General features: G+C 39.7%; 4 protein-coding genes across 5 annotated transcripts in view; 3 read left to right on the top strand and 1 right to left on the bottom strand.

The window, feature by feature from the left end:
* The first annotated feature begins 7826 nt into the window (after window positions 1-7826).
* LOC133559485 (monocarboxylate transporter 12-B-like) lies at window positions 7827-51715 on the top strand. Its single transcript, XM_061911301.1, has 9 exons — window positions 7827-8070; window positions 22530-22838; window positions 27631-27734; window positions 27806-27949; window positions 31098-31193; window positions 31259-31415; window positions 48324-48929; window positions 48996-49255; window positions 51259-51715. Exons 2-9 carry the CDS (start codon window positions 22714-22716, stop codon window positions 51423-51425), a joined length of 1659 nt encoding a protein of 552 aa, XP_061767285.1. The 5' UTR covers window positions 7827-8070; window positions 22530-22713; the 3' UTR covers window positions 51426-51715.
* Window positions 51716-58086: 6371 nt separating this feature from the next.
* On the top strand, window positions 58087-68061 carry LOC133559486 (aftiphilin-like). Of its 2 annotated transcripts, none has more exons than XM_061911302.1 (6): window positions 58087-58247; window positions 63168-64033; window positions 64111-64217; window positions 67106-67223; window positions 67309-67379; window positions 67446-68061. In XM_061911302.1, exons 2-5 carry the CDS (start codon window positions 63188-63190, stop codon window positions 67339-67341), a joined length of 1104 nt encoding a protein of 367 aa, XP_061767286.1. In that variant the 5' UTR covers window positions 58087-58247; window positions 63168-63187; the 3' UTR covers window positions 67342-67379; window positions 67446-68061. The 2 variants fall into 2 exon arrangements, with proteins under 2 accessions (XP_061767286.1, XP_061767287.1); XM_061911303.1 differs by lacking the exon at window positions 58087-58247 and adding an exon at window positions 59721-59821.
* Window positions 68062-73272: 5211 nt separating this feature from the next.
* LOC133559487 (actin-related protein 2-B) lies at window positions 73273-113829 on the top strand. The gene is made up of 9 exons (XM_061911304.1): window positions 73273-73434; window positions 85587-85697; window positions 94599-94814; window positions 98538-98610; window positions 98707-98843; window positions 98930-99079; window positions 106287-106432; window positions 106532-106664; window positions 112580-113829. The coding sequence occupies exons 1-9, from the start codon at window positions 73387-73389 to the stop codon at window positions 112748-112750; spliced, it is 1185 nt and encodes a 394-aa protein (XP_061767288.1). The 5' UTR covers window positions 73273-73386; the 3' UTR covers window positions 112751-113829.
* Window positions 113830-131518: 17689 nt separating this feature from the next.
* Window positions 131519-144179, bottom strand: part of LOC133559488 (sprouty-related, EVH1 domain-containing protein 2-like) — a 77676-nt gene continuing 65015 nt past the window's right edge. Inside the window, exons 5-6 of the mRNA XM_061911305.1 lie at window positions 134534-134692; window positions 131519-134355 (exon numbers count right to left, since the gene is read on the bottom strand). Coding sequence (XP_061767289.1) covers window positions 133582-134355; window positions 134534-134692 — 933 coding nt within the window. The 3' untranslated portion in view covers window positions 131519-133581. The remainder of the gene's footprint in view (window positions 134356-134533; window positions 134693-144179) is intronic.

Raw genomic sequence — 144179 nt, forward strand, 5'->3', positions numbered from 1 at the left:
TAAGGAGCTACATCTGCTATGAATTTCTCTGTAGCTTTTGTTGTGTCACTCTTTGCTTTCATAAAGTATGGAAAAATCATCCCGCTGTAATCATCAGTAAATGCTATTGCATATCTGTATCCATCTTTATCTGCTGGCTCTATAGGACCGCATAAGTCTGTGTGTACTAGTTCTAGTACAGCTGTAGCTTTAGCGTCTGCTTGTCTGTTTCTACTTTGGGTAAACTTTCCCTGTGTACATATTTCACAGTTCTGATTGGACTTGTCATGTTTCCCTTTAATCGACATCCCTTCAACTACCTTTTCTAATCTTGCAACATCATCAAAATTACAATGACCAAGTATCTTATGCCATGTTTGAATGTCATGACATCCATACACTTCATCAACATTATCCTCTACTGTGATAAGATAATACATTCTACCATACACATCCATTTTGAATTTGGTACCATCCTTGTGGACCAGCCAGTTATCACCGTCCTTGAAGCGTAGCTCGGCTCCGTTAGCTGTTGCTGATTTCACTGAAAAGATGTTTTGTGGAAACGATGGGATGTAAAGTGCTTGTTTGAGCCTTGTTTTGACTCGTCGTCCCTCGCTGTCCAACAAGTAGACTTCCACGTCGCCTCTCATTTTTGCCATCCCGCTCACCTTGGTTCCATCGGCGAGCTCAATCATGTGATCCTCAGGGCTGAAGCTTTTGTCGACTGTCTTGAACTTTGTGGCGTCGTTGATCAGGTGGGTTGTGGCGCCACAGTCGACCATGAGACCCTTCTTGTTTCCTATTTGTGGAGGACAGTCACTCAATTTGAAGAAACAGAAAGATGTAGGTTCTGCCTCCCCATCAGCTTTCTTTATATGGTCACGGTCTCGTCCTCGACCGCGTCCCCTTCCCCGATGTGGTGTATCCCATTTTCGATACTCTCTTTTCGCCTGGGATTCGTCAGGGCATGTCCTGGCCATGTGTCCCTTTTTCCCACATGTGTAACACTCGACATCAGCTAGATCCATTTTCTTTCCTCTTCCTCTTCCATGTGATCTTGTTGCCCCGCTAGCCTTCATCACATTATCTTCTTCTGCATTCACGTCGTTTTTCCCATATTTTTCTGTACTCTCATAACTTCGCAGTTTTGTTTTAAACTCGCCAAAAGTTACAGTGTCATTTGTTTGGGTAATGTGCACGACGAATGGCTTATATGAGTCAGGTAGCCCCTTTACTACCATGGCTATTTGAAGCCCATCACTTATCTGTTCGTCTGCTCTTCTTAATGATGTGAAAATAGTCTCTGCTCTAATAATATAGTCAGTGACTGTTTCATTGCTAGTCTTGTGGAGCGAGGAAAGTTCACAATACAAACTCACAACACGGGGTTTGTCCTTTCCCGCGTAATGCTGCCGAAGAATCTCCAGTGCTGCTCTTCCATCACGTTTCGCGTCCCTCATTATCAGCGACAAAATCTTATTGTCTAGACACTGCACCAGCTCCGCATATGCCTCACCGTTCTTTGCTTCATCTTCCGCGAGAGTTTCTTCGTCTTCCTCATTTATGTGCGGGTATTCCAGGATAACTCCTCCGAGACCACGTAACTCCATGTGCGCGAGGAACCTCGTTTCCCAGAGTTCATCATTTTTCTCGTCACCGTCGAATAAAAGTCTAAACCATCTTTGGCCTGAATGACTGGGCCCATAACTTGTAGCATTACTCATTGCTGCAGCAGTCTAACGTTTTGTCAGTCACCAATATGGTTAGCTAGCACTTTATATTCACGGGAGGAAATAAACAAACCGTCCAGGAACTTACTGCACCGTTTATTCTGCGCATGCTCACAATACCATTTCAGTGCACCCAGGCACATGACGTCACTACATAAGATATTCAACATGGCTTTGCTGTTTATATTATTAAATGTGCTCAACACAACCCTCTTTTTATGTTTGTTACTTCCGCTAATGCAGCTTCATTTAAGCTAATAGCTAGTTAGCATGTAAGCTAAAACAGGTGTTTGTACTAATTGTTTCAGTGTGTTAAGTTATTTTTATACTAGTAAGTTTTTTTTATATTTGTTTTATTTATTCAGTTTAATTAAGTTTTTTAAGCTTCAGCCTAAAAGCTAGATTTACATCAGTTGCTAAGTATGCCAGCTAGTTAGCTTCTATGCGGTAATTAATTGACTTACTAGCTAGAACTGGTAGAAGAGTAGTACAAGTTGCTACAGACAAACTCCTTTATATTTATAAGCTTTATGTCGGTCATTTGACATACTGTGACACATTTAGGCTGCTAGATTTAGATGATACAGCTAGTTTTGTGTTAGTCTTAGCAGTATAGCTTGTTTTTGTGTGTGTAAATAAGCTTATTTTGCGATTTTATGAACATTTTTTTGTTGATTTACACTTGTTGAAGTTGTAGTTGAAATAGATAACTAATGTTACACTAAGTAAGATCTTGTTTTGGTGCAAAATATGTACCAACTTCGACTGTTTTGTTGGAGTCAACCCTCTTTTTATGTTTGTTACTTTCGCTAATGCAGCTTCATTTAAGCTAATAGCTAGTTAACACGTAAGCTTAAGCCTGTTTTTATACTAATTATACTAATTGTTTCAGTTTGTCATCTTATTTTTACACAGGTATGTCTTGTTGTGTTTGTTTGTTTTATTTATTTAATTGAATTAGTTGGTTTGTTTTTGCTATTATGCCAGCTAGTTAGCTTCAGTGCGGTAATTAATCAACTAATTAGCTAGAACTGGTACAAGAGTAGTACTAGTTGCTACAGACAAACTCCTGTATATTTATAAGCTTTATGTCGGTCATTTGACATACTGCCACACCTTTAGGCCGCTGGATTTAGATGATACAGCTAGTTTTGTGCTAGTCTTAGCGTTATAGCTTCTTTTTTTGTGTGTGTATAAGCTTCTCTTGCTATTTTATGAAATGTTATTTGTTGATTTGAACATGTTGTAGTTGTATTTAAAATAGTTAAATAATTTTAATCAACTAAGATCTTGTTTTGGTACAAAATATGTACCAACTTCTACTGTTTTGTTGGACTCAACCCTCTTTTTATGTTTGTTACTTTCGCTAATGCAGCTTCATTTAAGCTAATAGCTGGTTAGCATGTAAGTTAAAGCAGGTTTTTATACTAATTGTACTAAATGTTTCAGTGTGTCAACTTCTTTTTATACGGGTACGTTTTTTTTTTAATGTTTGTTTTGATTTGATTAGCTTCTTTTGCCTCAGCCTAAAAGCTAGATTTTTGTTGCTAAGTATGCCAGCTAGTTAGCTTCAGTGCGGTAATTGATTTACTGACCAGTTAGAACTGGTACAAGAGTAGTACAAGTTGCTACAAACAAACTCCGGTATATTTATAAGCTTTATGTTGGTCATTTGACATACTGCGACACATTTAGGCAGCTGGATTTAGATAATATAGCTAGTTTTGTGCTAGTTTAATTTTTTGTGTGTATGAGCTTCTTTTGCTATTTTATGAACATTTTTTTTTGTTGAGTTGCACTTGTTGAAGTAGTAGTCAAAATAGGGATGTCCCATAATGGCTTTTTTCCCGATATCCAATATTCCGATATTGTCCAACTCTTAATTACCGATTCCGATGTCAACCGATACCGATATATACAGTCGTGGAATTAGAACATTATTATGCTTAATTTTGTTGTATTGCCCCGCTGGATGCATTAAACAATGTAACGAAGTTTTTCAAAATAAATCAACTCAAGTGATGGAAAGAAATGCCAACATGGCACTGCCATATTTATTATTGAAGTCACAAAGTGCATTATTTTTTTTTTAAACATACCTCAAAACAGCAACTTGGAATTTGGGACATGCTCTCCCTAAGATAATCCTGATACCCATTGCAACTATGGGAAATACTATACTTTGACTTTCACAAAGTGCATTATTATTATTGTTTTGTTTTTTTAACATGCCTCAAAACAACAGCTACAAAAACAATGAAGGCACACAGCTTCAGTCCAGAGTATACTAGAGCAGTGGTCCCCAACCACCGGGCCGTGGCCTGATTGGTACCGGGCCGCAGAAGAATTTTTTATTCATTTTTATTAAAAAAAAATATATATATTGTTTTTTATTTATTTATTAAATCAACCTTAAAAACACTATATACACTTACAACTAGTGCACCAACCACAAAAACCTCCCTTATTCATGACAAAAACGTCCCTTTTTCATGACAAAAAAAAAGAAAGTATGAAGTCCCCATAAAAAGTGGTCATTTAAGATGTTCTGATTGATTGATTGATTGAAACATTTATTAGTAGATTGCACAGTTCAGTACATATTCCGTACAATTGACCACTAAATGGTAACACCAGTATAAGTTTTTCAACTTGTTTAAAGGCCTACTGAAACCCACTACTACCAACCACGCAGTCCGATAGTTTATATATCAATGATGAAATATTAACATTGCAACACATGCCAATACGGCCTTTTTAGTTTACTTATTTGTAATTTTAAATATCCCGCGAAGTATCCTGTTGAAAACGTCGCAGAATGATGACACGTGTGATGACAATCACGGCTAAAATAGTCTGTTTTTTTCGCATAGTTACACAGTATTCTGGACTGCTGTGTTGCTGAATCTTTTGCAATGTGTTCAATTAATAATGGAGACGTCAAAGAAGAAAGATGTTGTTGGAAAGCGGTGTATTGCAGCCGGCTGTAGCTACACAAACACAGCCGGTGTTTGTTTGTCGTGAAGCTTTACTATGGAACAGAGCGGTCAAGCGAACATGGTTCTCTACCACGTGTCAACCGGCAGGTTTCGGTGAGAAATTTGTGGTAATAAGTCAGCTCCTACCGTAAACATGAGCGGAGCTTGTGTCGTTCCTCCTGCAGCTATCAAAGAGGCAGCTGCGACTTTCTTGGCTCCTTCATGGCTTCCCTCAGAGACACTGGCGGTCACCCCAGCCCTCCAGCTTTCAGGTATGACTATATAATTGTGAGGAACACGCATGGCTGCAGTTGTGTGACCCCGATGATGCAAGAATCCAGGAGAGAGGAGAGTTGGTAAGATGATTTTAATGTGATCATCAAATTAACACAAATAAACAAAAAGCAGTCGTGCATGGAGATGTTCCCAACACAGTTCTAACTTCGAGCACTGAGGAGTGCTCGAGTGAAACATAAATGGGCATATGTTGATTGACAGCAGGTGTTAACCGCTTCCAATCAACGGAAAGAGAGAAACAACAGTCCTCCGTGAATTAAAACAGGAACTACAACAAAATAAGAGCACTGAACAGGAAGTAAATACAAAAACACGAAAAACTAACAGATATGAAGTGACAGATTGTCACAATAATGTCACTAAAACACTAGTAACACAATAAGCAGATAAGGGATTTTGTTACGTCTTCGTGGCATCGTGCGCAAGGGGTGCTTCTTCCAAGATGCAGTCGGGCAATGACACAGTGTACAGGTAAGAAAACAGATTTATTTAACTACAAACAGACTAATAACAAAAAAACACTGGTGCTAAGGAAAAAGGCAAACAAACATCTACTAGCGTGTGAGCTAGGGAAACAGAAGGAGGCTAAGCGCGAAAGCATTAGCGAGTAAACACTTAGAACACAAAGAGGCTAGGCGTGGAAGCTAGCAAGTATCAAAACGGATTATTAGCGAAGTCAGGAGTCCATGAAGACATCGAAAAGAGTGTAGCAAACTTGACGAGACCAGGACGAGTAAATGAAACAGGTCTGTTAATATAGAGTCACTAATCATAACCAGGTGTGCAAACAAAGGCAGGTGAACAAATCAAGTCGCCATGGTGACAAAAACAAACCAGGAAGTGCACAAACTAAGACTCGGAAGCGTCCATGAATCAAGAAGATAAACACAAATTACTCAAAACCAAATAATATAAGATCCGAGCGGCTGATCTTAACAGATTTTCCAGAATTATCCTAGTAAATGTGTCCTAATAACATCTGAATTGCTCCCACTGCCCTCGTCTTCCATGCATACATTTTGTACCGCGTATTCCCTTCGGGGTCGTGGGGGGCGCTGGTGCCTATCTCAGCTACAATCGGGCGGAAGGCGGCATACACGCTGGACAAGTCGCCACCTCATCGGAGTGCCCTCATCTTTTTTTTTTTTTTTTTTTCTTCTAGTCCTTCACTCTCACTATCCTCGTCCAAGAATGTTGGAATTTTTATCGTCTATGTCATGGGTGTCAAACGCTGGCCCGCCGTTTAATTTCATTTGGCCCTTGAGGCAATATCAAATCAACATTAGAGCTGGCCCGCCGGTAACACCACATTCACCGCTAATACTCATACTTGCCAACCCTCACGATTTTCCCGGGAGACTCCCGAAGTTTAGTGCCCTTCCCGAAAATCCCCCTGGGCAACCATTCTCCCGATTTCCACCCGGAGAACAATATTGGGAGCGTGCCTTAAAGGCACTGCTTTTAGCGTCTTCTACAACATGTCGTCACATCCTCTTTCCCTCCATATAAACAGCGTGTTGGCCAAGTCACATAATATATGCGGCTTTCACACACACATATGCGAATGCCAGTATACTTGGTCAACAGCCATACATGTCACACTGAGGGTGGCCATATAAACAACTTTAACATTGTTACAAATATGCACCACACTGTGAACCCACACCAAACAAAAATGACAAAAAAATTCGGGAGAACAACCGCACCGTTACACAACATAAACACAACAGAACAAATACCCAGAACCCCTTGCAGCACTAACTCTTCCAGAACGCTACAATATACACCCCCCCGCTACCACCAAACCCCGCCCACCTCAATTTTATTTCATTTTCAGATTTATTAGCCTCTGGAAACAGTTAATGTTGATATTTACCTCAGAAGGCTGCAAATATAAAAGAGGCATTCATTTTTTAAATTACATTTTATTTAATATTCCACTGATGTTTTTTGAAAGTTGATTTTAATAAAGGAAGATCTCCATCGAGACAGAGAGACTTTTAAAACTGAAGAAAGATAAGGAAGACTTCTATAAACAAGTTATCGATGCTTTTGATCAGAAGGAGCTGCGCATGGACTTCATTTATATGGACGGCGTGGCGCAGTGGGAGAGTGGCCGTGCGCAACCCAAGGGTCACTGGTTCAAATCCCACCTAGTACCAACCTCGTCACGTCCGTTGTGTCCTGAGCAAGACACTTCACCCTTGCTCCTGATGGGTGCTGGTTGGCGCTTTGCATGGCAGCTCCCTCCATCAGTGTGTGAATGTGTGTGTGAATGGGTAAATGTGGAAGTAGTGTCAAAGCGCTTTGAGTACCTTGAAGGTAGAAAAGCGCTATACAAGTACAACCCATTTATTTATTTATTTATTTTGCACTATTACGTTATATAAGCTCTGCCTGTTCCATGGGAGGAAGCCGGAGTCCCCGGAGGGAACCCACGCAGTCACGGGGAGAACATGCTAACTCCACACAGAAAGATCCCGAGCCCGGGATTGAACCCAGGATTACTCAGGGCCTTCGTATTGTGAGGCAGATGCACCAACCCCTGGGCCACCGTGCTGCCCTATTTAAGCCTTGCTTGTTCAATATTCATTGCAAAACTTGTTTGGGTCCCTATTAAAATGTTAATTTGTTCAACCTTGGCCCGCGGCTTTGTTCAGTTTTAAATTTTGGCCCACTCTGTGTTTGAGTTTGACACCCCTGCTCTAAGTTCTCTATTAAATCCTTTCAGCAAAAATATGGCAATATCGCGAAATGATCAAGTCTGACACATAGAAAGGACCTGCTATCCCCGTTTGAATAAGAAAATCTCATTTCAGTTGGCCTTTAAGTCGGGGTCCACGTTGAGTCTTTCTTGATGCTGGAACACGTGACGTTTCGATATTGAGAAGGAAAGATTTTGTGAGAAACATGTGGCGTCATGTGAGCGTCTCTGCTGTGGTTGGGGGGACGAAGTCCTCCCCCCGCCCTCGCTCCCTCAGCACACTTATATTGTTGGTGTTGCAGGTCAAGCGGCTCCAGGGTGTTGACGGAAGGCACACAGCAGCTGGAGGAGGTATGACCCCGTGAGGCCACAGTCTCAGGTGAGTCCATTTTTCTTTGTTTTTATTGTTAAAAGTATTTTTTTTTTGTCTTTTTTCTGCTTTATCGCCACAATGCCAGGACTTGTCGGTTATTTTTTTTTAATAATATATAGCCTTTTTACATTATCGGAAGTATTTTCAAAAGGCACTTTTTGCTCTCATACATAAAAAAAATGTGGGCAAGCACTTTTTTTGTTTGTTAGTTTTTTTGATTTTCTGTCGCCAAAGTGACAAAAAATCAAAACAACTAACAAACAAAATGGACATTTTACAATTTTTAAGACTTTTCTGTGTCAAAAGTAGCAATGTTTTTTTTTTTCAATCATTGTTCTGCGGGCGCTCCGTGCAAACTGGCGTTACTCGTATTTATTTATTTATTTTCGCTCTCATTCACACTTTACGACCTCATGCTTTTGCCTCAATGACCTCTCGCGGCGAGCAACAGATGACAAAGCAAAAAAAAAAAACCAAAAAAAAAAAAAAAAAAAAAACCTTTGACCCTGCTGCCGGAGTTTCAGCTCAACCCTCTGACATGTGTTTTCGTGCACTTGCAGGCTCGCGGTTTTAAGTACTTTTGAGTTAAAGCGGGGGTCACTGCCCCCCTCTGACCTTTTTAGCAACACACACATGCACGCTACCTGTTTGTCCAGGTTCTGGGATCTCCTCATGCATGATGGACTCGCTCTAAAACCAGAGTGGCTAGCTTAAAATGCAAACACCGCACAGCTGGCGAGCTTCTTTTTTCTTTTCTTTTTTTTTCAAATGAAAACAAAACTAAGACTCATTTAAAGGCATGAGCGCAGGAGGCTAACTAGCATAGTATGCAGCGGTCATAATCAACTACATTTTAGTTTTTTCCTTGAAAAACAATGTTATCTTTATTTTTACATTGAGCTTTTAGCTCGAGTGGTCAGCTCTTTTTTTTTTTAAATAAAAAACAAAACTAAGACTTATTTAGAGGCATGAGCGCAGGACGCTAACTAGCATAGTATGCAGATATCATACTTAACTATATTTTTGTCTTTTCCTTGTAAAACGATGTTTGCTTCTTTTCCATTGAGCTTTTAGCTCGAGTGGTCAGTTAGTTTTTTTTTCAAATTGAAACAAAACTAAGACTCTAAAGCAGAGGTCACCAACGCGGTGCCCGCGGGCACCAGGTAGCCCGTAAGGACCAGATGAGTCGCCCGCTGGCCTGTTCTAAAAGTAGCTCAAATAGCAGCACTTACCAGTGAGCTGCCTCTATTTTTTAAATTTAATTTATTTACTTGCAAGCTGGTCTCGCTTTGCTCGACATTTTTGATTCTAAGAGAGACAAAACTCAAACAGAATTTGAAAATCCAAGAAATTGTTTTAAAGACTTGGTCTTCACTTTTAATTTGCTTCTTATAACTTTCAGAAAGACAATTTTAGAGAAAAAATACAACCTTAAAAATGAGTTTAGGATTTTTAAACACATATACCTTTTTACCTTTTTAAATTCCTTCCTCTTATTTCCAAACAATTTAAGTCAATATTCAAGTATTTTTTTTTATTGTAAAGAATAATAAATACATTTAATTTAATTCTTCATTTTAGCTTCTGTTTTTTCGACGAAGAATATTTGGGAAATATTTCTTCAAACTTATTATGATTAAAATTAGAAAAAAATAATCTGGCAAATCTACATAATCTGTAGAATCAAATTTCAATCTTGTTTCAAAGTCTTTTGAACTTCTTTTAAAAAATTTGTTCTGGAAAATCTAGAAGAAATAATGATTTGTCTTTGTTAGAAATATAGCTCGGTCCTATTTGTTATATATTCTAACAAAGTGCAGATTGGATTTTAACAATCAGGAAAAATTACTAATGATGTTTCATAAATTCTTTTTTTAATTTTTTCAAAAAGATTCGAATTAGCTAGTTTTTCTCTTAATTTTTTTTCAGTTGAATTTTGAATTTTAAAGAGTCGAAATTGAAGATAAACTGTTTAAAAATAAAATTTTCATTTTTTTTGTGTTTTCTCCTCTTTTAAACCGTTCAATTAAGTGTTTTTTTCATCATTTATTCTCTATAAAAAACCTTCCGTAAAAGGAAAAAAAATGTACGACGGAATGACAGACAGAAATGTATATATATAGATTCATTTATTAAAGGTAAATTGAGCAAATTGGCTATTTCTGGCAATTTATTTAAGTGTGTATCAAACTGGTAGCCCTTAGCATTAATCAGTACCCAAGAAGTAGCTCTTGGTTTCAAAAAGGTTGGTAACCCCTGCTCTAAAGGAATGAGCACAGGAGGTGGAGCACCGGACGCTAACTACCATATTATGCAGCGGTCATAAACTTTTGAAATTACATTTTAGTTTTTTCCTTGTAAAACAATGTTGGCTTTTTTTTACTTTGAGCGTTTAGCTCGAGTTGTCAGTTGTTGTTTTTTTCAAATGGAAACAAAACTAAGACTCATTTAAAGGCATGAGCGCAGGAGGCAGAGCACTGGACGCTAACTAGCATATTATGCAGCGGTCATAATCAACTACATTTTAGTTTTTTCCTTGTAAAACATATTTGGCTTCTTTTTACATTAAGTTGTCAGCTTTTAATTTTTTATTTTTTATTTTTTTTCAAATGTAAACAGATCTAAGACTCATTTAAAAGGCATGAACGCAGGAGGCAGAGCACTGGACGCTAACTAGCATAATATGCAGCGGTAATAATCTTCCGCAACTACATTTTGTTTTTCCCCTGTAAAACAAAGTTGGCTTCTTTTTACATCGAGCTTTTAGCTTAAGATGTCAGCTTCTTATTTTATTTTTTATTTTTTTCAAATGGAAACAAAAAACTAAGACTCTAAAGGCGTGAGCGCAGGAGGCAGAGCGCCGGACGCTAACTAGCATATTATGCAGCGGTCATAATCAACTACATTTTTTTTTTCCTTGTAAAACAATTTTGGCTTCTTTTTACATTAAGTTGTCAGCTTTTAATTTTTTTATTTTTTTCAAATGTAGACGGATCTAAGACTCATTTAAAGGCATGAACGCGGGAGGCAGAGCACTGGACGCTAACTAGCATAATATGCAGCAGTAATAATCTTCCGCAACTACATTTTGTTTTTCCCTTGTAAAACAATGTTGACTTCTTTTTAAATCGAGCTTATAGCTTAAGATGTCTGTTTTTTATTTTTATTTTTTTATTTTTTTCAAATGGAAACAAAAGTAAGACTCATTTCAAGGCATGAGCGCAGGACGCTAACTAGCATATTATGCAGCGGTCATAATCTTTCGCAACTCCTTTTTAGTTTTTTCCTTGTAAAACAATGTTGGCTTCTTTTGACATCGAGCTTTTGGCTCGAGTTGTCTGATTTTTTTAATTTTTAATTTTTCAAATGAAAACAAGACTAAGACTCATTTAAAGGCATGAGCGCAGGAGGCAGAGCTCCGGGCGCTAACTAGCATAGCATGCAGCAGTCATAATCTTCCGCAACTACATTTCTGTTTTTTTCTTGTAAAACATCGTTGGCTTCTTCTGACGTCGAGTTGTCAGCTCGATGTCCAGCGCAAATTTCCCGACGCACAGCCACACTCACAGTCCTTCCTTTAGACTTTCACACAAAATCCTGCAAAATTGCTGCATCAGATTAGGTTTTGTATTTTTTGGGGTGTTCCAACAAGCACAGTCGTATCACAATCACACTATAGTATCAAAGCCGTAACAGAGGCGGGACATCATTGATTCCGACAATATCCCGCAAGGTCGTGCGTAATGGTCTGATTCTTCGGTGCATTTCACTTAGAAGCCAGCAAAGAGACACATCAAGAATTTCCCGAAATTTAAATAGTTGGAATTGCCTGGGTGTCGTCACGTCATCTTAAAATTAAAAAAAAAAATCTGACAGTAGAAGTTCTACAACTTTGTCGCCATCTTGTGGAAATTGCAAGTAATTCAAGTTAATGATGAACTGAATTGAACAGAGTTTTTATATATGACCTAATCCAAACTAAGGATCTGGCGAGAGTCAGGTTAAATCCAAACAACCTTTCCAAGTAAACTAAGGCAAAAAGTCGACACACATGGTCACACATAACACAACCTGCTCACTGAACTTTGTGATAATTTTTTTTTTTAAGTCCATGCACAAAACATTAATAAACTTACACCCATTTAACATCCATGCAATGCATTATGGGAAAAATGCAAAACACTCTCCACACTTATCCATGTTTGGCGCATTTTAAGCTGCTTGATATTTCTGATTGATTAATAAACTTAAAGACGGTCGTCAAGGAAGCAAACAAGGTAGGAGTTGAACTTTCACATTCTCCTAATATACAATTGTATTTATTAATATTTATATGTCTATGATATTAATGAGTTATCCATATATTCATTATGTATCCACTCAACTTTATACTGTACGAAAATATACATATATATATACTGTGTTTATATATACTGTATATATATATATGTACTGTATATATATATATATATACACAAATATATATATATATATATACGTATATATATATGTATATATATATATATGTATATGTGTATTTATATGTCTATATATGTAAATGTATATATACGTATATGTGTATATATATGTCTATATATGTATATATATATATATATATGTGTATATATATATGTATATATATATAATATATTTATACATGTATAGTATATATGTATAAACGTGTGTATGTATACACACACACATATATATAATATGTATATAAAATGATATACAGTATGTGTGTGTATATGTATGATGATATATATGTGTGTGTATGTATATATATATATTCATTCATTCATTTTCTACCGCTTATTCCCTTTCGGGGTCACGGTATATATATATATATATTTATATATATATATATACACACACACACACACACACACACACAGTGGGGCAAAAAAGTATTTAGTCAGCCACCGATTGTGCAAGTTCTCCCACTTAAAATGATGACAGAGGTCTGTAATTTTCATCATAGGTACACTTCAACTGTGAGAGACAGAATGTGAAAAAACAATCCAGGAATTCACATTGTAGGAATTTTTAAGAATTTATTTGGAAATTATGGGGGAAAATAAGTATTTGGTCAACCATTCAAAGCTCTAACTGATGGAAGGAGGTTTTGGCTCAAAATCTCACGATACATGGCCTCATTCATTCTTTCCTTAACACGGATCAATCGTCCTGTCCCCTTAGCACAAAAACAGCCCCAAAGCATGATGTTTCCACCCCCATGCTTCACAGTAGCTATGGTGTTCTTGGGATGCAACTCAGTATTCTTCTTCCTCCAAACACGACGAGTTGAGTTTATCTGTCATCATTTTAAGTGGGAGAACTTGCACAATCGGTGGCTGACTCAATACTTGTTTGCCCCATGATGTGTATTTACAACATTAATAACATATACATCCATCTATCCATCGTCTTCCGCTTATCCAAGGTCGGGTTACGGGGGCAGCAGCTTAAGCAGGGAAGCCCAGATTTTCCTCTCTCCAGCCACTTCGTCCAGCCCTTCCCGGGGGATCCCCAGGCGTTCCCAGGCCAGCTGGGAGACATAGTCTTCCCAACGTGTCCTGGGTCTTCCCCGTGGCCTCCTACCGGTCGGGACGTGCCCGAAACACCTCTCTGGGGAGGCGTTTGGGTGGCATTCTGACCAGATGCCCGAACCACCTCATCTGGCTCCTCAGTGGCTTTACTTTGAGCTCCTCTCGGATAAGCAGAGCTTCTCACCCTATCTGTAAGGAAGAGACCCGCCACCCGGAGGAGAAAACTCATTTCGGCCGCTTGTACACGCTTTTATTTATAAGAGCCTGCTCTCCTCCTAATGTGCACAAATCTGCCTGTCAAAACAAACACACACACACACACACACACTGGTGTTACTTACCTTCTTGAGACCTTCCGAATAATGCCTCTTCAGGACCACCCTTTCTAGCTATGTAATGATGTGTATTTACAACATTAATAAAATATACATCCCATTCATCCATCCATCCATTTCCTACCGCTTATTCCCTTTTGGGGGCGCTGGGCGCCTATCTCAGCTACAATCGGGCGGAAGGCGGCGTACACCCTGGACAAGTCGCCAACTCATCGCAGGGCCAACACAGATGGACAGACAACATTCACCCTCACATTCACACACTAGGGCCAGTGGGGCAAAAAAGCTTGTCTAACATAGGGATTGTGAATGATGGACAAAATTCCCAAAAAAGTGCAGTTCCCCTTTTAGGCTGTTTTCCCTTTATTTCGAAGGTAGAGGCATACATGTACTAGGTACAGTGGGGCAAATAAGTATTTAGTCAGCCACCGATTGTGCAAGTTCTCCCACTTAAAATGATGACAGAGGTCTGTAATTTTCATCATAGGTACACTTCAACTGTGAGAGACAGAATGTGAAAAAACAATCCAGGATTTCACATTGTAGGAATTTTAAAGAATTTATTTGTAAATTATGGTGGAAAATAAGTATTTGGTCAACCATTCAAAGCTCTCACTGATGGTTGGAGGTTTTGGCTCAAAATCTCACGATACATGGCCCCATTCATTCTTTCCTTAACACGGATCAGTCGTCCTGTCCCCTTAGCAGAAAAACAGTCTCAAAGCATGATGTTTCCACCCCCATGCTTCACAGTAGGTATGGTGTTCTTGGGATGCAACTCAGTATTCTTCTTCCTCCAAACACGACGAGTTGAGTTTATACCAAAATGGATACATGGATGATACAGCAGAGGATTGAAAGAATGTCATGTGGTCAGATGAAACCAAAATAGAACTTTTTGGTATAAACTCAACTCGTCGTGTTTGGAGGAAGAAAAATACTGAGTTGCATCCAAAGAACACCATACCTACTGTGAAGCATGGGGGTGGAAACATCATGCTTTAGGGCTGTTTTTCTGCTAAGGGGACAGGACGACTGATCCGTGTTAAGGAAAGAATGAATGGGGCCATGTATGGTGAGATTTTGAGCCAAAACCTCCTTCTATCAGTGAGAGCTTTGAATGGTTTACCAAATACTTATTTTCCACCATAATTGACAAATACATTCCTTGAAGTGTACCTATGATGAAAATTACAGACCTCTGTCATCATTTTAAGTGGGAAAACTTGCACAATCGGTGGCTGACTAAATACCTTTTTGCCCCACTGTATATATATATCATCAATCAATCAATCAATCAATGTTTACTTATATAGCCCTAAATCACTAGTGTCTCAAAGGGCTGCACAAACCACCACGACATCCTCGATAGGCCCATATATATATATATATATATATATATACAATTTTTCTTAAATGAATTAATTTTTCTTTTCATTTTGTCGTATTTAGATCCACTTTTTGGGTTCAATATTCTCAAGAGTAGTAGTTTAAGTGTACACACACCAGGTATGGTAGTACAATTTTTTACTTACATTTTTATTATGTCCTAATTTTTTTGAGGTTGTTTTATTTATACTTCTTATATCCATAAATGCATTTTATTCTTACTTATTATTTGTGTATTTTTTTCTACATTGTTTAAATGCTCCACATTTTTTTGGTGAGGGTTTACTCAAACTAGTGATGTCTCTACCAAAGCGTGGAAATACGGCTCGGCCTTATGGCACGTTTACAATGAAAACACAACAAAAAAGTTGAATTATAGACAATATTTCATTATACTTCCCACCAATAGATTTGTCAAAATGAAATTATTCTGATCTACATCTTATCATATAACTGACAGCAGGGATTTGTTTCCTTGATACTTCGTTTCAAACCGATCCCTGTGATGTATTATTTAAATTTTTTCTGCTGACATATACGCGCAACAAGAAAGCGCAAAGATGGCCTAAAAACTTTTATTTTTCAAATCCATTCTTGAGACCAATTAATAATTGTAATAAATAAGAATACTCTAAAATATTTCATACGCTACACCAGGGGTCACCAACGCGGTGCCCGCGGACACCAGGTATCCCGTAAGAACCAGATGAGTAGCCCGCTGGCCTGTTCTAAAAATAGCTCAAATAGCAGCAATTACCAGTGAGCTGCCTCTATTTTTTTATTTTTTTATTATTTACATCAAGCTAGTCTCGCTTTGCTTGAAATTTTTGATTCTAAGAGAGACAAAACTCAAATAGAATTTCAAAATCCAAGAAAATATTTTAAAGACTTGGTCTTCACTTGTTTAAATAAATTCATTTATTTTTTTACTTTGCTTCTTATAACTTTCAGAAAGACAATTTTAGAGAAAAAATACAACCTTAAAAAGGATTTTGGAATTTTTAAACACATATACCTTTTAAATTCCTTCCTCTTCTTTCCAGACAATTTAAATCAATGTTCAAGTAATTATTATTTTTTTTATTGTAAAGAATAATAAATACATTTTAATTTAATTCTTCATTTTAACTTCTCTTTTTTCGATGAAGAATATTTGTGAAATATTTCTTCAAACTTATAATTAAAATAAAAAAAAAATTATTCTGGCAAATCTAGAAAATCTGTAGATTAAAATTTAAATCTTATTTCAAAGTCTTTTGAATTCCTATTAAAATTTTTGTTCTGGAAAATCTAGAAGAAATAATGATTTGTCTTTGTTAGAAATATAGCTTGGTCCAATTTGTTATATATTCTAACAAATTGCACATTGGATTTTAACCTATTTAAAACATGTCATCCAAATTTTAAAATTAATCTTAATCAGGAAAAATTACTAAAGATGTTCCATAAATTATTTTTAAACATTTTTTATAAAGATTCGAATTAGCTAGTTTTTCTACAAAAAACCTTCCGTAAAAGGAAAAAATATGTACGACGGAATGACAGACAGAAATACCCATTTTTTTTAATGCAAATAAATTGAGCAAATTGGCTATTTCTGGCAATGTATTTAAGTGTGTATCAAACTGGTAGCCCTTCGCATTAATCAGCTCCCAAGAAGTAGCTCTTGGTTTCAAAAAGGTTGGTGACCCCTGCTCTACACCTTTCACTCACATCTTAATGACGGATTCCCACAATTGAGTCAATCTTTCCGGGTTTTTTACTGACGCCACATTGTGTTTGCACCACTCACTACAGTACACACAAAACATGATCACAGCGAGCTTCACCGTTTCCATGCTTGTTGATGCTAAAACGGCGTGTGCAGCGTTGCGTAAGCGCAAGTGGTAGGAGCCACGCGGCTTGCAAACGCGTGTGCATCCAGTACAGTGTGCAGCGATAAGAGGAGGCACCTTGACCTCTGTGGCCTGTTGCAGCAGCTGTCTCACACACCACCTGCTTGATGAAGACCACTTCTACCTACATTTTCTTTACAATTATTGTCATTCTGGGCGACCTCAGCAAATTTTTATTTATTGGCTGAGATTTTTTGAAAAAAAAGCATAAAACATTCAAAATATATAAAACTTCTATATATGGATACGTCTGAAGCTGCTGCAGTGCAAAAAGTTAGTAAAAATCTTCTCATATGTAACATTTTTTCGAGCATGTTTGTTTTTTAGACATAGTTCCAAAATAATAACTCATCAAAATCACTGTTATGAATTATTGACATATTACAGGCTGTAGCTATCTTATCTAAAGTATTCCACTTTGCAATTATTTTTTGGAAATAATACATATTTTGTGTTTTCCTCAAAATATTTAGTTTTTCACAAAAAAGAGCATAAAACATAAAAAAACATGATAAATACATAACAAATGTAGATATACAACAGGGGTCCCCAACCTTTTTGAAACCAATAGCTACTTCTTGGGTATTGATTAATGCGAAGGGCTACCAGTTAGATACACACTTAAAAAATTGCCAGAAATAGCCAATTTGCTTAATATACCTTTAATAAATAAATCTATATATATAAAAAATGGGTATTTCTGTCTGTCATTCCGTCGTACATTTTTTTTCCTTTTACGGAAGGTTTTTTGTAGAGAATAAATTATGAAAAAAACTTAATTGAACGGTTTAAAAGAGGAGAAAACACAAAAAAGATGATAATTAAACTTTAAAACATAGTTTATCTTTAATTTCGACTCTTTAAAATTCAAAATTCAACCGAAAAAAAGGAAGAGGAAAAACTAGCTAATTCGAATCTTTTTGAAAAAAATAAAAAAAGAATTTATGGAAGGAACTTCATTAGTAATTTTTCCTGATTAAGATTCATTTTAGAATTTGGATGACATGTTTTAAATAGTTTAAAATCCAATCTGCACTTTGTTAGAATATATAACAAATTGGACCAAGCTATATTTCTAACAAAGACAAATCATTATTTCTTCCAGATTTTCCGGAACAAAAATTTTAAAAGAAATTCAAAAGACTTTGAAATAAGATTTAAATTTGATTCTACAGATTTTCTAGATTTGCCAGAATAATTTTTTTGAATTTTAATCATAAGTTTGAAAAAATTATTTCACAAATATTCTTCGTCGAAAAAACAGAAGCCGAAATAAAGAATTCAATTAAAATGTATTTATTATTCTTTACAATAAAAAAAATAAATTTACTTGAACATTGATTTCAATCGTCAGGAAAGAAGAGGAAGGAATTTAAAAGGTAAAAAGTCCTAAAATCATTTTCAAGGTTGTATTTTTTCTCTAAAATTGCCTTTCTAAAAGTTATAAGAAGCAAAGTAAAAAAATGTATTTATTTATTTAAACAACTGAAGACCAAGTTTTTAAAATATTTTCTTGAATTTTGAAATTTTACTTGAGTTTTGTCTCTCTTAGAATTAAAAATGTCGAGCAAAGCGAGACAATCTTACTAATAAATAAATACAATTTCAAAAATAGAGGCAGCTCACTGGTAAGTGCTGCTATTTGAGCTACTTTTAGAACAGGCCAGCGGGCGACTCATCTGGTCTTTATGGGCTACCTGGTGCCCGCGGTCACCGCGTTGGTGACCCCTGATCTATAGTTTGGATAGGTCTGAAGCTGTTGAAAAATGTAAAGTGTGAAAAGCTAAAAAAAATAAACAAAATTAAATATGACTTACTCTAACACTTTTTTGAGCATGTCGGTTTTTTCGGCTAACGAGAGAAAAAACTGTCATCGTTCCCAAAATAATAATGCATCGAAATCAGTGTTGTTTGTATCAGTGTCCTAATAACAGCTATAATTACCTCATCTAAAGTATTCAATTTTGCAACATTTTTTTAAATTGGTGTTTTTCCCACAATAAAATGTTTAGTATTTTTATTTTTTTTATTTTTTTCACAAGAAAGAGCAAAAAAATAAATATTTTGGAAATATATAAAAACTTTATAGCTATGGATAGTCTAAAGCTGACAAATGTAACGTGTGATAAGTCATAAATGTATATATGAGTTAACACTTTTTTGAGCACATCTATTTTCTGCTCTGGAGGGATTATGGGAGAGTTTGGGAATTATTGATCAATTGAATGAATTATTGACCCAATAAAGGCTGTAATTATCTCATGTAAAGTATTCCACTTTCCAACTCATTTTTGGAAATAATATAATCATAAATGAATAATGATATTTTGTATTTTTCTCAGAATGAAAACTATTTTTTTTAGGGTTGTTTTTTTTTTTAAAGAAGAGCATAAACAATAAAACAACAGTATATAAAAAACTTTATATCTATGGATAGGCTTGAAGCTGTTGAAAAATGTAAAGCAATGAAAGGTAATTAAAAAAATGTACTACTTAATTGGAACACTTTTTTGAACATGTCCGGGATAGTGTGAGTTTTTGGAAAAAACTGTCATTGTTTCAAAAATAATAATGCATCAAAATCTGTGTTGTTATAAAAAGGCTGTTATTACCTCATTTAAAGTATTGCACTCTGCAACTCATTTTTGGGAAATATTTATAACTCTTTTCAGCTTGTCCGTTTTTTGTCACTTAGTAAAAATAATAAATAACATTTTGTATTTTTCTCGGAATAAAAAACTAAATTTTTAGTTTAGTTTTTTTTTAGAAGAGCATAAACAATAAAACAACAATATATTAAAAAAAAACTTTATATCTATGAAAAGGTTTGAAGCTGTTGAAAATGTTAAAGCAATGAAAGGTAATTTAAAAAAATGTACTACTTAATTGGAATTCTTTTTTTAGCACGTCCAGGATAGTGTGAGATTTTGGAAAAAACTGTTATTGTTTCAAAAATAATAATGCATCAAAATCTGTGTTGTTTTGAATTATTGACCTGTTAAAAGGCTGTTATTACCTAATTTAAAGTATTGCACTCTGCAACAAAATTTTTGGGAAATACTTATTTATAACTCTTTTCAGCGTGTTCGTTTTTTGTCGCGTAGTAAAAATAATAAATAATATTTTGTATTTTTCTCAGAATAATACATTTTTTTTTAAAAATTTTTAAGAAGAGCATAAACAATAAAAAAAACAATACATAAAAAACGTTATATCTATGAAAAGGTTTGAAGCTGTTGAACATATTAAAGCAATGAAAGGTAATTTAAAAAATGTACTATTTAATTGGAATACTTATTTGAGCACGTCCAGGATAGTGTGAGTTTTTGGAAAAAACTGTTATTGTTTCAAAAATAATAATGCATCAAAATCTGTGTTGTTATGAATTATTCACCTGTTAAAAAGCTGTTATTACCTCAACTAAAGTATTTCGTTCTGCAACTAATTTTTGGGAAATACTTATTTACAACTCTTTTCAGCGTGTCCGTTTTTTGTCGCTTAGTAAAAATAATAAATAATATTTTGTATTTTTGTCAGAATAAAAACTATTTTTTTTGTTTTTTTAAGAAGAGCATAAACAATAAAACAACAACATGTAAAAAAACTTTATATCCATGAAAAGGTTTGAAGCTGTTGAAAATTTTAAAGCAATGAAAGGTAATTTAAAAAAAATGTACTACTCAATTGGAATAGCGTGTCCGTTTTTCGTCGCTTGACATAGTTCTAAAATAAGTAGACTCAAGGATTAAATAACGATAAAAATGTTGGGAAAGTATCGTATAACTTGCAAGAAAAAGTCAACTTTTGAAGAAAAAAAAAAAAAAAGGAACACAGACCTCCTCCGGGCCCCATTACGCACACTTAGAGAACCCTTTTAAATATTTGGATCATTATTCCTTATCCAAATCCGGACATTTTCTGAAAGTTTTAACAAATAAACAATTGCATAACTTACTGGCTGAGATAATACTACTCATAATTAAAGTGTGTGTCACTTTCAAGGCCTATTGAAACCCACTACTACCGACCACGCAGTCTGATAGTTTATATATCAATGATGAAATATTAACATTGCAACACATGCCAATATGGCCTTTTTAGTTTACTAAATTACAATTTTAAATTTCCCGCGGAGTTTCTTGTTGAAAACGTCGCGGAATGATGACGCAAGCACGTGACGTCTCGGGTTGGAGGGGACCTATTAGCCCAGCACCACACACGCCTTTAGAGTCTGTGTTAATGAATCTTTTGCAATTTGTTCAATTAATAATGGAGTCGTCAAAGAAGAATGCTGTTGGTGGAAAGCGGTGGATTGCAACTACCTTTAACACCGAGACACAGCTGGCGTGTCTTTGTTTGTTGTGAAGCTTTAACACAGAGCGGTCAAGCGAACATGTTTCTCTACGTCAATCAGCAAGTTTTTGGATGGGAAAATTATGATATTAAGTCAGCTCTTACCGGAGACTTCAGTGGATTATGGGACCTCCTCCTGCAGCTGTCAAAAAGGCATCTGTGATATTGGCTCCTCCATTGGCTTCTCTCTGAGACACTGGCGTTCACCGCAGCCATCCGATTTTCAGGTATGACTTTATAATCTCACTAGAACACTATTAAAACAAAAAGCAGATAAGGGATTTTCCAGAATTATCCTAATCCTAATAAATGTGTATAATTACCACTGTCGCCGCCCGGAGCCGTCGCTTTTTTTTTTTTTTTTTTTTTTTAAGTGCCTTACTCTCACTTTCCTCATCCACGAATCTTTCATCCTCGCTCAAATTAATGGGGAAATTGTCGCTTTCTCGGTCCGAATAGCTCTTGCTGCTGGAGGCTATGATTATAAACAATGTTCAGATGTAAGGAGCCCTACAACCCGTGACGTCATGCGCACATCGTCTGGTACTTCCGTTAAAGGCAAGGCTTTCTTATTAGCGACCAAAAGTTGCGAATTTTATCATCGATATTCTTTACTAAATCCTTTCAGCAAAAATATGGCAATATCGCGAAATGATCAAGTATGACACATAGAATGGACCTGCTATCCCCGTTTAAGTAAGAAAATCTAATTTCAGTAGGCCTTTAAAGTCATGTAAATATGTAATAATGGATTATCACCTTCCATGCAAAGTGAAGTACCGCCCTCTACCAGTCCCTGCCCAAATATGCTACTTCCTGACAAGATGAAGTCACATTTAAAGAAAAAGTTCTAACAAAGACACTAAGAGTTGTTCCCTGCAAAACTTACAAATGGCCGCGTGTTCAAAGTTAAAGTACCACTGTGTGTTTGTGCTCCTCATCAGTCCAAGATTAAGCGTGACGAGCCCAACTTCATGGAGGCCGTCCCCCCTGCTGCAAAGGTGCCGCATGTTTAGACGACCGTGAGCTGTCCTGACCTGCACTCCTACTGTACCAGCGGCGGCGGCTGCAGCGAGGGGCAGGGGAGGACGCCGCTGATGCTGCTGGTTGGCCGGCGCCACGACTGTCATGCAGGAGAAGATGGAGAAGGGCAAGGAGTCGCCCGAGGTCACAACCCCACCGGAGGGCGGCTGGGGATGGATGGTCGTCGCCGGCTGCTTCCTCGCCACCATCTGCACACGGGCTGTCACCAGGTGTGTGGTCACGTTCTCTCATTGCAGAGTCCGCGCCTGTGACCTCGCAAAACAAGGAGAATGCGTCTGGTAACCACAAAATGTCAGGTTCAAACACTGATGACATCTATTAAACAAGACAGAAGGCAAAGAATCAAACAGACAGAATTAAATTTGGACTCAGATCTGAGGAGAGACATGGCCACTGTACTCTCTGTACAGTCTTGCACCACGCTCTGCCAAAAGATCGTACTCCTCCTTCTTTATTTGACTTTCTCCCACCCCTGCCCACAGCTGCTTCCTGAGGGAAGTGGGTTGTAAACAGCGTTGCCCTTGGTTACCGAACAATTCGAAGAGAGTTCGTCAAATAGTTCAAAGAGCGTTCCATAAAATAGTTCAAAGAGAGTTCGTAAAATACTTCAAAAAGAGTTCCTCTGGAAGTTGGGCAGATCCTGCCATCTGTCCGCCTTGTAGTCCAAGTGGAGTTTTACGAGCATTCTTCTTGGTAGGTTTCAGCCTTTTGTCTTCTTGTCAGGAACACAATATAATACAAAGTTGTTTGCGATCATTTAGAAACAATTATTCTAACACACAATACGGCTTCAAAGGCAAAGATCGGTGTGTGTGTTTCCCACGATGTAGGATCTTCTAACTTGAAATGTTATAAAAACAAGGATAGGTGTGTTTCGGGAGTTCCCACTTTGTATAGTCTGCGTTAGTAAACCCCCAAAGTGGCAAAGACCAGTTTGGTTGTGTCTACGGTTCCCTGTAACACCATGACGTGATAAAGACAAGAAAAGGTTTGTGTGGCTGCCGTTCCCAAATTGTGTTGTCTGCACATACTATGTAACAATGTGGAAAAGACATGAACGTGACCCCAATATGTGACAAAGATGACACCATTTGAGTATACATCTATGGTCCCCACATTGCATGGTTGGTAACCCCACAATGTGAAAAAGATGACACCATGTGTGTATACATCTATGGTCCCCACGTTGCATGGTTGGTGTCAAACTAGGACTAGGACGCGGATTGTTTTCCCGAGGTGCAAAGCGAATGGAGTGGAAACAGCGTGAAGGTAAAGACATTTCGTTATTTAATAACTAAAAACAGGAACAAACAAAAGGCGCGCACAATGGCGGTACAAAAACTGACTAAGGAAACAAAAGACTAGCACAAAGGCAATTAACTATGAACTATAAACAAAAACTTACTTGACATGGAAACGTGAACGAGACATGGATCATAGCAAGGTGCGTAGCAGGTGGTAGATGTGAGAAGGAGGTGATGTTGCCAGAATGAACAACAGAAACAGACAGGCTTAAATAATACTGTGGTGATTAGTGAAAACAGGTGTGAGACATGAGGACAGGGCCGTGACATGAGGACAAGGTGAAAACTAATGAGTAGGCATGGTAATAGAACAAACAAGGAAGTGAGGGAACAGAAACTGAGTGTCCAAAAAATAAAACCAAACATGTCAAAACCAAAACGTGATCCCATAGACGTGACAGTTGGTAACCCCACAATGTGACAAAAATTGCTCCATGTGTGTATACATCTATGGTCCCCAAATTGCATGGTTGGTAACCCCACAATGTGACAGATGATGAATTGTGTGTATAATTCTTTGGTTCCCACATGGTATAGTCCCATTAATTTTTCCATGCAAAACATTTCAGAAACTGTCCACTTGTGACATTCCTAAAGCGCTTAAAGTGTCCGCAACCTGAGTCAGCAGTTTTCTTGTTTCCTCACTAAGACGCTGGCATCCTGCTGAGATGTTTCCATGGTGACTTCTTTCTTGCACATGCTGCATGGCTGGCATGATCACACACAGATATTGTTTTTATCCCGACTACTTTCGCACGCCCTTTGTTGCTCATCTGACGCTCAACAAAAAGATAAAACATGCCCGGCGTTAAGCGATAAGTTATCACCTCTGACAGTGGAAGTCGTAAGACTGGAATTACGTAAGCGACCTTACGCAAGGCTCAAAATGTAAGAACCGCACTTCCTGACCTGACACGTTGCCCAGTAAAAACCTGTCCCACCTTTCTTTTCCATCTCTTCAATTGAAACTACTGTTTTAATTCAGTCTCAAGTTTTAAGTTTAAGTAAAGTTTCAGTTTCAATTCATGACGAGGCGGACTTTTTTTTACATATATATTAGCCAAACTGGACAATGAGCCGCAGATTTATACAATTTTAAATGAGTTATTTACACAGAACAATTTATTAAATGTTTATTTACATACCTTAAAGGCCTACTGAATCCCACTACTACCGACGACGCAGTCTGATAGTTTATATATCAATGATGAAATATTAACATTGCAACACATGCCAATACGGCCTTTTTAGTTTACTAAATTACTATTTTAGATTTCCCGCGGAGTTTTTTGTTGAAAACGTCGCAGAATGATGTATGGTGTTTGTGACGTTTTTGGTCGGAGTGGACATATTAGCCCAGCACCACACACGGCTAAAAGTCGTCTCTTTTCATCACATAATTACACAGTAATTTGGACATCTGTGTTGCTGAATCTTTTGCAATTTGTTCAATTAATGATGGAGAAGTCAAAGTAGAAAGATGGAGGTGGGAAACTTTAGCCTCTAGCCACACAAAAACACGGTGTTTCCTGGTTAAAAATTCCCGGAGGTGAAGCTTTACTATGGATCAGAGCGGTCAAGCGAACATGGTTCCCGACCACTTGTCAACCGACAGGTTTCGGTGAGAAAATTGTGGTAAAAAGTCGCCTCTTACCGGAGATCAGCAGAGCTTGCGCCGTCCATGCAGCTGCCATGAGACTGGCGTCAACACACCTGTGGACACACCCCTCCGACTATCAGGTACTATTTAACTCACTAAAACACTAGCAACACAATAGAAAGATGAGGGATTTCCCAGAATTATCCTAGTAAATGTGTCTAAAAAACATCTGAATCGCTCCCAATGCAATCGCATTTTTTTTTTTTTTTTTACATTATCTAATATTTTTATTTTTTCTAGTCCTTCACTATCAATATCCTCATCCATAAATCTTTCATCCTCGCTTAAATTAATGGGGAATTTGTCGCTTTCTCGGTATCGAATAGCTATTGATGCTGGAGGCTCACATTATAAACAATGTGAGGAGCCCTCACACCGGTGACGTCGTCTGCTACTTCCGGTACAGGCAAGGCTTTTTTTTCACGACTAAAAGTTGCGAACTTTATCGTGGATGTTCTCTACTAAATCCTTTCAGCAAAAATATGACAATATTGCGAAATGATCAAGTATGACACATAGAATGGACCTGCTATCCCCGTTTAAATAAGAAAATCTCATTTCAGTAGGCCTTTAATTGTTTCCAAATGGTGTTTGTAACACGGCAGTAAAACGGCTGATCAAACAAAGCAGAAGTCATTGTCATGGACCCACGAGCTGCGCAAGCTGGTTCTCCACTCAGCTAAACAGACTCAATAAGTGACGTTTTGGTGAATTTACGCAACTAAAACAATACAAAAATAATGCCAATAATACAAACACAGACATTCTTAATTGGGTTAGCATATTTGCTAATGCTAACGACGCTCGCTTCATTACACTACAATAGCACCGGCAAATATGCATGAAAACTACTCTACAGACATAACCTATGGGACGGTTTAGTAAGTATGAATTGTTTTAGTTATATTGTAAAACTTACAAACGTTGCTTGGAATGATGAGTAAGGAATCCTTATAAGCAGAAATGCTATGGATGAACTTGGTAGCATTTACTACTTTGTTGCCTGGAAGACTTGTTGTGCTAAATTGGAAGACTGCAGCGCCCTCTTGCCACCACACCCGCTGGATTAAAGATATTAAGTTAAAGTTAAAGTACCACTGATAGTCACACACACGCTAGGTGTGGTAAATTTACCCTCTGCATTTAACACATTCCCTTGTTTCACCCCCTGGGAGGTGAGGGGAGTAGTGAGCAGCAGTGATGGCTGCGCTCGGGAATCATTTTGGTGATTTTTTTAATTGTTCTTGAATTGGAGAAAATTATTTTGTGAAGTTTCAGGAAGTATGGGGTGGTTTCCTAAAATATGTAAAAGAGACTGATCTCAAATTTAACCCTCATTGAAAAGTTTTTGAAAGGTAAATAATTGATGAGCCTTTTGTCTGCTTTTTTCTATTACTAAACCGTGTTGGGGACACTCAGGAGTGCAGTTGTCTGTTTCTTCATGTTAATGTTTGACTCGTACATGGTTTTTTTCTCGCTATTATTTGAATAATTTGTATCTATTTTTTATTTTAAATATCATATTTGTGGGTTACTTGTTAGGTGGAAAAAATAACATTTGACCAGTGTTTAATTGTATTTCTGGACTGTCTATGTCAAAAATTTAATAAACAAATAAAAAAAAGAATAAAAAAAAAAAGGCTATGGACCAATAGGAGACGAAACGGGATGTACTTCCACTTCAAGGCACAAAATAGGAATTAGCGAACTCGTCCAAAAGATGGCGCCATGGCACGAACAATAACACACCTTTTCAGTGTCTCTGTCGGCGTAATATGAAACCTGTTTGTTAAATACAAAACAGTACGGCCGTTAGCTATTAAAAATCCACAAATTAGCTGCAACGTTTTATAAGACGCAGGGCTCAAAGCGTTGGAAAACATAGCAGCTTATAGTCCAGAAAATATGGTGCTTCTGTTTAGTAGAATAAATTGTTTAACATCTGCTCTAGTCATCTTTTAATACAACTTTTAAAGTGAGGAACCTGGAAGGACTCTGCCCTACTAAAAGGGATCAATGTTTGCTCCTCCCGTGCAGATGTGTTGCCATGTTCTTCGTGGAGTTCCAGCTGCATTTTGAGAGGGATTATTCCACCACGGCCTGGATCCACAGTCTCATAGATTGCACCACCATGTTCTGCGGTAGGTTCACACTCCACATGTCCGCCCCCGGCGCGTAGTAAGATGTCTTGAGAGCTTCTGTTCTTCTCCAGCTCCTCTCGGCAGCTTCCTTGCCGACCGTCTGTCATGCAGAGCGACCATGATGCTCGGCGGGCTCATGTCCTCTATCGGCCTGGTCCTCAGCTGCTTTGCCTCCAGGCTGGAACATCTGTACGTCTCTCTGGGGATCCTTGCAGGTACACACGCAGCACCTCACTATTTTGCAGTATCCATGCATCCATGTTGGCGTATTGATATCGCACTGTACCTCATATCATAGTTTGTTATTTGACACTGCAATGCATCTAATAATATCAATATTTGTCACCGATGCATCGATACTGGAATCTGAGCAATAATTATTCAACACTGAAAAGTAGTTAAGGTTTTTGCCCGTGTATCGGTATTGTACTATAAATAATAATTGATACAGGATATCAAAATATTGATTTTTGATACTGGTTTATTGACATTGAAAATACCACACGAGAACATAACATCAATATTTATAGGCTACATCAAAGTATCGTCATTTGGTACTGGTGTATTGATATTGTACTGTGAACCGTAACGATAAAACAAAATATCGATATTAATGCAAGACATCAAAGTATCGTTAGTTGGTATTGCTGTATTGATACTGCTCTGTGAACTGTAAAGATACTTCACAATATTGATATTTATACAATACATCAAAGTGTAGTTATTTGGTAGGAGTGTTTTGATGTTGTACTCTGTACAATATCAATATTTGTACAATAAATCAAAGTGTCGTTATTTTGTACTGGTTTATTGACACTGTACTGTAAACCGTAACAATACGACATAATATCGATATTTATACGATACATCAAAGTATCATTATTCGGTACTGGTGTATTGATGTTGTACTGTGAACTGTAACCATACAACTCAATATCAACATTTATAGTATCCTACAAAGTATCAGTATTTGGCACTGATATATTGATACTGTGTTGTTAATGGTGACAATATCAATACATCTAATAATATCAATATTTGATGCATCGATACCGGAATCTGAGCAATAATTATTCAACACTTAAAAGTAGTTACAGTTGTTGCCAGTGTATCGGTGTTTTACCGTAAGTGATCATTGATACAGGATATCAAAACATTGATGTTTGATACTGGTTTATTGACATTGAAAATATCACACGAGAACATAGGCTACATCAAAGTATTGTTATTTGGCACTGATGTATTGATACTGTACTATGAACTTTAATGATACAACACAATATCAATATTTATACGACACACAAAGGTATTGTTATTTTGTACTTGTGTATTGACGTTTTACTGTGACCCGTAACAATAAAACACAATATTGATAATTACACAACATATCAAAGTATCGTTATTTGGTACTGGTGTAATTATATTGTACTGTGAACCGCAACGATGAAGCACGATATCGATATTTTTGCAATACATCAAAGTATCGTTAGTTGGTATTGCTGTATTGATACTGCACTGTGAACTGTAAAGATACTTTACAATATTGATATTTATACAATACATCAAAGTATAGTTATTTGGTAAGAGTGTATTGATGTTGTACTCTGAACGGAAATGATACAACACAATATCAATACTTATATAATACATCAAAGTGTCATTATTTTGCACCGGTGTATTAATACTGTACTGTAAACCGTAACAATACGACGCAATATCGATATGTGTACGATATATCAAAGTATCATGACTTGATACTGGTGTATTGATGTTGTACTGTGAACTGTAATTAAGCAACACAATATGGACATTTTAGGATGCATCAAAGTATCACTATTTGGTACTGATGTGTTGATACTGTATTGCTAATGGTAACAATATCAATGTATCTAATAATATCAATATTTGTTACCGATGCATTGATACCGGAATCCGAGCAATAATTATTCAACACTTAAAAGTAGTTGTTGCCAGTGGATGTATGTATGTATGTACTACACCTGTGAAATGTATGTATGTATTCATGCATGTACTGTATGTATGTATCTATGTATGTACTGCACATATGTACAGTATTTACGTATGTATGTATGTATGTATGTATGTATGTATGTATGTACTGCAGGTGTGTACAGTATGTCTGTATGTACTGCATATGTGTACTGTATTTATGTGTGATTATGTATACTGCAAGTGTGTACTGTATGTGTGCAATGTATGTATGTATGTACTACACCTGTGTAATGTATGTATGTATGTATGTATGTATGTATGTATGTATGTATGTATGTATGTATGTATGTATGTATGTATGTATGTACTACACCTGTGTAATGTATGTATGTATGTATGTATGTACTACACCTGTGTAATGTATGTAAGTATGTACGCATGTACTACACCTGTGTAATGTATGTATGTATTCATGCATGTACTGTATGTATGTATGTATGTATGTTTGTATGTATGTATGTCTGTATGTACTACACCTGTGTAATGTATGTAAGTATGTATGCATTATCTACTCCTGTGTAATGTATGTATGTATTCATGCATGTACTGTATGTATGTATTTATGTATGTATGTATGTCTGTACTGCATATATGTACTGTATTTACGTATCCATGTATGTATGTATGTACTGCACGTGTGTACAGTATGTCTGTATGTACTGCATATGTGTACTTTGTGTATGTAGGTTTGTACTGCGTGTGTACAGTATGTATGTATGTACTGCACATGTGTACTGTATTTATGTGTGTCTATACATACTGCAAGTGTGTACTGTATGTATGTATGTATGTATGTACTGCATGGGTATACTGTACGTATGTATGTATGTACTACACCTGTGTAATGTATGTATGTATGTATTCATGCATATACTGCATGTGTGTACTTTATGTATCTACAGTGTATGTATGTACTGCACACATATACAGTACTTCATGTATGTATGTACTGTATGTATGTAGGGTATATATGTACTGTATGTATGTATTTACTGCACGTGTGTACTGTATTTATGTATTGCGTGTGTACTGTATGTATGTACTGCACATGTACTAAATGTATGTATGTACTACACCTGTGTACTGTATGTATGTACTGCATGTGTGGGCAGTATATATGTATGTATGTACAGTATATGTGTACTGTATTTATGTATGTATTTATGTACTGCACATGTGCACAGTATATGTGTAAATGTACTGTATGTTTGTACTGCATGTGCACTGTATGTATGTACTGCACGTGTACTGCATGCACTGTATGTACTGCATGTGTACAGTAAGTGTGTAATGTATGTATGTAGGTTGTATTGAAGTGTAGTTACAGACATTTGCATGATTTCTTTTCAGGCGTAGGTTTTGCGCTCAACTTCACGCCGTCCATCGCCATGGTAGGCCGATACTTCAGCGAGAAGAAAGCTTTGGCCTATGGTATCGCTCTGTCAGGTAAACGCCACCCGAGTCGTTTTTTTTGTCTTTTAACTTCCCGTGACTAAATGTGGACATCCAAGGCAGCGGCATCGGGACCTTCATCCTGGCCCCGGTGATCCAGCTGCTCATCGATCAGTACTCCTGGAGAGGAGCCATGCTGGTCCTGGGCGGCTTCGTGTCCAACTTGTGCGTCTGTGGCGCTCTGATGAGGCCCGTGCAACCCCGCACAGGTCAAAGGTCAGATGAAACTTAATATTTCTAAAACAAAATGTCTTGCTATTTGCTCAAAACATGCTCAGAGAAAGATTAGATTAGATAGTACTTTATTTATTCCGTCAGGAGAGTTCCTTCAGGAAAATTACAATTTTCAGCACAATCCCATTCAAGATCAGACAAAAATTACAGGGAGACAGAACAGGATCGCTGACGGGTCTGCCGGCTTCCAGCGCCCCTTACAAAAAAGATGACATACAGGTAAACATGGGTGGGTGGTGGGTGATGGGGGGTGGGGGGGCGGGAGAATAGAAGATTAAAATAAAATTTAAAAAAAACGTCTTAGCCTGGGCCCTGTAGTGGGGGTGCAGACTGAGGCCAAGGGAAAAAAAAACAAAAAAAACAACAACTCATAGCCATAGTACACATCCCTCTTACATGTGTGTAAGAGGGAAACATCAAAGAACACAGAGGACATTAAAGACATTAAAGCAGCAGATACAACCAGACACTTCTACATACAGCTATAAATAAAAAGTAAAATAAACATATACACTGTGGTGGCCTCTGCGGTGTTCCACGCCATTGTCCGCTGGGGAGGAGGGAGCATGGCCAGAGACAGAAGCGGACCCAACAAAGCAACCAAGACAGCCGACTCCACTCTTGGCCAATGTCCAGTCCGCATGGATGAGCGAGGATACGTCCAAGGTGACTGAGGTGTCCGGTACCTGCTCAGCCAGTCGAGACACCGCGAAGCCTCTCCGTCCCAGCGCTCAGTGCTAGCTTCGCAGCCCTGTCCCCTCATCCGCATCTCCTCCAGTCCCTCCAAACAGAATCCGGTGTAGCAGAGACCCAGCAGCTGGTCTCCATGGCCAAAAGGCTCCCAGGAGGCAGATCCAAAAGTCCACAAAAAAAGCACCACAGAGGTCACGAAAGTGCCACCCCTTGTCACACAGTCCCAAAGGCGCCCGTACCAAAATGCAAAAAAATATAATAACACATGAAAACAAGAAGGAAACACAAAAGGATGACACAAGAGCACAGAACTCCTGCCTACAGCAGCCATTACAGCAGCGCCATCTTGGAAAAAAAAAAAAAGGAACGTATATTAAATGTTTCTTTGAACGGAGTTCATGTTGAACGAGTTAAAGAGGCCAGGTTGCTTGGAGCTACAATAGACTACCTTGGGCCACTCACATTAATAACATAGAAACACAAATGATCAGAAGCACCTCAATCATAAGAAGAATTGCCTATTTTTTTTAACTAACACAACTAATAAGCAAGTTATACAATCCCTTGTATTGTCACATCTTGTCTACAGCCCAGCAATCTGATCTAATGCATCTAAACAAGAACTAAATAAAATCCGGCTTACCCAAAACAGAGCTGCCAGACTCGCTCTCCAATGCTCATTTAGGACCGGCATAGAGATCATGCATAATGAATTGTCATGGATGAGAGTTGGTGAATAACTAGCTTGTAGTTTAATTCTATTTTTTTTTTTAATCTATACATACCATAAACATGCTTGTCTGTATTCTCAGCTGTTGTTTGCTAGTGAAAGTCACAACTACTGTACCAGGCTAGCCCTAAGAGGTGCTCTCACCCGTCTGAAACCCAAAACTGATGTTTTGAAAAAGACTGCAAGGCAGGGGTCTCAAACTCCATTTACCTGGGGGCCACTGGATGCAGAGTCTGGGTGAGGCTGGGCCGCGAGAAAAGATTTTTTTAAAAAAAATGTTGCATACTCCTTTAGCATGTCTAGTTGTATAATGACGTTTCAAATTGTATTCCTTGTGCACCGCAACTTTCTCTGTGCAAATAAGACACGTCGGGGTGCCCCTGTGCTTTAACAAAGAAATATTGCTGCAACGACCGGGTCGCATCGTGGAGCGGGTTTCGTTCTCCCAGGAATGCAGACGAGCCTCGGACACAGCGTGAAGGTAGGAATAAATTATTTACTTAAAGATAGATCAGACTTTGACAAAGAAAAACGTGCGCATAGCACTTAAGGCAAAAAACTGAAAGAGCTAGCATGGGAGCTAGAAGATAAAGAGCCTAGCGTGGAAGCTAGCAGGTAGTGAGCAGGAAACAGAAGTCGTCACTTGTTGTAAGAAAACAAACAAGGAAGCCAGAGACTGACTGACTGGAGAAGGCAGGCTTAAATAATGACAGTGATTACAAAACAGGTGCACAAGGTGAAAATAATAAGTAACTATGGTAACCAACTCAGTGGTGCACAAACAGGAACCGAAGGAGTCCAAAAACCAACAGAAAAAACAAATGACTCAAAAATCTAATCATAATATGATCCGGGCAGCGGATCATAACAATTGCATCCCCCACTTTTCCTGGAATTGTCTTTGCACATCACTAACATTTCTCTTCACGGCAGGCTTTGAAAAAATACATTTTTGGGGTCGTGGAATATATTTGTATTTAGCCGAGGCACGGAGAATAATGTTTGTTCCGCAATGTGTGTCGTTCCGCTTTTCCTTCCTACAGCCACACGGCGGTCGGTGGATAATAGCCGGGAAAGTAGCGGGAGAGCGAGCGCAAAAAAGTGACGGCTCCCGGAGTGTTATCTGGCGTCATTTAGAAATATATGTAGTGTTCATCATGTGAGTCAAAGCAAATTACACAATAGAATAACATATAACGGTTTGAATTGGTCCAGGTTACCGAGGACTGTTATTACTGACGGACATTCATCGCGGTGTGACTGTAGCCAGGCACACAAGAAAACCCTTGTCTCCATGGCAACGTCTCTGTCGCTTTCATTCATTTGCCGCTTTTCCACTAACGCAGGGGTAGGCAACCCAGAACATTCAAAGTGCCATTTTGGACCCAAATAACACGACACTGTCAAGCGCCATTCATATAAAACGTGCAGGCCTCACTAACATTAAACTTTAATATTAAGGTGGGGGCTGCAAAATAACGTCTCGCGGGCCGCAATTGGCCCCCGGGCCACATTCCTGAGACCTCTGCTGTAAGGTATAGGGCAATCTGTCATGATCCGTGTTCCGGATCATGTTTTGTTTAGTTAGTTTTGGACTCCTTTAGTTCCTGTTTGTTAGGCTGACCATATTGTGAAATCCCAAAAAGAAGACCCATATATGCATACCAAGGCGGGCAGCGCACCAAAGTCGGGACTAGGTGAAAATTTGCCAATGATACTTGAATTTGCTTTATAAATATTGTATTTATTTAAATAAAGCAGTTTTTTCCTCCTCTGTTGACAGCAGTGTTGGCGCTAGGAATTTTCCAAAATGGGACCCCATTGAGTCATAAAAATGGGGTCCCACTTTTTTGTAAACGTTTTGAAAACAAAATGATAAACGTATGCATTGTCCTGTTTTATTTCACATTCTATATTGCGATTTGGAAAAAGGTTGTCATAAACGTTACTTCATTCATTAAAATAAATCTACTCAGTGGCCTAGTGGTTTGAGTGTCCACCCTGAGATCTGTAGGTTTGGAGTTCAAAACCCCGGCCGAGTCATACCAAGCCTATTAAGAAATATGGGACCCATTGCCTCCCTGCTTGGCACTCAGCATCAAGGGTTGGAATTGGGGGTTAAATCACCAAAAATAATTCCCGGGCGCAACACCGCTGCTGCCCACTGCTCCCCTCACTTCCCAGGGGGTGAACAAGGGGGTGGGTCAAATGCAGAAGACAAATTTCCCCATACCTAGTGTGTGTGTGACAATCATTGGTAATTTAACTTGAACCCAACTCTTTTTTATTGACTTTTTCACATATACAGAAAAAAGGTGCAAGTCGAAACAGTACAATTTTAAAGTCAGTGCATTCTTCATACCTTTACCCCTAAAACCACCCACCCACCCTCCCACCTCACACAGGTTGAACCAACCAGGGACACATGGCACAAACAACAAGTAAGAGGACAAAGACACACACATTCACACATACACCCATACAAGACCAAAAACAGAAAGAGACTAAAAGGAGAGAGAAAGGGAGAAAAAAATAAAAAATAAAATAAATAATAATAATACTAAATAAAAGGGAGATTATTCCTCATCTGCGTCTGGACATAAGTCAAGAGAGTTGACATAAAGTAAGAAAGGACTCCATGAACTTTCAAACACTTGAGCAGAGCCATTTAGTGAAAACCTAAGTTTTTCCAATTTTAAATTGTAAAGAACCTCTTTAATCTAACGGCCGTGTGATGGGGGTGAGCCAGCTTCCAATTGAACAAGATCAGTCGCCTGGCCAGCAAGGTCGTAAAAGCCACAGCGCGTTTTAGTGGTACAGGGCATGTGTTATCAGGGCATATGCCGAAAATGGCTGACAATGGGTTGGAGGGAAAGTCTTGATCGTATGCCTTTCCGATAGCGTCAAAAATGTCCTCCCAAAAGGAACATAATTTAGAGCAGGACCAGAACATATGGACATGATCAGCCGGAGATTGTTTGCATCTATTACAGGTATTGTTAACAGTGGGATACATTTTGGATAGTTTTGCATTAGTGTAGTGACTTTTATGGATTACTTTGCATTGGATGAGACCATGACGGGCACAAATCGAGGAGGAGTGGACCAGTTTCAGGGCAGAGTTCCAGAGTTTATCAGATATGTTGGTGTTAAGATCGCTCTCCCACGAGGCTTTTATCACTGATAAAGAGTTTGGAGCAACTGAGCTTAAGGAGGTATATATCACAGAGATACATTTTTTATGATTTGGGCTCAGAGAGAGCAATGTATCTATAAGAGTTTCCGGGGGACGATTTGGGAAGTGTGGGAACTGCTTCTTTACGAAGTTCCTCACCTGAAAGAAACAAAAAAGGTGGGAGTTTGGCAAATCGTATTTGGAAGAAAGTTCAGCGAAGGATGAGAACACACCGTCTGTATAGAGGTCTTCCACAGTGGTGATACCGTGATCGAGCCAGGTCATAAATGCGGAGTCGGTACGGGAAGGTTTAAATAATTGGTTTTTAAGTAGCGGAGTCAAAATAGATGGGCCCTGAAAACCCAAATGTTTCCTTAGCTGGATCCATATTTTCAAGGAGATCGATACAATGGTGTTTGCGCCTTCAAGTTAGGGACGGCGTGGCGCAGTGGGAGAGTGGCTGTGCGCAACCCGAGGGTCTCTGGTTCAAATCCCACCTAGTACCAACCTTGTCACGTCCGTTGTGTCCTGAGCAAGACACTTCACCCTTGCTCCAGATGGGTGCTGGTTAGCGCCTTGCATGGCAGCTCCCTCCGTCAGTGTGTGAATGTGTGTGTGAATGGGTAAATGTGGAAGTAGTGTCAAAGCGCTTTGAGTACCTTGAAGGTAGAAAAGCGCTATACAAGTACAACCCATTTATTTATTTATTTAAGTTTAAGTGGAAAAGGGAGTGGTGAGCATAAGCAAGAACGTAATGAAAAGTGTGGGATTGCCGTTTCAAGGGATACCCAGGCCGGGAGGGTCTGAGAGCTTCCATCCATCCAGTATAGGAGTTTCTGTACATTAGCCGCCCAATAGTACTGTCTAAAATTAGGGAGTGCAAGCCCTCCCTCAGATTTGGGAGATTGTAGGACCGACTTGCGGATTCGGGCCGATCCGGCCCCCCATAAAAATTTGGAAATTGATTTGTCTAATTTATCAAAAAAAGATTTAGTAATAAATATGGGGATATGTTGTAAAAGGTAAAGGAATCTTGATAAGATTGATCCGGCCAGCGAGAGATAATGGTAAAACAGACTAGCGGGCAAAGTCCTTCTCCATTTTTTCAACTAGGGGTAGAAAATTTCCCCGGATCATGTCAGACATACCCGGAGTAATAAAAATTCCCAAGTAATGGATCCCGTCATGTGCCCATTTGAATGCAGCTAAAGATCGTGGTAACTGTTTAGCTAGGGAATTGATCGGAAATAGTTCACTTTTTTGGTAATTAAGTTTGTAGCCAGAGTGTGTGCCAAACCGCTCCAAAATGTTAAAGATTACTGGGAGTGAGCTAGCAGGATCTGAGATGTATAGGAGCAAGTCGTCCGCATAAAGCGACACTTTGTGCAACGTGTCCGACCGGGTGATACCTTTAAAGCCCCTCTCCGCGCGCAGCCAAAGTGCCAGGGGTTCTATCGCAATAGCAAACAGTAATGGAGACAGCGGGCAACCTTGTCTGGTACCTCTTTTAAGAAAAACTGGCGAGGACAGTGTATTATTTGTGCGTACCGAAGCTACAGGGGACGAGTATAAAAGTTTAACCCAAAGAATAAAATCTTCATTAAAACCAAACCGACCCATCGCATCAAATAGATATTCCCATTCGACCCTATCAAAGGCTTTCTCCGCGTCGAGGGACACCACCACTTCCGGGGTCGAGGGGTTTGGCGAATGAATAATGTTTCGGAGGCGCCGAGTGTTGTGTGTGGATTGGCGGCCTAACATAAAACCTGTTTGATCCAACGAGATGATGGAAGGCATCACCCTTTGGAGCCGGAGAGCAAGAACCTTGGACAGAATTTTTAAGTCTACATTTAAGAGCGAAATTGGTCTATAGCTGCTGCAAAGCTGGGGGTCTTTCTCTTTTTTTAGTATGAGAGAAATGGTGGCCCTCGATAAGGATTCTGGGAGGCGATGGTACAGGAATGCTTCATTATACATGTCTCTTAGAGCCGGAGCAAGAACACTGGAGAAAGTTTTATAATATTCTGCACTGAAACCATCTGGACCGGGTGATTTATTACTTTGTAAGGATTTGATGGCTTCTGTGATCTCGATGATACTAATGGGCTGACCCAAGTCCCTCGCAGCTCCATGTTCGATCTGGGGGAATGTTATATCATTAAATAGTTCATGTGAAGAAGGGGGGCAGTCTGATGTATATAATGTTGTATAAAATGCGGCAAATGTTTCATTTATCTTAGCTGGATCAGTATGTAGTTCTCCTGTGTTAGAGCGAATAGATGTGATTAGCCTCGACGATGCTTCCTCCCTAACCCGGTGGGCTAAGAGCTTGCCAGCTTTTTCCCCAGATTCAAAAAATCGTTGTCTGGATTTGAGTAGTTGTAATTTTGCTCTATTGACAGACATAAGGTCAAAGTCAGTTTGTAGGCGAAGGCGTTCTTTATATAGTGTCGAGTCCGGGTTTAAAGCGTACTTATCGTCAAGATCCTTAATCTTACGGAGCAGCCCATTGATTTGAATGGTTTCTGTCTTATTTAAATTTGAAATAAAAGATATAAGTTGACCTCTAATATAAGCTTTAGATGCCTCCCATAGTATACCTCTTCCAATTTCTGGTGAATTGTTCAGTTCGAAAAAACACTCAATTTGATCGTGGAGGAAATTCCTATAATTGTTATCTGCTAGTGAGGCTGAGTTGAATCACCATTGTTTAAGGGGTCTAGGTTGAGTGTCCATATTGATGTTGACTGAGGTGGGAGCATGATCAGAGATTACAATACTATGGTAATTACACGTTTTAATTTTGGAAAGTAGTCTATTGTTGAGAAGAAAGAAGTCTATCCGGGTGTAAGTGTGATGTACATGGGAGAAATAGGAGAATTGCTTAATTGTAGGGGAGGCGTGTCTCCACGGGTCTGTAAGACCTAACTGTTAAGCAAAAGTATCCAATGTTTTAGCTGAATTAGATAAGGGAGCCAGTTTGTTAGATGATCGGTCCGGTACAGGGTCCTGCACCAGGTTAAAGTCCCCGCCCATGATAATCAAATGATTTCCAATGTTTGGAAATGATGTAAACAATTTAGTCACATAAGAATTGTCATCCCAGTTAGGTCCATAAACGCTAGCGAGTATGACTGGGGTGCCTTGCAGTTTTCCAGACACCATAATATAACGGCCGGCAGGGTCTGCTACAGTTTGGTTAAGTTCGAATGAAATATTTTTACGAATTAGGATGGCTGTGCCCCTGGCCCTTTCGTTGAATTTTGAATGAAAAATATGGCTGATCTAGGCTCTTTTAAGTCGTGAAATCTCTCTGTTGCGAAGGTGGGTCTCCTGAATGAAAAATATATCTCCTTTGAGGTGTTGCAAATGGGTCAAGACCCTCCCAACTTTAGTGGCGCTCCCCACACCCCTCACATTCCATGAAACAAATCTGAGTGTATTACTGGTGCTTGTCATTTCTCCCCATGTCCAACTAGGAGAGCAGAACGGGCTGATGTGTACAAGCGGATCAGGAGGGGGGCTGATGCACGATAACTGGGAACTGCAGAGAGTACTAGTAAGAGGAGGGGGTAAAACAGAAGCGTGAGAGGAAGGAATGAGGTGATAAACAAACCAATAAAAACATATATGTACAGAAAACACAGCAAGCTCACACACACACTCACAGACACATCCATCCATCCATTTTCTACCGCTTATTCCCTTTGGGGTGGCGGGGGGCGCTGGTGCCTATCTCAGCTACAATCGGGCGGAAGGCAGGGTACACCCTGGACAAGTCGCCACCTCATCGCAGGGCCAACACAGATAGACAGACAACATTCAAACTCACATTCACACACTAGGGCCAATTTTAGTGTTGCCAATCAACCTATCCCCAGGTGCATGTCTTTGGAAGTGGGAGGAAGCCGAAGTACCCGGATAGAACCCACGCATTCACGGGGAGAACATGCAAACTCCACACAGAAAGATCCCGAGCCTGGATTTGAACCCAGGACTGCAGGACCTTCGTATTGTGAGGCAGACGCACTAACCCCTCTGACACCGTGAAGCCCCTCACAGACACAACAAAATATAATAATGCCAGGTGTGTTACACCTGGCAACCACCTACAGGACCATCGTCCCAGGACCTGAGAACCCCATTGTCGAACCTGAACCTTCAGTGTCCTTTTCACAGCAGTGCGCTGTCCTTGCGCCTGCATGGACGTATCCATAACGGCTTCCGGTTTTTCCACCTCCCGAGAACAACAGATTGGCTCCAACTGAGTCCGAACATTTTAAAGTGCATCAAAACTGCAGTATATTCCTTCGAGACACCTAGTACCTAGTATCAAAACAACTTCAGAAAGCAAGAAAAATAAATTAAAAAAGTATAAATAACTCAAATGGCATGTAGTCGGATAAAGTATAAGTAAGTTGTGTCACATATGTATATACATATAAATATATACATACATACACATAAGCAATGTATACGCCTATGGATGTATGGATATGGAATAATAGTAACCAGTTAAGAAATAGGTATATCAGCAGTTAGGTCAAATAATAATAATAATAATAGAAAAGATAAACCACTGTGTAATATATATCTATTAGAACATGATAAATAAATGTAATGGGAAGACAAAAGAATTCGAACGTTGATGTACCAAAATAAAATAAACAATATTGATGGTTGTTTAAACCCTAATGACGGTAATTGTATATTTAACAGGTTAGCTCTGGAATGTCAGCATAATATATTAGCTAAATGGTTAAACAAAAAGTGAATGACAAAAAGTGAATGAGAGTGGATTCAATGAGTGACCACACAGATGTAATGTTCACAGTCAGGCCTAGAGTTGGCGTTAAACGTGATAGAACTGGCCCGGCACGTGTTTTAAGGTTGGTGCCGGCAGTGTAGCCTCCAGACATGGCTGTAGTTAGCCAAGCTAGCGCCGTCCCGCCATGCATTGTGAGGTAGTCACATCATATCAAACAAAGTTTCATTAAAGTCATACCAACTAATGTTAGTCGTTCGCCTGCTCTTGGTTGCGTTGATTATGGGACTTGACGAGGTCTTGGGCGTCTTTCACAGATGCGAGTCGTCGTCTCTTTCCATCCTTGTTTGAAACCATTAGCTTAGCCGGGTAGTGGAGGGCTGGTTTGAGGCCTAGGTTGTAGAGGTCTTTCATGACGTCCCGGTACACGGCCCGCTGTTCCAGTATTTCAGGGCAGTAGTCTTCGAAGATGTGTATCGGTGAGTCCTTATACATTAATTTGCCTCTGCGTTTCCGAGCTTCCCGCACCACCAGCTCCCTCGTTTGGAATCGGTGGAAGCATATCACGACCGGTCTCGGCTTCTCACCGGGGCCTGGCTTCGCTGTTAGCGAGCGGTGGGCACGGTCCAGCTCCGGGGCCGACGACAACGTATGTTCACCCAAGACCTCGACCAGCAATTGAGAGAAGAACGTTGTTGGGTTTGTACCTTCAATGCTTTCGGGTACGCCGACAATTCTAATGTTGTTCCGACGGCTTCTACTCTCCAAGTCTATTAGCTTACCTTTTAGCCTCACGTTCTCCTCAGTTACAAATGTTAGCTTGGTGTCCATAGCCAACATATCCTGGCTGGTCGTGTCGGCAAACAGTTCTAGTGAGGAGAGGCGCTTCTGGTGTTCCAGAAGTGTGGACTGAATACAATCTAGCGTGGTGTTGAGTTTGGAAAAGGCGGAGTTAAACTCCGACGAGAGAGAAGTCTTGTGGTCCGTTAGCAATGTAGTTAGCGTAGCCATGATGGTGCTTGCCGCCTAGTCTTCCGTTCTTTTGCTCCTCCTTTTTGGCTCTATTAGACATTTTCTCGTTCAGCGCGGTAAGGTATTAGTACTATAATAACGTTGATAGCAGTTACTGCAGTCAGTCGAGCTATACTGAATAGTCGGAGTTAAATATGCGACTACTCCAACTTGTCGCCAACCGGAAGCCTCGGTAATTTAACTTTAACTTTAATAAAACAGAAGACACATTTGTATGCAAATGTAAATGTATTCAGTTATAAACATTCATTTATTTTCTTTTTTCCTTCATTGATCTAAACTTTACCGCTGCTGCTAGTTTTTCTATGTTTTTATTTAATTAGTTGTAGGCGTATTTATTTCAGTATAAAAGTGTAAAATGTGTTCGGTCGTGAAATGATCATAATGGTGTGCCAGGGCATACATACATTTTATATTTAAGGCTTAAATCTCTGCCGTCTACATCAACTTCAGATCTATTCCTCATTTCAAAATGTTTTAGTTTTTCTTAAGTTGTTTTTTTGTTGTTGTTTTTTTTCCGCCCTTTTTTGTCAAACTATGTTTTTTTTATGGCAAACACACAAAATATGCAAAATCCATCCATCCATCCAACTTTTTCCGCTCATCCGAGGTCGGGTCGCGGGGGCGGCAGCCTAAGCAGGGAAGCCCAGACTTTCCTCTCCCCAGCCACTTCGTTCAGCTCTTCCCGGGGGATCCCGAGGCGTTCCCAGGCCAGCTTGGAGACATAGTCTTCCCAACGTGTCCTGGGTCTTCCCTGTGGACTCCTACCGGTTGGACCTGCCCTAAACACCTCCCTAGGGAGGCGTTTGGGTGGCATCCTGACCAAATGCCTGAACTACCTCATCTGGTTCCTCTCGATGTGGAAGAGCTCCCCCCGGATGGCAGAGATTCTCACCATACCTCTAAGGAAACTCATTTCGGCCGGTTGCACCCGTGATCTTGTCTTTTCGGACATAAACCAAAGCTCATGACCATAGGTGAGGATGCGAATGTAGATCGACCAGTAAATTGAGAGCTTTTCCTTCCGGCTCAGCTCCTTCTTCACCACAACGGATCGATACAGCGTCCGCATTACTGAAGACGCCGCACCGATCCGCCTGTCGATCTCGCGATGCGCTCTTCCCTCACTCGTGAACAATACTCCTAAGTACTTGAACTCCTCCACTTGGGGCAGGGTCTCCTCCCCAACCCGGAGATGGCACTCCATCCTTTTCCGGGCGAGAACCATGGACTCGGACCTGGAGGTGTTGATCCTCATCCCAGTCGCTTCACACTCTGCTGCGAACTGATCCAGTGAGCACTGAAGATCCTGGCCAGATGAAGCCATCAGGACCACATCATCTGCAAAAGGCAGAGACCTAATCCTGCAGCCACCAGACCGGATCCCCTCAACGCCCTAACTGCGCCTAGAAACTCTGTCCATAAAAGTTATGAACAGAGTCTGTGTCAAAGGACGGCCTTGGTGGAGTCCAACCCTCACTGGAAACATGTCCGACTTACTGCGGGCAATGCGGATATGCAAAATCTTCCACCAAAAATATTTTTTAAAGTGGAATGTCTGATGTGACGTAATCGGGGTTGAGGTGGGGGAAGGGAGGTAGGGGATAGCGGTGGGGTGTATATTGTAGTGTACCGGAAGAGTCATTGTTGCAAGAGTTTCTAGGGAATTTGTTCTGTTGTGTTTATGTTGCGTTACGGTGCGGATGTTCTCCCAAAATGTGTTTGTCATTCTTGTTTGGTGTGGGTTCACAGTGTGACGCATATTAGTAACAGTGTTAAAGTTGTTTATGCGGCCACCCTCAGTGTGACCTGTATGGCTGTTGATCAAGTATGCCTTGATTGTCAAGAAATCCACTACCTCCCTCTTTCGCTTTCTCTGTCTCTTCCCCTCCCTCACGAATGTCGTTGCGTGCGCACACCTTCCCAATTTGTTTTGTTTATAACCCCTCTAACCCTGTAGGTACATTGAAAATACACACAACCTTGACATAAAACGCCAGACATTTGAGGCATTTAAGAACTATGAACATGAAACAAAAACACTTACGGTGACGAGAACTACGGCATGGACACAGCAAACACAAGAGATCCAACATGGGCAGAACAAGAGATGAATGATGTCGTTAGAGTAATGTCGCCAGGTCGACTACCTGGCAACTACAGGCTTAAATAATAGTGACATAATTAAAAACAGGTGCGTGAGTTCAAACAAATGAGGCAGGTGAAACTAATGGTTGTCATGGTGACAAAACAAGAGTGCACAAAGAGTCCAAAACCCGACAAAGACATGACAATTATTATGTAAAGTCGAAGTTATTGGGTTTTTTTTTTTGGTTCTTTGTTGTTGCTATTTTTGTATTACAACCTTGTATTAGTGATCATGTTGTACTGCATTGTAATCTTTTGTTTTGTAATTGTGGGATGTTTTTTGCCTGGACCCTAGAAAGAACAGTCTCCACGGCGGTGTAGACTAATGGGGATCTTTAATACACTAAACCAGGGGTGTCAAACGTACGGGCCGTGAACAGGTTTTATCCGGCCCGCATGAGGAATTTGCCAAATATTAAAATGAGCTGCTTTTTTTTTTTAACGAAATAAACAGCTGTTTTAAATGTGTCCACTGGGTGTCACAATAACAATTGTGTTAGGCAAGCACGGTTATATCGGGGCCAAGCAAGAGGTATAAAATAAAGGATGATTGTGGCTCCTCCTCCTCGACCCACATGAAACCTAAAACCTGCCGTTTTATGTCTTCTGCTTCGAACACATCGTCATTTGACACCCTCTTTGCCCCAAAATGTCTCTGTCAAACACGAGAAAAGTGAACTCAACCCTTTTGAATAGTTTTCACCTTCAATCCCAGAAAGGCTGTGACTTAAAGTTTAATCATGGCTTTGTAGATACACTTAGACAAAGTCTATGCTCATTTTGTTTCTCAAACTGCACCAATTGCCCCAGAATTTTCAACAAACTGGAAGTGTTTTGTCCACAGGATTATCCGTGATTTGTACATTTCAGAATGTGCTTGTTCTATTTTTGGCCAAAGTAAAACAAAGAAAACAACCTCAAGTTGTCTTTATTTTTAAGTTATCATGCCATGATTTTACCCTGTCGGCCCACTTGGGAATAGATTTTCCTCTATGTGGCCCCTGAGCTAAAATGAGTTTGACACCCCTGCACTAAACAAACTAAGCTAACAGCAGTGCCTTTATTTTATATGTGCCTTGTAATTAATTGGAAAAATGCTAAATGCTAAGCTAACAGCAGTGCTTGTATATTATTAGTTGAGACAATGCTAAACGCTAAGCTAACAGCAGTGCTTGTATATTATTAGTTGACACAATGCTAAATGCTAAGCTAACAGCAGTGCTTGTATATTATTAGTTGAGACAATGCTAAACGCTAAGCTAACAGCAGTGCTTGTATATTATTAGTTGACACAATGCTAAACGCTAAGCTAACAGCAGTACCTGTATATTATTAGTTGACACAATGCTAAATGCTAAGCTAACAGCAGTACATGTATTTTATGTGCTTTGTGATTAGTTGACAAAATGCAAAATGCTAAGCTAACAGCAGTGCCTGTATATTATTTGTGCAATGTAATTAGTTGACACAATGCTAAATGCTAAGCTAACAGCAGTATATGTATTTTATTTTTGCTTTGTAATTAGTTGACAAAATGCAAAATGCTAAGCTAACAGCAGTGCCTGTGTATTATTTGTGCATTGTAATTAGTTGACACAATGCTAAATGCTAAGCTAACAGCAGTATATTTATTTTATTTGTGCTTTGTAATTAGTTGACAAAATGCAAAATGCTAAGCTAACAGCAGTGCCTGTATATTATTTATGCAATGTAATTAGTTGACACAATGCTAAATGCTAAGCTAACAGCATCATATGTATTTTATTTGTGTTTTGTACAAACCCTGTTTCCCTATATGAGTTGGGAAATTGGGTTAGATGTAAATATAAACGGAATACAATCATTTGCAAATCCTTTTCAACCCATATTCAGTTGAATATGCTACAAAGACAACATATTTGATGTTCAAACTTCTAAACATTTTTTTGCAAATAATCATTAACTTTAGAATTTGATGTCAGGAACACGTGACAAAGAAGTTGGGAAAGGTGGCAATAAATACTGATAAAGTTGAGGAATGCTCATCAAACACTAATTTGGAACATCCCACAGGTGTGCAGGCTAATTGGTAACAGGTGGGTGCCATGATTGGGTATAAAAACAGCTTCGCAAAAAATGCTCAGTCTTTCACTAGAAAGGTTCACCCCTTTGTGCACAAATGCGTGAGCAAATAGTCAAACAGTTTTAGAACAACGTTTCTCAAAGTGCAATTGCAAGAAATGTAGGGATTTCAACAACTACGGTCCATAATATCATCAAAAGGTTCAGAGAATCTAGAGAAGTCACTCCACGTAAGCGGCATGCCCAGGAACCAACATTGAATGACCGTGACTTTCGATCCCTCAGACTGCACGGTATCAAAAACCGACATCAATCTCTAAAGGATATCACCACATGGGCTCAGGAACACGTCAGAAAACCACTGTCACTGAATACAGTTTGTTGCTACATCTGTAAGTGCAAGTTAAACCACCTAGTACCAACCTCATCACGTCCGTTGTGTCCTGAGCAAGACACTTCACCCTTGCTCCTGATGGGTGCTGGTTGGCGCCTTGCATGGCAGCTCCCTCCATCAGTGTGTGAATGTGTGTGTGAATGGGTAAATGTGGAAGTAGTGTCAAAGCGCTTTGAGTACCTTGAAGGTAGAAAAGCGCTATACAAGTACAACCCATTTATCATTTATTATTTACTATGCACAGCAAAAGCCATTTATCAACAACATCGAGAAACACTGCCGGCTTCTCTGGGCCCGAGATCATCTAAGATGGACTGATGCAAAGTGGAAAAGTGTTCTGTGGTCTGATGAGTCCACATTTCAAATTGTTTTTGGAAATATTCGACATTGTGTTATCCCAACCAAAGGGGAAGCGAACATTAGAGACTGTTATTGACGCAGAGTTCAAAAGCCAGCATCTGTGATGGTATGGGGGTGTATTTAGTTCCCATGGCATGGGTAACTTACACATTTGTGAAGGCACCATTAATGCTGAAAAGTACATACAGGTTTTGGAACAACATATGCTGCCATCTACGCGCCGTGTTTTTCATGGACGCCCCTGCTTATTTCAGCAAGACAATGCCAAGCCACGTGTTACAACAGGGTGGTTTCATAGTAAAAGAGTGCGGTCACTTTCCTGGCCCGCCTGCACTCCAGACCTGTCTCCCATCGAAAATGTGTGGCGCATTATGAAGCGTAAAATACGACAGTTGAACGACTGAAGCTCTACATAAAACAAAAATGGGAAAGAATTCCACTTTCAAAGCTTCAACAATTAGTTTCCTCAGTTCCCAAACGTTTATTGAGTGTTGTTAAAAGAAAAGGTGATGTAACACAGTGGTGAACATGCCCTTTCCAAACTACTTTGGCACGTGTTGCAGCCATGAAATTCTAAGTTAATTTTTATTTGCAAAAAAAAAAAAAAAATGAAGTTTATTAGTTTGAACATCAAATATCTTGTCTTTGTAGTGCGTTCAACTGAATATGGGTTGAAAAGGATTTGCAAATCATTGTAGTCCGTTTATATTTACATCTAACACAATTTCCCAGCTCATATGGAAACGGGGTGTCAGGGGTATTTGTTGACAAACCCCAAGATGCAGAGATGGAGGCAGGCATGGAGTGAGCCAACATGATTTTAATATAAATACTAAGACAAAACCAAACAAAGGGTTCAAACCAAAAGTGCGCACGTGGACGGAATAACAAATATAAGGGAGCTAGCACTGGAAGCTAGAAAACAAAAAGGAACTTTAGCATGGAAGCTAGTGGATAGCAAACAGAAAAACTGGAAATAACTAATGGCTAACAAGAACAGCTTACCGCTACGACGACCAGGACAAACTGTAGCATGACAGGTAGTAGCTGAAAAGAATCACAGACACGACAAGAGCAACATATGGCAACGACAAGTCCGAATGACAATACAATGATCCAACCACTGACACAAGACAAAGGAGGTACAAATAGGAGCCGGCTGATTGGCAACAGGTGTGGCCAGATTCCAATCGGCCGCAGCTGAAGGGGAACACAGCACTCAGAGAACAAGACAGGAAGCTGACAAAATAAGAGCACTAGACAGGAACTAAGGACAGGAAATACTAAACACACTGAGGAGGAACACAGCACTCAGGGAGCAAGACAGGAAGCTGACAAATTAAGAGCACTTGACAGGAACTAAAAGACAGGAAATACTAAACACAGGAAACAGACAACTGCAGAGGAAAAAACTAAAACAGACAAACTGTCAGGGGCAAGCCTGACACGGGGTTTGTAATTAGTTGACAAAATGCAAAATGCTAAGCTAACCGCAGTGCCTGGATTTTTTTTGTTTCCTTTCCGCGCAGGGCGGGACAGAGCGACGTTGGCGACGTGGAGCAAGAAGTCGACGCCAAAGAAGAACCTTCGGGTCACGGCGTGGAAGATCCAAAGTCGCTGGAAATCAGCAGCTTCAGTCGCACTCAGAGCCTTCTCATCGCCAACGGAGCGCTCCAAAGCTGCGAGCTGGAGGAGAGGCAACTGCCTCCGGGCAAGGTGGCCTTGCCGGCGAACGGACCCGAAGCCGGCTCGACGGACATCAAGCTGGCGGAGTGCATTTTATTAGGCAAAAAGCTTACGGCGAACATGCTCGGGGAGCTGCAGGTCTCCGATGCCAAGCTGACCAAGCGGGTGCAGGACGTTCACAACGCGAAGGGGGAAGACGTTAACTCGCCCGGTTGTTGTCGCTGGCTGCAGCCTCGGCGGGACTTTGGCTTCCTTCTCATCCCCGACTTCATGATCTGGTCGCTGTCCTTCTTGTTTATGGCGTACGCCTGCAGCACACCCGTGGTCTACCTGGTTCCCTACGCCATCAGCCAGGGCGTGGAGAGCAAGCAGGCCGCCTTCCTCATGTCCATATTTGGCATCAGCGGCATCGTGGGAAACATCACCTTCGGGTGGATCGCAGACAGGAAGTAAGTAGGCGTTAGGAAGCGGGTGCGGCCCGACAGGTTGTTAACCGTGGCCTCCCGTCGCTGCAGGTGCCTGAACAGGTACCGGATGCTTAGCTTTATGGTAAGTGTGGCGGTGGAGGGACTGTGCTGCTGGTCCCTGCCGCTCCTGCACTCCTTCGCCCCCCTGGCGCTCTTTGCCGTCGTCTACGGTTACTTCGAAGGCGCCTACGTGGCGCTCATTCCCGTGGTGACCTCGGACGCGGTGGGCTCCGACTACCTCAACTCTGCCCTGGGTGTGGTCTACTTCCTGCACGCCATCCCGTACCTTGTCAGCCCACCAATCGGCGGTAAGCTTTGAGTCCAAAAACGTTGTGTTCAGACTGTAACTAGTCGGGTCACATCTGGATTGTGATTCTTATTCATCAAGATTATAAAGTGACTCATAATTCTTGAAAAACGATTTAAAACAAGAAAAAATATATATATTATCATTTTATTTTTGGGGGAATTCATTTTTTTAAACATGTTTTTAGGCCATCTTCACTTTCGATTCGAAAGTGATTCATAATTTTCGGAAATCGATTAAAAATACCGTATTTCCTTGAATTGTCGCAGGACGTATAGTATGCGCCTGCCTTGAATTACTGCGGGGTCAAACTTGCTTTGCAAAATAATTAGCGCATGCTTAGTATTACCGCCTGGTCAAACTCGTGACGTCACGAGTGACACTTCCCCTGTCATCATTTTCAAAATGGAGGAGGCTGATTTAAATACCAGTAATTTGAAATCGCAAAAAGGGAAGAAGATTAAGAGCTATTCAGTAAAATTTAAGGTCCAAGCTTACATCACACTCAATTTTTTACTGCATGCCTTTGGTAGGTGCCGGAGTGAGAAGCTGTTTTAAAATGATTAGCGTAAGCTTACATGCTTACTTTTACCGCATGACTTTGGTAAGCGCAGGAGTGAGAAGAGGTTTTAAATTAATTAGCGCATGCTTACTTTTACCGCGTGCCTTTGGTAAGCGCAGGGGTGAGAAGAGGTTTTAAATGAATTAGCGCACTGGCGGCAATTCAAGAAAATACGGTATATATATATATATATATATATATATATATATATATTTTTTTTTTTCTAAATTTTTTTTTATTTTGCAAAAAAAAAAAGATTTTTTTTTTTTTCGATAGGCATTCATTTTTAAATACTTTTTTAGGCTATCTTCATGCAACCATAGGACCTTTTCTTACCTGTTTTGAAAAACTTTCGATTCCAAAGTGATTCATAATTTTCAATAATTGTTTTAAAAAAAAAAGTTGTTTTTTTTCAAATTTTGCAAAAATACACGTTCACATCTACATATATATATATATATATATATATATATATATATATATATATATATATATATATATATATATATATATAGATGTGAACGTGTAGATGTTTTTATTCTTATTTTGTTATGTATATATGTATATGTTTTTGTTTTTATTTTGTTTTATATATATATATATATATATATATATATATATATATATATATATATATATATATATATATACATATATATTATTTATTTTTATTTTTATTTTTATTTTTTTGTAGGAATGTTTTTTTCCAAAATACATTTTTAGGCCATCTTCATGTGACCAGAAGAAACTTTTCTCACCCGTAACCTCCTTTTCAAAAAGTTTTGATTCTAAAGTGATTCATTATTTTCCCCCAAAAAATGTATTTTGCAAACTCTTGAAAAAAAAAAAAAATAATAATAATAATAATTATGTATATTTATTTATTCTTAATTTTTTTTTTGCAGGAATACATTTTTCAAAATACATTTTTAGGCAATCTCCATGTAACCAGAAGGAGTTTTTCTCACATGTAAACTATTTAGAAAAAGTTTTGAATCTAAAGTGACTCAGAATTGTTTTTTGTTTTTGTTTTATTTTTAGCAAAATTTTGGAGAGAAAAATTATTCTAATAAAAAATATTAATACATACATACATATACCGGTGTGTGTGTGTATATATATATGTGTATATATATGTATATATATATATATATATACTGTATATATATATATATATATATATATATACAGTATATATATATATATTGTAATGTTTGTATTTATTGTAATTTTTTCATTTTGTAGGAAAACATTTGTTTAAAGGCCATATTCATGCAACCAGTTTTCAAGAAGTACCAAATGATATATGACAAGAATCGGTTTGAACCGAGAAACATGTTCAAACAAGAATCGAATCTGAATCAGATTCCCAGGGATCGTCTCGAATCATTAGGTGCCCGAAGTGACCTCCCCTAACCGCGACCGTCATTGTGTCTCTCCAGGTTGGTTGGTGGACGTGACGGGAAACTACGCGGGAACCTTTTTCCTCAGCGGCACTACCTTCATATTCAGCTCGGTGGTTCTCGCCGTCGCCATGTTGGTCCGACACTCCTGGAAGACGAGCCTTTCCTGTCTCAAACGCGCTGAATGTCAACAAGACATCATCTGATGCTGAATATGTGTATTTATCTTGAAAAAAAAGAGGTGTTTTCTACATGGTACCTGCTCATATGTGTTGGGGTTAATGTCTGTGGGTGTAAGTTATAGTAAATACATAACAGTTACATGATGGACTGTGGATTGCTGTTAAGTCAATGTTGTTATCAATTATTCACTTGGTTTGGGGAAAATGTTCCATATTTTGTGCGTTTGCCATGTACAAAACCCAAAACCAGTGAAGTTGGCACGATTTATAATTCGTAAATAAAAACAGTTTACAAGAATTTGCCAATCATTTTCAACTTATATTCAATAGAACAGACTGCAAAGACAAGATATTTAATGTTCCAACTGAGAATTTTTTTTTTTTTCAAATAATCATCCATCCATCCATCCATCATCTTCCGCTTATCCGAGGTCGGGTCGCGGGGGCAACAGCCTAAGCAGGGAAACCCAGACTTCCCTCTCCCCAGCCACTTCGTCTAGCTCTTCCCGGGGGATCCCGAGGCGTTCCCAGGCCAGCCGGGAGACATAGTCTTCCCAACGTGTCCTGGGTCTTCCCCGTGGCCTCCTACCGGTTGGACGTGCCCTAAACACCTCCCTAGGGAGGCGTTCGGGTGGCATCCTGACCAGATGCCCGAACCACCTCATCTGGCTCCTCTCGATGTGAAGGAGCAGCGGCTTTACTTTGAGTTCCTCCCGGATGGCAGAGCTTCTCACCCTATCTCTAAGGGAGAGCCCCGCCACACGGCGGAGGAAACTCATTTCGGCCGCTTGTACCCGTGATCTTATCCTTTCGGTCATGACCCAAAGCTCATGACCATAGGTGAGGATGGGAACGTAGATCGACCGGTAAATTGAGAGCTTTGCCTTCCAGCTCAGCTCCTTCTTCACCACAACGGACCGGTACAACGTCCGCATTACTGAAGACGCCGCACCGATCCGCCTGTTGATCTCACGATCCACTCTTCCCTCACTCGTGAACAAGACTCCTAGGTACTTGAACTCCTCCACTTGGGGCAGGGTCTCCTCCCCAACCCGGAGATGGCACTCCACCCTTTTCCGGGCGAGAACCATGGACTCGGACTTGGAGGTGCTGATTCTCATTCCGGTCGCTTCACACTCGGCTGCGAACCGATCCAGCGAGAGCTGAAGATCCCGGTCAGATGAAGCCATCAGGACCACATCATCTGCAAAAAGCAGAGACCTAATCCTGCGGTTACCAAACCGGAACCCCTCAACGCCTTGACTGCGCCTAGAAATTCTGTCCATAAAAGTTATGAACAGAATCGGTGACAAAGGACAGCCTTGGCGGAGTCCAACCCTCACTGGAAATGTGTTCGACTTACTGCCGGCAATGCGGACCAAGCTCTGGCACTGATCGTACAGGGAACGGACCGCCACAATAAGACAGTCCGATACCCCATACTCTCTGAGCACTCCCCACAGGACTTCCCGAGGGACACGGTCGAATGCCTTCTCCAAGTCCACAAAGCACATGTAGACTGGTTGGGCAAACTCCCATGCACCCTCAAGAACCCTGCCGAGAGTATAGAGCCGGTCCACAGTTCCACGACCAGGACGAAAACCACACTGTTCCTCCTGAATCCGAGGTTCGACTATCCGACGTAGCCTCCTCTCCAGTACACCTGAATAAACCTTACCGGGAAGGCTGAGGAGTGTGATCCCACGATAGTTGGAACACACCCTCCGGTCCCCCTTCTTAAAGAGAGGAACCACCACCCCGGTCTGCCAATCCAGAGGTACCGCCCCCGATGTCCACGCGATGCTGCAAAGTCTTGTCAACCAAGACAGCCCCACAGCATCCAGAGCCTTAAGGAACTCCGGGCGGATCTCGTCCACCCCTGGGGCCTTGCCACCGAGGAGCTTTTTAACTACCTCAGCGACCTCAGCCCCAGAAATAGGAGAGTCCGCCACAGATTCCCCAGGCACTGCTTCCTCATAGGAAGACGTGTTGGTGGGATTGAGGAGGTCTTCGAAGTATTCCTTCCACCTGTCCACAACATCCGCAGTCGAGGTCAGCAGAACACCATCCGCACCATACACGGTGTTGATAGTGCACTGCTTCCCCTTACTGAGGCGGCGGACGGTGGTCCAGAATCGCTTCGAAGCCGTCCGGAAGTCGTTTTCCATAGCTTCCCCGAACTCTTCCTATGTCCGAGTTTTTGCCTCCGCGACCGCTGAAGCTGCACACCGCTTGGCCTGTCGGTACCTGTCCACTGCCTCCGGAGTCCTATGAGCCAAAAGGACCCGATAGGACTCCTTCTTCAGCTTGACGGCATCCCTCACCGCTGGTGTCCACCAAGGGGTTTTAGGATTGCCGCCCCGACAGGTACCAACTACCTTGCGGCCACAGCTCCGATCTGCCGCCTCGACAATAGAGGTGCGGAACATGGTCCACTCGGACTCAATGTCCAGCACCTCCCTCGTGACATGTTCAAAGTTCTTCCGGAGGTGGGAATTGAAACTTTGTCTGACAGGAGACTCTGCCAGACGTTCCCAGCAGACCCTCACAATGCGTTTGGGCCTCCCAGGTCTGTCCGGCATCCTCCCCCACCATCGCAGCCAACTCACCACCAGGTGGTGATCGGTAGAAAGCTCCGCCCCTCTCTTCACCCGAGTGTCCATAACATGAGGCCGCAAATCCGATGACACAACTACAAAGTCGATCATGGAACTGCGGCCTAGGGTGTCCTGGTGCCAAGTGCACATATGGACACCCTTATGTTTGAACATGGTGTTTGTTATGGACAAACTGTGACGAGCACAAAAGTCCAATAACAAAACACCACTCGGGTTCAGATCCGGGCGGCCATTCTTCCCGATCACGCCTCTCCAGGTTTCACTGTCGTTGCCAACGTGAGCGTTGAAGTCTCCCAGTAGGACAAGGGAATCACCCGGGGGAGCACTTTCCAGTACTCCCTCGAGCGTTCCCAAAAAGGGTGGGTACTCTGAACTGCTGTTCGGTGCGTAACCACAAACAACAGTCAGGACCCGTCCCCCCACCCGAAGACGGAGGGAGGCTACCCTTTCGTCCACCGGGTTGAACTCCAACGTACAGGCTTTGAGCCGGGGGGAAACAAGAATTGCCACCCCAGCCCGTCGCCTCTCACTGCCGGCAACGCCAGAGTGGAAGAGGGTCAAATCCCTCTCGAGATAAGTGGTTCCAGAGCCCTTGCTGTGCGTCGAAGTGAGTCCGACTATATCCAGCCGGAATTTCTCGACTTCGCGCACTAGCTCAGGCTCTTTCCCCCCCAGTGACGTGACGTTCCACGTCCCAAGAGCTAGCTTCTGTAGCCGAGGATCGGACCGCCAAGTGCCCTGCCTTCGGTTGTCGCCCAGCTCACAATGCACCCGACCTCTATGGCCCCTGCTATGGGTGGTGAGCCCATTGGAGGGGTGACCCACGTTGCCTCTTCGGGCTGTGCCCGGCCGGGCCCCATGGGAACAGGCCCGGCCACCAGGCGCTCGCCATCGTGCCCCACCTCCGGGCCTGGCTCCAGAGCGGGGCCCCGGTGACCCGCGTCCGGGCGAGGGAAATCTGGGTCCATGATGTTTCTTCTTCATAAAGGTCTTCGAGCTGCTCTTTGTCTGATCCCTCACCGAGAACCTGTTTGCCTTGGGAGACCCTACCAGGGGGCTTTATGCCCCCGGACAACATAGCTCCTAGGATCATTGGGACACGCAAACTCCTCTACCACGATAAGGTTGCAGCTCAGAAATAATCATTGACTTAGAATTTAATGGCAACATCACATTGCAAAAAAGTTGGCTCAGGGGGATTTTTACCAGAGTGTTACATGGCCTTTCCTTTTAACAACACTCAGTAAACCTTTGGGAACTGAGGAGACCAATTTTTGAAGCTTTTCTTGCTTGATGTACAGCTTAAGGTGTTCAACAGTCCGGGGTCTCCGTTGTGCTATTTTAGGCTTCATAATGGGGCCACACATTTTCAATGGGAGACAGGTCTGGACTACAGACAGGCCAGTCTAGTACCCACACTCTTTTACTATGAAGCCACGCTGTTGTAACACGTGGCTTGGCATTGTCTTGCTAAAATAAGCAGGGGTGTCAATGATAACGTTGCTAGGATGGCAACACATGTTGCTCCAAAACCTGTATGTACCTTTCAGCATTAATGGTGCCTTCACAGATGTGTAAGTTACCCATGCCTTGGGCACTAATGCACCCCCATACCATCACAGATGCTGGCTTTTGATCTTTGCGCCTCTAACAATCTGGATGGTTCTTTTCCTCTTTGGTCCATAGGACACAACGTCCACAGTTTCCATGAACAATTTCAAATGTGGACTCATCAGACCATAGAACACTTTTCCACTTTGCATCAGTCCATCTTATATGAGCTCGAGCCCAGCGAATCCGGCAGCGTTTCTGGGTGTTGTTGATTAATGCCTTTCGCTTTGCATTGTTGCGTTTCAACAGTAACTGTAGTTACTGACAGTGGTTTTCGGAAGTGTTCCTGAGCTCATACAGTATGGTGATATCCTTTACAAACTGATGTCACTTGTTGATACAGTACCGCCAGAGGGATCAAAGGTCTGTAATATCATCGCTTACGTGCACTGAAGATTCTCTGAAACTTTTGATATTACGCACCATAGATGGTGAAATCCCTAAATTCCTTGCAATAGCTCGTTGAGAAATGTTGTTCCTAAACTGTTTAACAGTTTGTTCACAAAGTGGTGACCCTCGCCCCGTCCTTGTTTGTGAATGACTGAGCATTTAATGAAAGCTGCTTTTATAACCAACCATGGTTCCTGTTCCCAATTAGCCTGTTCACCTGTGGGATGTTCCAAACAAGTGTTTGACGAGCATTCCTCAACTCTCTCAGTCTTTTTTGTCACTTGTGCCAGCTTTTTGTAACATGTTGCGGGCCTCAAACTGTGTAGTAATTCAATCAATGAATGTAAAGAAAAAATAAATATATTTATGAATTAATATTAACACTTTAATGAGTGGGGCCCTTTTGGATCCCCAAGACATTTAGTGTGTTTTTTTCATTGTTTGTCATTGCTCAAAAAATAATAATAAATCTAAATCAATGTAGTTATAAATTATTGACCTATTCAAGGCTCCAATTACTTAACATCAAATATTTCACTTTGAATTTTTTTTTTTGTGGAACATTTTGGGGTATTTGTGTGTTATCAAAACCAAGGTTTTGTTTGAAAAAGAACATATAAAAAAACTTATAATCAACGATCATATCTGAAAATGATGTAAAGATTCAAGCATAGATTATACATGACTTAATTTTCAACACTTTTATGAGTGGTGCCCTTTTGGATCCTCAATACCTCCATTCTATATTTTAAAACTGTCTGTACCCAAAAAAAAAAAAAAAAAAAATGAATCATATTTTCATATTTTTTTAATTATGGACTTATTCAAGGCTTCAAGTATTTCACATCAAATATTACACTTGGTTGCATATTTTGTGTTGTTTCTCTTTTTTTCTTTTTTTTTTTTGCCAAAATGGCATACAATATTAAAATTTTTTTAAATCCTACTTTTTATCCACGGGTAGATCTGGAGGTGATGTAAAAAAAAAAATTTAAATGCTATTTTTAATCCACGGATATATCTGGGGGTGACTTAGAAAAATAGCACTGATATTTAAAAAATAAATTTATATAAAAAATAAAAAATAAATTTATAATTTTCATGTAAATTAATTTTAAAACTGTTATTACTTGTCCAGGGTGTACCCGCCTTCCGCCCGATTGTAGCTGAGATAGGTTGTGATATATATATAATATCTATATATATATGTGTGTGTGTGTGTATATATATGTATGTATATATGTATATATGTGTGTATATGTATATATGTGTGTATATATATATACATATATATGTGTGCATAGATATATATATATATTTATGTATATATATATATACACACACATATATATGTGTGTGTATATATACATATATATATATACATATTTGTCTGTATACATATGTATGTATCAATCAATCAATCAATGTTCATTTATATAGCCCTAAATCACTAGCGTCTCAAAGGGCTGCACAAACCACAACAACATCCTCGGTAGGCCCACATAAGGGCAAGGAAAACTCACACCCAGTGGGACGTCGGTGACAATGAGGACTATGAGAACCTTGGAGAGGACCACATATGTGGGCACCCCCCCCCCTTTATATATATATATATATATATATATATATATATATATACATATATATGTGTGTGTGTATATACATATATATGTGTGTGTGTGTATATATATATGTATCTAAACATACATATATATATATATACATATTGTATTTGGTTGTGAAAATGAAAAATAATAAAATGGCCCCCGCATCTTTTCACTTTTCAGTGTGTGGCCCTCAGTGGAAAAAGTTTGGACACCCCTGCTGTTAAACCTGCTTGCAGAATAAATACAGTGGCAGTAAAAAAACAAAACAATAATATTTGTTTAACTTGAACCAATCATTCCATTTATGAAATCATAAATGTGCTTATTTCTATACTTAACTAACCCCAGTAATAGCTTTAACGCCTTGTAGTTGCCCTTGTGTCCACCAGATAGCGGTGTACAGCCAACGCGTTGTTCCGCTCAACCTGGGCACCGACAACGATCGTCTATTTACGACACGCTGTCGACTAGGAGCATAATAGAAGCCCTGGTAGATGCGCTTCCTTGTCACACGGAAACGACTTACAAGTGGGAGCTCTTACTCTGGTGGTTTATACGTGAGGTTAACGGTGGCTTCCTGACTCAGTTAACATTTCGAGGAGCAAGGTGGATAATAAAAGGTATATTTATTCATATTTTATTGTGTCAGTACGTTTAGCTGCTAGTAACACTGTTAGTTAGTGCTGGGGTTTATTGTTTATAGTCGACCGGACGCTTGTTAACCGGCTAAACTAGCCAGCTAGCTAACGTGAGCTAACCAACCTGCGTCTCCTTAGCAACATAACGGAATTTAGTCGTATTCTTCTTATTTATTGTTGTTGTTTTCCGGTAAAAGTGTAGCTTCGCAATAGTTAGTCTGTTTTTCAAGCGTCATTATGTGTTCAGACACCTGAGCTCCACAGCTTAGTGGTGATGCTAATCTACTTAATAATACTAGCAGGGATGCTAGTTGTTGTTTTGATTATAGAATACCTTATTTCCTTTAATTGCCGCCCGGGCGCTAATTAATTTAAAATCTCTTCTCACCTCTGCGCATACCAAAGGCATGCGGTAAAAGTAAGAATGCGCTAATTATTTTAAAACCTCTTCTCACTCTGGCACTTACCAAAGGCACCCGGTAAAAATTTGAGTGTGATGTAAGCTTGGACCTTAAATCCTACTGAATAGCTCTTAATCTTCTTCCCTTTATGCGATTTCAAATTACAGGTATTGAAATCAGCCTCCTCCATTTTGAAAATGATGACAGGGACGTCACAAGTTTGACCAGGCGGTAATACTAAGCATGCGCTAATTATTTTGGGAAGCGAGATTGACCCGGCAGTAATTCAAGGCAGGCGCATACTATATGCCCTGCAGAAATTCAAGGACATAAGGTAATATCCTGTCATTTACAGAATTGTCTAACAAAAGGAATAACTATTAATCGCGTGTGTTGACAACACATATATACTATATGTGTACTAGAAGAGGCAATGCCTGAAGGAATTGGTGTGTGAATGCTCCAATTAGGGCCGGGCGATATGGCCTTTTTTTAATACCTTGATATTTTTAGGCCGTAACGCGATACACGATATATATCACAATATTTTGCCTTAGCCTTGAATGAACACAATTCACAGCAGTATGATGATTGTATGTGTCTACATTAAAACATTCTTCTTCATACCACATTAATATATGCTTATTTTAAACTTACATGCAGAGAGGGAAATCCCAAGTAAGTCAATTGACCAAAACTGCATTTATTAAACAGTTACTAAGCAGTGGCACAAACATTCATGTCATTTCCAAAACAAAAAGTGCAAGATTGTCAGAGACATTTTAAAACAAGCTATTAGTGCACCTTTGTGCATGATGTCACTAAGATGACATATCAAAACAACACTAAATTAAAGTGCACTTTTTGGACAGAACGCCACTACAAAAGTTTAAAACAAAAAAAGTGCACTTTTGTGCATGATGGCACAAAATATATTTCAATAACTGTCAAATAAAAAATGAGCTGCATAATAGGAAATCAAATAGTGTATGTCCATCGCTATGTGGTAGGTTCCTGCGGACGTTATCTCCTGTTGTTGACTATTTTTTTTCATAAGGTGTTGATGTGGAAATGGTTGCCTCGGCATTTTGTTGGTGTGGCACCGAACGGAGATGTTGACATGCGGAGTTTCAAGGCCTCTTCATTCTCTAGCAGGTGACTTTTCAAATGATGCTACAGATTAGCAGTAATGCTACTTTTTGTAGCAACGCTTTTGCCCCACACTTGACAAATTACGGTTGTCTGTTCCAACATATTCCGCTTGAAGCCAAACCACCGCAAGACAACGGACCCCCTGCTGTTTTTTTGGGGAATTAATTCTTCCCTCATTTCTTACCAGATTTGCACCTTCTTTCTCTCGTATTACCACTCGCACCACAGCTAACTTTACCCCTGCTGCTACCTCTCTGCTCCGCGAGGGCGTATACGTATGTGACGTCTGTAAGAAGGTGCGCTTGTTTTATGTCTCTGTGAGAAGGAGAGACAAGAAAGAGTGAGAAGAGCCTGTAGTGTAATTCTCACAGCTAAAAGCAACTGCGTGAAGACGTATACTCGAATGTCACGATATAGTCATTTTCTAAATCGCACTGAGACATTCCCTCGATATATCGAGTATATTCTATACATCGTCCAGCCCTAGCTCCAATGCTAAAGTTGAAGTGGAATGCTGACAGAATGTAGTATGAATGTAAGAATAGGTTGAATGTTAAAATGGTTTGAATGTTAAAGGCCTACTGAAATGAGATTTTCTAATTTAAACGGGGATAGCAGGTCCATTCTATGTGTCATACTTGATCATTTTGCGATATTGCCATATTTTTGCTGAAAGGATTTAGTAGAGAACATCCACGATAAAGTTTGCAACTTTTGGTGCTGATAAAAAAGCTTTGCTTGTACCGGAAGTAGCAGACAATATGCGCATGACGTCATGGGTTGTAGAACTCCTCAGATCTGAACATTGTTTACAATAATGGCCACCAGCAGCGAGAGCGATTTGGACGGAGAAAGCGACAATTTCCCCATTAATTTGAGCGAGGATGAAAGATTTGTGGATGAGGAAAGTGAGGGTGAAGGACTAGGGGGAAAAAAAGACTATACAGTGTGAGCGATTCAGATGTTATTAGACAAATTTACTAGGATAATTCTGGAAAATCCCTTATCTGCTTATTGTGTTACTAGTGTTTTAGTGAGATTATATGGTCGTACCTGTACAACCTGAAGGTCGGCCCCGCACCTTTCTTCAGCACCTACGACGGGTGTTGGCGATGCCCATCTCTGCCCTTCGCAAGGAACCCTCTTCAAAACACGATCTTTTGAAATGATAGCTGCATAATACACTGTACTTTGTGTGTGTGGTCCAATCCAACCGTGTTCGCTTGACTGCTCTGTTCCATAGCAAAGCTTCACCGTCATCTTTCGGTAATGTAAACAATGAAACACCGGCTGTGTTTGTGTTGCTAAAAGCGGCCGCAATAAACCGCTTCCCACCTACAGCTTTCTTCTTTGATGTCTCCATTACTCATTGAACAAATTGCAAAAGATTCAGCAACACAGATGTCCATAATACTGTGGAATTATGCGATGAAAACAGACGACTTACAGCTGGGAACGATGCTGGAACAAAATGTCCTCTACAATGCGTGACGTCACGCGCACGCGTCATCATACCGAGACGTTTCAGCAGGATTTTTCGGCGCGAAATTTAAAATTGCACTTTAGTAAGTTAATCTGGCCTTATTGGCATGTGTTGAAATGTTAAGATTTCATCATTGATGCATAAACTATCAGACTGCGTGGTCGGTAGTAGTGGGTTTTAGTAGGCCTTTAAAGAGTTTGAATATCCAAGAAAACCGGAATTTTGTTTGGAACTTGGGAAAGTGTTAGTTTGAATGTCCAGCATGAGTGGAATGGTTTGAATAGGTTGAAAAATGGGTGAATTGTGCAACTTGGAAAAATGTCCCATTCATTTCAATGGGAGATTCCTGGAAATTTGGGGAAAAGGAGGGTTTTTTGGAAAATGATTAGAAGCGTGAATGTCCTGAGTGAGCTGAATTGGTCGGTGTTGGAATTGTTGAAATCGGGCTAGAAATGTTGAAGTAGACATGGTATTAGTAAAAATCGGAAATTTTTTTTAACATGGAAAAAGGGTAGTTTGAATTTCCAGAATGGTGGAATGTGTTGAAGGTGGAATGGTTTGTATTTGAATAAGTTGAAAAATGTGGGAATTTGGTTAACTTGGGAAAATGTCCCATTCATTTCAATGGGAACTTCCTGGAATTTTGTGAAAAGCGGGATTTTTAAAAAAATGATTAGGAGCATTAATGTTCTAAATGAGCTGAATTGGTTGAGGTTGGAATTGTTTGAATTCGGCAAGAAATGTTGAAGTAGTAAATGGTATTAGGGGATTTCGGGAACAGTTTTCTGTACTTGAGGAAAAATGTAATTTGAATTTCCAGAATGGTGGAAAGGTTTGAATAGGTTGAAAAATGTGGGAATTGTGTAAGTTTGAAAAATAGCCAATTAATTTTGAATGGGGAAAATGCAAAAAAAAAAAAAGGAATTATGGGAAATCCGGGATCTTTTTTTAGAATCGTTGAATTAAAGCACACATGTCCTGATCAGGCTTGATATTTTGAAGTCGAAACAGTTTCAATCAGATGAAAAATATGGAAGTCGTGGAACTTAAAGGAATGTCACATTGATTTCAATGGGAATTTCAGAAAAAATTGGGAATTTGGGGAAAAGCAGTATTTTTTTTTTTTAATTGTATAAAACTTGAATGGTCTGAATGAGATGAAATGGTTGCTGTTGAATTTTTTTTTTAATCAGTCAAGAAATGTTGAAGTATTAACATGTTGAATTGAGAACTGGTATTACAGAATTTCTGGAAAACCGGGAATTTTTCCAGTTAGGAGGAATGATTTGACCTTGGAACAGTTGAAATGCTTTAAAAAAATGTGGAAGGAGTAGTCACCAGATAAAAGGGTCAAAACCGGGCTTTGGAAAACCAGGAATTATGTAAAATCCTGTATATGTTTTGAAGTTGGAAAAAAATAGTTTACATTTCCAGGATGTTGCAATGTGTTGAAGGTGGAATGGTCTGAATTGGTTGAAAAATGTGAAAATGGGGAAAGTTTCAAAAATGGCCAATTCATTTTAAATGGGTAAAAATGTCCCGGAAAACCTGTAATTCTGGCAAATCTGGAAAGCCCGCAATTCCTGAATAGGTTGAACAGTTTGAAGTTGGAACTGTTTGAATCAGGTGAAAAATTTGGAAGGTAGTGCGCACCAAAATCAGGAAGAGGAGAAGGAACATGAAAACTACAGAAGCTCCTGGGTGCAAAAAAGAAGATAAAAAACATTGATTTAAAAAAAAATTCAATCGTCCGCAACACAAAACTCTAATTCATTGACAAAATAGATTTATCATCCAAGTCTAGTAAGTTTATTTTGTCAATTAATTTCCCATCCATTAACTTTGTGTTTATCTGTTGTCCTCCAGGTGAATGAAGCCTTCAAGTCATGCTAGAAGAAGCAATGGAGCCAGAAGTTCTGTCCTATCAGCACGCACCAGCTCCCCTTCCATTAGACGGTGACACCGGGGAGGCGGGATCAGAGGAAGAAGATTTTGGGGCATTTGCCTATGGCCTCGCTGCTTCCGCTCACCCACCTTTCCTCAAGTCCGGCTTTCGACTCCGGACAGACCACTCCAGCAGGGACGAGGTAAAAGTAGGACGGCCCTCTTGGCACCTCACAAACGGCTACTGCGGCGCTGCGGAGGAAACGGGGTTCGCCGACTTCACTGTATTTACAGAGCAGGCAGCTCACCCGTGGTGCTGCGGCTTTGCTCCACTGGGTGGCGCCGCCGTGGGGACCAAGCTCTCCAGCAGTTTGAGGGAAGGACGCCAGGTGGTCATGGACGCCGAGCCCAGATCTTGCTGCCAAAATGGCTCATCTCAGGACAAGTCTCGCCAAACGGCCACGTTACAGGAGGAGCACGTCCTAAACAAGTCCACTGCGGAGGACCTGGACTCTCTCTACGAAGATGTCTCTTTTGAGGGTCCGTCTGAGGACTCCGAACCAAACGTGTCCTCCCTCGCCTCCCATGGGGATCAGACCGGTGATGAAGACGAGTCGCTGTCAGAGTGGGACCTGTGTAGTCACCCTGGCGACTGGGCTGCATCTCAGGGAACTACCTCCAATAATGAAACGTTTGACAATGGCGTTGACGGAGAGACGCGGGGTCTCCCTCCGAGTGACAGCTTTGCAGATTTCTGTTCAGCCACGACACAGGAAGATGGCGACGGGACATGGGCGGAGTTTAAAGACACTCGGAGCAAGCTTGTCGATCAAGTCGGCAGCCTCCAGGTGGTTAAGGACACTAAGGAGGACCACAGCTGTGCGGACATGTCAATTGCTAACTTAATTTTTGTCATGTCCAACAGTTCCTCCAGGCTTCCTTCCCAGAGGAGGAGGTCCCACTCGAGGAGGACAATGTTCCCAGCCTGGGTGCTCTGCTTCATCCTCAGGAGGAGGAGCACACATCTCAGGGGTATGCAAAAACCACAAGACCATGCACAGCCCTCAGAAAACTTTTTATTTAACAAGACTACAGAAGGTCAACTTGAAAATATACTTTAGAGTAGTCAATGTACGGCAGAGTAGATTTACTGTACTTTCCGGGCTATAGAGCGCGCCATATTATAGAAGAAATAAAAATTTTTACCTGTATTATCCGCACAGGACCATAAGTTGCAAATGTATGAAAGATTTTGTAAAAATTCATTTACATACCTTAATTGTTTCCAAACGATCTCTGTAACACGGCAGTAAAACGGCTGATCAAACAAAACAGAAGTCATCATCATGGACCCACTGGCTCCGCAAGTTAGCTCTCCAATCAGCTAAACAGACTCAATAACTCCCCGATGACGTTTTGGTGAATTTACAAAAAGTAATACAATACAAAAAGAATGCCTTTGTAAGTTAATAATAGTAACACAGACACTTGTAGACGTGCTAGCAAATTAGCTAAGGCTAACAACGCTAGCTTCATTACATTACGATGGCATATACAAATATGCATGAAAACACTGCTACAGATATTTAGTAAGTAAGAATTGTTTTAGTGTAAAAGTTACAAACTTTGCTTGGAGTGATGACTGAAGAATCAATACGAGTAGAAACGCTATGGACGGTTACACTTCCTGTTCAAAGCATTAAAACAGAAAGTGCATTATCAACTCTTCCAAAAGATTGCGTCGTAGCAGAAATAATACGACACTTTTTCGGTGTCTGTTGAAAACTTCTTGTTGAAGACAAAAAGTCACTGCCTGTAGCGAAGAAAAATCTATAAATTAACCGCAACGTTTTATAGGCGGCAGTGTTCGAAGCATCGGAAAAAAGTAACGGCTTATAGCCCTGAAAATATGATACTATTGTGATACTATTAACTAGAGATGTCCGATAATATCGGACTGCCGATATTTTCGGCTGATAAATGCTTTAAAATGTAATATCGGAAATTATCGGTATCTGTTTCAAAAAGTTAAATTTATGACTTTTGAAAACGCCCCTGTACGGAGTGGTACACGGACTTAGGGAGAAGTACAGAGCAGTTGCGTCTTCCAGTCATACTTGCCAACCCTCCTGATTCTCCCGGGAGACTCCCGAATTTCAGTGCCACTCCCGAAAATACCCGGGGGCAACCATTCTCCCAAATTTCTTCCAATTTCCACCCAGACAACAATATTTGGGGGCGTGCCTTAAAGGCACTGCCTTTGCATGCCGGCCCGGTCACATGATATCTAAGGCACACACACAAATGAATGCAATCATACTTGGTCGACAGCCATACAGGTCACAGTGAGGGTGGCCGTATAAACAACTTTAACACTGTTACAAATATGCGCCACACTGTGAACCCACACCAAACAAGAATGACAAACACATTTCGGGAGAACATCCGCACCGTAACACAACATAAACACAACACAACAGATGCCCAGAAGCCCTTGCAGCACTAACTCTTCCGGGACGCTACAATATACACCCCCCGCTACCCCCAAAGTTCCCACCTCAACCTCCTCCTGCTCTCTCAGGGAGAGCATATGCCAAATTCCAAGCTGTTTGTGTTGAGGCATGTTAAAAAAAATAATGCACTCTGTGACTTCGATTAGATAGATAGATAGATAGATAGTACTTTATTGATTCCTTCAGGAGAGTTCCTTCAGGAAAATTATAATTCCAGCAGCAGTGTACAGAGTTGAGATCAATTTAAATAAAAGTAAAAAGTAAATAATGGGGGTTTAAAAGGAAACAAAATAGAGAAATATTACAAAAAGAATAAAAAAATAAATAAATAAATAAAATTTAAAAAAAACAAAAAAACAATGGGAATAACAATATAACAGTAAAATAAGAATATAACAAGACAAAGTAGGCAGTAGTGACCATGTTATGAAAACGTATTGCACTGTTAATGTTTTGCAGTGCCAAAATACAGCACTATGTCATCAGTTTCTGATTTATTAAATTGTATAACAGTGCAAAATATTGCTCATTTGTAGTGGTATTTCTTGAACTATTTGGGAAAAAAAGATATAAAAATAACTAAAAACTTGTTGAAAAATAAACAAGCGATTCAATTATAAATAAAGATTTCTACATATAGAAGTAATCATCAACTTAAAGTGCCCTCTTTGGGGATTTTAATAGAGATCCATCTGGATTCATGAACTTAATTCTAAACATTTCTTCACAAAATAAGAAATATTCAACATCAATATTTATGGAACATGTCCACAAAAAATCTAGCTGTCAACACTGATTATTGCATTGTTGCATTTCTTTTAACAGTTTTTTGAACTTACATTCATGTTTTGTTGAAGTATTATTCAATAAATATATTTATAAAGGATTTTTGAATTGTTGCTATTTTTAGAATATTTAAAAAAAAATCTCACGTACCCCCTGGCATACCTTCAAGCACCCCCAGGGGTACGCGTACCCCCATTTGAGAACCACTGCTCTATCACAATTAAAACTAAAGTTTGCTTCACGGATTTTTTCATACTTGTGAGCGCCATTAATTTTACTCCTCACAAATAGTCTGTAATTTAAGTCCACAGCTATTCCCTCCGTCTTTTTGGAACTCATATTGAGTTATCAAAATGGGCAAAACTTGTCAAAAGGCGGGAAAAAAAAAACAGAAAAGCCACACCCGCTGAAGTGACTAGTAGTGTACTGTACTACCCAGCAACTAACACAGAGGGCCCCCGCCTTTCCAAAAGTGGGTCACAACTAAAGGAGTTTGTAAATGGAAGTTTCACTATTTATTTAGTGTTGTTCCTTACAAGGTATACTGTAATTAAATGTTTACTAAAATGTGACAGTACACACATAAAAGAGTGCACTTTACATTATGGTTTCTTTCACCAGGGTACAGCGAGGCTTTTGGCGCCCCCACCAGGACATCCACAGTGCAGCAGGCCTGAAGTTTCAATGGGGCGCTTCCCACGCCAACAGGACGCTCCTCAGGTGTCTTGGCGTGCACACGGTGAATTTATTGTTTCCCTATACATCACTGTAAACACTTTTATCAGGGTTTCTTTGTCATTACTCATGCTTTTGAAACATTTTAGCTGGCGAGGCAGGAGCCCAAGAAGGACTGTTAGCCAGGAGCTCAAACATACACCTCATGAACTCAGCGCAAGTATGTGCCACCTGACTTTTCCAGAACTTGACTTTGTGGATGATTTAATATTGCTATCTCTTGCAGCTCATCACCAGCCTGCTGGATGGGAGCAACCCCGTTCTCAGTTCTCAGGGGTTCTTGGTTAGAGCAGCCGTGAAGTACCTGGACTCTCCTGATGATACATTTTTAGTGCGTACTCGACCTTCTGCAGGACATGTTTTCTCCTTCCGAGTATTCACATTGTCTCCTCGCTTCCCAGCCCTGGTTGGGAAACACTTTTAAAAACGTGTTTGTTTTTACCACAATCCAAAAAGTGCAGTCAAAGCAATCCACTACGGAAACACTGTGCCCACCTCCTTTAGCTCGCTATTTTGCACTTTTATTTTTTGTCTTGTTTTACCATCAATATATTATTATTTATGTATTTATTATTACAGTATTTATTCACCGCCTGTCAACTGATGCATCAACTGCATTATAATGCTAACAACTCATTAGCTCCCAGTTTAATAATATTGATCTTTTTCCATGATAATGTGTGCCTTTATGCCACCAATTGTAAACTTCTTTTTTTGCTCCAACAAATTTGCATAAAACTTGTTTTTCTTTTTGAAACACATTCAGGTTTACTGCTGGAATCCAAATGGAAAACACTGCAATAAGATGCTCGTACATACGGAAATAAATCAGATGATCCTCATGGCTGGTTTGTTTTTAGTTTTGAACGGTTACAAACGTGATTGATAAGCAGCTATACCGAATGCCAGCTGGTGTGGCTGCGATAGTACGTTGTGTAAACCTCATTCCATTGGTTGGACAACCTCGGGTTTTAGCCCACTGGTGGGCTCTGTTCAACTCTCATTCATGGGAACACATGTTCGAATACAGGGTTGGACCGTGTGTTACATTAATACAGGGGGGCAAAAAAGTTTTTAGTCAGCCACCGATTGTGCAAGTTCTCCCACTTAAAATGATGACAGAGGTCTGTAATTTTTCTCATAGGTACACTTCAACTGTGAGAGACAGAATGTGAAAAAAAAAAATCGAGGAATTCACATTGTAGGAATTTTAAAGAATTTATTTGTAATTTATGGTGGAAAATAAGTATTTGGTTACTTCAAACAAGGAAGATCTCTGGCTCTCACAGACCTGTAACTTCTTCTTTAAGAAGCTCATTTTAAGTGGGAGAACTTGCACAATCGGTGGCTGACTAAATACTTTTTTGCCCCACTTTATATAAAATAATAGGCAAAATAAAGTTATTCAGTACAGTAAATTTAGAAGTAATAATTTAAAAAATATTAAGCGTCCCCTGTAGGAAACGTGCCCTACACATTGCGAACCTCTGTACTATAATCACTCGGGGTTGACAAAAATACAAATCGCGATTCTTATTGTTCCTAATTGTAAATACATTCATAATTTTCAAAATGTGTCTTAAAAAATAATGTTTAATGTGTATTTATTTTATATACAGTGGGGCAAAAAAGTATTTAGTCAGCCACCGATTGAGCAAGTTCTCCCACATAAAATGATGACTGAGGTCTGTAATTTTCATCATAGGTACACTTCAACTGTGAGAGACAGAATGTGAAAAAAAATTCCAGGAATTCGCATTGTAGAAATTTTAATGACTTTAATTGTAAATTATGGTGAAAAATAAGTATTTGGTCAATAACAAAAATGTAATTAAATACTTTGTAATATAACCTTTGTTGGCAATAACAGAGGTCAAATGATTACTATAGGTCTTTACCAGGTTTGCACACACAGTAGCTGGTATTTTGGCCCATTCCTCTATGCAGATCTTCTCGAGAGCAGTGATGTTTTGGGGCTGTCGCCGAGCAACACGGACTTCCAACTCCCTCCACAGATTTTCTATGGGGTTGAGGTCTGGAGACTGGCTAGGCCACTCCAGGACTTTCAAATGCTTCTTACGGAGCCAATCCTTCTTTGCCCTGGCGGTGTGTTTGGGATCATTGTCATGCTGGAAGACCCAGCCACGTTTCATCTTCAAAGCTCTCACTGATGGAAGGAAGTTTTGGCTCAAAATCTCACGATACATGGCCCCATTCATTCTTTCCTTAACACAGATCAGTCGTCCTGTCCCCTTAGCAGAAAAACAGCCCCAAAGCATGATGTTTCCACCCCCATGCTTCACAGTAGGTTTGGTGTTCTTGGGATGCAACTCAGTATTATTCTTCCTCCAAACACGACGAGTTTATACCAAAAAGTTCTATTTTGGTTTCATCTGACCAGATGACATTTTCCCAATCCTCTGCTGTATCATGCATGTGCTCTCTGGCAAACTTTAGACTGGCCTGGACATGCACTGGCTTAAGCAGGGGGACACGTCTGGCAATGCAGGATTTGATTCCCTGTCGGCGTAGTGTGTTACTGATGGTAACCTTTGTTACTTTGGTCCCAGCTCTCTGCAGGTCATTCACCAGGTCCCCCCCTGTGGTTCTGGGATTTTTGCTCACCGTTCCCGTGATCATTTTGACCCCACGGGATGAGTTCTTGCGTGGAGCCCCAGATCAAGGGAGATTATCAGTGGTCTTGTACGTCTTCCATTTTCTGATAATTGCTCCCACAGTTGGTTTTTTCACACCAAGCTGCTTGCCTATTGTAGATTCACTCTTCCCAGTCTGGTGCAGGTCTACAATTATTTTCCTGGTGTCCTTTGACAGCTCTTTGGTCTTGGCCATAGTAGAGTTTGGAGTCTGACTGTTTGAGGCTGTGGACAGGTGTCTTTTATGATGATGATGATGAATTTGATTTATATATATATACTTGTTAGATACTCAAAGCGCTCACAGAGAAGTGGGAACCCATCATTCATTCACACCTGGTGGCGGTAAGCTACATCTGTAGCCACAGCTGCCCTGGGGTAGACTGACGGAAGCGTGGCTGCCAGTTTGCGCCTACGACCCCTCCGACCACCACCAATCATTCATTCATCATTCATTCACCAGTGTGAGCGGCACCGGCGGCAAGGGTGAAGTATCCTGCCCAAGGACACAAAGGCAGCGATTTGGATGTTATAGGTGGGAAGCGAACCTGCAACCTTCAGGTTTCTGGCACGGCCGCTCTACCCACTATGCCATGCCGCGAGTGGGTAGAGCGGCATGGCGTAGTGCCCTTACCTGTATTAATGGCAAACAATTGCCATTAATACAGGTAACGAGTGGAGGACAGAAAAGCTTCTTAAAGAAGTTGTTACAGGTCTGTGAGAGCCAGAGATCTTCCTTGTTTGAAGTGACCAAATACTTATTTTCCACCATTATTTACAAATAAATTCTTTAAAATTCCTACCATGTGAATTACTGGATTTTTTTTTCACATTCTGTCCCTCACAGTTGAAGTGTACCTATGATGAAAATTACAGACCTCTGTCATCATTTTAAGTGGGAGAACTTGCACAATCAGTGGCTGACTAAATACTTTTTTGCCCCACTGTATATACTTATGTGTGTGTGTATATATCCATCCATCCATCCATTTTCTACCGCTTATTCCCTTTCGGGGTCGCGGGGGGCGCTGGCGCCTATCTCAGCTACAATCGGGCGGAAGGCGGGGTACACCCTGGACAAGTCGACACCTCATCGCAGGGCCAACACAGATAGACAGACAACATTCACACTCACATTCACACACTATGGCCAATTTAGTGTTGCCAATCAACCTATCCCCAGGTGCATGTTTTTGGAGGTGGGAGGAAGCCGGAGTACATATGTATATGTATATATATATATATATATATATATATATATATATATATATATATATATATATATGTGTATATATATATATATACATATATATATATATATATATATACACACATATATATATCTATGTGTGTGTATATATATAGATATATATATATATACACACACATAGATATATATATGTGTGTATATATATATTTATGTGTGTGTGAGTATATATATCCTCATTCAATGCATTTTCTTTATTTTAATGACTATTTACATTGTAGATTGTCATTGAAGGCATCAAAACTATGAAGGAACATGTGGAGTTATGTACTTAACAAAAAAAAGGTGAAATAACTGAAAACACGTTTTATATTCTAGTTTCTTCAAAATAGCCACCCTTTGCTTTGATTACTGCTTTGCACACTCTTGGCATTCTCTCGATGACCGTCAAGCACACCTGGGAAGTAAAAACCATTTCTGGTGACGACCTCTTGAAGCTCATCGAGAGAATGCCAGGAGTGTGCGTAAAAGTAATCAGAGCAAAGAATGGCTATTTTGAAGAAACTAGAATATTGAACATGTTTTCAGTTATTTCACCTTTTTTTTGTTAAGTACATAACTCCACACGTGTTCATTCTGTTTTATTTTTGTTGTAATCAGTGGCCTTGTGGTTAGTGTACGCCCTGAGATGGGTAGATCGTGAGTTCAAACCACAGGCGAGTCATACCTTCCTGCTTACCACTCAGCATCAAGGGTTGGAATCGGGGGTTAAATCACTGCTCACAGCTCCCCTCACCTCCCAGGGGGTGAACAAGGGGATGTGTCAAATGCAGAGGTCAATTTCACCACACCTAGTGTGTGCATGTGACTATCAGTGGTACTTTAACTTAATATGTTTAAAAAAAAAAAAGGTGCTATTAGGTCACCTCCAAGCAACCACAAGGAGCTTTTATAACCTGTGCAACCTGTTTTGATGAAGCGTCATTACATCATTTTTTTTAAACCAAATAATATATTGTGAGAACCGATTTGACTCCAGAGTCTATTCTGAATCGAACTATCACCCCAGGAATCGGAATCAGGTCGTTAGTTAACCAAAGATTCAAGCCCCGAATACTCGCAGCTTGTTGACCGTGAATTGATTAAAGTTAAGTTAAAGTTAAAGTTCCAATGATTGTTACACACACACTAGGTGTGGTGAAATTTGTCCTTTGCATTTGACCCATCCACTTGTTCACCCCCTGGGAGGTGAGGGGAGCAGTGAGCAGCAGCGGTGGCCTCGCCCGGGAATAATTTTTGTTGATTTAACCCCCCATTCCAACCCTTGATGCTGAGTGCCATGCATTGTGGTGATAGGTTTTTTGATTGATTGAAACTTTTATTAGTAGATTGCACAGTGCAGTACATTTTCCGTACAATTGACCGCTAAATGGTAACACCCGAAAAAGTTTTTCAACTTGTTTAAGTCATGCCACCTTAATGCCTCCATAGGGAGGTGTTTAGGGCACGTCCAACCGGTAGGAGGCCACAGGGAAGACCCAGGACACGTTGGGAAGACTATGTCTCCCAGCTGGCCTGGTAACGCCTCGGGATCCCCCGGGAAGAGCTGGATAAAAAAAATACTTGATCATTGATTTAAATTGTCAGGAAAGAAGAGGAAGGAATTTAAAAGGTAAAAAGTGTGTTTAAAAATCCTAAAATCATTTTTATGGTTGTATTTACTCTCTAAAATTGTCTTTCTGAAAATTATAAGAAGCAAAGTAAAACAATAAATGAATGTATTTAAACAAGTGAAGACCAAGTCTTTAAAATATTTTCTTGGATTTTCAAATTATATTTGAATTTTGTCTCTCTTACAATTAAAAATGTCGAGCAAAGCGAGACCAGCTTGCTAGTACATAAATACAATTTAAAAAATAGAGGCAGCTCACTGGTAAGTGCTGCTATTTGAGCTATTTTTAGAACAGGCCAGTGGGCTACTCATCTGGTCCTTACGGGCTACCTGGTGCCCGCGGGCACCGCGTTGGTGACCCCTGGGCTAGAGTATACAAATGAGTTTTAAGAACTGAAACAAACTTACATATTTAAAATTGTTAAATATTTTTACAGTGTCTAATAAGGGTTCGGAACACAAACTCCCAAACAAAAAAACAACCCACGCGCACACACAGAAAAAAACCAACAACACCCACACCGGATGAACACCATTCCCTTCTTCCTGCTCTTGTCCGGGCTGGCGTGTCTTCCTTCCGGCTCGCCGACAGAAAGTTGCGGGGAGGTTCAGAGGCAACCAGGGCTCAGACAGAATGGACAGCCATGGCAGGAAAGTGGTGGTGTGTGACAACGGGACCGGGGTGAGTCTTTGACGGCGGCTGGGCTTTTTCCCCCCTCATTCTCGCCTGGTTTGAAATCGTCGTCTGGCCGGCCAAGAAACAGGAAGTAGGACACTTAGCTGCCCGGGCTAGCATCAACTGGGCGTGTAGCGAGCTAGCTCATTTTCATTCATCCACACTTGGCACGGCCACGGCGCTTCGAGGCGTCGCGCTTGTTCCCACGCAGAGTGGAAACATCCCTGCGGCGCTAATGAGCCCACCGTGAGGCAACAAAGCGGGACATTAACTAGCAGGAAGTTTAACAGCACCAGTGTGACTGCGGCTAACATGCTAACTAGCTAGCCTGCTAGCTTACAGCTGTCCGGGGTTTTCCGGCTATTTCACGGCCTTACAACGTCATGTTTACAACACAATTACAACGCAAACAAGTCTCGTTTTAATAAACAATACTCACATTTTGATTAATATTCACTATTTCAAGGCTGGCTGTGATCGTAGTTGCATGTAGGCCGTGCCAATCATTTTTTCCATGCAGCCGCCACTGACTTCCTGGTGTTAAAAGCTGCTGATTCAAGTCTTCTTTTATGTATTTTTTTATTTTTTTGCAGGATACGTGCGTAATGTTTCTCCAGCGGAGCTTTTTGGGGGTTTTTGTGTTCACTAGGAAGTGACAAACCAGGCTGCATTGTCACCTACTTAGACTTCCTTTTTATTGTCATTCAAATGTCAACTTTACAGTACAGATAAGGACGAAATTTTGTTGCATTCCCAACCTTTTTCAGTGATGTACCCCATGTGAACATTTTTTTTTTAATTCAAGTACCCCCTAATCAGAGCAAAGCATTTTTGGTTGAAAAAAATACATAAAAGAAGTAAGATACAGCACTATGTCATCATTCTGGTTTATTAAATTGTATAACAGTGCAAAATATTGCTCTTTTGTAGTGGTCTTTTTGAACTACATATTTCTTTGAATTAATTTAAAACCTCTTCTCACTCCTGCGCTTACCAAAGGCATGCGGTAAAAGTAAGCATGCGCTAATTATTTTAAAACCTCTTCTCACTACGGCACTTACCAAAGGTATGCAGTGAAAATTTGAGTGTGATGTAAGCTTGGACCTTAAATCCTACTGAATAGCTCTTAATCTTCTTCCCTTTATGCGATTTCAAATTACCGGTATTAAAATCAGCCTCTTCCATTTTGAAAATGATGACAGGGGAAGTGTCACTCATGACGTCACGAGTTTGACCAGGCGGTAATACTAAGCTTGCGCTAATTATTTTGCGAAGCGAGTTTGACCCGGCAGTAATTCAAGGCAGGCGCGTACTATATGCCCTGCGTCAATTCAAGGAAATCTGGTATTTAGAAAAAAAGATATAAAAATAACTAAAAACTTGTTGAAAAATAAACAAGTGATTAAATTATAAATAAAGATTTCTACACATAGAAGTAATCATCAACTTTAAGTGCCGTCTTTGGGGATTGTAATACAGATCCATCTGGATTCATGGACTTGATTCTAAACATTTCTTCACAAAAAAAGAAATCTTCAACATCAATATTTATGGAACATGTCCACAAAAAGTCCAGCTGTCAACACTGAATATTGCATTGTTGCATTTCTTTTCACAGTTTATGAACTTACATTCATATTTCGTTGAAGTAGTATTCAATAAAAATATTTATAAAGGATTTTTGAATTGTTGCTATATTTAGAATATTTTTTTAAAATCTCACATACCCCTTGGCATACCTTCAAGTACCCCCTGGGGTACGCGTACCCCCATTGGAGAACCACTGGGCTAGGGGGACGTGTTCATCAGGAAATGACAAGCCAGGCTGCATCGTCACCTACTTAGACTTCCTTTCTTATTGTCATTCAAAGTTGAACTTTACAGCACAGATAAGGACGAAATTTTGTTGCATTCTCAACCTTTTTTCAGTGATGAACTCCCTGTGAAAAATATTTTTTTTAAATTCAAGTACCCCCTAATCAGAGCAAAGCATTTTTGGTTGAAAAAAATAGATAATGAAGTAAGATACAGCACTATGTCATCAGTTTCTGATTTACTAAATTGTATAACAGAGCAAAATATTGCTCATTTGTAGTGGTGTATTTTGAACTATTTGGATAATAAGATATACAAATAATTAAAAACTTGTTGAAAAATAAACAAGTGATTCAATTATAAATAAAGATTTCTACACATAGAAGTAATCATCAACTTAAAGTGTCTTCTTTGGGGATTGTAATAGAGATCCATCTGGATTCATGACCTTAATTTCTTCACTAAAAAAGAAATCTTCAACATCAATAGTTATGGAACATGTCCACAAAAAATCTAGTCGTCAACACTGAATATTGCATTGTTGCATTTCTTTTCACAGTTTATGAAGTTACAGTCATATTTTGTTTAAGTATTATTCAATAAAATATTTATAAAGGATTTTTGAATTGTTGCTATTTTTAGAATATTAAAAAAAAATCTCACGTACCCTTTGGCATACTTTTAAGCACCCCCAAGGGTACGCGTACCCCCATTTGAGAACCACTGGGCTAGGGGGACGTGTCCACCAGGAAGTGACAAGCCAGGCTGCATTGTCACCTATTTAGACTTCCTTTTTATTGTCATTCAAATTTGAATTTTACAGTACAGATAAGAACGAAATTTTGTTGCATTAGATCAGGGGTCGGCAACCTTTACCACTCAAAGAGCCATTTTGACCCGTTTCACAAAATAAAAAAAACAATGGGAGACACAAAACTCATTTGAAATTTAAAATGAAATAACACTGCATACAGAATTTTTTTTACTTTGTGCTATGAATAAACCAGGGGTTTCAGACACGCGGCCCGCACCTTAACATGAAAATTTAAAGGCCTACTGAAATGAGATTTTCTTATTTAAACGGGGATAGCAGGTCCATTCTGTGTCATACTTGATCATTTCGCGATATTGCCATATTTTTGCTGAAAGGGTTTAGTAGAGAACATCGACGATAAAGTTCGCAACTTTTGGTCGCTAATAGAAAAGCATTTCCTTTACCGGAAGTAGAAGACGATGTGCACGTGATGTCACGGGTTGTAGGGCTCTTCACATCCTCACATTGTTTATAATGTGAGCCTCCAGCAGCAAGAGTTATTCGGACCGAGAAAGCGACAATTTCCCCATTAATTTGAGCGAGGATGAAATATTTGTGGATGAGGAAAGTTAGAGTGAAGCACAAAAAAAAAAAAAAAAAGGGACGGCTCCATGCGGCGGCAATGGGACCATTTCAGATATAATTACACACATTTACTAGGATAATTCTGGAAGATCTCTTATCTGCTTATTGTTTTAATAGTGTTTTAGTGAGATTGTAAAGTCATACCTGAAAGTCGGATGGCTGCGGTGAACGCCAGTGTCTCTCAGAGAAGCCAACGGAGGAGCCAAGATCACAGCTGCCTTTTTGAGCTGTAGGAGGAAGTCCAATGATCCAATGAAGTCCCCGGTAAGAGCCGACTTAATATCACAATTTTCCCATCCAAAAACTTGCTTGTTGACGTAGAGCAACATGTTCGCTTGACCGCTCTGTGTTAAAGCTCCACAACAAACAAAGAAACACATGCTGTGTTTCGGTGCTAACGACAGCTGTAATCCACCGTTTTCCACCAACAGCATTATTCTTTATAGTCTACATTATTAATTGAAAAAAATGGCAAAAGATTCAGCAACACAGATGTCCAAATTACTGTGTGATTATGCGATGAAAAGAGACTACTTTTAGCCGTGTGTGGTGCTGGGCTAATATGTCCCCTCCAACCAGAGACGTCACACGCACGCGTCATCATTCCGCGATGTTTTCAACAAGAAACTCTGCGGGAAATTTAAAATTGTAATTTAGTAAACTAAACCGGCCGTATTAGCATGTGTTGCAATGTTAATATTTCATCATTGATATATAAACTATCAGACTGCGTGGTTGGTAGTAGTGGGTTTCAGTAGGCCTTTAATGATAGTGGGGCCCGGGAGTTTTATATGAATGTCACATGACAGCATCGCACTTTCCATCCCTCCCGAATATTCCGAGAGACTACCGAATGTCAGATCAACTATCCTCGCGAATGTTTGCAGAATTTCCCTCAAACTACAATAATAGGGCATCCTACAAAAATCCATACATTTTTTTGTGGTTTGAAAATGAAAAATATCAAAATGGCCCCCGCACGGTTTCATTTTTCCATGTGCGGCCCTCAGTGGGACGGCGTGGCGCAGTTGGGAGAGTGGCTGTGCCAGCAACCTGAGGGTTCCTAGTTCAATCCCCACCTTCTACCAACCTCGTCACGCCTGTTGTGTCCTTGAGCAAGACACTTCACCCTTGCTCCTGATGGTTCGTGGTTAGGGCCTTGCATGGCAGCTCCCGCCATCAGTGTGTGAATGGGTAAACTTGGAAATAGTGTCAAAGCGCTTTGAGTACCTTGAAGGTAGAAAAGCGCTATACAAGTATAACCCATTTACCATTAAACCATTTATGAAGGTGCTGCCTTTGGCGCCCTCTACATCACGTTTAAACAGCTTGCCAGCCCAGTCACATGTCGTACGACGCTTCTGCAGACACACGTCTACGATTGCAAGGCATACTTGTTTAACAGCCATACAGGTCACACTGAGGGTGGCCGTTTAAACAACTTTAACACAATTACTAATATGCGCCACACTGTGAATCCACACCAAACAAGAATGACAAACACATTTTGGGAGAACATTGGCACTGTAACAGAACATAAACACAAAAGAACAAATACCCAGAATCCCATGCATCCCTACTCTACCGGGCTACATTATACACCCCCGCTAGCACCAAATCCCCCCACCACCTCCGTGCGTCGGTTGGGGCGGGCGGTCGGAGACTACGGTCCATCCAGACCAACACCTCCCGTAACCTAAACAGTTTTTTCCCCTCGGCCCTCAGACAATTCCTAGTTTGTGAACCCGTTCTCAAACATTGGCAATAAAAACGTCTCTGATTCTGATCCTGAAATAGATTACTGTTTAAACATATTGCACTTTTGCATATGCATTCACGTATAGATAGATAGATAGTACTTTATTGATTCCTTCAGGAGAATTCCTCCGGGAACATTTTAAATATATGGTGATATTTACAAATATATGGATGCATATGGACTGGACTCTCACAATATTATTCTAGAATCAGGGGTCGGGTACCTTTTTGGCTGAGAGAGCCATGAAAGCCAAATATTTTAAAATGTATTTCCGTGAGAGCCGTATAATATTTTTAACACTGAATACAACTGTCGGGTTCAAACACTGATGACATCTATTACACAGACAAGAAGCAAGGAATTAAACAGATCAGATTAAATTTAGCTAAATGAGGAGAAACGCGTGGACCTCTACCCTTGTACAGTGTCGTCCCACGCTCTGACAAGAGAATTCTATGCTTCCTCTTTTTATTTGGACTTTCCCTGATTACAACAACTAAATGCGTGCATGTCTTATTCTTTTTAATAACATTGCTATTCTGAAGGTAACCAATAATAAATAAAATACTTTTGACCACTAATGCGACTTCTTGAACAGGTGCGATAGAAAACGGATGGTTGGATTAAAATGCATGAGAATGTTTTATAATTTGAACGTTATTTTTAAATGGTAAATGGTTGTACTTGTATAGCGATTTTCTACCCCTTTCTAAGGAGCCCAAAGCGCTTTGAAAGTATTTCCACATTCACCCATTCACAAACACATTCACGCACTGATGGCGGGACACTGTGATTACCAGCGGAATTATCCATTACTTATCGTGTTAAGCAATGTCAGCTAAGATTTATCTGAGAGCCAGATGCAGTCGTCAAAAGAGCCACATCCGACTCTAGATCCATAAGTTCCCTACCCCTGGGCTATGGGCACGTGTCCACTAGGAAGTGACAAGCCAGGCTGCATCGTCACCTACTTAGACTTCCTTTTTATTGTCATTCAAATTTGAACTTTACAGTACAGATAAGAACGAAATTTTGTTGCATTCGATCATGGTAGTGCAGGATAAAAGAGCAATAAGGGGCAGATATAAATACAATAGGTTACTGTACAGATAAACATATTGCACTTTTGCAAATGCATTCACGTATAGTGAAGTGAAGTGAATTATATTTATATAGCGCTTTTCTCTAGTGACTCAAAGCGCTTTACATAGTGAAACCCAATATGTAAGTTACATTTAAACCAGTGTGGGTGTGGCACTGGGAGCAGGTGGGTAAAGTGTCTTGCTCAAGGACACAACGGCAGTGACCAGGGTTTCAGAAGCGGGGATCGAACCGGGAACCCTTAAGTTAATGGCATGGCCACTCTACCAACCGAGCTGTACCGCCCCTTCAGATAGATGGATAATACTTTATTGATTCCTTCAGGAGAGTTCCTCCAGGAAAATAAAAAATATAAAATGTTTGATGGTATTTAAAAATATACGGATGCATATGGACTGGACTCTCACAATGTTATGCTAAATCCACTCAATGTCCATTGCACCGGTCCCCCCACATCTGTGGTCCCCTCCAAGGTTTCTCATTGTCCCACTGGGTTGAGTTTTTCCTTGCTCTGATGCGGGATCTGAGCTGAGGATGTCGTTGTGGCTTGTGCAGCCCTTTGAGACACTCGTGATTTAGGGCTATATAAGTAAACATTGATTGATTGATTATTGTCTTTATACTCCAGCAAGATAATCCATTTTTGGTGGGGGAATTGAGGGGATTATTATGTGTTCACAGTCTTATGGCCTGGAGGTTCTATTACGGAGGTTGCGGAACCTCTGTACTTAGTACACGTTGTAACAGTGTTTTTTGAGCAAAGGTACGTTTTTTGCCTTGCAAAAAATCGGAAGCACACCGCCAGCAGAAGTCTTTGAAAAACAAAACTCGGTCTACGGTAAATAAGTCGTTGTAGGATTTGTTGGGTACGTCTTCAAACCATAACCAACTATGTATCACTATAGCTCTTGTCTCAAAGTAAGTGTACTTTCATGTCACACCCTGACTTATTTGGAGTTTTTTGCTGTTTTCCTGTGTAGTGTTTTAGTTTTTGTCTTGTGCTCCTATTTTGGTGGCTTTTTCTCTTTTCTGGTATTTTCCTGTAGCAGTATCATGTCTTCCTTTTGAGCGATATTTCCCGATGCAATCAAAAATATTTCAGTTGTTTTCATCCTTTGTGGGGACATTGTTGAATTTCATGTCATGTTCGGTTGTACATTGTAGACGCCGTCTTTGCTCCACAGTAAGTCTTTGCTGTCGTCCGGCATTCTTTTTTGTTTACTTTGTAGCCAGTTCAGTTTTAGTTTTGTAAAGTTAAAGTACCAATGATCGTCACACACACACACACACACACACACACACACACACACACACACACACACACACACACACACACACACACACACTAGGTGTGGTGAAATTTGCCCTCTGCATTTGACCCATCCCCTTGTTCACCCCCTGGGAGGTGAGGGGAGCAGTGGGCAGCAGCGGTGCCGTGCCCGGGAATCATTTTTGGTGATGTAACCGCCAATTTCAACCCTTGATGCTGAGTGCCAAGCAGGGAGGTAATGGTCCCCATTTTTATAGTCTTTGGTATGACTCGGCCAGGGTTTGAACTCACTACTTACCGATCTCAGGGCGGACACTCTGACCACTAGACCAGTGGTTCTCAAATGGGGGTACACGTACCCCTGGGGGTACGTGAGATTTTTTTTTCATTATTCTAGAAATAGCAACAATTCAAAAATCCTTTATAAATATATTTATTGAATAATACTTCAACAAAATATGAATGTAAGTTCTTAAACTGTGAAAAGAAATGCAACAATGCAATATTCAGTGTTGACAGCGAGATTTTTTGTGGACATGTTCCATAAATATTGATGTTAAAGATTTATTTTTTTGTGAAGAAATGTTTAGAATTAAGTTCATGAATCCAGATGGATCTCTATTACAATCCCCAAAGAGGGCACTTTAAGTTGATGATTACTTCTGTGTATAGAAATCTTTATTTATAATTGAATCACTTGTTTATTTTTCAACAAGTTTTTATTTTCATATCTTTTTTTCCAAATAGTTCAAGAAAGACCACTGCAAATGAGCAATATTTTGCACTTTTATGCAATTTAATAAATCACAAACTGATTTTTAGTTATTGTTATCTTTTTTTCCCAAATAGTTCAAGAAAGACCACTGCAAATGAGCAATATTTTGCACTTTTGTGTAATTTAATAAATCAGAAACTGATGACATAGTGCTGTATTTTACTTCTTTATCTCTTGTTTTCAACCAAAAATGCTTTGCTCTGATTAGGGGGTACTTGAATTAAAAAAATGTTCACAGGGGGTACATCACTGAAAAAAGGTTGAGAACCACTGCACTAGACCCCTGAGTAGGTGCATAGGACCCCTGAGTAGGTGCATAGCCTTCCCTAAGCTTCAATCCCTTTTTTTAGGGGTATTCCCTTTTTATTTATATTTGGTTTAAGCATTGGACACTTTTTTTACCTGCACGATGCCTACCACTGGTTTGCAAAAAATATTTTTAATCCAAATGGGTGAAACTACATAATCTCCCACGGCACACCAGACTGTATCTCACGGCACACTGGTTAAAAAAACACTGCATTATGATGCTACTTTTGTTTGTTGTTACTTGCTTTTTAACATCATAGTAAGTCACATACATTGCAGGTCTGTGCAAGAATGTCATTGCACGTACACTTTTTTTTTTTTTTGTCCGCAGAAGACCGACTTCCTCTCTTGAAACAGGATGTTGGCTCAGCAAGCTGATGCACAAAACACTGAGAATAGTTTCATGCTTACTCCTTTTCATAAAAGTCATTATATAGCTATCTTAACCTCTTAACTCTTTATTACAGTTTCATTTATCCATATGTTATCTATTGCAATATTGTCTGGGCTAGTACATATCCATCAAATGTACACAAATTATTCATTATGCAAAATACATTTGTAGGAATAGCTACCTCCTGTATATGGCGCCATCTGCTCCTCTGTTTAGGAAACTAAATGTACTATCTATTTATGATATCAATTCAGTTCAGTCCGCTTCTTTTATCTATAAATGTACTTGCCGCCCTAATACGCTTCCGACACCTTTCAAAGATTATTTTAAGACCAATTCGCAAGTTTATCATCATAATACTAGACCAAGGGTCTGCAACCAAAAATGTTGAAAGAGCCATATTGGACCAAAAATGCAACAACAACAAAATCTGTCCGGAGGTGCAAAAAATTAAAAGCCGTATATAAGTGTTGTAATGAATGCAACACATGACAGGAGTATGTCTATATTAGCCTACTATCACAATGATTGTGTTGTAGGCTGACACAAATCTTTGTTGAGAGAAATGTTGAAATATAATATTTATGGACCCCAGTGGGAGAGTGGCCATGCGCAACCCGAGGGTCCCTGGTTCAATCCCCACCTAGTACCAACCTCGCCACGTCCGTTGTGTCCTGAGCAAGACACTTCACCCTTGCTCCTGATGGGTGCTGGTTAACTCCTTGCATGGCAGCTCCCTCCATCAGTGTGTGAATGGGTAAATGTGGAAATAGTGTCAAAGCACTTTGAGTACCTTGTAGGTAGAAAAGTGCTACACAAGTACAACCCATTTATCATTTATCTACCCATTTTTACAACATTGGAAAAATTTGTAAAACAGAGGCTTCTCAGAGGGTGACAGAACGTTTAGATATTACTGGTTTAGAATGGCCAAAGGTCCAAGTTAAAAAAAAAATGGCGGGCTGTCTTCTTCGAATGGATTTATAACAATCTATGCAAGCGGAAATGAAGGCAATATTACATATAGGTATACATAAGTAATATGTCACTAGAAATGCAGATATAAATTAAATACACAGAGGAAATTAAATGAGCTTAAATATCAAAACAAGTGAGGCATAATGATGCAATATGTACATAAAGCTAGCCTAAATAGCATGTTAGCGCTGATTAGCTTGCAGTCATGCACTGACCACATATGCCTGATAAGCATTCCACACAAGTCAATAAAGCAACAAAGCTCAACTTTGTGCATTCACACACAGCATAAATCATTTGGTGGACAAAATGAAACAAAGACATAGTTGCGTAAAACATATTTCACTGGCATCGGTGGAGAAGGTTATACATGTAAACAAACTCCGGTGAGTTCAAGAAGTGCCAAAATTAGTAGGACAAAATGGCACTTGCCAAATACTCCCATCAGAAAAGCATGTTTAATATAAATAGTTTGTGTCATGTTTGTCCTCACAGAGAAAAACCCTATCAAAACCAAAATATATATTTTTTCCCATCTTTTTTTATTTTCCTACATTTTTAAAAAGCTCCAGGGAGCCACTAATGCGGCGCTAAAGAGACACATGCGGCTCTAGAGCCACAGGTTGCAGACCACTGTACTAGACTAACTGATCATCTTTGTCCTATCTTTGGCCAGTTTTCCATCAAACACAGAGGTCCTTTACTCTGGAATAGTCACCTATGCATTGCAAACTCCTCATCTTCACTCCATCCATCCATTTCTACCGGTTGTCCCTTTTGGGGTCACGGAGGGTGCTAGAGCCTATCTCACTCACTAACTTTAAACATAGATTAAGGGCCAGCCTGATGAATCAACATTCTCTATTTGTACCTACCTTGTAATGTAACTCTATACTTCCTCACACACATACAAACACTCACCTAGACTCAATCCACACAAAGATTACTACTTGTCATCTTATTTTCTCTATATACTATGTTTGACTGTGTTTGTTAATTTACTGCCTTAGGTGAGAATCTTGCATAAGCCTTTTTGGGTTTCTTTTCTCACCTGCACTTATTTCTTATTGCGTATTTCTCATTACTAATTTCTTGTCTCCATGTTGTCGTTGTTTTTTACAATGTTACACCTCTTGTACTCTTTATACTGTGCGTATAAATAAATGTAATTTTTTTTTAGCTTTGTCGTCCAATTTCTCATAAAAAAGTGAAATGATCTTTCCGAGGGTCAAACTTCTACCGTAATGACAAATATAGTGGGGCAAAAAAGTATTTAGTCAGCCACCGATTGTGCAAGTTCTCCCACTTAAAATGATGACAGACGTCTGTAATTTACATCATAGGTACACTTCAACTGTGAGAGACAGAATGTGAAAAGAAAATCCAGGAATTCACATTGTAGAAATTTTAAAGAATTTATTTGTAAATGATGGTGGAAAATAAGTATTTGGTCAACCATTCAAAGCTCTCACTGATGAAAGGAGGTTTTGGCTCAAAATCTCACGATACATGGCCCCATTCATTCTTTCTTTAACACGGATAAATCGTCTTGTCCCCTTAGCAGAAAAACAGCCCCAAAACATGATGTTTCCACCCCCATGCTTCACAGTAGGTTTGGTGTTCTTTGGATGCAACTCAGTATTCTTCTTCCTCCAAACATGACAAGTTGAGTTTATACCAAAAAGTTCTGTTTTGGTTTCATCTGACCACATGACATACTCCCAATCCTCTGCTGTATCATCCATGTATCCATTTAGGTATAAACTTAACTCGTCGTGTTTGGAGGAAGAAGAATACTGAGTTGTATCCCAAGAACACCACACCTACTGTGAAGCATGGGGGTGGAAACATTATGCTTTGGGGCTGTTTTTCTGCTAAGGGGACAGGACGATTGATCCGTGTTAAGGAAAGAATGAATGGGGCCATGTATGGTGAGATTTTGAGCCAAAACCTCCTTCCTTCAGTGAGAGCTTTGAATGATTGACCAAATACTTATTTTCCACCATGATTTAGAAATAAATTATTTAAAAATGCCTACAATGTGAATTCCTGGATTTTTTTTCCACATTCTGTCTCTCACAGTTGAAGTGTACCTATGATGAAAATTACAGACCTCTGTCATCATTTTAAGTGGGATAACTTGCACAATCGGTGGCTGACTAAATACTTTTCTGCCCCACTGTAAATGCACATGCAACTTTCTAGTCATGCTTTATTATTCATTACTGTGTAAAAAAATAAGTTAGCGACCTGCTGATATGGTCAACTATTTGCATTTACGTTGTGTACCGCATGTGTGTGGGTTCTGCTGTACGTTAAACATCCTCATCATCACTTCCTGTCTCTGTGTACTTGCAGTTTGTCAAATGCGGCTATGCGGGCTCCAACTTCCCAGAGCACATCTTTCCCGCCCTGGTCGGCAGGCCCATCATCCGCTCCACGGCCAAAGTGGGAAACATTGAGATCAAGGTACAAAAGGACGTCTCTTTTATTCACGTTTATGTAAGATGCAAAGAAAAAGGGCTTGATTGATTCACTCTCTTACAACAACTGCAATATTTCAGCCAGAATTTTGTTCCATCCTGTCAAAACCATATAAGAAAAGAATAGAATAGCACTTTATTGATCCCTGGGGGGAATTCAGCACCAGAGTTTGTTCACAATAGACAATCAATACTATACAGCATTATTCTCATGTGAATAATGTAAATATATCATACATATATTCTACATTTAAGTGCAGTCAAGAAGGAAGTGATGTAAATGTACTTCACTGTTCAGTAGGGCAAAACTAACAATCACGATTAAATTGATTGATATTGAAATGGCGATTAATACCACGATTATTAATTAATTGGAAAAATGAGTTTTGTATTTCCAAAACTCAACTTTAAATATAATTTTTAAAAGTACAAATGGATATGAATAAGTTAAGAGTAAACAAATAAAAAATATTATAGTAAGAATTAAAAAAAATAACAGTAGCAATATTAAAAACAAAATTTTTTTTTTTTTTTTGCTCTTTACACTTATTTTACCACAATAGTGTGCTTTTTGTGTCAAATATACAATGAAATAAAATGTTGATTTCAATGGAATAATCCTCACATTTATTGGTGAAATACATTTTGACCAGTACTTTAAGTCAAAGCGTATTTTTGTAAATGTATCAATAAGTGCTTTAAATCAATTGTGCTTCTGGTCAGGTGCTTTTTTGAAACCTTAGTTTTGTTTGCGCAGTCAGGGGATATTGCGCACTGCGCTGTTATTGTGAAGGAGGAAAGCGTGCTGCTGTTCTGAGCTTGACAGTGTGGAGGCGACTTAAGGCTGTTTTATGAAGAAAATTAACAAAGAGGCGAGCCTCTGAACTTGCGGCTGCTATCCCGTTTGTACATTGATCTTACATGGATGATGTCGTTCACAACAACACAGGCAGATGAGATGTGTTGTGGGTGCATGGATTGTTCATGCAAGCATTAGCTTCGTAATTTAATCGCTGTTTCAAGTGGTCGTCTCCACATTGTTTAGTCCAGGACAGGGATAAATTATTATTTTCACAAACAAATGTTCATTCTTCTTACAACTTCAACATTTCACTCACATTTATGTCAGTTTCCCTAACGACAAATCTCGCGGTTACGTGAACACGGAAATCACATGGCATAATTTTTTTTGTTGAGTTTAGTGATTTTTGATTAAGCTAACTAATGCGGTGTCAAATAGAAAGTCGCAACAATTGTGAGTTCCCAAACTTCTAGTAGACTTTTATTTTTTTATTTTTTACTCATACGCTCCTCATCCGTTTCACCGCTACGAGCTCAGGAATTTGCCATTAATCGTTTTTTCCGAATACAATAATTTTATTACTTAGAAGCCGAAATTTAAATCAAGATTGATAATTGATTAATTGTCCAGCCCTAGTGTCAGGCTTCTAGTAGTATACATTTACTGTACTGAAAATTAAGTTACTAATTGACGCACGCTCGGGCGGCACGATTTTGAGAAAAAACCTAATTGCGATTTTTCTTCTTAAATTGGGGTTGGATATGCGATTTTTATATTTTACACACATAAATGCAAAAAACTGCAAAAATAACAAGTGAAGGTAGACATGTTACTTTTAGACTGTCAATCTACATATTCTTGTCTCAAAATGTCACACAGAACAATATGAAAATATTTACCTTAAAACTATTTGGCTTTATGCAGTCAGACGCAAGTCTACATCATGCTCTTAGACTGAAGGAATAACTGATGAAAACTATTCAGTGTTTATTGGGGGTGTACAAAAAATTTATATTTGAATTAATCGCGATTCTTATTTGTAAAGATTCTTCAGCGATTTAGAAATGATTAAAAAAAAGCAATGTAATTTTTATATTTATTTTTTTAATCAATCCTTTCCCGCCAGTCAGGCAAATCATATAATTGATGTAGATGATCATATCTGCTGTACTGATTTACTTTAGTAAATAAGTGTTGCATACGTCTTTTGTTGCCTTGACTTTATTAAATGTTTGGGTAGAATTTTGTTAAAGAAAACCCGTTTTATTTTAAGTAACATAAACATTTATCATAGTTGTTTGTCTATTTTATGGAGGAATGTAGTTAGTCATAGAACTGGCACCCAATTTTATTAAAGTATTGATTTTGAACTGAGAACTGATTCAGAATGGAATCGTCACCCCCAATTATTGAATCAAATTGTTTGGTGCCACAACACTCACAGCCCTTGTGTTTATAATGTAATGTAATTATAAGATATAATAATAATAATACTGCGAGTAAACATTTAAAATATAACCTTTTATTTCTCATTACTGTAGAATAGTTTATCAATGTACAGTTATTTGAAGTTAAATAACTTATCTTAAATAAACAAACAAAAAATAAAATGGTCTCATTTCTCTAAGCAAAAGTTTAACTTAAGTAAATATTGAAAAAAATGTTTCCACTTTGAAGACCTAATCACTGGATCACGACATTCTCGCTCGTTCATCCGTGCTGATGGGCTCATATTGCCAATTCGAAACTGCAATATTCCCACAACGGGACATCTTGGCTTTGTCGTCATATTTTTTTTCCTCTTTTTTTTTGGGCTGTGCAGCACTTCTCACCAGCGAGTCGCGAGGCTGTCTGTCTGTGCTTCCTGATTGTGTAGGACCTGAAAAGAGGGCTCACTGCGTTCACTTAATTCTACCGTTAAATAAATGAGCTCAGGCGCTCATAGTGAGACCTTTTCCTATCTTAGACTTGGACAAAGTTTATTGATCCACAAGGGAAATTGTTCCACCCAGTAGCTCAGTTACAAAGGATGGAAAGGATAATGTAGGTATAAAGTAGACAAAAAAATGGAAGCGAGAGACGAAAAAACCAGAGGCTCAACAAAAGTGATTGGCGAACATGTCTGTCCATCAAAAGACGGACAAAGCAACAACCTCAGCCTATTGCGTTTTTTTATCGCACTAATTTAACCCTCTATGTCGATTAATCGTGCAGCCCTAATATAACGCACGCCACCACCACCAAGCTGGATTGTAGGAAAAACCCCATTATCTTACTACTGACTTGTGTTGCCAGGTACTTAACTATGTCAATTTATGATCGATACTGCAATACAACACGTACATTGACTACGCCAAGATAGTAGTATATGGCTCTACATCCATTTTTGTAGTATTTGTCAGCTGTCCTGCTTTTCCTTCCCGCTACCGCGTTCATGTCGACTTGTACGCCTTCCCCTCTCTCTGTTTTATTCCACGCTGAAGTAGAATTCCCACAAGATGGTAAGTAAGTTCAGGATGGCGTGTGCTTTCTCTTCTTGCCTGCCATGGCGGCTTGTTTGGATTTCAACGCCGTTCTTTGCTGTTGTTTGTGTGTTTTTTTTGTTTGTAATAGTTTTGCTCACATGTCAAAAAAAAAAAAAAATCCATTGTTGTTTGCTTTGAAGTGTGCAGAAAACACAGCAAGCGGCACTAACGCACTTCCTCCATGGAATGATCCCAGCCAGCTTAAAATATTGTTTGGAATTTATAGCCTACATCACGCAGCTTCCAAAAAATATCAAGAAGTGAGCGCCAGGCGGATGTTATGGTACATTATGTCTTTGTCGTTAATCATTCACAATTCCGTCTATACAGGACAACCACTGGACATTTGCTTTTTTTAAAAGAGCTTGCCAAAATAAAAAAAAAATTATTGCTTTTAAAACATTAAAGTGTTTGATGCAGCGCATGGATTTCATCTTTGATATTCTCCATAACTTAAAGGTCGACACGTCTTGCTGTCTGCTCAAAAGCATGGAAGTACACTTTCCTATAGCCCAAACACAAAGGAAACATCATTTTGGAGCGTTTCACTAGAACATGTTATTAGGCACATTTAAACTGTCATCTCAAAAGATGTTCATTTTAAAAACTATTTCATGTAATCAGGGGAAGGATTTCCTTTTTGATTAAAAATAAATAAATAAATGCTGTCTGTTATATACCAAGGCAACGTGTCTCTGATGTTTTAATATTATGAAGTCTAAAAGCACATTTAAATCTATAAACCCAATAAAAATAATTATTTATTTCTACCATTTTGGCTTGTTTTATTTCTACGCATTAAGGTATTATACAGCTGTCTCTCATTTATCGTTGGTAATGAGTTCCAGACATTACAGGGATAAGTGAATTCTCGAAAAGTAGGAATTCTTTTTTAATAAATCAAATATTTCCATAGTGAAAAATATGGTTTACGACATTTTGAAACAGGAGTCCAAGCCAAGGACTTCCAAATTGATGGAGAGATGGAGCACTTAGAAACCTTGTATGAAACCTCAGGTCATTCAGTCGATCACAACTAGACTGGTCTTGGTTTGTATTAGAAGACCCTTCGCCTCTCATCCGAGTAGGCTTCATGAGTTCATGCTTATAGACTTGGATTGGTCAGATCCAGTCTAGCAGATGTAGTCTAAATATTTGGGGTTTTGGCACCAGCCGATTGTGTTTGAATGTGAAACTGGCCCGAGTCTTAAGGTACCTTGTTGTTATGCATGTGTAAGATATTCAAATAATACAGTCTAGTGTCGTTAATAGCTAACTAGAAACTAGCATGGTAATCACTAGCTGGAAACTGGCGCCCTAATCGCTAGCTGACAACTGGTGCCCTAGTTGCTAGCGGACAACCGGCCACCTGATCGCTAGCTGACAACCGGCGCCCAAATCGGTAGCTGACAAGCGGCGCTCTAATTGCTAGCTGGCAATTACAGCAGTACTTTCTATTTATTTAATTGCTAATTATTTATTGTATTACTTATATTTTAACCTGCAAGGTACAGTGAGTAGACTGACCATGTCACTGTTATTTCATAAGTACACTAAAGTGAGTTGGCTCAGTGCTGATGTGTATTTAAAGACATTTATAAAGTTAAACCACCACTGATAAGGTAAAGTACCACGTGATTTATGGAAAATTTTCAGGGGAAAATATGAAAAAAAAGTCTAATCAAACAGCAATTTCGTGACTATCCATTCAGTACCTCTGTTAAGGACAGCTGTAAATGTTATTTTCATTCAAAAATAGAAGCTTTTAGACATGAAACAACATCCTTATAGTCACCTATACACTCTTTTTACCGGTTCCAGTTATAGTAGACATGGTTTAAAAGACCTATACTGTAATACATAAAAGACATACACTGTAATACATAAAACATACTGTAATACATAAAAGACATACACTGTAATACATAAAACATACTGTAATACATAAAAGACAGACACTGTAATACATAAAGACATACACTGTAATACATAAGACATACTGTAATACATAAAAGACATATACTGTAATACATAAAAGAGGTACTGTACGGTAATTTAGACACAGACAGTTCTTAGAAAACTAACGTGTGATAATAGTGCAGCTTTTTAATGAGGATCTGCTGTGCAATACAGTAGTTAAGATCTGATCATTGAAGGTGAAATGACCATTTTTATGCTTGGAAAATGTATAATCAAAGCCAAATATTTACTTAAGTATGTGTTTTTGACTAATACTAGGACGTAGTCTAATGCCAAAAAACCCCTGTAACATTTTTTTTGTAATACATTTTGAATAACCGGCAAAGGTATCAACTAGGGATAGATGTTTTGACTGCCAATAAAATTACATAAAAATGTTCCCGTTGTAATTAAAGGCCTACTGAAACCCACTACTACCCACCACGCAGTCTGATAGTTTATATATCAATGATGAAATATTAACATTGCAACACATGCCAATACGGCCTTTTTAGTTTACTAAATTGCAATTTTAAATTTCCCGTGAGTTTCTTCTTGAAAACGTTGCGTAATGATGACGTGTATGCGTGACATCACGGACTGTTAGGAAATATGAGCGCTGCACCCACATACACACCTAAAAGTTGTCTGCTTTAACCGCATAATTACACAGTATTTTTGAGATCTGGGTCGCTGAATCTTTTGCAATTTGTTCAATTAATATTGGAGAAGTCAAAGTAGGAAGATGGAGTTTGGAAGCTTTAGCCACACAAACACACGGTGATTCCTTGTTTAAAATTCCCGGAGGTGAAACTTTACTATGTATCAGAGCGGTCAAGCGAACATGGATCTCGGGATCCATGTTCGCTTGACCGCTGTCAACCAGCAGGTTTCGGTGAGAAAATTGTGGTAAAAAGTCACTTCTTACCGGAGATCAGCTGAGCTTGCGCCGTCCATAAAGCTGCCGTCGACTTCCCTGAGAAACACACCTCCAACTATCAGGTACTATTAAACTCACTAAAATACTAACAACACAATAGAAAGATAAGGGATTTCCCAGAATTATCCTAGTAAATGTCGCGTTTTTCATTTTAACTTTTTTTTTCTTTTTTTTTCTAGTCCGTTGTTACCAATATCCTCAAACACGAATCTTTCATCCTTGCTCAAATTAATGGGGGAATTGTTGTTTTCTCGGTCCGAATAGCTCTTTTTGTTGGAGGCTCCCATTAAAAACAATGTGAGGATGTGAGGGGCCATCAACGGGTGATGTCATCGTCTGGGACTTCCGGTAAAGGCAGGGCTTTTCTGTTAGCGACCAAAAGTTGCGAACTTTATCGTCGATGTTCTCTACTAAATCCTTTCAGCAAAAATATGGCAATATCGCGAAATGATCAAGTATGACACATAGAATGGACCTGCTATCCCCGTTTGAATAAGAAAATCTCATTTCAGTAGGCTTTTAAATGGTAGTCTAAGTCTACTGAATTCCTGTTTCCTGTGCTAATTAACACTGGTTTGAACAGGACAATGCTGCATGGCTGGAGCTGAAACCATGTTTTTGTCATTTGCACCAGCGCCTATACTGGTCGCAGCCATGTAGTGCACGCCATTGCTCCAACACCCATAAACATAATTTCTAACAGCAAACAGTTAATTTTGTCAACATTAATATTGTCCCAATATACAACATGCATAGTAACGTACTACTACATAAGTGACGGGTGTTCCTATATTTGCTTGATGATGTAAATGTGTAAATATTAATCTTTTATCTTTAAAAGAGGTGGACCTAAGAACAGATGTCTCCAGTCCAACGTCCAGATGTCCCCCACTCCACTTTTTTTTTTCTTTTTACCTTTTTGGTTTTTGCTTATTCAGACCACATGGACAGCCCATTGATGCCAAAAGCGCACAGGATGAAGCCATAAAATAACCGCCGACCCGTCTTGTGGGCTTTTTGATGTCTCCTAAAGGAATGTTGAGACCGTGCCGAGTGCTAAAGTTTACATAGCACACAGCGCAGTGATGGCACTTAAAGCGCCAGTGTAACCTGAAGGGGGAGGGTTGGGGTAGACGGGTGCATGCAGAGGTGTGGTGCATGCTGGGTAACACGGTTTGAAGGGTTAGTTCACGGTGTAGTAGTCAAACATAGTCCCTGGTTGCTCTAAAAACAAGTTTGGATTGCCGTATTTTCCAGACTATAGAGTGCACGGGAATATAAGGCGCAAAATTTTAGAAGAAAAAAATAAGCCGCACCGGATTATAAGCCGCGATGTATAAAGGATTTATTGGAAACTAAAGAAATTTATAAAATATTTTTATTACATACCTTAATTGTATACAAACCGTGTCTGTAACACGGCAGTAAAACGGCTGAGCAAACAAAACAGAAGTTACGGTCATGGACTGCGTAAGCTAGCTCCTCAATCAGGTGAACAGACTCAATCACTCCGCGGTGGCCTTTTGGGGAATTCATGAAACTGAAACAATACAAAAAGAATGTCATTGTAAGTTAATATACAATAGAATAGAATGGACTGCCTTGTCATTATATTTGCATATAACGAGATTAAGGACTCCAACTTAACCTCTAAAGGCCTTAGTGGCCACAAGCTTGAACAGCACCTTTTAGCTCTTATTTCCAAAATTGTGTACACTACTGAATTGGGGTCTTATGCCGACATATGGACACTTATACTGCTATCTGGTGGTGTCAGAAGAGTATAACATATAATGGAATTTGGAAGAAAAAAAGTGTAAAAATAAAAATTTGCATGACACTACACATGAAGTACACGTTTGTTACTTGTGGACTCAGTACATCATATGAAAAGATTATTTTTAGTTTCTATTCTAATTAGGGTCCAATAAGCCCAAATAGCAAAGAGGAATGAAGAAAATCATGTAGACAAACAGCTTGGGCCTTAAAAGGTTAAGGTGTGGTAGTCGGGACAAAAATAAATTACACGAGAGGTAATAAAGATAAAACTAAGAAATGTAATAAACAGACGACTATCCAATGAAAATAATAAGCAATCCTGTACAATATACAAAACACTATACAAAATACAAGATACTGTACAATATAAAGAACAAGACAAGAGTACCGGAGTAATAAATAACAATCAGTGTCGGATGTATTGCATTCGAAATATTAGCTCATGCTAATAACACTAATTTTATTACATCATGATAACGCGTACAAAATATGCATGAAAACACTCCTACAGACACTTGGAGTGATGAATGAAGATTTCATGCGAGTAGAAACGCTACGAACGATTTTAAGACAGAAAGGCACTTTTACTTCTGTTTCAAAGCTTTGAACGGCAGGAAACACTGGCAATTTACCCAGCGACACCGGAAGTAAACAAACTCGTCCAAAAGATGGTGCCACAGCACAAGCGATAAAACACCCTTTCAATGTATTTGCATGTGTTTTATGAGCATTTTTTGCATTATGGCCGTCAGCGAATAAAAATCCATAAATTAGCCGCACCGTTTTATTAACCACAGGGTTCCAACTATAGGAAAAAAGTAGCGGCTTATAGTCCGGAATTTACTGTGCAAACGATGTGTCTCAACGTCATGGATTGTGCAGGACCTGATGGTGGGCGACGAGGCCAGCGAGCTGCGCTCCATGCTGGAGGTCAACTACCCCATGGAGAACGGCATCGTGAGGAACTGGGACGACATGAAGCACCTGTGGGACTACACCTTCGGTCCGGAGAAGCTCAACATCGACTCCCGCAGCTGCAAGATCCTGCTTACCGAGCCTCCAATGAATCCTACTAAAAACCGGGAGAAAATCATAGAGGTGGGCACTACTCCGAATGAACTTGTTTGTTGTTTAAAGGTCACAAGTGAAAAAAGTGGTACGGCTGCCTCAGAAATCCTCGATGCTGGAAATTAGAGAGTTTAAAAGTGCTATTAGTAAAGTCTGCGTCGATGTGCCAGTGTGGCGAGCGCCTCCCAAAAAAGGTGCATCCTCATGTCTCAAGTATACTACATTATTTCCTGTTTATATGCAGCTCGTACATAGGGTGTGCAACTTGGAATGGGCACCAAATTTGGTAATTTTATAGGCACTCCCTCAGTAATACTGAGTATGGATTCACATCAAATCAAACAGTTACATATTTTGATACTTTTGTTGCACGTCACGTCCTGTTGCAAAGTAAACACCGACTCACGTAAACAATCACTCAAGCAGCACTCAGAACGGACTTAACCCCACTCCCTCTAAGTAACGTTGCAGTTTTCAACACCAACAAATCAAGTATGCTTGGTAGAAAACGTTCAAACTGAAAGGGAGCTAGCTCTATGCTAATTTAAATTGCTTTTGCTATAGACACACTACTATTAGCTTTAGTCATTTTAAATGGCAATTTCAAAACCTCCAGATTTGGTGATGAAAACTACAACTAAGATGAATTTTTACAATCAAACAACTGTTTTTTAATAAGCACAATGTTTGCAGTATAAACACTTTGCAAGGCACAACGTAACGTATTCAGCTTCATGCAAAAAGCTACTTTCTGGTTAGACAACATACCATAGATAGCCTATACAGTATTGCTACCCAATGTCTCGGAAGTGCAACTTTATTGCAAATAAGACTTATATGTACGGTAATAAGAAAACAAGATATAATAACTGGACAGCACAGTTATAATCAGCTTATTTTTAAATGTCAGAATAACAACATTAAAATGTTATCAAAAAATGTATTAACACATAAAAGTATCGAACAACGGTACCGCTGATACCCAGGTACCAACCTCTCGGATTTCGCATCAACATTTGCAGTTGAAGTGATTGTTGTAACACGTCCTTTACTTCCAGGTGCAATAACACTCTTTAATCGCCATTCCTTCTTGACGAAGGAAGCAAACAAGCTAATAAATAGTCCGGGTGTCATGGTTTCTACAGAAAACACACACAGTCCCCTGGTGTTTCAGCAGACACCTGCACCTCACTCACTTAACCCAGACGAAGAACGTTTGAGGGATCGAGGCTGCTTCGAAGAGGGCATAGTAGGCTCAAGCCCTACTAGAAACACACAATTTTGTGTGTCTGTAGCTTTAATGCTAATGAGCTATGTGTATGTGTGGCAATATATCTACTTTTTACATATACGCGGTAACACTGCAACCTGTCCGACGTAATACATGCCATATGTCACATTGAGCAACGTAACATTGAGTGTTGCATAAGCAACACTAGCATAGCTATGTGAGCTGCATGTTAACATGTGACTTACATTGTGACATCATGCTATGTTAGCATTAGAGATGTCTGATAATATCGGACTACCAATATTATCGGCCGATAAATGCTTACAGATGTAATATCGGAAACTATCCGTATCTGTTTCAAAAAGTACAATTTTTGACTTTTTAATAAAAACGCAGCTGTACGGAGTGGTACACAGACATAGGGAGAAGTACAGAGCACCAATAAACTTTAAAGGCACTGCTTTTGCGTGCCGGCCCAATCAGATAATAATTACAGCTTTTCACAGACAAGTGAATGCAAGGCATTCTTGGTCAACAGCCATACAGGTCACACTGAGGGTGGCTGTATAAACAACTTTAACACTGTTACATATATGCGCACCAAACAAGAATGACAAACACATTTCGGGAGAACATCCGCATCGTAACACAACATAAACAGAACACAATAAATACACAGAACTCCTTGCAGCACTAACTCTTCCGGGACGCTACAATATACACCCCCCGTTTTTTTCCATAACATCAGTTGATTAATTTTGGAAAACCTTGCTACATCCTTTATACATCCGGGGGGCGGGGGACATCACAACAAAATTAGCCATAATAATGTGTTAATTCCACAACTGTATATATCGGTATCGGTTGATTTTGGAAAGGGTAATTAAGAGTTGGACAATATCGGAATATCGGATATCGACAAAAAAGCCATTATCGGACATCTTTAGTTAGCATGTTAGCTGAAGACCAAAAAAAATCTAATTTGCAGCTCCTTTATCTGTAGGTGACTGATAATTGGCAGAACTTTATTTTAAGATCAGTAGCAAAGCCTGGTTTCTTTGGGTGGTGGGTGTTCCCAGGGCAGAGAGGAGTATAATGTATGGGAACGTGAGTTTTTTCTCATAAATAGCTTAAAAAGCGAGCATTTCAGCGTTTCTTCTCTCAAAAGTGTAGCAACCAAGTCATAAAGATGCTTTCTCTCATGTTTGGTGCTTATTAAAAGACTTTAGAGCAGGGGTCACCAACCTTTGTGAAACCAAGAGCTATTTCTTGGGTACTGATTAATGCGAAGGGCTACCAGTTTGATACACACTTAAATAAATTGCCAGAAATAGCCAATTTGCTGAATTTACCTTTAATAATCAAATCTCTCTCTCTCTCTCTCTCTCTCTCTCTCTCTCTCTCTCTGTCTCTCTCTCTCTGTCTCTCTCTCTCTCTCTCTCTGTCTCTCTCTCTCTCTCTCTCTCTCTCTCTCTCTCTCTCTCTCTCTCTATCTCTATCTCTATATATATAAAATATGGGTATTTCTGTCCGTCATTCCGTCATACATTTTTTTTCCTTTTACGAAAGGTTTTTTTGTAGAGAATAAATGATTAAAAAAACACTTAATTGAACAGTTTAAAAGAGGAGAAAACACGAAAAAAAAGAAAATTAAATTTTGAAACATAGTTTATGTTCAATTTCGACTCTTTCAAATTCAAAATTTAACCGGAAAAAAATTAAGTGAAAAACTAGCTAATTCGAATTAAAAAAATAATAATAATAATTTATGGAACGTCATTAGTAATTTTTCTTGATTAAGATTAAATTTTGAATTTTGATGACATGTTTTAAATTGGTTAAAATCCACTCTTGAAATAAGATTTAAATTTGATTCTACAGATTTTCTAGATTTGCCAGAATAATCTTTTTGAATTTTAATCATAGTAAGTTTGAAGAAATATTTCACAAATATTCTTCGTCGAAAAAACAGAAACTAAAATGAAGAATTAAATCAAAATGTATCTATTCTTTACAATAAGATAAAAAAAAAACTTGAACATTGATTTAAATTTTCAGGAAAGAAGAGGAAGCAATTTAAAAGGTATATGTGTTTTAAAAATCCTAAAATCATTTTTAAGGTTGTATTTTTTCTCTAAAATTGTCTTTCTGAAAGTTAGAAGAAGCAAAATAAAAAAATGAATTTATTTAAACAAGTGAAGACCAAGTCTTTAAAATATTTTCTTGGATTTTCAAATTCTATTTGAGTTTTGTCTCTCTTAGAATTAAAAATGTTGAGCAAAGCGAGACCAGCTTGCTAGTAAATAAATACAATTTAAAAAAATAGAGGCAGCTCACTGGTAAGTGCTGCTATTTGAGCTATTTTTAGAACAGGCCAGCGGGCGACTCATCTGGTCCTTACGGGTGACCTGGTGCCCGCGGGCACCACGTTGGGGACCCTTGCTCTAGAGACACAGTACGTTTTAGCAAAATATGGGACTTTTAACTAACTTCTCTTGCTCATGTTCTTGGTCAACGTGCAGGTGATGTTTGAGACTTACCAGTTTTCAGGAGTCTACATCGCCATTCAAGCCGTGCTGACGCTGTACGCTCAAGGTGGGGGCTCAGGGTTCATTAATAGTATTACGAGCACCCCTTGTGAATTGAAATGTGCTGTAAGAGCGTGCTAAACGTGCCTTTTGGGTGTTACAGGCCTTCTGACTGGCGTGGTGGTGGACTCGGGCGATGGTGTGACGCACATCTGCCCAGTGTACGAGGGTTTTAGCCTGCCCCACCTGACCAGACGCCTGGATATCGCGGGGCGGGACATCACCCGCTACCTCATCAAGGTGTCTACTCAAAACACTTAGTTTATTTTTTATTTTTTAAGGTCTATGGTTATCATCATCTTCCCAATCATTATTGTGTCGTGCAGTTGCTGCTCCTGAGAGGCTATGCCTTCAACCACTCTGCAGACTTTGAGACAGTGCGCATGATGAAGGAGAAACTGTGCTACGTGGGCTACAACATCGAGCAGGAACAGAAGCTGGCGCTGGAGACCACCGTGCTGGTGGAGTCCTACACGGTAAGAACTACTACTCAGCGGCCTAGTGGTTAGAGTGTCCGCCCTGAGATCGGTAGGTTGTGAGTTCAAACCCCGGCTGAGTCATACCAAAGACTATAAAAATGGGACACATTACCTCCCTGCTTGTCACTCAGCATCAAGGGTTGGAATTGGGGGTTAAATCACCAAAAATGATTCCCGGGTGCGGCACCGCTGGTGCCCACTGCTCCTCTCACCTCCCAGGGGGTCAACAAGGGGATGAGTCAAATCCAAAAGGACTAATTTCACCACACCTAGTGTGTGTGTGACAATCATTGGTACTTTAACTTAACTTTAACGTTAACCTAAAAAGCCTTGCTGTAGTTGGTAGACGACTGTCGAGACATCAGACTCCACATGTACTTCAGGCCCATTCTTATGTTGTCATTTTGCTGCTGCTTTTAAGATTTTGAGCTGGATTTATTAGACAAAAATATTGCAATTTTTACCAGGGTTTCGCTTACATCTACTAGTTTGTGGCCCACCGCCACGGCAAAATAAAAGCCACCACACCGTAAAAAATTTAGATTTTTTTACATGAAAACAAATTAAATATATTGTATGAATGGATATACTGTTTGTTGTCTATTATTTTGGTACTATTGACTATAATTAGTACAGATGTCCGATAATATCAGCCTGCCGATATTATCGGCCGATAAATGCTTTAAAATGTATCAATCAATCAATCAATGTTTATTTATATAGCCCCAAATCACAAATGTCTCAAAGGACTGCACAAATCTTTACGACTACAACATCCTCGGAAGAACCCACAAAAGGGCAAGGAAAACTCACACCCAGTGGGCAGGGATAATTCACATCCAGTGGGACGCCAGTGACAATGCTGACTATGAGAAACCTTGGAGAGGACCTCAGATGTGGGCAACCCCCCCTCTCTAGGGGACCGAAAGCAATGGATGTCGAGCGGGTCTAACATGATACTGTGAAAGTTCAATCCATAGTGGCTCCAACACAGCCGCGAGAGTTCAGTTCAAGCGGATCCAAGACAGCAGCGAGAGTCCCGTCCACAGGAAACCATCTCAAGCGGATCAGCAGCGTAGAGATGTCCCCAACCGATACAGGCGAGCGGTCCATCCTGGGTCCCGACGAGCGGTCCATCCTGGGTCTCGACTCTGGACAGCCAGTACTTCATCCATGGTCATCGGACCGGACCCCCTCCACAAGGGAGGGGGGGACATAGGAGAAAGAAAAGAAGCGGCAGATCAACTGGTCTAAAAAGGAGGTTTATTTAAAGGCTAGAGTATACAGATGAGTTTTAAGGTGAGACTTAAATGTTTCTACTGAGGTAGCATCTCGAACTGTTACCGGGAGGGCATTCCAGAGTACTGGAGCCCGAACGGAAAACGCTCTATAGCCCGCAGACTTTTTTTGGGCTCTAGGAATCACTAATAAGCCGGAGTCTTTTGAACGCAGATTTCTTGCCGGGACATACGGTACAATACAATCGGCAAGATAGGCTGGAGCTAGACCGTGTAGTATTTTATACGTAAGTAGTAAAACCTTAAAGTCACATCTTAAGTGCACAGGAAGCCAGTGCAGGTGAGCCAGTACAGGCGTAATATGATCAAACTTTCTTGTTCTTGTCAAAAGTCTAGCAGCCGCATTTTGTACCAGCTGTAATCTTTTAATGCTAGACATGGGGAGACCCGAAAATAATACGTTACAGTAATCGAGACGAGACGTAACAAACGCATGTAATGTAATATCGGAATTTATCGGTATCTGTTTCAAAAAGGAAAATGTATGACTGTTTAAAACGCCGCTGTGTACACGGACGTAGGGAGAAGTGCGGAGCGCCAATAAACCTTAAAGGCACTGATTTTGCTGCCTAAACGGGACGGCGTGGGTCAGTGGAAGAGTGGCCGTGCGCAACCCGAGGGTCCCTGGTTCAATCCCCGCCTAGTACCAACCTCGTCACGCCCGTTGTGTCCTGAGCAAGACACTTCACCCTTGCTCCTGATGGGTGCTGGTTAGTGCCTTGCATGGCAGCTCCCTCCATCAGTGTGTGAATGTGTGTGTGAATGGGTAAATGTGGAAGTAGTGTCAAAGCGCTTTGAGTACCTTGAAGCTAGAAAAGTGCTATACAAGTACAACCCATTTATTTATTTATTTAAACCCGTTTGGTGGATAGTGCCCCCATGCGACGTGACATGAATGATGGATTGTGCTCCTATGTCACAGAATGGGGAGGGCACTATCCATCAGCATACTTTCCAACCCTCCCGATTTTCCCGGGAGATTCCCGAATTACAGTGCCCTTGCCGAAAATCTCCCGGGGCATCCATTCTCCCGAATTTCTCCTGATTTCCACCCGAACAACAATAGTGGGGGCGTTCCTTAAAGGCACTGCATTTAGCTTCCTCTACAACGTGTCGTCACATCCGTTTATCTTCCATAAAACAGTGTGCCGCCCCAGACACATAATATCAATCAATCAATCAATGTTTACTTATATAGCCCTAAATCACTAGCGTCTCAAAGGGCTGCACAAACCACAACACAATCTACTATGACATCCTCAGTAGGCCTATATGTGCTTTTACACACACCTAAGCGAATGCAATGCATACTTGATCAACAGCCATACAGGTCACACTGAGGGTGGCGGTATAAACAACTTTAACACAGTTAAAAATATGCGCCACACTGTGAACCCAAACCAAACAAGAATGACAAACACATTTCGGGAGAACATCCGCACTGTAACACAACATAAACACAACAGAACGAATACCTAGAATCCCTTGCAGCACTAACTCTTTCGGGACGATACAATATACACCCCCACCTCCCCCTACCAAAACTCCGCCCCCTCCATCCTGCTCACATCAACCTCCTCATGCTCTCTTAGTTAGAGCATGCCCCAATTTCCAAGTTGTTGTTTTGAGGCAAAATAATGCACTTTGTGACTTCAAAAATAAATATGGCAGTGCCATGGTGGCATTTTTTTTCAATAATTTGAGTTGATTTATTTTGGAAAACCATGTTTAATGCATCCAGCGGGGCATCACAACAAAATTAGGCATAATAATGTGTTAATTCCACGACTGTATATATCGGTATCGCTTGATATCGGAATCGGTAATTAAGAGTTGGACAATATCGGATATCGGCAAGCCATTATAGGACATCTCTAATAATTAGTTTTAAAAGCATCTAAGATTTAAAAATGTTCCGGTAGGAGGCCACGGGGAAGACCCAGGACACGTTGGGAAGACTATGTCTCCCGGCTGGCCTGGGAACACCTCGGGATCCCCCGGGAAGAGCTAGACGAAGTGGCTGGGGAGAGGGAAGTCTGGGTTTCCCTGCTTAGGCTGTTGCCCCCGCGACCCGACCTCGGATAAGCGGAAAATGATGGATGGATGGATTTATGCTTTATCTTGAAAAACGTGCATGTAAATTGCCTGTCAGCATAAGTGCTACAGCTGATCTCAGCAAAAGTAAGAAGAGAAAGTTGAAGGGAAAGGTATTTATGTTAATTAATTGCATTTTTTTTCAAGCCCGTGAAAACTACCCTAATTTTGACATTACTACAGAGAATGTCTAAATCTATGCCGTGTGCGTCTTTGAACCTTTGTGTGGGAGAACGCCCCTGCGTGTGTGGGTTAATTCCGGGTAAGCCAGCTTCCTCTCACATTTCAAAAATAGAAATGTTAGTTTCATTGGAGACTATAATTGTGAATGTGAACGATCGTATGTCTGTGTGTCCTGCGGTTGTCCTTCATCCTGAAAAAAAAATTATTCTTTTTTTCAGAAGACTATTAACAAATTTGGCAAACTAAACTCCGACATTCAGAGAGGGCAGATTAAAGTTCAGCCTTTTACATTTCAGCAGCAATAATTGAAAAATAGAGCAAAACAATGTAAGAAAAACATGTGAAAATACTAATAACACAGATTTTGTTTTGAAATATATGTAAAACATTTGTTTAGCCTTTTAAAGAAAATAAATGCATCATTGCCAATTAAATTTATCTTCATAAATATGTCGTATTGGCCACGCCCCCACCGCTTTTCCGAACTATAGAGCGCAGTGGTATATAAGCCGCACCAGATACATTTTCGGGGGAAACTATTTTTTTCCCATATATTAGCCGCAGATATACACATTGCGAAATGAGTGTTTTACACAGAAAGATTCTGCAGATGTTTATTTAAAACCTTAATTGCTTCCAAAGGCCGCCTGTGACATGGCAGTAAAACAGCTGAGCAAACATAACAGAAGTCATTGTCCTGTAACTGCTCGTAACGCAAGTTAGTGAAGTGAATTATATTTATATAGCGCTTTTTCTCTAGTGACTCAAAGCGGTTTACATAGTGAAACTCAATATCTAAATTTTTTTTTTTTTTTTTTTACATTTAAGCTAGTGTGGGTGGCACTGGGGGCAGGTGGGTAAAGTGTCTTGCTCAAGGACACAATGGCAGTGACTAGGATGGCGGAAGCGGGATTCGAACCAGCAACCCTCAAGTTGCTGGCCCGGCCGCTCTACCAACCGAGCTATGTCACCCCAAGTTACCTCGCTAAACAGTAACTACACGATGACGTTTTAGTGAATATACTGGGGAATTTGCGAAACCGATACAAAACAAATTGAACGGCGCTTCTACTTCCGGTTAAAAGTCAGTTTTAACATACCGTATTTTCGGATTATAAATCACTCCGGAGTATAAATCGCACCTGCCGAAAATGCATAATAAAGAAGGAAAAAAACATATATATGTCGCATTTTGGGGAGAAATTTATTTAATAAAATCCAACACTAAGAATAGACATTTGAAAGGCAATTTAAAATAAATAAAGAATAGTGAACAGGCTGAATAAGTGTACGTTATATGACGCATAAATAACCAACTGAGAACATACCTGGTATGTTAACGTAACATATTATGGTAAGAGTCATTCAAAGAACTACAACATATAGAACATGCTATACGTTTACCAAAATCGCTAAGTTCAATGAAATCTTCTTCCTCGGTGTCGCTTCTAAACAATTCTGCCAACTCCAAAGGTAGACAATGCGCCGCTTCCTATTCTGTTGGTACGTCGCTTACGTCAGAGTCACAGGTAAGTTGCTCCAGAGTATAAGTCGCACCCCCCAGCCAAAAATACGGTAATCTCCAAAAGATGGCGCCATAGCATAAACAATAACACACCATATCAATGTGTTAGCGTGTTTTTTTATTTTATTGTTTAAACTATTTTCATTTTGGTCGTCAGCAAAAACAACTCCTCTTATTAGCTGCACGGTTGTGTAAGCTGCAGGGTTCAAAGCGTAGGAGGAAAAAAAGTAGCTGCTAATATTATATAATTTACAGTATATTTGCAATCTGGGAGAAACCACATTAGAAACGCAAGTTTAAAACGCAAGAGCAAAGTTACCAACCAGAATTCTTGCTTCTGTTAATAAACAGCACCGTTACTAAAGTGTTTAAGCGTGTTTTAACGTGCTGCCTGTTATTTACACAAGCAGCATATTTGTAGCCTGCCGGGGATCTGGGGTGTTTACCCTTTGATGAAAAATGGCCGCCTGTCTTCGCTATTTCTGCCTAAAAGCACCAACGCCGCGTAAAGACGACATGGGCTCTCTTTCAGGAGACTTAATTAATGGTGTTTGTTAGCGCTGCTGCTTGACGTTCAAACATCTGGCTTGGGGGGCGGTCTTGCTTTTCTTTCCGAGTACCCCCCTCCCCCCCATGCGACGGGAACCACAGAATCCAAACGCAGCTCCCGCAGTCTGCGTGGCTTGCACGCCTTGGCGAGCTGCTGTTGTCTCTGAGCTCACTGTGACCGTGTGTGTGTGTGTGTGTTTGGGTTCGCGGCAGCGACGGCGAGCTCGCGTAAGCGGCGGGGCGAAACAAGGAGGGCAATGTGAGCGCGGCCTCGGACCGAGTGCGTGACATCATTTCCTGCGCAGCCACTTTGCGGCCGTAACCGGGCTCCACTTCCTCTTGGGCGCTTATGTCTGAATGAAGCCTTTTTATACTCGGACACACACACACACACACACACACACACACGCTCTATCTGTGCTTTAACCTTCCATCCTTTATCACAGTCTTTTTCAACCTTTTTTGAGCCAAGGCACATTTTTTTCATTGATAAAAATCCGGAGGCACACCACCAGCAGAAAAGGTTAAAAAATTAAACTCCACCAGGTTGTCGTGCCTTATTTTGAGTTTGCTGTTGTTTCCTGTGTGTAGTGCTTTAGTTCCTTTCTTGCGCTGTTATTTTGGTGACCCTTCCTGTTTTGTTGGTGTTCTCTCGTAGCAGCTTCACGCCTTCCTTTCAGTGCTATTGCCCGCACCAGCTTTGTTTTCGCAATCAAGACTATTTAAGTTTGTGCGTACGCTATCCTTCTTTGTGGGGACATTGTTGATTGTCATGTTTTGTACGGATGTACTTTGTGGACGCCATCTTTGCTCCACACGCTGTAAGTTTTTGCCGTCGTCCAGCATTCTGTTTTTGTCGACTTTGTAGCCAGTTCAATTTTACTTTTGTTTGCACTATGCTTCAGTGCCTTTTCCTAGCGGGACTTGCCTTTTTTTAATTTTTGGTTTAAGTGTTGCATACCTTTTTACCTGCACCCTGTCTCCCGCTGTGCTCTGCATATTGGGATCACGACAAACCACCCTCTACGTGTTCCGACTTCTACAAAGCAATGAACTACCTGCTGCCACGTACTGATATGCTGTATTACAAGATTACCCTGCCAAGCTCTACACAGTGCAGGCACTATAGGGCGGTATAGCTCGGTTGGTAATGTGGCCGTGCCAGCAACTTCAGGGTTCCAGGTTCGATCCCCGCTTCCGCCATCCTAGTCACTGCTGTTGTGTCCTTTACCCACCTGCTCCCAGTGCCACCCACACTGGTATAAATGTAACTTAGATATTGGGTTTTCACTATGTAAAGCGCTTTGAGTCACTAGAGAAAAGCGCTATATAAATATAATTCACTTCACTTCACTTCACTAGACAACGGCACATTATTCTAATTATTGATTTGCAAAAAATATTTTTGGGACCAATTAGGTGAAGTTGCATACTTCCCCACGACACACTAGTGTGCCGCGGCACAGTGGTTGAAAATCACTGCTTTATCATATGTGCTCAAAACCTGACCGCTTTTTCCCTTCCTTTTCATCTCCAACCTCCCACGCGTCTCCAGCTGCCAGATGGCCGTGTGATCAAGGTGGGCGGAGAGCGCTTCGAGGCCCCGGAGGCTCTGTTCCAGCCCCACCTCATCAACGTGGAGGGCGTCGGCGTGGCCGAGCTGCTCTTCAACACCATCCAGGCGGCCGACATCGACACCAGGTGAGCGCCACGCCGTCTGGACCCCCACCCCCAACTGTTCAGACCGCTAAAATAAAAAGAGACAGCAGTACTTTTGGTACCCATTCTTTTCCTCCCCAGGCCTGAGTTCTACAAACACATTGTGCTCTCGGGAGGATCCACCATGTATCCGGGTTTGCCCTCGCGACTGGAGAGGGAGCTCAAGCAGCTGTACCTGGAGCGTGTGCTGAAGGGAGACGTGGACAAGCTCTCGGTGAGAAACAAGATTTGTGCATATCAACACAACCTACTCCTGCGCGAAAGGGTCTCCAAACACTTTTTCATTAGCAAGTTGATCACTTTCACCCTTCTTATTGCCCTCATTAAACCACCTTGGTCAGAAAGACACAATCATTGCATGCAATTCAAACTAGTGCAGTGCAGCTTATTGCCACCAGGTGGTGCCAATGGTTCACACCGTCGTTGAGTTCCCATATAATGACACATTAAAGGGTTTAAGGGGAGATAAGAACATTTTGTTCAGTTGTCAGAAAGTCGGGGGTAGGTGATACTGCGCATTTTGGTATCAAACTCATACCAAGTAAATACAGGGCCAGTAATGCTGATGCTTTTTAAAATGTTCCAAGGTCATGATATGATTTTGTGCGCAAAATATGTTGATCATGACTATAAGTAGTAAAAACACGGAAAAGATGCATGAACTAGGAATGCACAATCATTTTTTTCAAGCTGATACCAAATTCAGTGGCCTAGTACCTACGCTGTGGCCTTGTGGTTAGAGCAGACCTGGGCTCGTTAAGCTTTTCAATCTGGACATTCCCCAAAAATTTTTGTAGATGTTTAAGATGGAAAGTGTAGCTGCCATTAGGATTTGCAGTGATGTCAGTCTTCAACTATACAAAGTGTTTCAATGGTTGGAATCTGCGCTTATGGATGATAAACCAGTTACTATGGGCATCCACCGCATTTTTTGGAGTATAAGTCGCACCGGAGTATAAGTCGCACCTGCCAAAAATGCATAATAAAGAAGCGGAAACACATAAGTCGCACTGGAGTGTAAGTCGCATTTTTGGGGGAAATGTATTCGATAAAACCCAACACCAAGAATAGACATTTGAAAGGCAATCTAAAATAAATAATGAATGAGTCATTCAAATAACTATAACATGTAGAACATGCTATACGTTTACCAAACAATCTGTCACTCCTAATTTCTAAATCCGATGAAATCTTATACGTCTAGTCTCTTACGTGAATGAGCTAGATAATATTATTTGATATTTTATGGTAATGTGTTAATAATTTCACACATAAGTTGCTCCTGAGTATAAGTCGCACCCCAGGCAAAACTATGAAAAAAAACTGCGATTTATAGCCCGAAAAATACGGTAATTAGTTACTACGCTAATGTAATTAGTTACTATGGTAATAATCTACGTCACAGCAGCTCAGACGAGGCACCAAACAGTGTGGGTGGGAAGCGTTTCCACAGACGCGGAAGGAGATTTTTCACAACAAAGTTCTAAAGCTTAGTGATGTATCAGATTGTAGGTGGATTTATTTTATACCCTTTGCATTTGTTGCATTTTTGTTGCGTTTCACTTGAAATTAAAATATGTCAATCGAACGGGGGTGTGACGTTTATATTTTGTCAATATTCAGTGTTTGATCGTTCATAGAAATATGAAAAATGTTATTACGTTTTTTAAGGCGTTTTGTCATGTTTTCAGCATTCAATCAGACATTATTGTGAGGTTTTGTATTAGTGTTCCAAAAATAGATGTACCGGCCCCCCAGACACATTTTTTTCTCTAAATATGGCCCCCGAATCAAAATAATTGCCGAGGCCTGGGTTTGAGTTTCCGCCTTGAGATCGATAGGTTGTGAGTTCATGAGTCATACGAAAGACTATATAAATGGGACCCATTTAACTCCCTGCTTGGCACTCAGCATCAATGATTGGAATTGGGGGTTAAATCACCCAAAATTATTCCCGGATGCGGCCACCACTTCTACCCACTGGCCCCTCACCTCCCAGGGGGTGATCAAGGGTGATGGGTCAAATGCAGAGAATAATTTTGCCACACCTACTGTGTGTTTGACAATCATTGGTACTTTAACTTTAACTTGTGCATTGTACATACAATTAAGAAGTGCTAAAATTAAATAAAAACTAACAAATATAATAATAATATTAAAGGATATGTTTATTTAAAAAAACTGCCAATAAAACTACAGTGCAAATGAAAATACAGTTTCACCATTTTAGTCATTTTTGCGCTTCAACTTTCCTTATGTCTCTATCTCCAGACTTCGCGTGTCTGTTTGAGATTGTCATTACTGCCACAAGTGGTGGAAAGGTGTATTACAACTGAGTACCCTCACTGATCACAGCTGGGAAACATGTATTTTTGTGGCCCAACATGGCGAAGAAACACTGCTCTAAACCCCCAAGAGCACCGCACATGTAACCTCGAAGTATTTCCTAACGTGTATCGCTCAGCCATAGGGAATAAACTTAACCTCTTAAGGCCCAAGTGTATTGTTTCCATGCTTTTTTTTTTTTATTCCTCTTTGCTATTTAGGCTTATTGGACCCTAATTAGAATAAAAACTAAAAATCATCTTTTGATATGATGTACTTTACAAACGTGTTTTTACACTTTTTTTATTTTTCCAAACTCCATTGAATGTTATACCCTTCTGACACCACCAGATAGCAGTATAAATGTCCAAATGTCGGCATAAGACCCCTATTAAGTAGTGTTCACAATTTTGGAAATAAGAGCTAAAAGGTGCTGTCCACACATGTGGCCACTAAGGCCTTTAGAGGAAAACTGACAAACATTGCTTCCATCAAGCAGTATCGATGCTATCGACGTTTCATTTAGGACTCAACCTCAATATGCATTTAGAGCTCAAATTATGTCCCTCTAAAATTGGACATATCCTCCTTTGATTGGATTTCGAAAATCTTTACCTGCACAGGAAGTAAAGTAATATAAAACAATATGTTTCACTGTCAAACTGTCACCAAATCCTTTTATTACCTGTTAAGTGACATTTGAACATTTCTAACAAATGTCAAAAGAAGTTAACAGCAAAACTATCTTGACTTTGCTGGCAAGTGCTAACATGTATCACAACGCTTCTTTTTATCCTAAAGGCTGATCCCTTTGTAATAAGTGGTACAAAAAAGCCAAAGAAAAATGACATTGCACAATTGTTTCTTTGCTGTTCAATGAGTCTCCTCTATGGTGACTTCACAGGCGAAGGACTTTAGACTCGCTGATGTTCAAGGAATATTACAAATGGCTGCAAGGCGTGACGCGCCCGTGCTTGCACTCACTTGGGTTCAAACTTCGATTCAAACATCTCCCAGGACGACGCTTTCCTCTTCTTCTTTTTTTTTTTGACTCCCCTTTTAGTCCATTTGATGTTGCAGATGTTAATCGTGCACACACCGGCTGCCTCTATGTGCACTTGGACATCCCATAGTCAGTCTGCACGCTCCTGTATCAAACCATGAATGAACTTCCACACATCTGACGACTTGGCGTGACACATGACAAGAGCATTTAGAGCATTCTTTGTATTGAACTCGCGATTATTAACAAGATTATTCGTTATAAGTCGCAAACTATGAAAAAAAACTCAGACTTATAATCCGAAAAATATGGTAATATTTATTCTACACATTTTTACAACATTATAGGCTACTCAGAAGGTGAGATAACTCCTGGAATTGACTGGCTTTCAACAGCTGAATGTATTGAAGTGTGTGTTCAAGTTGAAGGAAACGCCAGTTTTTCTTTTTTTTTTATAAACTTATTACAATCTTTGGCAAGCTGGGCAATGTTTGCTGCGGTCTGGAACAACATGGCACACAACTATCTGAAATGCCGCCAATATTACACACAGATAATGTGTCATGAAACTTAGACTTAGACAAAACATTTAATGATCCACAAGGGAAATTGTTCAAACATGCACAACTAAATTATATACAAAGAGGAAACAAGTAATGGATATTAAATGTGCTCAAATATAGCTACACATGAGGCATACTGATGCAATATGTATATACAGCTAGCCTAAATAGCATGTTAGCATTGATTAGCTTGCAGTCGTGCACTGACCAATATGCCTGATTAGCATGCCAAGTCAATAACATCAACAAAATGCACTTTTGTGCATTTATACACAGTACAAAACATTTGATGGACAAAATGAGGCAAACAAAGAGTGGAACATTTTACATGTAAACAAACTATTTGTTTGTATTTCCCACCCATCTTTTTCTATTTCCAATCCTTTTTTAAAAATGCTCCTGAGAGCCACTAGGGCGGCATTGAAGCGCTGCATGCTGACCCCTGAACGAAGGGATCAAACGCCTATAACTGACTTGTAGTTGGCAAATCTTTCTGGGCAAAGCGGAGCGCTTGTCAAAAACGAGTGTTTGAGCGAGAGTAAACAGGATCTGTTAGATCAGTGTTTTTCAACCACTGTGACGCGGCACGCTAGTGCGCCGTGAGATACAGTCTGGTGTGCCGTGGGAGATTACCGTATTTTTCGGAGCATAAGTCGCACCTGCCGAAAATGCATAATAAAGAAGGAAAAAACATGTATAAGTCGCACTGGAGTATAAGTTGCATTTTTGGGGGGAAATTTATTTGATAAAACCCAACACCAAGAATAGACATTTGAAAGGCAATTTAAAATAAATAAAGAATAGTGAACAACAGGCTGAATAAGTGTACGTTATATGACGCATAAATTACCAACTGAGAAGGTGCCTGGTATGTTAACGTAACATATTATGTTAAGACTCATTCAAATAACTATAACATATAGAACATGGTGTACGTTTATCAAACAGTCTCTCACTTCTAATCGCTAAATCCCATGAAATTTTATACGACGAGTCGCTTACGTGAATGAGCTAAATAATATTATTTGATATTTTACGGTAATGTGTTAATAATTTCACACATAAGTTGCTCCGGAGTATTAGTCACACCCCTGGCCAAACTATGAAAAAAACTGCGACATATAGTCAGAAAAATATGGTATGTAATTACCTATATGGGTTAAAAACATTTTTTGCAAACCAGTAATTATAGTCTGCAAATGACGTGTTGTTGAGTGTCGGTGCTGTCTAGAGCTCAGCAGAGTAACCGTGTAATACTCTTCCATGTAAGTCGGTGGCAGCCGGGAGCCAATTGCTTTGTCGCTGTCGGAAACAGCGGGAGGCAGTGTGCAGGTTAAAAGGTATCTAATGCTTCAACCAAAAATAAACAAAAGGTGAGTGCCCCTAAGAAAAGGCATTGAAGCTTCGGGAAGGCTATGCACAAGGAGACTAAAACTGAACTGGCTACAAAGTAAACAAAAACAGAATGCTGGACGACAGTAAAGACTTACTCTAGAACAAAGACGGCGTCCACAATGTAGATCCGAACATGACAATCAACAATGTCCCCACAAAGAAGAATAAAAACTGAAATATTCTCGATGGTTAAAACAAAGTAGATGCGGGAAATATCGCTCAAAGGAAGACATGAATTACAGGAAAATACAAAAGAAAGAGAAAAAGCCACCAAAATAGTAGCGCAAGACAAGAATTGAAACACTACACACAGGAAAACAGCAAGATAAGTCAGGGAGTGATGTGACAGTCCACCTACTTTGAGACAAGAGCTATACTGCTACATAGACACTAGTGATTTAGGGCTATATAAGTAAACATTGATTGATGATTGATAGTTGGTTATGCTTTAAAGTCATATGCAACAATTGCGGCAAAGACTTTTTACTGTCAACTGAGTTTCGTTTTTTAATGTTTTCTGCTGGTGGTGTGCCTCCGCATTTTTTCAACACAAAAAATGTAGCCTTTGTTCCAAAAATGTTGTAAAACACTGTTAGAACATCATGACAAAGTCATTTTAGCATAAAAGGGGACCTTGGCAAGCTAAAAAAAAAAAGCCAAGCAGGTCCGATACTGATATCCACTTTGGTATCTCGTGCAAACTTTTGCATGTTTTCCTGCATCCATCTCGATGTTGTTCGCAGAGAAGGGCGTGGAGGAACAATTCTGGCCAGCGTCTCGAGATGTGAACTTCCTGTGTCCCGTCCCATTCTCCCCCCCCCCCATCCTTTGTGTCTCTCGTAGAAATTTAAGATCCGCATCGAGGATCCTCCCCGGCGAAAGCACATGGTGTTCCTGGGCGGGGCCGTGCTGGCCGACATCATGAAGGACAAGGACAACTTCTGGCTGACCCGGGAGGAGTACCAGGAGAAGGGCGTCCGCGTGCTGCAAAAACTCGGCGTCACCGTCAGATAAAGCGCCCCACACACACACACACACACACATATTACATGATCGCACAGCGCAACACACACACACATTTCCCGCCCCCCCCCCATAAGAGAATATATCTATTTATCCTTCTTCTCTTCGGGCTTGTGACGCTCCTCAAACATCAGAGGACGCCAAGCCGCCACCTTTTGATCTCTCCTCCTTCCTCCTCTCACACGCCCGCCCCTCTCCCTCTCCAGCCCTGACAAACACTTCCATCTTTGCACAGCTCCCGCCTCAGCCGGAGTTCATAAGAAACGACGAATCAGCGTAAAAAACCCGGGACGGGGGCCGCAAAGTGTAGAAGCCCCTCGCACCTGTACGCGCCTTCGAGATCACAATCAGGGTCCGCCTCCAAACGCCACGAGCTTTCACGCATCTGTCAGCGACAACTAATCACTTTTTTTTTACTTTTTTTTTCTCCCCCACGTGGGTTTGTGTTTTTTTTATAAGCCGCTTTTCTTTTCCGGGAGAGGGATTTTCATTTTTGTTTTGCATATTTGATTTCCGTTTTGTTGCTGTGCACTACTACCATTGCAAATGGAGTGTATCGTGGTAACAGAAGTTGCTCCGTGTTTTTATGAAGACTTAATTCCTTAAAGGGGCGATTATAAAAAAAAAAAAATGAAGTAGAAGAAAATGACGCCCCGCCGAAGCTTGATATGGGTATGTGTGATGGTACTTTCCAGTGTGGGGGGTGTTTTGTCCCGCCTCATGATGTCTTGTATATTTCCTCCTAATGCGGCCAGTTACAGAAGGGCAGTTTTGATTGGAAAAAACGGCGGGCACCCAAACTTGAGAGATTGAAGTTGTCTCCCAGCAGGCCGACGCGATGAATACTGGAGGTGCTTCCATTTCTTTTCTTTTTGGAGTAAATGTGTATATTTTTTCTTTTTTTTTTTTCCTCTTTCCGTGGACGTCTCATCCAGTGCCAAGTGCAGTTCCTTGTCAGCTGGAGCTCATCTTTTATGTCCCGCTCTCTTTTTGTCACTGTTTTTATTTTGTTGTTCATAGCATAATTGCCTAACGCTGATTTAAATAAAGAAAAGTGATTTATAAGGACACTTGGGTCGGCGCTTTTTTCGGGAGCTTTACTCGGCGATTTCACACTGCTGTGGGATGGCCGCGTCAAAAACGATTTTTGCTAAACTTTCAAAGCACTTGTTTGCGTTTTTAAACTGTGTTTTTCAAAAACGGTCAATATACTTGGTAGGAATGTGGAAGGATCATACACAGGTACAACAACCTGGCATCCTTCACTCAATGCTGGTCACACCGCTGTGGGATGGCAGTGCACATAGTTTTATTTTTAGCCATTTGTTGAACATTTCCAGCAATTTTTCTTTTTAAATTGGGATTTTAAAACCATCATACTTGGTACATATGTGGAAGAATTTTACACAGCTGCATCTCTCACTATAGCTGGTCACACACTGCTGGGGCATAGCACCAACAACGATATTTGTTAAACAACTTTCAAACCACATTTCCCAGAATATGGAATACTCTTAAAATAGCTGCAACAACCTGGCATTTCAATTTATAAGAATCGCAATTCAGCAGTAAATCCAATGTTTTTATTGTGCGCCCTTATTATTCACACACTGTGGTGGGATGCCAGTACACTTCTCAATTAGGAGCTATTTTTTTGGTGTATTTTCTTAAATTTATGTATCGATTTAGAACCAAATGTATAGGAATCGCAATTCAGTTGTGAATCAATTATTTTTCTGCACCCCTACTTGTCACACACTGCTGTGGGATGCCAGTCCACTCAACTAGGATCTATGTTTTTGTCTTATTTTTATTGATAATTATCCATCTAGAGCCAAATGTATAAGAATCACAATTTAGCAGTGTTTACATTTGGGGGTGGGGGGCACCACCCTTATTAATCACACACTGTGGTGGCATGCCAGTCCACTCAACTAAGAGCTATTTTTTTTGTATTTTCCTAAAATTATGTATTTATTTAGAACCAAATGTATAAGAATCGCAATTCTGCAGTGAATCGATTATTTTTTTATTTTATTTTTATTATTTTGGGGGCACCCTTATTCACACACTGTGGTGGGATGCCAGACCACTCCTCAACTAGGAGCTATTTTTTGGTGTATTTTCTCAAAAGTATGTGTCTATTTAGAACCAAATGTTTAAGAATCGCAATTCAGCAGTGATTCGATTATTTTTTTGCACCTCTACTTGTCACACACTGCTATGGGATGCTAGTCCACTCCTCAACTTGGAGCTATGTTTTTGTCTTATTTTTTGAAAATTATGTATCGATCTAGAGCCAAATGTATCAGCAGTGAATCTTTTTTTTGTACACCCCTATTATCCACACACTGCGGTGGGATTTCAGTACACTCCTTAACAAAAAGCTATTTTTTGTGTGTCTGTTTTCTTAAAATTATCCATCAATATAGAACCAAATATAAAGTGATAGCAATTCAGCAGTGAAATTTTTTTTTTGTTCACACCTATTAGTCACACAATGCTATGGGATGCCGGTCTACTCCTCAACCAAGAGTTTTTTTTAATTGATTTTGAAAATGATGAATCAATTTAGAATCAAATGTATAAGAATTGCGATTTGGATGTTAAGTGATTTTTTTTTTTTGTGTACTCCTACCAGTCACACACTGATGTGGGATGCCAGTCCAATACTCTACTTGGAGCTGTTTTTGTCTTTTTTTTTTATGAATCGTTTTGTAACCAAATTAATAAGAATTGCAATTCAGCTGTGAATTTATTTTTTGTGTGCATCCCTATTAGTCACACAATGCTGTGGGATGTCAGTCCACTCAACAAGGAGCTATTTTATATGTATATATATATATATATATATATATTTTTTTTTTTTTTTTTTTTTTTTTTGGGGGGGGGGTTGAAAATTATGAATAGATTTAGAATCAAATGTATAGGAATTGTGATCCGTGTGTGAATCATTTTTTGGTGCACTCCTACCAGTCACACACTGATGTGGGATGCCAGTCCAATCCTCTACTAGAGCTATTTTTGTGATTTATTTTTTATGAATCGATTTGTAACCAAATAATTGGAATTCAGCAGTGAATTGTTTTTTTTTTGTGAATCTCAATTATTCACACACTGCTGTGGGATGTCAGTCCACTCAACAAGGAGCTATTATATGTATATATTTTTTGGGGGGGCGGGGATTATGAATCGATTTGGAATAAAATCTATAGGAATCGTGATCTGTGTGAATCAATTTTTTTGTGCACTCCTACCAGTCACACACTGATGTGGGATGCCAGTCCCATTCTATACTAGGAGCTATGTTTTTGTGATTTTTATTTTATTTTTAGGAATCGATTTGTAACCAAATAAGAATTGCAATTCAGCAGTGAATCGATTATTTTGTGTGTATCTCTATTAGTCACACACTGCTGTGGGATGTCAGCCTACTCAACAAGGAGCTATTATATACATTTTGTTTTTGGGGTGGAGGATTTATGAATCGATTTAGAATCAAATGTATAGGAATTGTGATCAGTGTGTGAATCAATTTTTTGTGCACTCCTATCAGTCACACACTGCTGTGGGATGCCAATCCTCGACTAGGTGCTTTTTTTTTATGCAGATTTTTTAAATAATGTGTCGATTTAGAATCAAATGTATAGGAGTCGTGATCCATGTGGGAATCAGTTTTTTTGAGTACGCCTGCTAGTCACACTGCTGTGGGATGCTAGTCCACTCAACAACGAGCCTTTTTTTTTTCTTACTGATTTTTTAAAATTATGTATCGATTTAGAATCAAATGTATAGGAATCGTGATCCGTGTGTGAATCAATTTTTTTGTGCACGCCTACCATTCACACATTGCTGTGGGATGCCAGTCCACCGTTTAACCAAAGACCAGTCTATTCATTTAGCAGCTTACAGTACATGCTGCAAAAAAGAAATAATTCAGCAAACACACTTTTCTGTCTACTTATTGGAAGGCTGACGTTTGAAGTGATAAGATGTAGGTGGATGAGGTAGAGGAAATGGATCAGAGGACTGGCGCCACAAGAGGAGGAGGCTCTCTTTGCGTGCCTGAAATAAATGAAAAGGAAGACCTTGTTTCTTTTTAATCCCTGGACTCCTTCCACTTCCCCTCCGACCCTGAACTCTTACCTCCGAGGGCCCGTTAGAAGTTCCTCACTGGACACAATCTAGAGGAAGTCCCGGTAAAAAGGAAGGCGTGCTGTTGATGTTACATAAGTGATGCTTACACACGTTGCCATGCACACACATTTCTCCCTCACCACAAAAGATGTTTTTTTTTCTGTGAGACAAATGTCACTTTTCATGAATTGGCCTGTTTTTGGCTGGGGTGCTTTTTAGCCTTTTAGGGTGAATCTCGGCCGCCTGGCAACACAGATGTGAATCGATGAGCGAGAGGAGATAAACACTTTTTTGACGGCAATTTCACACACAAATCGTATGTTTGAAAAAGGACAAAAAGCTCATTCACTTGTTGCTATTTTATTTATTTTTTGTACAAAACATTGCCTGGCTTATAAACGTTAACCACAGGTGTCAACTCGAGGTCCACCATATCATTTTATTTGCCCTGCAAACGCCTGTGAGCAAAAAACATGCTTCAATAAAGTAATTTTATTTTTTCATACTAAATACTTGACAAATAAAAAATATATGTACTGCTTGAAAATCCGCACATTTTAAAATATTGCAACAATTTTTTATTAAAATAAATACTTAGACATCTGACTTATGATTTCAAAACAACTTATCAATTAAATTGTAAAAAATACACTATATACGTTTTTATATTACAATTTTTTGTTGTTGTTGTACTTACAGTAAACATGGATGGATGGGACCCTACCACTGTTTTTTACGGTAAAAGTTTTGTGACAAAGCAGGCATGTGTTTTTCCGTCTAAAGTCTGAATTCCGTCTTTTTTAATCTCGGGGGGGATAAAAAATTATCTTCCGTTTTTCCGTTTTTTTTTCTGACCCTAAGTCAAGATTCGTTTACTTGCCGATTCGTCTTTTGCAATCAAGACGTGGTTGATTGGTCGATATGTTCTTTGTTACCATTCAAAATAAACATATCCACCACAGTGGATATGTTTATTTTACTTTTTATTCATAGCTGTATGTAGAAGTATCTGGTTGTATCTGCTGCTTTAATGTCCTCTGTGTTCTTTGATGTTTGATGTTTCCCTCTTACACACATGGAAGAGGGATGTGTACTATGGCTATGAGTTGTTGTTGTTGTTTTTTGTTTTTTTTTCTCCCTTGGCCTCAGTCTGCACCCCCACTCCAGGGCCTAGGCTAAGACCGATTTTTAAATGTTATTTTAATCTTCTATTTTTTTCTTCCCCCCCTTGTTTACCTGTATGTCATCTTTTTTGTAAGGGGCGCTGGAAGCCGGCAGACCCGTCAGCGATCCTGTTCTGTCTCCCTGTAATGTTTGTCTGATCTTGAATGGGACTGTGCTGAAAATTGTAATTTTCCTGAAGGAACTCTCCTGACGGAATAAATAAATTACTATCTATCTATCTATTGATCTATCTATCTATCTATTCAGGACTTCTGTTATGAATGATGACGTTATTAGCGCCATTTTCCAAATGTAAACGATGTCGGTTCTGGAGAGAAAGGACGCTTCACGAGTAAAAGAAATTGATAAACATGTCAAAAATAAGTTTCGATGAGACTGGATGGAAAGGGAAATCACTGATACTGTTGGGAAGTATGAAGTTATGACTTTGTTCAGCGATTTTATTCGAGAAAATCGATCGTCCCGGAAAAGTACATGCGAAACGCCAAAAACATATGAAACAACTTAAAGCAAAGAAAACAAACTTTTCACCAGCTGGTACTTTTGGATGTCAACCGAAAGTGAGCAGATGTAAACAAACTCATCCTTTGTTTACATTGAAAACTGCCATAGACATCGAGAGGAAAGATCCACCCAAACCACCCACTTCAGTTGCAGACAGGGTAGTCAATAATGAGGTAAGCTAAAAAATATTTGCTTGCGAAATACGCATGTTTGTTTTAAATATTAGCCAATTATTGCTTTGCGAAATATAAATGTTTTTTTCTAAAAATAAAAAAACACGTGAAAATATATTATGAAATTACAGAAATTCAAAGAGTTGCATTATTGATTCCAGTTAACAATTAAAATAAATTGTTAACTGGTAAAAAACGGTAATTTGCCAGTTTTTGTATTTTTTTTAACCGTAAAATCTAAATTTGTTGGTTTTACGATGTATTCCTGTACGAGAACGATACGTTTTTTTCCCCATGGTAGAAAACTGGCAGAAAAAAAAAAAATTGTGTTTTTTTCTTTTTCCACTGTGTTGAAAAAAACATCAAATATTTTACAGTAAAAATCCTGGTGACTGTAAAATCTAAAAAAATTTTGACAGTGCATTACTGTAAATGTTAACTAATTTTGGCACATTTTTCTACGGTAAAAACCTGGCAGATCAGTTTCCAAATAAAAAATGGGACTATTTTTCCATTTCTAGTAATATGTCGTAAAAAAAATTAAACACCCCTAAACAGGAAACCCACATAAATAAAATTAGAAAAAATATGTAGTTTTAAAAAAATGTCAGATTTACCCGATTAACTTGTTTGGGAAAGTTTTCAAACGTAATTCGCTGTAAACCAAATAAATATAAAAAAAGGTAATTTTATTTATACTTGTTTAGATGTCTATGGCGTCAATAACAACTGCCTAATTGGTTGTGACAGGTCACGTGACTTCCGTATTGGCGAACGCCGGGAACATGAAAATGGTGGCGATTGTCTCGCTAGCCAGTTTGATACAAATACACGAATTTACCAATTCCGACTGCGACAGAAAAGTCCCATTTTGGTATTTCATGAGTGATAAAATCTTTGGGGCTTTGATAATAATGCTTTGAATGGACGAGTAACGTCGACTTTACCTGAAATCACCAGCTGTTAACAGTTAATCACTGGTAAGTAGATGTGAGACTAAAAGGCTGTGGACAATTTAAAAAAGCTCATTTGTCGAGATAAAATGAGTTAAGTGTGTTTATATCGTTCATAAATGACTTGTCCCTGCGCATAGACTTATTTAACCGGGGTTATTGTGTTTTATTTATGTGTTAGGGTGTCATTAATGAAATAGCTAACAGGTGAGTAAGAATATTGTCATGTATGGGCAGTGAGCGATGTTTACGCGCATGCGCGGGATGTTAAATCCATAAAGCGGATCCGCTTTATGGATTTAATTTAAAGTACAAGTCCATCCATTTCTACCGCTTATTCCCTTTCGGGGTCGCGGGGGGCGCTGGCGCCTCGGGCGGAAGTGTACACAGCAAATAATAGTGCAACATCTGCGTGTGTCCTGTTAATGTTTTCTATTTAAAAAGCGTCATCTGGACCCACCGCCATGTCTATTTATGCCATACCATAATGTATTATATATAGATAATATGTAGCATCTATGCAGCAACCACTGAATTGAATTATATGTATTATTGTATTATATATTGTGTATATATATATATATATTGTATATGTATAGAGGTGGGACCTAATAAGTTTACTTCTTCCCACTCCCTTTTGAGCCAATCTTGACATCTACAAAAGATTAGTCACATGTAATGTTTTCAATGTAGGTGTAAAAATAATGTATATATATATATTTCTTTTGTATTTTATGTCATTCTTTTGTTTTGTTTGCATGGCTCAAAATAAACCATTCATTTATTCATACTTGCCAACCTTGAGACCTCCGATTTAGGGGGGCGGGGGCGTGGTTAAGAGGGGAGGGGTATATTTACAGCTAGAAAAGTGCATATTGGATTTTAACCTATTTTAAACATGACATCAAAAATATATATTTATTGTGAGAAACCATTAAGACGATCAGTGTTTCCACAAAGATAAATATCATTAAAGGCCTACTGCAACCCATTACTACCCACCACACGTTTTGATAGTTTATATATCAGTGATGAAATATTAACATTGCAACACATGTCAATACGGCCGGTTTAGTTTACTAAATTGCAATTTTAAATTTCCCGCGGAGTTTATTGTTGAAAACGTCGCGGAATGATGACGCATGCGCGTGACGTCACGGACCGTAAGGAAATATTAGCGTTGCACGACTCGCGGCTAAAAGTCGTCTGCTTTAACCGCATAATTACACAGTATTTTGGACATCTGTGTTGTTGAATCTTTTGCAATCTGTTCAATTAATAATGAAGTCCAAGTAGAAAGATGGAGTTGGTAAGCTTTAGCCTTTAGCCACACAAACACACGGTGTTTCCTTATTTAAAATTCCCGGAGGTGAAACTTTACTATGGATCAGAGCGGTCAAGCGAACATGGATCCCGACCAAATGTCAACCAGCAGTTTTCGGTGAGAAAATTGTGGTAAAAAGTCTCCTCTTGCCGTAGATCAGCTGAGCTTGCACCGTGCATACAGCTGCCATCGACTTCCCTCAGACCAGGGGTAGGGAACCTATGGCTCTAGAGCCAGATGTGGCTCTTTTGATGACTGTACCTGGCTCTCTGGTAATCACAATGTTAAAAATAACGTTAAAAATATAAAACATTGTCATGCATTTTAAACCATCCATCCGATTTCTACCGCACCAGTTCAAGAAGTCGCATTAATGGTAAGAAGTATTTTATTTATTGTTGCTTAGCTTCAGAATGAGAATGTTATTAAAATGAATAAGAGACTTATTATCCTCTAAAAATGTTGGTCTTACTTAAAAATGCACGCATTTAGTTGTATCCGGTGTTAAAAAAAAGCCTATTTTTTATATATATATATGGCTCTCATAGAACTACTTTTAAAAGTATTTGGCGTGTATGGCTCTCTCAGCCAGAAAGGTTCCCGACCCCTGCCTCAGACACTAGCCTCAAGACACCCTTGGACACACCCCTCCGACTATCAGGTACTATTAAACTCACTAAAACACTAGCAACACAATAGAAAGATAAGGGATTTCCCAGAATTATCCTAGTAAATGTGTCTAAAAACATCTGAATCCGTCCCAATGCAATCGCCTTTTTTTTAACTTGATTTTATTTTTATTTTTTTCTAGTCCATTGCTATCAATATCCTTAAACACAAATCTTTCATCCTCGCTCAAATTAATGGGGAAATTGTCGTTTTCTTGGTCCGAATAGCTCTTACTGCTGGTGGCTCCCATTAAAAACAATGTGAATATGTGTGGAGCCCTGCAACTCGTGACGTCACACGCACATCCGGTAAAAGCAGGGCTTTTCTAATTGCGACCAAAAGTTGCGAACTTTATCGTCGATGTTCTCTACTAAATCCTTTCAGCAAAAATATGGCAATATCGCGAAATTATCAAGTATGACACATAGAATGGACCTGCTATTCCCATTTGAATAACAAAATTTCATTTCAGTAGGCCTTTAATTATTAATAATAACATAGAGTGAAAGGTAAATTGAGCAAATTGGCTATGTCTGGCAATTTATTTAAGTGTGTATCAAACTGGTAGCCCTTCGCATTAATCAGTACTCAAGAAGTAGCTCTTGGTTTCAAAAAGGTTGGTGACCCTTGCCGTAGATGTTACTGTCACATATGCATGTACAGTAGATGGCAGTATTGTCCTGTTTAAGAGTGTCACAACATTGCTGTTTACGGCAGACAAACTGCTTTACGGTAGACAAAAACGTGACTGTTGTTGTGTGTTGTTACTGCGCTCCTAGGACGTCAATGAAACTGTCTACAATAAACCCACATAAGAAACCAAGAACCCGCCCTCGATCATTCTACAGTTATAATGTCATTGGGCAGGCTCGCTGTTTATATAGTAGGAAAGCGGATGTGAAAACAGGCTGTTGACACGTCACTCAGGTCCGCATGGAGCTGGAGGGGACGTGGCCTCCAGTTCCGCCTGAATTTTGAGGGATTTTTCGGGAGAAAATTTGTCCCGAGAGGTTTTCTGGAGAGGCGCTGAATTTCGGGAGTCTCCCGGAAAATCCTGGAGGGTTAGCAAGTATGATTTATGCACTTTCTATAGCTATTAATGCAGTGTAAATGCTCTCTTCCTTTGTACATAACAAACATACTTACCTCAAAACAAGTGATTCCATTGTGAAGACCTAGGGAAAAAAAACTTTCCAATGGTACCTTAACCATAGTAATAAGCCAAAAATTAAAGGAGCTAAGGAATTTTGAAGTTCATTGATTGATTAATTGATTGAAACTTTCATTAGTAGATTGCAAAGGAAGAGAAAACATTATATGAAACAGTACAGTTTGCACACTACAGTTTATATTCCGTACAATTGACCACTAAATGGTAACACCCAAATAGGGCTGGGCGATATGGCCTTTTATTAATATCTCGATGTTTTTAGGCCATGTCATGATGCACGATATATATCTGGATATTTTGCCTTGTTAGCCTTGAATGAACACTTGATGCATATAATCACAGTAGTATGATGACTCTGTGTCTACATTAAAACATTCTTGTTCATACTGCATTAATACATGCTTATTTTAAACTGTCATGCAGAGAGGGAAATCACATTTAAGTCAATTTACCAAAACTGTATTTATTAAACAGTTATTAAACAGTGGCAAAAACATTCATGTAATTTCCAAAACAGAAAGTGCAAGATTGTCTGAGACATTTTAAAACACGCTATGACTGCACTAAGATGACTTATCAAAACAACACTAAATTCAAGTGCAGTTTTTGTACAGAACGCCACTACAGTAGTTTAAAACAAATAAAGTGCACTATTGTGCAATAAGTGTCAAATAAAAATGAGCTGCATAATAGGAAATCGAATAGTGTATGTCCTTCGTGATGTGGTAGGTTCCTGCGGACGTTATCTCCTTCTGTTTTTGACTATTTTTTTCATACAGTGTTGATCTGGAAATAGTTGCTTCGGCATTTTGTTGGTGTGGTAACGAACGGAGATGTTGACATGCGGAGTTTCAATCACTCTTTATTCTTTAGCGGGTAACTTTTCAAATGATGCTACATTAGCCGTGGTGCTTCTTTTTGTAGCAACACTTTTGCCTCATAGTTGTTCAACATATTCCCGCTTGAAGCCAAATCACCGGCTGTTTTTCTTGGAAATTAATTCTTCCTTCATTGTTACCAGATTTGCACCTTCTCTCTCTTGTATTACCACCCGCAGCACATTGTTAGCATTATAGCTAATGTTACCATGTTGCTACCTGTCTGCTCCGCGAGAGCGTGTGATGTTGCACACGTGACGTATGTAAGAAGGTGCGCTTGTTTTAAGTCTCAGTGAGGAAAGACAAAGAGTGAGAAACGCCTGTAGTGTAATGTCTGCAGCTAAAAGCAACTTCGTGAGAACGTATACTCGAATATCACGATATAGTCATTTTCTATATCGCACAGAGACAAACCCGCGATATACCGAGTATATCGATATATCGCCCAACCCTACACCCAAACAAGTTCTTCAAATTGTTTTAGTCGGGGTCCACGTTAATCAATAAATGATTCAAGAAGCAATTGCATTTTTTTGTCTTGAATTAAAGAAACGTGTGACCTATATTTTGCAAAATGAGCTTCATAACAACATAGCTTGCCATAAATATGTTAAATAAAAAACAAATGGATTAGTTCAGAAACCCAAATACACTCACTTTATAAAAAAATAAAAACTTTATCTAATTTAGTTACTTAGCGACATTACAATTAACCAAAATAAAGCTGTAACTTTCGTATTTCCAAATGAAGTTTTCAACAGATGATATCTTTTTTTAAAAAGGGGAATCCAAAACAATCAGATGTTTTTAATCAAGTAATTAATTCAATAATTAATTGAACATTAGTTACTCACAAAGGCGCAGGACAAAATTTTGCCAACTGGTGTGGTCTATCAGAGGCATACAGTCATGGAACAAGCTGCCAGCCCATGTCAGAAACTCTGACACCTATTTTAACATTTGAAACCGCACTGAAACAATGGAATAAAACTAATCAGACATGCACGCACAATTAGATTATTCACTAGTTTTTTTTGTTCGTTTGTTTTATTTTTTAGTCAATTGTCTGTGCTTATGGTATGCTTGTAATGTGTAATGTCTTGTGATTGATGTATTCTTTTGTATTATGAGCTGTTGAATGTTTACTGTATTAACCTGCCTTAAGACAACGGATGAAAATTAGCTATAGTGCTAACTCTGGCATATTTACATTGTTGCACTATGTTGATGAATAGCCATTGTCCTAATTCAAATGGAAAAAACTAAACAAAACACAAATTCCCTATCGCTTGGAATATTTGGATGCAGTATTCTACAAACTATACCTTTTTAAAGGGGTTAAATAAAATGATCAATCAAATAATTTTATGCACTATAATGACGATGAGTCCCCACAGATGGTATCAGCGGCAAGAGCAAACTTATGATGTAGAAATACCGTTTTGAACACAAACTGAATTGTTTACAAACATCATAAAATGCCATAAACAGCAAATAATTGGCCTTCAGTGATGTCTGACTTCAATGATTACCTCTCAAAATACCATCATTTATGTTACCACATGACCATTGGTGGAGAAATACTACGCATAAACACATTTATTCACTACTGGGCGATCAATTAAAACATATCTTATGTGGTACTGTCAAAATTAAAATTGCAAAAAACATATTAAACATATTTCACAAATTCCAAAGTAAATTCACCAAAAACAGCCAGTGGGTCCATGATGATGACTTCTGTTTTGTCTGATCCGCCGTTTTACTGCAGTGTTACAGGGACCTTTTGGAAACAATTAAGGTAAGTAAATAAAAATGGACAAATTATTTGTGTAAATAAGTCATTTCACAACATGAACATCCAGTGCGGCTAATGTATGGAACGATATTTTTTCATTCTAATATTTAGTGGGTTGCGGCTTTTATACCGGTGTGCTCCATAGTCCAGACCAGGCTTGGGCAATAATTTTGACTTGGAAGCCAAATTTAGAGAAAAATATGTGTTTGGGGGCCGGTATATCTATTTTTAGGAACACTTATACAAAACTTCACAATAATGTCTGATTGAATGCTAAAAACGTTATGACAGACCGCCTTAAAAAGACGACTGGAATTGTACTATTTTTAACTGTATGAGACACCCAGAATGTACATGAAAATAAAGAATGTGGAATTTACTATATTAACTATGAATAATAAAACATTGAATATTTACAAAATATGAACGTCACACCCCCTCTCCGACATATTTTGCCATCAAGCGAAACGCAACAAAAACATGAATGCAAAAGGTTAAAAAAAAAACCTACAATTTGATATATCATTAAGCTTCAGAACTTTGTTGTAAAAATGTCCTTCGGCGTCTGTCCCTGACACCCACACTCCAGGCTGGTCGCTCTAGAAACACTCTGTGGAAACGCTCCCCACCCACACTGCTTGGTGCCATGTCTGAGCTGTTGTGACTTAGATTACCATAGTAACTAATTAGATTACCATAGTAACGAGTATATCATGCAAAAGCGCAGATTCCAATCATTGAAATACTTTGTATAGTTCAAGACTTATGGTAATTTGTAAAACATCCTTGCACATCATTATGGCAGCTACAGTTTCAATCTTGAAGATGTAAAAAAATGATTTGGGAATGTCCGGCGAGCCAGATTGAAAAGCTTAACGGGCCACACGTGGCCCCCGGGCCTTAATTTGGCCAGGTCTGGTCCAGACAATACGGTACTAGAAATAAGATTTAAAAGGTGTACTTTATGTAATGTCACTATTTCCAAATTTGGTTCTATTTCAAGTATTTTACCTTCGAATCAACCTGCAATAGACATGCAAGTGCCTTTAAAGCTAGTTTTCACGCTGTAGCTCGTGTACGCACATGTGCAACAAGTGTCTCACCGGGCCTGCCTATCTTTGGACATGAGATCTCAGCAACCAGGCAGCCGTTCTCGTAAAGTGCACTGGGAAGTGAGCTGCTGCGGCGCTCCGTGTGCTCGCAGAGGGGCCACACTGACCCCATTACCAGAGCAGATTTCTTAAATGTTTGCACATGTGGACCGTGATGCTGTTTGCAGCCGCTGAGCCGCATAGCGAGGCCCCCCAAAAGCCCTCCGGGACCGTCTTTTTCTTCTCTTTTCTCTTCAGAGCCCCCTCCCCCCTCCCTCCATCATTATCGCCCACATGCTTTTCCAGAGACATCCTGAGCGAAACAGCCTTCGATGGCTATCACATGTTCCCGCTGAGGAGGGGAGGCAGCTGGAACCACGGTTTTTGGATGCAACAAAAGATGGCGATTGTTCAGATAGAAACTCTAACCGAGTTTGGAGCCTGGGCCTAAAACATTTGACGGCATGGGTTTGTAGCATTTTCCAAAATGGATGCAAGGAACTTTTTTTTTTTCATACCAGCACACAATAGAAGAGTGTTTGTGTATATATATATATATATATATATATATATTTATATATATATATATATATATATATTTATATATATATATATATATAGTACATATATATATATATATATTAGGGGTGTAACGTACGCGTATTTATTTGTATTGAATCGTTTTGGTACGGAGGGGTACCGAACGAGTTTCCACACGAACATATGAAGTAGCCGCCTAAGCTAAAGTCTTAATAAGCTGCTCTGCTTTCTGCCTCTGTCTCCTATACAGCACCCAGCATTGTCCCACCCACACAACCACCTGTTTGGCTTCAACCATAACGGTAACAGCCAATCAGCAGTGCGTATTCAGAGCGGTATCAACCAATCAGCAGTGCGTATTCAGAGTGCATGTAGTCAGCGCTTCAGCGTTGAGCAGATAGGTGTTTAGCAGGTGAGCATAAGGCAGCGTACTCTCCCCAAATTATACTAAACACTTCGAAGTCAACTACTAGTAACATCACTATGAGCCCGTTGACGTTCTAGAAACAAACTGAAGCTCAGCTCACTCGCAGTCCTGGCTTGAGGTTAAGGCTAATTAGCTTTTAGCGTAATGTTAGCTCATTTTGCGGTGTGTTAGCTCATTGTGCGGTGTGTGTGTGTTACGGACAGTGTTGATTGAGCTGTGTTTAAGCAGCAAAAAAGGACATCATGTTAAATATAGAGTTTCTGTCTGTGATAGTTGATATAGTAATGTAAGTGCATCATTAAGCCTACATGAACTCCATGGTGTTCAGGGATGAATAGTCTCTCCTATTGCTATTGTACTATTTTTTCAGTTATAGTTACGTTAATCATTAGTAATGCAGCAGCCTAATTTTGAATGTCAGGGTCCCTGCTATCACATGTTGATAAAAATATAACATTTACATAATAAAAATCAACTACAGGCTTCCCAAATGCTGTAATAAATTAAGCATGATGAGTTGACCTGAAACTGTTTATTATTGCACTTTTTATATGAAGAAGAAAAGTTTTGTTATTTTTTTAATCTAAGCAACAACTTGAGGCAGTTTAATGTGGATTAACGTGGGCAGAATTGTTGTAGTGTTCCCAATGTTATAAGGATAAAGCCATTGTTTACAAATTTGGTAAATAAATAACCAAAAAATTAATATTTTTTTTGTTTTCTTACTGTACCGAAAATGAACCGAACCGTGACCTCCTAAACCGAGGTATTTACCGAACCAAAATTTTTGTGTACCGTTACCCCCCTAATAAGTAATAAAAAAAAAAAAAAAATAGATATATATATATATATATATACAGAGCTGGTTATAAATAGCAGAGGTTAATAGGAAAATATTATTAAAGGCCTACTGAAACCCACTACTACCCACCACGGAGTCTGATAGTTTATATATCAATGATGAAATATTAACATTGCAACACATGCCAATACGGCCTTTTTAGTTTACTAAATTGCAATTTTAAATTTCCCGGGAGTTTCGTCTTGAAAACGTTGTGTAATGATGACGTGTACGCAAAACGTCACGGGATTTTAGGAAGTATGAGTGCTACGCACACACAGCTAAATGTCGTCTGCTTTAATGGCATAATTACACAGTATTTTGGAGAACCGTGTTGCTCAATCTTTTGCAATTTGTTCAATTAATATTGGAGAAGTCAAAGTTGCAAGATGGAGTTGGGAAGCTTTAGCTTTTAGCCACACAAACACACGGTGATTCCTTGTTTAAAATTCCTGGAGGTGAAAATTTACTATGGATCAGAGCGCGGTCAAGCGAACATGCAACACGACGGAATGTCAACCAGCAGGTTTCGGTGAGAAAATTGCGGTTGAAAAGTCGCTTCTTACCGGAGAAGAGCTGAGCTTGTGCCGTCCATATCTTCCGTAGACTTCCCTGAGACACTGCGCGTCAAGACACCCTTGAACGTACACCTCCGACTATCAGGTACTATTTAACTCACTAAAACACTAGCAACACAATAGAAAGATAAGGGATTCCCCAGAATTAACCTAGTAAATGTGTCTAAAAACATCGGAATCCATCCCAATGCAATTGCGTTTTTTTATTTTTTACTTTTTATTTTTCTTTTTTTTTTGTTTTTCTAGTCTGTCGCTATCAATATCCTTAAACACAAATCTTTCATTCTCGCTCAAATTAATGGGGAGATTGTCGTTTTCTCGGTCCGAATAGCACTTTTTGTTGTGAATATGTGAGGAGCCATCACACTTGCGACATCATCGTCTGCTACTTCCAGTAAAGGCAGGGCTTTTGTCTTAGCACCGAAAGTTGCGAACTTTATCGTGGATGTTCTCTACTAGATCCTTTCAGCAAAAATATGGCAATATCGCGAAATGATCAAGTATGACATAAAATGGACCTGCTATCCCCGTTTAAATAAGACAATCTCATTTCAGTAGGCTTTTAATAGAATACATTGTGATTAGGGATGTAAGGAGAAACAGTATTAAAGACAACCGGGGTAAAACTACCAACAGTTAGTATTGCCGGTTTAAATGAAAATGATCAAAAAAACATACTTGATACCCTTATGTTGATGAACTCAAAGACGGATTGGGGCTAGCTCGCTAGCTTGAATGTTAACATGAAAACTAAAGTTTTAACCTCTTTCCCCATTAAAAAAGGAGATACCTCAATTTATGGCTGAAAACTGTATCCCAATAAAAGATAAGTGTTTTATATCTGTAGTTATTGATTTTTTTATTTTTAACTATCAAAAATAAGGACCAGGAGAAAAATTTATGAAATGTAAACATTTTTATCTAAAATGTAAAATTCCTCTAATTAATATCCCTCTGCTATCAAGGCAAAAAGGAAAAGAAATGTCAACACAACCATGGAACACTCGAACAATTGTAAATTCGCATTGAACACTTAATAACCTCTTAAAATGAAAGTGCAAGAATGAGGACCATGTAAGAAATGCTTCATAAAGTGTAAGAAAATAGTGCAAAGTGTGAAAATGTAAGCCTAGAGAAACCGGAAACTATTTTATGCAGGTTTAGGCATGTGATTTTACTGAATATGAGCGTTTTGGTTTGATTACGGTCATAAAACTGCCATACTGTCGAGGTGACCTCTCCTGTTGATCCACTATTTCTTCAGCTTTACTTTCTCTTCTAGTTCCATGCAAATAGTCAACCGTGAGTGTGCAAATGAGACTCAAGACGTGTAAGAAAATAATACAAGCACAGTCCTCAGCTCCGAATTAAAGGTTTTTGTTTTTAGATTTTACCAAACAAATTAACATGTATTACCATAAAAAAAATTTAATCGCAATTTTACTACTAATATAACTATGAATAGGGCAGCACGGTGGAGGAGGGGTTAGTGTGTCTGCCTCGCAATACGAAGCTCCTGAGCAGTCCTGAGTTCAATCCCGGGCTCGGGATCCTTCTGTGTGGAGTTTCCAAGTCCTCCCCGTGACTGCGTGGGTTCCCTCCAGGTACTCCGGCTTCCTTCCACTTCCAAAGTCATGCACCCAGGGATAGGTTTATTGGCAACACTAAATGGTCCCTAGTGTGTGAATGTGAGTGTGAATGTTGTCCGCCTATCTGTGTTGGCCCTGCGGTGAGGTGGCGACTTGTCCACGGTGTACCCCGCCTACCGCCCGATAATAGCTGAGATAGGCACCAGCGCCCCCCGCGACCCCAAAAGGAATAAGTGGTACAAAATGGATGGGTGGATAGCTATGAATTTTAACACAGATAATTAGCATCAGTGATAGATTTCTTTTGAACTAATTATTTGGTGTAGTTCAGCTCGCCATTGGTAGAGTATTGCAGAATATGCAATGCTGAAAATGCTGAAGCAGGATCTAAGCAATAAAAAAACTCTTGTGGTTCCAAAAGCGGAAGCAGCAAAAGTTATTTTACTGGCTTCCATTTTGGGTCATGGAGTCTATACAAAATGGTTGTGAATCATGGGAACCTTTTAGTTCCTAAAAAAAGTACTAGCAAATAAGTGTTTTTGGTCATTTCTTTTTCTTTCCTGTTTCAGCACAAAGCGGCACCCATGAAACATTTTTCCACATTTGGTCGTAAACGTGTGAGAGGAAGTGTAGCTTGGTGGTGACAATCAACAGACTGGCGTGTGCTTTCAATGTTTTCTCTCTTTTATTGGAGACGGAAGGCAAAGACACACATTTCACTTCAGTTTTCTCACAGACAACCCCCCACCCTCCCTCTGCCCACCACTCGCTATCTACAAAGTTCCTGTTCCTTCTCAAAAGCAAGAGCTACATCCATCGTATGTGTTAGAAACAGTTATTAAAAAATATAGAAATAAAAATGTACAACATACACTTGATATATATAATATAATTTTTGCTCTTATTTTTTTTTTACAGCGGTAAAAATACGAAGCGTAAAAAATGGGCCTAATTCATTACAAGGAGTCTTTTTTTTTTTTTGTCGGAATTTGTCAACTTAAATACACAACAGAGATAGAGAGGATGCGTTCAGGCACTTGTAAATTGGCTCTGAAAGGACACACAAACACCGGAAGCAAAAAAATCCCCAAAACCCACAAACACACTTTCCAATCTGATTGTCTTTCTCGCTGATAGTCGACACCGCTGAAGCGCAGGAATCAACTGGATGTAACGCCATCTTCATTTTGTCCCCACAGACACAGTGGATGCAGGATCAGGAGACGGGGAACGGGATGTGGTGTAAACACACACACATACACGCACTTGTCAAGGACATACACAAAGTGGGGCACAGGACAGGATGCGTGAGACGGACGCGACCACAGAAGGAAAAAGGACATCCTCAGGCATTCTGGATTTTGACTACAGTAAGTGACATTTCCTTGGCACAACAATCACATTGGGAGGTTTGTTTCCCGGACTTCAGCTGTTTATTCGGAAAAAAACACCCTTGTCCTTTTCGAAACGGGATGCTATAAATATCTCGCCTTTTTAGAAAAAAAAATCAGTCACAGATCAAACAGTTTTCAGTACTTTGACTTTATTAAACCAATCTGGTGTTAAATCGAATGAGTGAAATATTTGTTTTAGGGCCTAGCATAACGCAAAGCTAGCATCGCTTAGCTGGGTTTTTTTAAATTCAGATTAGGATCGGTAGGTAATTAAGGGCTTAATTGTTGACTTTGCTGTGAAATGTCCTGTTCTTAAAAGTAACGAAGAGTGAGATCAACCGTGCGTGCAGTAGCTTTTATTCTCAGGGCATTCAATCAATCGCAACTGGACTGTTCGGTTTGTCTTAGAAGACCTTTCGCCTCTGGATGAGAAGCGAAACGTCTTTTAAGACAAACCGAAAGGTACAGTTGTGATCGATTGAATTCAATGACCTGGATGAATGAGAACATCTATAGAAAATAGTCTGTATTTTTAGGCACAGAAAACCAAGCAAAAATGATTTAAGCATTGCACAACAAAAGGATGGTTCTCTGGTGACTGTTGGGCCGTCCGGACCTCCAAAAGCGTGAAAATTCAGTTTGTTTGGATTCCTGTTAGCTGCTCCACTGGTATGACCGCTGGCTTTGCACACAGGAGCCGATTGTACGTCGCAGGTAAGTCTTACTGAGAGCTTGTATTTAACGGGAGAGTTCAAACCGAGTTTATGCGGCCGATTGCTTTTAGATGTAACCGCGCTTGGTATGAATTCCATGACGTAAATCTTCATTTGGGGCGTCTCACGCTCTGGGTGGTTAAGGCAAGACCGGCAGCGCTGCTAACAGTGACACAAACTGGTGGAAAGGAATTCAAAGAATGGCAAGAGTTCCAGATTTTGGTGATTTGAGGCACCGATTGGAATAGTCGCCGGAAAAGAGCATGGAGGCACCGTCTCGTTTGTTAGTGACTGAACCACAAACCAGCATCTTTTCTCTGTTGTTAAATAAATAGATTTGAAAAGTAACATTTTTGGGATGTTTGATTAGGAGGACTCATACGTGAACTTCACTCCACTCATCCATTCACCCACGCATGCAGAGGTGTAGTGTCTTCATTGAAAGTGTGACATGATACTAAAATAGGAACATAAAGACTAGAACCAGGAGAAAATAATTCAAGTTCTTTGATACCAAGTCAGTGTACAAAGTATAAAGTACCTGCATATGTGATACATATAGGTCGGCTATAAAACAAATGAAAAAAAGGCCCCCTGAGTGCTCTCTCTTGTCTCGCCAAAAACGGAGCACTGAAATTGCCACGTAGAAAGACGAGAGATCCGTCTGCCATTAGGGGGAGCTTATCTTCCCAGGCCGTGCTTAGAAAATGCACAGACCGTTTTTTTTTTTACATTTTTTGGCTTATCGGCAGAGAGAGCTGCAGTCCCTCCGTTTTTGTCCTCCTCAAGTCCTTGACTGTGCTTGCGTTGGGTTATGGTTTTTCCATTTCCTCTGAAGGGTTTCTGAACCGGGAGGCTCAGCTCAGGGACTTGTGTCGGCCTCCGCAACAGCCGCAAGCCAGCCCCGCCCGATGGCAAGCGTGAAGGGGCGGGTAAAGGCAGAGGCAGGGAGCCACCAGGGATAAGCCCAGCAGGGCTAACCAGCGGGTGCCCAATCTGCCACCCTCACCCCCGTCACAGGAGCAGGGGTCCGAGTAGTCCCCTTCCGGGTCGGACATGCAGTGGTATAGCATGGTGTCTGCCAGCCACATGCAGCTGACCCGCTGGATGCAGCCCCGCACGGGGTCCGGAGCATCCTGGCACCGGCCCCTCCTGTTTTCGGAGATGTAAAAGCCTTCGCCGCAATGCTCGCACTGAGCACGCTCCAGTCCATCCTCCTTGCGTCCCTTCCCGCCATTGGTGGACGGAGAGGAGCTTGGCAGAAAGGAACGAGGCTGGGTGGAGACCACAGAGAAGCCTTGGCGATACGACCCGCCGTGGCTCTTACTGGGAAAGGGTCCTAAGGCTGGGTCAGAGTCTGAGGGCGACAGGGCTGGCGCCAGGGGATAGGTGTAGTCGTGCTTCTGCGTCTCCGTTTTGGCAAAATGGACATAGAATTCAGAATCTTCCATTTGGATGAACTTGTCACGCACCGTGGCGTGTCGGTAGTCCTCGTAGCCTGTGAGCCAGGAGCGATCTGATGGCCGCACGTGCAGTCGATCGGTGGCTCGCTCCCAGATACGCTCCCGTGGGTTGATGCGGACGATTTCCTCATCCTCTTGGAAGGTAACATGGGGTAGTCGAGACAGAGGCTGGAGGACAACAGAGTACAACGTTAACACAACTGGACAACAAACTGCTAGCGGAACTCTGGTTTAAAATGTAACTTAGATATTGGGTTTCACTATGTAAAGCGCTTTGAGTCACTAGAGAAAAGCGCTATATAAATATAATTCACTTCACTTCACTCTCCAACATGACCATACAGACCTGGTCCAATAAGTAGTGGTCTGAAAGCCGATAGGTGTCATGGAGGTTGTGACGATATCCCAGCATGCACCTGTGTCTCTGCGGAAGAGGAGAAGACTCGAGCGGCTGCAGGCAGCTCTCCAGCTTCTGGGAGGAGTTCGATGAGCTGTCGGTGGCGTTCTAGGGACGACAAAAAAAATACAGGATGCTTCTCAGAGCCGCGTTGTCATAGGACACAACAAACGGTCACTAGGAGGGGACACCTCTCTTGGACAAACAAAAACAGGAAACACTGGCTCCACTCTGATTGGAGAAAAACAGGAAAGGAGAGCTTTGTTTTTCAAATGTTTGCTTCCTGAATTGGAGTGGGTGCAAAGTTGAGCCGCATCTGCCCTCGAACTTTAAGGACCGAAGAAACCATCGTGTCTAAAATCACTTGGGGAAATTCCACCGTATCGAGCGTGTTTCTGGACAAAATGGTTACCATGGCTATACAGTCAAAGGGATTAGGGAGTTTTTAGAATCCTTTACAGTCTCTGGTACTGTTACACCTCTGTCCACACTGCTTTGTTCATCTGACAAAGCTTCTTTTCAGCCTGGTGGAGGAGCGACGGAGTCAGAGCAGTAGAAAAACACATCCGATTAAAGAGTAAAGCTTTTTAAAACAGCAAAAAACTGATTTACTTCACAAAGGCTTTGGCAAGGATTAGCATTTGCTAACACCACATTCTCTGAGAATTGATTTCATGCTAGAAGCTCTGGAGGAAATTCCCTAGGGCAGGGGCCCTCAACCAGCAGGTCATGACCTAATACTGAGTCAGTAGAGGCAAAAAAACATTCGGATGCAGTTGAACAATCACATACACCTTTTAAAAGAGGCATTGCATTGTTTTCCTCTCAAAATAATCAAATTGTGAATGAATATGCACTGCATTTGGGAAATGTGTTTATTTCATTTAATGAGAATATTTAATCACTGACGTCACCGCTAGGTTAAATTTGAGTGCGGATGCTGATCAAGAGGAGCTGAAAAACGACCAGTGAGTGTAGTTGGAAGGATAGAGGTGGGAAAAATTATTGATTCTCTCCAGTGTTTTAATGTGCCAAAAAAACAGCATAGGTCCAATACTGATTTTATTGTTCTTTGTGTAATTTCACTTGATCAAGCCTTTTCTAAGGGTCCACTCTACAAAATAATACAAGTCTGTGTGCTTTGTAATGATATCGTATCAGATCAATATCAGACAAAATTCAAGGCCCCAATATAAGTATCATATCAGAAGTTGTATCGGGACACACCTTTGTAAAAACAAGCTGCAACTGTCACTCACACACCAGGAAACCTGCTGAGTAATCAATTAGTACACTCCGGAAGGGATGTATATTGTTAGGATTTTATAAATACTGATACCAATATTGATAATCCTTATTGATACCGGTATTAATTGGTACCCTTATCAGTACTATATGTAACCTGTGTAAATAAAGATGTAAAAAATAAATAAAAAATGATTAGCACAAGAGGTTGTTAACCAACATCATGTAACCTCTCACAGCAGGGAAGTCTTTCGTCAACAGCTGTTTTTTTTAAGTCTTTAGGATGTCAACTATGTGTGCAGTGCAAGGTGCAATACAGTTATGTCATTATTTTGTAATTACCACACATAGTTTCTATTGATTACAATCACACTCAGTATATCCATCATCCATTTTCTAACATTTGTACTTACAATAATATTTAAAATAGTCATAATTAAGTAATAAATAAAGTAAATGCAGAGAACAAACATTTTACATGCTATATCAAATCTATAATTTAAATCAATACAAACAATTAGCATGGTAGGTGGGTGTGCATTGTGTATCAACAATATGTTATTTGTGTTTATGTTTGCACATGGACGTAATTGACAAACCGGAAGCCATATTGAGTGTTGATAGCTACTGATGTTTGTGTCTGTGTCGTGTATATTGTATAAATAAAAAGACCCAGTGATTATCATAATTATGTTTGACTGTTTTGAGTAGATTAATATAGGCGTGTGGATTACTGGATGGGTTAATGAAGCGTGGTAGCGTCAGTTAAGTAAAGCGTGTTCATTTTAAAGGGACTCTAACTCTTAAGCATGTGTGACTTTAAGGGACTTTTGAAGTGAAAATATTTTTTTTATAAACTTTAGTGTGGTGTTGCTTCCTTATTTATGATCATTCCAAGCTGATCATCATCTACCCATGTCTTTTTTGTTTGTAGCAGCAGCACTGAACTGAATGTGACAGCGTGTCTTAATAATAATAATAATAATAATAATAATAATAATGATAATACATTTTATTTGGTATAGCGCTTTTCTGAGCACTCAAAGACGCTTTACAGGATTAAAAAAAAAAAAATAAAAAAAAAATTTAAAATTACAATAATTACAATGGTCAGTTAGATTAAAAAAAATACAGATAGCAGTATTATCAGTTAAGAATCCTAACGGTCTTGCTGGACCGACCCAATTAGGAACCGGTACCAAAAACTAACAGTAATCGGTATATATCCCTCCACTCGTGTCAACAAAAACTCTAGACATACAAATTTTCATAATGAGAAATAGTAGTGGACCTTCTACATTTATCTGAACAGCGCCTTATGCGTTGACACGTTGACAAGTTAAATTCACTTTCCTTGTTTTTCTTGTACATTTACCACTGAAGCTTGTTGCACCTTGTGCGCACACGCCACCCGTATCCTGTCCCCTTTCCGCTTTAAGACTCTCAGGGCGCCACTCCAAGTAAAATCTTGGCCAGACACCACACACAGTCTGGCCACGGATCCCTCAGTCAGATCGATTTCAGACAGCCACACTGGAGGTCAGCCTTCGCTCTCATTATAGAGGGGCCTCGCAGTGTCCAGCTGATAGGCACATGTTTGTGGGTTTTGTTTGGTTTGGCAGGATTACATTTAGATGTCTTTGTAGGACCATTTGTTGACTTATTAAAGTAGGAAAATAAAGTAGCAGGTTGTGTCTGACTTACAACACTTCCAAAGTGTCCCTTGGCCGTCTAAGACTGGTGCACAGTCCTGTACATACACCGTCAAAAAGTGTTTCAAGTCCAGCTTTGGTTCTGGGAATGACGCCAAGATGTTTTTTCAAAACAAAACTTGGTTAATAGTTAGACATCAGAAGTAAACAAAAGCACGGAAACCAAGATTCAAGGTCAGGCCAGCTTTTCTCAGATTCAACATGGTTCATCCCGACATTTTCTGGAAACTTCTTGAAACCGCTTCTACTGTACGTATGTTATTGAGCAAGACTTTGAAGCCAAACACAACTTCACTGTAAAAACAAGCATGATTGAATATTTTTAATTGAGAGTGAGGCATGGCTTGGCGGCATACCGCTATTATAGTTAAAGGTGCCATATGTAATAATGTGGCCAGAAATGGTACTACAATCACGGTCACAATTTTGTAGTCCCCTCCTTCTCTCCCTGACTGAGGTTGCCAGATACGCAGTCAAATCCAGCTCAATCAAGTGGACTACTGCAAGGAATTTCTAACTTCCATTGCATTTTACTGTTGGTTGAGGTGCTGGGCCCATAATAGCTGAATAGACAAGCGTTTTGTCAATAAGAAATCTCTAACAAACACATTTTACACAGAACTTGGGCTATTTTCAGGAAGAAGTATGTCATGCCTGCAAACAATATCACAACAAATGGCAATCAGATGGTTATTGTCAGTACTATCAGAAAACAAAGACTAAAACAAACTACAACCAACGCCAGCAATGGTTGTACTGGTGAAAATAAGTAGAGCATGCTTAGCTGCCTAATGTACGCCCGAAACTAAAGAGGAGACATTTTACCAAGGTTTGCCTATAGGCTCCACAAATGAGGAATTATTTTACCATGTGATTTGGCTGTCTCCATACGTTTCACATTGCCATGAATTGATTAACGTGGACCCCGACTTAAACAAGTTGAAAAACTTATTCGGGTGTTACCATTTAGTGGTCAATTGTACGGAATATGTACTGTACTGTGCAATCTACTAATAAAAGTATCAATCAATCAATCAAAACAGCCGTGCTAATGCATATTGAGAACAAAATAGGCACTGACACTACCCATACCTACAAAGGTTTTATTTGTTGAAAATATATTTTGCCGTCCGTTCACATACACATGGAAATACAGGCTAACAGGCATATATTTCCCCCGTTAGCCTATATGTCGATGTGTCATTGACCAGGCTAGCATGTTAAGCAGTACACTAGGAGCGCCATCGCACCAAGCATTTGTTACTCAAACCTACTAACTTTGTTAGAAAAGATCATAGACTGTATTGGACAATATACCGTATCTTCCGCACTATAAGGCGCACCTAAAAACCTAACATTTTCTCAAAAGCTGACAGTGCGCCTTATAATCCGGTGCGCCTTATATATGGACCAATATTCATCCGGTGCGCCTTTATATATGGACCAATATTCAGCCACAACAGGTCTCGCAACTACGGTAAGCAGCCGCTGACTTCATTTTCCCCCGTAGGAGAACAAGCGCGCGGTGCATGCTGGGATATAGGACTGCGTCAGGTGTGCCGTTTTCATTTCCATTTGTGTGTTTATGTAAAGACCCCAAAATGGCTCCTATTGAGAGACATGATTTCAGGAAGGCAGGAATTTTCACTGAACTGCTAGACAACAGCAGCGACATTAATGACGTCTCAAAATAGTGCAAAGCAATAACAATATATCAATAACTCAACGTTGCTCAAACGTTAATGTCACACAACACAACACACAAAATAAATATGTAACGCTCAGTTTATTAAGTTATTCCTCATCCACGAATCCCTCGAATTCTTCTTCTTCAGTGTCCGAATTAAACATGCCACAAGAGGTCTCGCAACTACGGTAAGCAGCCGCCGATTTCATTTTCCCCCGTAGTTGAAGAAGCGTGCGGTGGATGCTGGGGTGTATGACGTTTTCTACGAGACGGAGCCGGCTCCGTCTCGTAGAAGACGTCATTAATGGAGTCCGTGTCGCTGCTGTTGTCTAGCAGTTCAGTGACAATTCCTGCCTTCATGAAATCATGTCTCTCAGCAGGAGCCATTTTGGGGTCTTTACATAAACAAAGAAACAGAAATTAAAAAGGCACGCCTGGCGCAGTCGTATATCCCAGCATGCACCGAGCGCTTCTTCTTCTACGGGGGAAAATGAAGTCGGCGGCTGCTTACCGTAGTTGCAAGACCTGTTGTGGCATGTTTAATTCAGACACTGAAGAAGAAGAATTCGAGGGATTCATGAATGAGGAATAACTTTAATAAAGTGAGCTTTACATGTTTATTTTGTGTGTTTGTTGTGTGACATTAACATTTGAGCAACGTTGAGTTATTGTTATATTGTTATTGCTTTGCACTATTTCGAGTGGTAATATATTGTGAGTGCACAAACGTTTGATTTACCGTAACAGTATCAGACTGTTTTGTACGTGTTTATTGAATCGAGGAATAGTTCCCCTCCACTATGTCATATAAATGTTGCACTACATGTTATACCTTGCTGTTGTTAAAAGATAAACGAAATACCATGTCAATGACTTTACCTCTGGGAAAATAATAAAACAGCTGTTTATTCATTTTGGGAGTGAACGGAGTTGTCAGAACGCTGGTTTGTAATCTATTAATAAAGCTCGACTGATCTATCTGACTGTTTTGTTGACATTCCCTTTAGTGCAGCTCCATCTAATGGATGCATAACGTAACCCCAGCCTCTACTGTAGCGTCTATTTTATGCACCGTATAATGCGGTGCGCCTTATATATGAACAAAGTTTTAAAATAGGCCATTCATTGAAGGTGCGCTTTATAATCCGGTGCGCCTTATAGTGCGGAAAATACGGTACTTTTACACATGAAATGTCCATTTCCATTTATTACAAGTAATAAGAAAACGTAGAAGCCTGATTTACCTCTCAAAGAGGAAATGAGAAAGTTTGGCTCCAGATGCAAAAATCTTCTCCGTCTTCCATCGTCTCCTTCTTTCAAAGGCATCCCGATACAAATCCTCATTTTGTTCCTGGCTTTATCTCGAATAAGTTGAGAATCGTAACGACGCCTTTTACATTTACTAAGGTCTGACATGTTTAGTGACTTTACCAGACGAAAAGGGTGGTGCATAACTGGCAACCTGGATGTGACACACTCACCGACTTTCTAATTGGTCAAACGGTAGAGGGCGGGACATCGATATTGAAAACAAGATTGTGGAGCTGTAAATCTAATTTTGAAATTAAAATATCCCGGCTAACCACTGTTATCAGTTAGAGGAACTCAAAAAGAACATGACTGATTAATGCCTTTTGACATATCAGGGCCATTTATGATGACTTGACATGAAATTATTACATATTTCTCCTTTAATACCAGTATAATTTAGAAAGAGATATATATTTGAGACAATACCGCTATACCAGTATATTTGGATGTGCCTTTCTTATGGCCGTTTGCGGTTCTCTGCACCTGGTGGGCGAAGCACAGGGCATTCTATTTCGCTCAACCCCGCCCCGTGCGTGTTTACGTAGGCTTCTGTGAAGCACAACGACTCAACACAAACTTTTATATATATATATATATATATATATTAGGGGTGGGCAAATTAATGCGTTAATTACGCGTTAACTCATCAATCTATTAACGTCGACAATTATTTTATCGCACATTTGCGTATGTTGTCTACATGCTTTTATTTCGTTAACACCTTTTCTTAACAAGATGGCATCTCCCGGATGTACTTCGGCGTGGAGGGGCTCTTGGTAAAGATAGAACATTTGGCAAAAATACCGGACAATTCTGCAAATTTCATAGCTGGCTTACAGTGTGGTCACTCCGGGATCACTTACGACCGCCAGACAATTCTGAATGTGGATAGATCGGGCCGTTTTGGACTGAATGACGCGTGCTTGCTAGACCGGCTAGCTAGCATGGGAATACTTTGCCGGCTACATCCAGCGGCCTGTGAAGCAGCGGAGTATATGTGTTGTCTGTCTATTTATGAATAATGCAGACGAGGAGTGTTGGCTGAGTTCTTAACGTTTGCTTTCAGAGCGTGCATATCACAACATACAAGATGCCGTCATGGCGACACAACCTATACCGGGCTACCGCGCATACTCGTCACTCCTGTTGCATGCTGGGTAGGGTAGTTCTTTTTTTCCCTGGCTCATAACATCACAAATAGTACCATGTATATGCGTTCAGTTTATCAAAGCACCAAGCAAACAATCGGAAAATTCCCATCATATCAATTCCTAGATATGGTCATAATTATTTTAAGTGCACTACGCAGAATAAACACAACATTATTAATATTGCTACTACGGATAATTTGATCAAAAATTCCCTAAAACAGCCCACTACCTATAATATAAGTTTTTTAAACATAAGATCCCTGATAAAAAAATGTTTCTGCTGTTACCTCAGAAAAAACCTGGTCAGATGTTATGATTGTGGCTCAGAGATTTGTATGTAGATTATATTTATTTTCCATAACAAACAGGATAATTTAAATACCCTGGCAGTGGCAATAAGCTTAAATGTTTGTATTTACATTTTTTGAGTTGATTTTCATAAAATATGCTATTTAACTGCTACTGTTTAACAAGGACTGATTTAAATTGTGTTTGCACAACAAATGTTTTGGCGCTTTTGTTCATGTGGGAGAATATTCCAATAAAGGTGCATTACACACTACTTTTGAATTCATTATTGGGCTTTGCGTATACAATGCAGTTAATCGCGATTAATCTGAGAAATAGTGGGATTAACTTCGATTAAAAATTTTAATCGTTGCCCTAATATATATATATATATATATATATATATATATATACTGTATATATACACACTGTGTATATACATACATATATATATGGTGGCTCCACTGCCGACTTTTTGACTCCTGAGTGATGCAACGCTTTGGCCAGCGACTGCATTTGGTTATTGGTGAATGACTGCAGTTTTATTTACACATGCACCAATTTGCTTGACAACCTATACAGTGGGGCAAAAACGTATTTAGTCAGCCACCGATTGTGCAAGTTCTCCCACTTAAAATGATGACAGAGGTCTGTAATTTTCATCATAGGTACACTTTAACTGTGAGAGACAGAATGTGAAAAAAAAATCCAGCAATTCACATTGTAGGAATTTTAAAGAATTTATTTGTAAATTATGGTGGAAAATAAGTATTTGGTCAACCATTGAAAGCTCTCACTGATGGAAGGAGGTTTTGTCTCAAAATCTCACAATACATGGCCCCATTCATTCTTTCATTAACACGGATCAATCGTCCTGTCCACTTAGCAGAAAAACAGCCCCAAAGCATGATGTTTCCACCCCCATGCTTCACAGTAGTTATGGTGTTCTTGGGACGCAACTCGGTATTTTTCTTCCTCCAAACACGACGAGTTGAGTTTATACCAAAAAGTTCTATTTTGGTTTCATCTGACCACATGACATTCTCCCAATCCTCTGCTGTATCATCCATGTATCTATTTTGGTATAAACTCAACTCGTCGTGTTTGGAGGAAGAAGAATACTGAGTTGCATCCCAAGAACACCATACCTACTGTGAAGAATGGGGGTGGAAACATCATGCTTTGGGGCTGTTTTTCTGCTAAGGGGACAGGACGATTGATCCGTGTTAAGGAAACACTGAATGGGGCCATGTATGGTGAGATTTTGAGCCAAAACCTCCTTCCATCAGTGAGAGCTTTGAATGGTTGACCAAATACTTATATTCCACCATAATTTACAAATAAATTCTTTAAAATTCTTACAATGTGAATTCCTGGATTTCTTTTCACATTCTGTCTCTCACAGTTGAAGTGTACCTATGATGAAAATTACAGGTCTCTGTCATCCTTTTAAGTGGGAGATCTTGCACAGTCGGTGGCTGACTAAATACTTTTTTTCCCCACTGTATCTCTCCTTGTAGCGACTTTATCAATAATCTCATGTGTTTGTGTTGTACAGTTCTGTTGGCGATTTAGCACAGCAGCTAGCGACAGCTCCTCTCTGCTGCTCTCACGTGTCAAATTTTTAGCAACTCCTCAGCGTGAAACTTTCTCTCCCCATAGCCTGTGCGAACTAACTGACAAAAGCGGCCGGGTGGCTGAACATTAGCTTTAAACTTTACGAGCCAGCGGCTTTTACCGCAGTGAGCAAGTAGAAGCTCTGTCTATCCCCGCGCAATCGTGAGGCTATAAACCTATTCGACTCGCTAGTAAGGAATTTCCGTAAAGCGACAAAAATTAGGAGGAACAAATATGATTACAAAGTCAAAAGACGTGGTGTGGTAATATTTCAACTTCAATTCAGATGGACAATATGAGCCCATCAACACGGACAAACAAGCATAAATGCCATGATGGCAACAAACAAAAAGACAACGTCCGACCTCGTTTTTCTAACTGTGAAAAAAATGCATTTTTAAATGTTCAATATTTATTTGTTAAATGTTTGCTTACAAAGAGAGTCCGTTTTAATTTTTGTTTATTTATTAGGATAAAGATATTTACCTTCCAATTACAGTAGAATTCTTAACAATTAAACAGTAATGAGAAATACAAGTTGATTTCCTTTTAAATAGTTACTTGCATTAATATTTATTATGATT

Source organism: Nerophis ophidion, linkage group LG09 (genome assembly GCF_033978795.1).
Source record: "Nerophis ophidion isolate RoL-2023_Sa linkage group LG09, RoL_Noph_v1.0, whole genome shotgun sequence".
Lineage (NCBI taxonomy): Eukaryota > Metazoa > Chordata > Actinopteri > Syngnathiformes > Syngnathidae > Nerophis > Nerophis ophidion.

What these genes read in the sequence shown, in the direction of transcription:
- LOC133559486 (XM_061911302.1), top strand. Translation starts at nt 63,188, where the DNA reads ATGCTAGAAGAAGCAATGGAGCCAGAAGTTCTGTCCTATCAGCACGCA. An exon ending in GAGGAGCACACATCTCAGGG is followed by an intron (nt 64,218 to 67,105) that starts GTATGCAAAAAC and finishes TTCTTTCACCAG; the next exon opens with GGTACAGCGAGGCTTTTGGC. An exon ending in GGTGTCTTGGCGTGCACACG is followed by an intron (nt 67,224 to 67,308) that starts GTGAATTTATTG and finishes GAAACATTTTAG; the next exon opens with CTGGCGAGGCAGGAGCCCAA.
- LOC133559485 (XM_061911301.1), top strand. Translation starts at nt 22,714, where the DNA reads ATGCAGGAGAAGATGGAGAAGGGCAAGGAGTCGCCCGAGGTCACAACC. An exon ending in CTATGGTATCGCTCTGTCAG is followed by an intron (nt 31,194 to 31,258) that starts GTAAACGCCACC and finishes TGGACATCCAAG; the next exon opens with GCAGCGGCATCGGGACCTTC. An exon ending in TGTCAGCCCACCAATCGGCG is followed by an intron (nt 49,256 to 51,258) that starts GTAAGCTTTGAG and finishes GTGTCTCTCCAG; the next exon opens with GTTGGTTGGTGGACGTGACG.
- LOC133559487 (XM_061911304.1), top strand. Translation starts at nt 73,387, where the DNA reads ATGGACAGCCATGGCAGGAAAGTGGTGGTGTGTGACAACGGGACCGGG. An exon ending in TGGGAAACATTGAGATCAAG is followed by an intron (nt 85,698 to 94,598) that starts GTACAAAAGGAC and finishes TGGATTGTGCAG; the next exon opens with GACCTGATGGTGGGCGACGA. An exon ending in TGCTGGTGGAGTCCTACACG is followed by an intron (nt 99,080 to 106,286) that starts GTAAGAACTACT and finishes ACGCGTCTCCAG; the next exon opens with CTGCCAGATGGCCGTGTGAT.